Source organism: Equus przewalskii, chromosome 8, assembly GCF_037783145.1.
Source record: "Equus przewalskii isolate Varuska chromosome 8, EquPr2, whole genome shotgun sequence".
In the NCBI taxonomy this organism is placed as follows: Eukaryota; Metazoa; Chordata; class Mammalia; order Perissodactyla; family Equidae; genus Equus; species Equus przewalskii.
In genome coordinates this window covers 61,841,583-61,956,227 of record NC_091838.1, presented here as the reverse complement: position 1 = coordinate 61,956,227, position 114,645 = coordinate 61,841,583, and the positions used below count along the sequence as shown (strand labels likewise).

The 114,645-nt window shown below is 38.0% G+C and overlaps 2 protein-coding genes across 5 annotated transcripts; one reads left to right on the top strand and one right to left on the bottom strand.

Moving 5' to 3' along the window:
• Positions 1 to 24,156: 24,156 nt before the first annotated feature.
• On the bottom strand, positions 24,157 to 29,134 carry LOC103556306 (proline-rich proteoglycan 2). Its single transcript, XM_070630897.1, has 2 exons — positions 28,786 to 29,134; positions 24,157 to 25,040 (listed from the first exon to the last, which is right to left on the bottom strand). The coding sequence occupies exons 1-2, from the start codon at positions 29,093 to 29,095 to the stop codon at positions 24,949 to 24,951; spliced, it is 402 nt and encodes a 133-aa protein (XP_070486998.1). The 5' UTR covers positions 29,096 to 29,134; the 3' UTR covers positions 24,157 to 24,948.
• On the top strand, positions 28,956 to 108,356 carry RAD21 (RAD21 cohesin complex component). 4 transcript variants are annotated; one of them, XM_070630896.1, is made up of 17 exons: positions 28,956 to 29,091; positions 32,461 to 32,558; positions 35,195 to 35,379; positions 48,124 to 48,165; positions 86,775 to 86,949; positions 91,434 to 91,563; positions 92,796 to 92,895; positions 94,617 to 94,723; positions 95,430 to 95,633; positions 96,109 to 96,234; positions 96,552 to 96,674; positions 98,695 to 98,918; positions 100,432 to 100,591; positions 101,049 to 101,197; positions 104,312 to 104,461; positions 105,854 to 105,937; positions 106,635 to 108,356. In XM_070630896.1, exons 5-17 carry the CDS (start codon positions 86,806 to 86,808, stop codon positions 106,824 to 106,826), a joined length of 1,893 nt encoding a protein of 630 aa, XP_070486997.1. In that variant the 5' UTR covers positions 28,956 to 29,091; positions 32,461 to 32,558; positions 35,195 to 35,379; positions 48,124 to 48,165; positions 86,775 to 86,805; the 3' UTR covers positions 106,827 to 108,356. The 4 variants fall into 4 exon arrangements, with proteins under 4 accessions (XP_070486997.1, XP_070486994.1, XP_070486993.1 ...); XM_070630893.1 differs by having other exon boundaries at positions 95,427 to 95,633; XM_070630892.1 differs by lacking the exons at positions 28,956 to 29,091; positions 32,461 to 32,558; positions 35,195 to 35,379; positions 48,124 to 48,165 and adding an exon at positions 79,176 to 79,586 and having other exon boundaries at positions 95,427 to 95,633.
• Positions 108,357 to 114,645: the final 6,289 nt, after the last annotated feature.

Sequence of the window (114,645 nt, the reverse complement as noted above, 5' to 3'; positions counted from 1 at the left end):
ATTTCCAGAGTAGGTGAGGATATAGGAAATTGGCACTTCCATACATTGTTAGCAGGAGTGTATTTTGATGCTCCATTTTTAAAGCACTGTTTGCCACTACTACCAAAAGTGTAAAAGCACATACCTTGTAACTTAAGAATTTCACATCCAGGAATTTATTCTTCATAAATACTTGTCCAATAATATGTACAAGAAAATTTATTGCAGCATTATTTAGCATAGCAAATAAAACTCGTATAAACAACTTAATTGTCTATTATTAGGAGAAAGTTTATATAAATTATGGTTTATCCCTGCAGCTGTTAAAAATAACAAGAATGATTTTTATGTACTGCTGTAAAGAGATACATCAAGTGGGAAACAATAAGTGTTACTAAACACTTATTATGTGTATATTATGTTATGTATATTATAATCCCCTTTGGGTTTAAAAAAAGATAGTTGTGTGTGCTTGTATGTGCTTAGAGAAATTCTAGAAAGATATACAAGAAATAATTGACAATGGCTACATCAGAAAATAAAACTGGCAGAAGTAAAAGCAACATTCTTCTTCAAATTTTACCTTTCTACATTTTCCTCTTTTTTTTTTTTTTTTTTTTGGTGAGGAAGATTGGCACTGAGTTAACACCTGATGCCAACATTCTTCTTTTTGCTTTAGGAAAATTGTCCCTGAGCTAACATCTGTGCCCATCTTCCTCTATTATATATGTGGGTCATATGAATGGCTTGATGAGTGGCTTGATGAGTGGTGTAGGTCTGCACCCGGGATCCAGTCCTGCAAACCTGGGCCACTGAAGCAGAGTGCACTGAACTTAACCACTGTGTAACCAGGCCAGCCCCCCTTTCTGCATTTTGAATTTTTTTAACGGGCGTGTGTTACTTTCATAATTTAAAAACAAGTTAGTAAAAAAAGAGTTGTGTCTGAAATAATAAAGAGGTTAATTTTATAATTTTCAGGTAGAGAAGGCCTTCCTAAACAACACACAAACCCCAAAACCATAAATGAAAAGATCAACAGATTTCACATAAATTTATTTTTAAATTTTCACACCACAGGGGAAAAGAACATTAAAAGGTATTGTCTAGGGCTGGGTGAAGGATTTTCAGAGTTGATACCAACACTGCAATTCATAAAAGGAAAAAAATGATAAACTGGGTTTCATCAAGATTAAAAAATTCCTCTGTGGAAGACCCAGTGAAGAGGATGAAAAGATAAGCTATAGACTTGGAGAAAACGCTTGCAAATTTCTTAGACATAGGCACGTGAAAAGATGCTCAACATCGCTAGCCATTATGGAAATGCAAATTAAAAGCACAATGACACATCACTACACACCCATCAGAATGGCTAAAATAAAAAATAGTGCCAATACCAAAAGTTGATGAGGACATGAAGAAATTGAATCATTCATGCATTGCTGGTGGAATGGAAAATGGTACTGCCACTCTGGAAACAGTTTGACTGTTTCTTTAAAAACTAAACATGCAACTACCATATGACCCAACAATTGTACTCCTGGGCATTTATCTCAGAGAAATGAAAACTTATGTTCACACAAAAGCATGTACCCAAGTGTTCACAGCAGCTTTATTAAAAATAGACAAAAACTGGAAACAACCCTAATGTCCTTTAATAGGTAAAAGGTTAAACAAACTATGTTACATCCATACCAGGGAATACCACACAAGAATAAAAAGGAGTGAAGTTTTGATGCACAAAACAACCTGGGTGAAGTAAAAACAATCCCAAAAGGTTACATATTGTATGATTCCACTTATTTAACATAACGTTAGTGGTCACCAGAAGTTAGAGAAAGGGGGATGGGGTGGATATGGCTATAAAAGATTAGCATGAGCAAGCCCTTGTTGATGAAATAGTTCTGTATCTTGATCATAGTGGTGGTTACATGAATCCACACATGCAATAAAAATTGCATAGCAGTACACACACATCACATGAAGGCAATCTCATACTTTTGATGAAAATATGAATTGATGCAACTTCTCTAGAGAGCAAATGCAATATAAATTAAAAATTTCTTAAATATATGTACTCTGTTACCTAGGAATTCCACTTAAGGAACTTGCTCTAAGGCGATAATGTTTCAGGTGTGAAAGATCACTTGTGTAGGAATAGTCACTGTGGCATTGTTAGGAACAAAACACGAAACCAACCAACCAACCAACCAAAATACAAAATTGGAAACAACCTAAATGTTTGCTATAGGGATTTTTTTCCCAATCATCTCAAATTCTTTGACCTATTTCCCATCAAAAGGTAGGCTCCACTTCCCCTTCTTGAGTCAGGGCCTGTTGTGACTGCATGAACCAAGAAGTGATGCTTTGTGAGTTCTGAGGCTAGGTCAAGAAAGGCCATGCAGCTTCTGCCTGGTCCTCTGGAGAGCTAAGCTATCAAGTAAGAAGTTCAAGTACCATGAAGCCCCTATACTGGAGCAAGCAGTCCCAGCCTAGCACAGCCTTCCAGCCAACCCCCACTCCAAGGTGCTATACGAGGAAATGAAGCCATGGTGGCAGTAGGTCCTACTTACAGCTCAGCCACGTAAGTCACCTCCAGTCCCAGCCAATGGCCAAGACATCATTGAGCAGAGCCATCTTGCTGTGCCTTTCCTGAATTTGTGACCCTTAGAGTCAGTGAGTATTTATAAAATAGTTGTTGTTTTATGCCATTAAGTTTAGGGTGACTTGCTATGTATGTAGTGATAGTAACTGGAACATCCATTAGTTAAATAACCAAATAGTAGCGAAATCCTATGGCACCATCAGAGATGATGCAGTGTCTTTATATTGATTAACATGGGAAAATTACAGCAGTCAATGGAGATATCCATCTGTGTCTTAATTGGGGGACAAAGGGAAAACAGAGGCATGTCTGGAAGAATAAGCACCTAAATGTGATGGTAGTTGCCCTTGAATAAGAAGACGTTTTGTGATTGTTACTTCATTCTTTACCTTGTCCTGTTGTGTTAGAGAATTTTCTATCCCCCTTACTAGTTATAGAATCATCCTCCAGTTGCTGTGAGTATTGGTTGATAAGTAACTCACAGTTGAGTTGTCCTTTTTTCTGAAGAACTGCCCTAACCCAAATGGAAGTCTTTTTGCCAGGGAGTCAATTCATATCCCCAAACCTCAGCCAAAGACTGATTGACACAAGGATACGTAGGCCAGCCTACTGGCTTCAATGGAGGACCAACTCTATATTCCAGTTATGCTCCAGAATTTCCTGTGGGATCAGACTGAAACTGGTGTCCAGTTATCTTAGTCTATTCAGGCTGCTATAACAAAATACCACAGACTAAGTGGATTATAAACAACAGAAATTTATTTCTCACAGTTCTAGAGGCTAAAAGTCCAAGATCAGGGTGCCAGAGTGGTCTGGTGAGGGCCCCCTTCCCGGATCATAGCAGGCGCCTTCTCTCTGTGTCCTCACATGGCAGAAGGGGCCAAGATCTCTCTGGAGCTCCCTTTATAAAGCACTAATCCCATTCATGAGAATCCCATACCTCATGACTTAAGCACCTCCCAAAGCCGCACCTACTAATACCATCACTTTGGAGATTAGGATTTCAACACCTGAATTTGGAGGGACACAAACATTCAGACTATAGTACCAGCTGAGACTACACCCTTACTCAGCTTTCCCCTGCCCTTTCCTGCTACCTGAGAACATTCCCACCTCCCATCCCCCAACCCCACCAACAGATACTATAACAAGAACCCCCATCTCAGGCTCAGTTCCTGCAGAACCCATTCTGAGACAAATATGTGTTATTTTAACCAAAGCATTATGTTCACCAAAATATAAAATAACAACAAGGCCAAAATCAAGAAAAAATGTGTTGAATCAATTTACATCGTGGGGGTAAAATAAAATTAAGGAAGCAGGTATTTACTGGAAATTTCAGCAGTCAAATCCTAAAGTCTCTGACTAAAGTTATACGAAGTTTCTCATGCCTCAGAAGGAGCAGTGATCAAGAAACCACATCCACAGTAGTTTTCCTGATTTTCATAACATCGCTTTAAATATTGGTCATTCACACTTTCAGAAAAATCCAACCTGATGTTATGCTTTCCTCTCTTCCTTCCTCTGGGCTCTCTGCTCCCTTAAGAAATGATCCTGTCTTCACCTCATGAAAGTTTTAAATTTTCCTTCTCATCTTGCCTCTGCTACCCAAGGACTGCTTTTTGTTGGCATAGTTCAAACAATCAAATCCCTGGGCAAAAATGTCCAGGGTGGATGATAACAGACTGCTTTCACAGGTAGAAGCATCTTGAAAAAGCGATTACTACAGTGGTCCTGAAGGGGGAAGCTCAGCAGTCCTGGGACAAGCAAGTATATGAAGAATTCACTTGGGCTGCCTTGTGCTTCTCTCTGTGCCTCAGTAGCCTCATTCACAGGTTCCGCCATTTTTTCTCAGCTGGCCGCTTGAGTGCAGTGTAAGGAAACTCAATCACAAAGCTTTCAAGATTTTGACAAATGTCTCCCAGGAATGGGCCTGAGGCCACTGGTTCCCAAAGATGCATTAAAGAATCATCATAGAGCAGCTAATCTCCTGTCCTGTCTGACCTCAGCAGAAGGGAAGCCAATGACAAGAGAAGTGAAAGGCAACTTGCTCCATTTCCCAATTCCCCGAGACATTCAGTCTCTCTCCCTTCTCTGCTCCACACGTTTCCATTTTCTTTGGGGACGTGTGATATTGGAGCAAATTGTAACTGAATCACTCCTAGAATTAATACTTAAAGAAGACACAACTGTCTTCCTTTATGATGATTTTAAAAAAGAAAAGAAAAAGAAGATACAGCCCTTCACAGGCCGGATGATGGTGAAATACAAGTTTTTCCAAAACAGAAGAAAATATGTAATGAAGTATTCATAAGGCCACTAGCTAGAGCTCAGAAATTTCCGGAAAATCAGGGGCAATTCTATATGCAGAATGTCTCCAAGGGGCAGGACAGATTGTGCCTGAACACTTGGCCATATTTACCCTAAACAGACAGCATGTGACTTTCTTTCCTAACATATTTTGCAAGATATTTTATTTAAGCTCCTGCAGGCATAATACGAGAGAAGAGAGATGAAGGGGAAAAAATAGCAAGTAACAATCACCACCTGTCACACTCGCCTGCATTTTCATCCTTGGTTTCCAATACTACTGATCATCTTAGATTCGGAGCCTGTTAAGAAGAGGTCATAGTTCTCGTTACATTTTATGAAGCATCAAGCATAGTGCTTCTCAAAATAAATGTTGTTAGTGCTTCAGGGCTGATGTTTCTATTCATTTCTTCCCACTTCCCCCCCAGAAAAAATCTTTGAATGATAGTACAGATTTTACATACCTGTTCATCATTCATTCCGTCAGCAGGCATGTTTATTGTTAATAATAGCAAACATTGACTGAGAACATGCAATATTCAAGGCACCGTGCTAAGACTTTACATATGTAACCAGTATGTTGAAAGACCAGGACTTGTATGTTAAGAACTAGTTAGACTGCAAGCTATGCTGGTGTGAAAAAGTCACCAAAATACAGTGGCTTAAATGAGATCATTTTTCTCTTTCAGGATATCAGAGGGGAGCAGGCCAAATTTGGCAGGATAGCTCTGCCATCCTCAGCATATAGCCTCCAAGGCCCTTCAAGTAGGAGCCATTTCCCAGCCAACAGAAAGGAAGAAAAGGAAAACTAGTGGCAAGCAGCTTATCTGTCAGGATGACAGATAAAAATGCAACCACCAGAGCTGAAAAAACCAAGCTGAGTTTATTTCTTGCCAGGCAAAAGAGAGCCACAGTACTCAAAACCAACTTCAGTGAGTTAAAGGTAGAAGGCTAGATCTAATGTAAAAGGAGGAAGTTTTGCCCACATGGGGCAAGAATCTGAAGGAATCACTCGATTGATCAAGAAGAGGAATGTTAGTCTCCTGCAGGATGGTCATTTCTCAGATTTATGTCACAAAAGCATGGGAAAAGTTCTCAGAGGTCAAGCTGGCATTGTGGGCACTTTGGCATGCACATTCTCAGGACTTGGCAAATGTTTGATCCAACAAGGAGATGACCTGGAAGCTGTACCTATCTTTTCCACTGACAACACTGTTTCAAACATAATTGTCTGGCCACTCTCACTGCGAGGGAGGCTGGGAAATTTTGTCTTTGGCCTAAAAGTCTACATGCCCAACTAAAACTCAATGAGATTGTATTATTAAAAGGAAGATAGCAGAGTGGATGCTGAGGAATAATTATTGATCTCGTCCATGTTTTGCCATGCTGGCCGCACACGTACCCATGATCACTCTTCTTCCAATTCATAGAACACCCTTACTTTCTCCTTTAAGGAGATAGATCCAAATTCCATCCAGTTCCTACATCCAGCCCAGCCTCCAGAATCTCTAAGTGATGTACAGTCATCTGTATCAGGTCTGAGGTTGGCTCCTGGTGGTCCAGTGACTTACAAACTAGTAGGCAAGTGACATGTACTTCCCTCCTTTCTAAGCCCCCACACATTCAATAGGCAGTGGTAAAGCAGCAACAGCATATTCACAATAAAAACTCCCATTTAAAGGAAAGGTTGGGGAACACTGAGTGGTTACTGGTCCATGGCCCTGATGACATCCTGCTAAGCAGTAATTGTGAGGACCTCCTGCTCTGGCAGGGCAGTAAGTAACCTGGATTCTGATCTCTGGGAATGACTCCCCTCACTATTGCTGTCTGTGACCCTGGCTTTGCCTTCTGGGAGAATATTATTTATCTATTACCCTCTGCTGCCTCCTCTGAAGGTGTTAGAGATGCCCTTCTGGACAACTCATTTCTTGCTTTTGTAAGTTTAAGAGCCTGAGGGATTCTTTACAGAAGAGAAAATGCACCAACCTTTGTAAGGCTTTGTAAAGCTTTTAAGGCTTATGATTTTTTGGGCAATTCAGCTACTCCGAAAACTCAGAAGGCTGCTTGTCTATTTTCTTCCAGTCAGTTCCATGCAGTGGAGTGCTGGACCTGGCTTGCACCAGCTTGCAAGAATGTACTGTGCACATCTCTTCCCAACTCCACATAATCAGTGGCATCATATTGGTAGCTTGAAATAGACCATGGTGGGAGTATTTATACCATAAAAATAAGCAGACATTAAAAATCAAGGCTTTTTTTAAAAAAACATAGAACTGGTTATTAAATATTCACCAGCGTGCCACTGGTTCCATGTGAAAGCAATCATACTCAAGATTTCTTCTGGACAACTTCCTAAGTCTGCTTCTCACTCCTTCTTTATTAGCTGCTAGCTCAGCCCATTCTCCTCTTCTCTATTTCAACAGCAAATACGTTAAGGCGGATTCAGAAGCCATAACTACCTCCCACTAGCTGAGCAATCTAAATGGGACACCTTGAGAAAGGTTATGAATGAGTCTATCTCCTGCTGTTTCAGGTACAGTTGAAGTCGACTTTTCCAACCTTGTAGGCTCCAAATTTCGAGACCTTCAATTTAGACTACAGATCAAAGGCAGAGAAAGCCTCCATTAGCACAGCTCCACTCCTTTCCATCTCCCCTTACAAATTGGCCAATTCTTGCCCGAGCTCATTTCTTTCTTCTCAAATCTTGAAAAAGCAGCAAGAAGCAGTCAAAACACATGAAAGTCTACATTTTTCTAACCACTTCTCTAAAGTTAAGTGATCATCCTTCCAAGTCATTGCAGGTGACAATTTTACCAAACAAGTTGCCAAGACATTGCAGAAGGGTCACGAGCTTTCCAGCCTTAATATGTTTCTTGGTTGCCTTCTACCTGACCACAAAGACAGGCCACATATTTTAGGCTTTGTTATGGCAGCAACATAGTTTCATATATTAATTTCTATAGTAAGTAGGGTACAGGTTAAACTTTATACAAAGATGACAAAATATACAATGTCCTAAATAGACACAGTTTATTTTTCTTGCAAATACTATCCCAGAGCTAAAGCAGTCCAATGCTGGTGGTATATCCCTGATATCCAAACTGTTCCATTAGTTGCCATTCCCCATCCATAAGGAAAAGAAGGTTTAGATAAAGCAAATTGTTCTTAAGGAAATGACCTACAAGTTGCAGATGGACTTCCACCCACATCGCTTTTGTCCAGACTTAACGATGTGGCCACACTTAACTGCAATGGAAGTGGTGGAATGTAGTGGCTAGTGGGCATCCAGATGGCCAGATGAAAATTAGGGTGCTTATTACTAATAAGGAAAACAGATGGAATGGAAATCTGTGAACAGTACGTGGTCCCTGCACAGGCCTAAATAGAAAACAAGGTATTGGGGTTGGCTCCGTGGTCGAGTGGTTAAGTTCGCGCGCTCTGCTGCAGCGGCCCAGGGTTCGGATCCTGGGCACGGACATGGCACCACTCATCAGGCCACGTTGAGGCAGTGTCCCACATCCCACAACTAGAAGGACCGGCAACTAAGATATACAACTGTGTACAGGGGGAGGAGGGGGGGGTTGGGGAGATAAAGCAGAAAAAAAAAAAAAAGGATTGCCATCAGTTGTTAGCCCAGGTGCCAATCCTTAAAAAAAAAAAAAAAAAAGAAAGAAAACAAGGTATTGTTTATCATATGTCAGCATCTGTTTATCAACTCTGGGAAGCAGTTCTTCTCTGACCACTTGGGTGAAATCTAGGGTCAGTCCTATGGCCGCTCTCAAATATTGAAAAGTCTACTGGTCACTTTAGCCCCGAAAATATTCTCAGTTCACTACTTCATATCTTTATTCCAGCGTAAGAATTAAAACTCAAGCATCCTTTAAAAGTTAAAAGCTTCTCCTGCTGTGAGCTCAGGTCTGCTGAAGGTGGAAACCTACATTGAGAAAAGAGTATGAGCATATAGTTGGCTTCTTTTCTATTTCTCTTCCTTGTAGTCCTAGCTATCTTAACCCAGCTCAAAAACAGTAGCCACTTGTTCCTCCATGATCGAAGTCACTCACCTGTTGACTCACTTACCTACCTCAATTCGACAAGAGTTCACAGACTCTACCACACTTACTTGGTGGGGAGAGCTACAGAAATCATGTTACAGACATCTGATTCAACCCTGGTGCCTGGACAACGTTTTCAGCAAATTGGTAAACTGTTCCTCAGACACCTGAATCATACGCCACCAGGAGTAGGAAGAATGTTGCATAATATTTCTACTGAGAAGATGAGGTGTACATGTATAATTAGGCATGTTTCATAGGAAGGAGAAGAAAGCAATAAATTTTGAAGAAAAATAGTCGTGTAAACGGTACTTCTCTCAGCAGTGCTTTTGTAGTATCTGAAATAAGCAGTCATGGGATTGGAGCTAGTTTTTCATTAGGTTGCCTGACTCATGATAGGAAAAATCATCATTGTTTTAGTTTAAACATTTTTTTGCATGAATATCTTGGTTTACAGATATCTCTCCTTACCTGGTAAATTTCAGACATGCTATTCAAAGGAAATTAACAGAGAATTTTCAAGCAGAACTATGATATAGGTAGGGAAAATAAACCATACACATTTTGCATGATAGAACCTCCATCATGATGGCAGTGAGGCCGTGGGCATTATTACTGTCGCAGAGTGATTTGGAAAATTGCCTGTTAGATCATTATACAAAATAGAGTATTAAAGCAGGGGAAGGACACAATGCTCATTGTCTAAGGAAATAAGCCCATGGGAGAAAGAAGGACTAATGTTCATTACCAGGAACAAACATCTTTCTGAATTTCATTCTTTGAACACACAGAAAAAGATTCAAAAGAAAAAAAAGTTGTTTCATCTAAAAGCTGTTGAGAATGGAAATATCAGCAAAAGTTATCAAAAAAAGAAACAAAGTTAGTGGCTTATGCCATAATGTTGGCCATCAAATCTTCCTCCTTACCTTTTCTGCCAGTTCATTTCCAAAGACTGATCACTACAAGACGAAAGAAGAAAGTGGTAAAGAATCAGTAACATAGACCAGTAGAATTGTGTAGAGAAGGTCACTAGATTGAGAGATGTGGGAAATTTATACACCATTCCTCCACCATGGCTACTTTAATTTAACTGATTTGTTTTTCTACAGGGGAAGTCTCTATAAATTCACTATCCCCTCAACATAACCAGTGATAATAATAATAGCTAATACATGGTACTCACTATGTGTGTCAGCTTTTGTTCTAAGTGATTATATATATACATACACAAAAATCATTTTAATAATAATAATAATAATCCTATAAGAGAGGCTAGATACTATTATTATCCCAATTTTCCAATTGAGCAAACAAGCATAGAAAGGTTAAATAATTTGACCATAAGTAACACTGGAGGTAGGATGAAAACCCAGGCTCAGAGTCTGTGCTGTCACCCACCATCCAATGCAGCCTCTCCGATACTATCAACAGTTATTGTGGTTGATTGTATTATTGTTCCTGGCTAATCACTCCCTCTTCCTTTAAGAGAATTAAATATACTCTTTCATTGCCATGAGACTTGCAGTGTCTTTGGGGGAGCAGTATACTTCCTGTTTCCATTAATGGCAGGCTTGATCACGTGACTTACTTTGGCCAGTGGACTGTCAGTCTGCCAAGTTCCCATGGAAGCTTAAAGAAGCATCATGTATTTTCTCCATTCTGTCAATCTCTCTCTCTCTCTGCCATGAATAAAACAGATCCCACATAGATCCTGCTCCACCTGACTTGCAGCTATTGATATGTCACAGTTGCAAGAATAAATGTTTATTATCTTAATCCACTGAAATGTAGGGGTTATTTGTTACTGCAGCTCAGCTGATTAATACGGTTACCACCTCTTGAGTGCCAATATGAGCTGAAATGAATTCTCAGATCTTGCAAGTATAATATGTTGTCCCTCAGAATTCACAAAGATAATTAATGTGTAACTAAATAAACCAAGAATCTTCACATGTTTTATAAGAGAAAACGATTACCCTCATTTTATAAAGGAGAAAACAGATCTCAGACTAAGTGTCTCAACCAAGATCACAGAATTAGTATTGCAAAGCCAACCCCAATCCTCATCTATCTGTGTGGTTTCAAGGCACAGGTATTTCTCACAATACTGCACTGCATCTTCTTCCAGGAGAGGGAAGATCCCAGAAAACCCATATTACCTGTAGGGAGTTTTTGACACCGGAGTTTGAAAACTCAGAATCTCCAACCTGCAACCTGCCTGAGCTAGAAGTACCCCAAATCGCTGGATGTGTCACAGCATTTTTTCCCTTTACTAATTTAAAAAACTACAATTGCTAAGTTATATTGTTTAGAAAGAACTATCACTTCTAACTCTACCTGGTTATGCTTTATAACCTATACGCAACCACAGGAAAACTGCTATATATTTTATCAATATTAATCATTTCATTTATGGACTGGTTTATTTAGGTACATACTCATTACCCCTGTGAATTCTGAAAGACAAAGCTTTGCACTTGGAAAATTGGAAAATCCAATTCAACATGATGGCTCAGTTATACAGGTGAAATGTAGCTTGATCAACATAGAAATCAGAATCTTGTTATCTCGCTCTTGTTAAGTATCAATGTCCTGAGGGGACAATCTCCATGGCAAAATGGAGAAAAATGTATGATTGGACAACTTGCTTCATCTTCGTTTTTCTATAAGCTAAATTGGAATCACTAAGGTTTTGTGGGTTTTGTTTGTGTTTTTAAGTTTAGGCTATCACTTAAGACTGGGAAATCTATATTTTTGTAAGTCCATTCCTTGATCCTGGGAGATTTTTATTTGAATCTCAATAATGTCTTGGTTCTTTATATAACGTACATCCTTAATTTTTTCTTGTGGTAATGACAAGATACAGCTCTTTATCACTTTTCAAGGTTTAAGAGTTAGCAGCTAAATAGAAACATTCAGGGAATGAGAATATGTTACTGCAAATTATCTAGAATCTCACGTTGGTGAATGAGTCAGAAGCTTGTTTCATTCAAATCTTTGGGCCTTGTATCTAGATGCATATTTAGAGGATGGGAAGCTAGCAATGAAGTGTCTCCTGGGACCCAGCTCCATTTCTTCACGTCATGGACAGGCTTTTTGTTGTCATTGTTTCGTACCTGAGTAACAACATCCTCTCCTCCCTTATTTCCCTGGTAATTTTCCTCTACAATTGGGCGAGTATTTTATAAGAATCTGAAGTCCTCCTAGGAATATTGACATTCTCATTCCTATTTTTGAAAATAGGTTATCCATGGCCAAATTCATTAGAATCTATATCTCTTTATAATTCATTGATCCTGGAGAACCTAAAATATGACAGTTTGAGAGGCTGATTGTGAAAGCTGGAGAAGGAGAAAGGCATCTTATAAAGTGGCTCAAAGATATCACACACTTTTAGGATTGCCGTTAGGGCAAAACAATTTTCCCAGGATCATGGCCTCATCCCCTGCTTCCATCCCCAAGGGCTGCATGAACTCGAGAGTGTTGGAAGCTGCATCTCTCACCTAGAAGAGGCATGAGAAAGGCTGACACAACCAAAAAGGGAGGAGAAAGACATCTATGGGTAGCGAGGTGGAGTCTGGGAATATCGCACTAGCCATTGAACTTGAGCAAGCATGAGTCCACTCTGATCCACCGTGCTCTCAACTGTAAAATAAAGATATTAAAGTCACAAACCTCTCCAGTCTCTTCTATCTCTTGCGCTCACCCTCTCTCCACGGATTCCCAATGATTTGTATCAAGCCATCAGCTGCACCCTTAATTTACTTTACCTTATTAAGAGTTAAAAACACTCTTAAGGAAGAAGTTTTACTAAGGAGATTTTCTAATGGTAAAAAGCTGGTTAGTGACAACAATTATTCAGGAATGCTCCTGCTCAAGGTTCATGTAAAGGAAGAGTAAAATGTTATTTAAACCGAAATTGACTTGAGCCCGTCAGTTGTTTTTTTTTTTTTTATTCCACTAGCAGAGATGGCTAGAGGAAAGATAAGGGAACGCCCCCTATATGTAAATAATTCACAAGACGCTGGAGCTTAGAGTCAGTGAATAGGCAAAAGGGAAGGCCCTCAAAATCCTGGGACCATGTGGAACTGCCACCACCCAGGAGATTGGGGGGTACCATCAAATTCGCTTGACTCTCGAAAGACAGAATGACTTCAGCTGACATCTAGGTAGGGAGCAGATTAATGTGATACATTTTTAAAATAATCTAATATATGTTATATCTTGTCTTGGAGGCGCATATTTTTAAATTTTTAATATTTGTTGTTGCGTTTCCATTTTCTTCTTATTTTATTAGTAGGTAACTGGCATATCAGCAAGACCTCAGATTTTAGAATTAGCCATCCTTTGGTTTGCATTTCATCTTTGCTGATTACTCATGCTTCAGAGACCCAGTTTCTTCATTTCTAAAATGAACGTGAAAGTACTATCTATTTCGCAGGGTACTTATGAGGACCTAAAATAAGAAATGTAAAACGCATAACACATGGTAGGTCCCCAAAGACTTGAGGCTTTTAAAAGGTATTCACAAGTGCTTACTGGGTTAACGTATGTGAAGGTACCACCTTCCCCAACAAGATGCTAAGTAGATTATGGAGAGACTTTGTGTAGCATCAGGGAATTCTGAAATGAGAAAGAAAAACGTGGACAGAGCTCTTGATACCTTATTTTGGCTTCTGTGCCTGCTGTGTGAGCTTTTCGGGACACCCTAATCCCTGAGACAAGTCTTGGATTGATTCAAGCCTAAGAAATGGGTTTTTTTGCCCAGAAAGTCCAGCATCCAGATGCTATGGGGAGAGGTACTATGTAAATACTTTGCCAGGTTGATGAGCTCCACTGAAAGCACCGTGTGAGCTAAATATGTAATAGGAGCTGTCTGTCCCCATTAACAGGAAGTTTTAAAACACTGTGTAGAACCATAAAAATAGTTCGAATCAATTTTTCACTGGGCTGTCTCTCAGAAACCATTCTGAAAGTCTGCTAAAACACTGCAAATATCATCTGTTCAGCCACGCTTTGCTTCTGTTTTAAATTAACAGCAATCTTGGGGTTTCAGTTCATTAGAATGTTCTGAATAGAGATAAATTAGTTAATAGATTTAACAACTGGAATCCGTGTGCCCATACTTCAAAAGGATAGCACTTTTTTTTGTCTCCAAAATCTCATTAGGAAAAACAGGTCAAATTGAGGCAAATAATTCAACTCAATTTGTATGCTTTCAGCTCCACGTCTTCTAAGATTGTAAAAGCTCACACCTATACAGGTCGAGCTTCATGTAAATTTATTGAACTATCAAACTCCTTGCAAACTACGCTGTAATGAATGCTTGAGTACATGATCCCTTTAATTTATATAAAGGCTGCTTTCTGAAGGCCTTTAACAGTTTCACAAAGATTATTAGTCCTCAGAACAATCTTTTGAAGTTGGGAAGGAGAATAAATAACTAAGGCACAGGGTAGCCTTGAAAGAAATACTTTCTCATTAAACAGAAGATCAGTAAAATGACATGCAAGTAAAATGCTGTGGCAAGCAGTTTGTGGTTCCATAATAAGCTAACATAAAATTACCATGTGACCCAGCAACTCCATTCCTGGTTCTTACCCCAAAGAACTGAAAACAAGTGCTCAAACAAAAATTCATATAGATATTTGTAGCAGCACCATTCACAACAGCCAAAAAGTGGATCCAAATGTCCATCAACTGATGAATGGATAAACAAAATGTTACATCCATGCGATGGAATATTATTCAGCCATAAAAGGAATGAATATGCTGATACAAGCTACAATATGGATGGACCTTGAAATCAATATGCCAAGTGAAAGAAGCCACACACAAAAAGCCACACAGTGTATAAATCCTTTTATATGAGATAACCAGAATTAGCAAATCCAGAGATACAGAAAGCAGATTAATGGTGGCCAGAGTCCAGTGGGAGGGAGAAATGGGGTGTGACTGCTTAATGGATGTGGGTTTTCATTGTGAGGTGATAAAAATGTTCTGGAACTAGATAGTCGTGATGGTTGCGTGAGTGTACTAAACATCACTAATGGTAAATTTTATATGTCTTATACCACAATTTTTTTTAAAGAAATTTTTTGAGTAAGTTTGTTCTCATGTTTCTGAAGGGTGAAACTGCAAGCTTGCCTGAAATCTGAGGGGGAAACTTCAGGCAGCCTCATGGTTCCCTTCAGACCTGGTGTTCCAGAGAAACAAATAAAGCCCAATTTAAATAATTTCCCCAATTCTGTGAAGTGTGCTTTCGCCTTCCTGGCCTGAAGGTCTCCTGAGTTTTTAAACAAAGCTTTCCCTGACCTCCCCAATTCCCAGTCCAATTTAAGTGCTTATAGAATACCTAAATATAGGTGGCACACAATACCTATATTAATACCGCCACGTTGCATCTTAACTGTTTGCTGGCTTATCTCCCTTCCCCACCAGACTCTGAGTTCCTTGAGTTCTTGCATCTTTTTCTATGCTCCTTGCTTTCTGCCTTAGCACATGGAAGGAATTTCAGAAATCACTCTACTTCATGTATTAAAATTACAACTATACACTGCTCCCAAATTATTAACCTGTTAATGCACTAAATAATCCTTCTTAAAACAGCATGTCAGTTTCCCTTCTAATAAACTGAAGCCAGATCTTTGCAGGGCACTGTTATATCAGCAGAGCAGTACCTTTAGACGTGACTATGGTTATACTATTTACTACCTGGTGAATAAATGTGTTAGGAGCAACATGAGATTTTTGTGAATTTTATTGATCTTTCTTTAATTTTTAATTCTGTGAAAATGAATCAACTGTTGGCTAAACTGAATAAACTCAAACTACTCCCAGGCTGTTGATGCTCATAAAATGGCATGACTTTAATGCCATGACTAGAGTGAGTATTGATAAGAACAGTTTTGTGATGGATTGGGGAGAATAAAAGCTTTGATGGGGTAAAATCTATGTTAATGTCTTGACATCAGTGTAGAATGAGAAGGTGAAAATGGAGGTGGGAAAATGGGAGATTACTTAAAAGAATTAAGATAACCATTTTCTTTATATGGAGGTGGCACGGCTTTTATTAGCATAACCGGAGATTGACCGACACAAAAAACTGGTCCTCATTTTTAGTTATTGCTCTCTAAGGCCTACTGTTCAACTATCCTAAAGCCAAAAGTCATCATTTTTGGCAGCCTTCATTGGACCTAATTGCTTTACAGTTAATGAGCTAATAAAATGAGTTAACTTATTCAGTTCCTAGGCACCTATATTGCATACAATTTGTCTTCGATGGTACAATAGAAATAGATTAAATTATCTTGTTGTTGTTATTGTTGTTAGCTGTTAGAAAAGTCAGGGCTCAATATTCAACCCACTGGTTGAAAATACTCAAGACTTAATATTTCAAGTATTGACCCTACCCTGGTGTCAAATATTCACCCTGTTTTATTTCTCTTCTTCTCACTTTCTCATCTGTGTCTTTTTTCTGCCTTTACATTGTGTATATTTTTGTGGGTTGCCATAAATCTTTTTAAAATGAGGTATTCTATTATACATGAATAGAGGAGACTCAACTATATCTTAAATGAATAAGTGAGTAAATAAACAAACAGCTGTACTAAATTTTTCTTTCTTTCTTCTTTCCTTCCTTTATTTGTACTAAGGATATGGAGGAAATCTTAAGGATATTCAATATTTAAGATAGGAGAGCCATAAAGAGCAGAAGCATAAAACAAGTCACAAGAGTATGCAAGCATTAATATCTTCCATATTCTTTTGTGTGTGTGTGTGTGTGTGTGTGTGTGAGGAAGATTGGCCCTGAGCTAACATCTGTGCCAATCTTCCTCCACTTTGTACCTGGGACGCCTCCACAGCATGGCTGATGAGTGGAGTAGGTCCATACCCAGGATCCAAACCTGCGAACCAGTGCAGAACTTTAACCACTTGGCCACAGGGCTGGCCCCTATCTCCCACGTTCTTTAGGAGAAAAATCAAAAAGGAGATTGTCTGAACATAAAATTCTCATTAAGGATGTAGAAACTTGCATTTCCCTCAGTTCCTCAAATGTGATTGCTTCAATTTCTGTAGAATTACTCTAGATTCTGCCCATTTGAGTTTCCTAAACAAGTGAACAGAAACTATGAACACACACATATTATCCCAAAATACTTAGCCCATTATCTTAATGAATTTATAGAGTTGTTTAAAAACAACTGATAGACGACTAAACTCAACCATTCACTATCGCTTACTACTATGTCGTGTGTGGAGACCTCTCAGTGGACTTCTACAAAAAGGACTCTCTTTTTCCCTGATTCTAATTCTGGGAAGAGTGAAGGGATTAGAAGGAGGGGCTATAAGAGAACTAACATTCTCCTTTATTATGATAGGAAATCGTAATGTCTAAAATCAAGAAAAGAGAAGCATATTTACATTAGTTAGAAGATAAAAGAATTGAAAGTAGTTTCTCCTGGGGCTGCGGGGGATAACATTAGGGCGCTGATCATTTTTGTGTGCAGCTTTTAGACTTTATTGCTTTTTAATGTATTATGTGCATGTATTACTATAATAAAAGTCAAATTTAGAAACATTCCTTCATGATTCCCCTTGCTCTTAAGGGTAAAGTCTGAAATCCAAAGCATAGCTTGCAGGGTCCATATGGCCGCCTCTGCTTCTGGCTCCAGCCACAGTCCTGACATCTTACCCTTTCCTTCCAAGCTCCACCAAGATTGGGCTTTCTTCACCTCCTCCTAGTCGAGGATGACTTTGCTCACCTCTGGGACTTCCCATGAGCTGCTGCTTCTGCCTCACACCCGCCTGCTCCTCCTCTTCCCTCCCCCAACCTTCTCTTGTCTACACTTCCTTCCCCCATCACACCACCACATCCAAGTTAAATGTGCTTCCTCCTTACTTCCTTAGCATTTTGAATTTTCCCCGGCACCGCATTTTCACATTGCATTACAACATCCGATTGCATGAGCTGCCCTCTCATCTAAAGTGTGAATGCCACGAGAGCTAGAACCCCTCGTTCACGTGCATCACCCTACACTCAGCACCCAGAAAGATGCTTATTTCAAAGCTGGTGCTCAACACATACCTAAAACAGTGCCTGACACCCAGGGGGAACAAAAATAAAGTTGAATGAAAGAAAGGAAGAAAGGAAGGGAAGGAAGGAGAGAGAGAGAGAAAGGGAGAATTGAGAGAGAGAAAGAATGTTTAGACTGCTAGATTCATGCTGTTTATTGAACTTAATCCAAGGCAAAATTATAAAGTACAAGGAATTTAAAGGTAGTAGTTTTCCTTTTTTTTTTCTATTCCCTTCTCCTCTTTAACTGTTCACTATAGCAGATGCTAAATTTCAGTGTTTTCACAGCACCACTTAAGCTAATTCACGCTAAAGAGTGGGTGACAACATTGTTTCAAAGGGTGATTTTAAAAGTATTAGCTGGAGACAACAGTGCTTAACCCAAAGAACCTTAAAGATCATTTTGAGTTCAGTCCTTCACTTTAGAAATGAAGAGATGAAGCTTTTATGAAACTGAAGCCAGAGACGTCAATGACTCACCGGATATGACACAGCAAGTTCAGTTCAGAGCTGACACCCACAGCTGGATCTTCTGACTCCCCACACTGTCCTCCCTCCCAGAGGTAACACCGCCTACTTAGAGAGAGTGACATCTTGGGAAGCAGGATGAGGGTGATGTTTCCCAAGTCAGACAAGCAAGTTTTCTTGCTGTCTTTTCTTCCTCCCTTCCTTTCTTGTTCCTTCCTCAAATTTCAGCAGCCTCCATCAACACCTACCTCAGAAGGTTATTGTGGATTTAATGCGCTATTGGCTATGACAGCACCTGGTAAACTGTAAACTGTAAGGCACTTGAAAAACCGTAAGGTTTGGGGTAAACTGTAAACTTTAAAGCCACTACAAACGCTGGTAGATTCCAGAGGACATGGGCTGTGTTCTTAGCAACCTGAAAATCCTGCCTGGAAATCTTGAAGTATTTCTTGGCGTAACAGTCCCTCACTGAATCCTGTAGAAGTTTAGAGAGACTGACACCCACCCTCAATACCAACTTAGAAGCAATTTTTGTAGAAACTCGATTTCAGGCTATTTTTTGACAGTTTACTAAACTTCCCTGATACAAAAATTTAAGAGCCGATGAATAGTTTACTGTTTTTTGCCGGGACACTTTAAGAAGTTATTTCATCCCCATTCCTTCAGTTGCTGAAAACTGAAGTGGCTTCTCTGACAGAATCACATGGTTAGTAGATCCCATAGCACTGGAATATCCTTAATGAAGGCTGAACATGTGGAAAAGTTTTCAACAGTCAGAACGTTTACTGTGGAATTCCAGAGTCTCCATGGGGCTCAGGAGGGGTTCCTCTCAGATAAGTCCTCTCCAATATGCTTTTGTTGGTCTCCTTTCGCATAGGATGGGTCCCCCCTAAAGGCATGTGTGAAACATTTAAGCAACCAAATGATGTCTCTGGAGTTCTTTGACTCTAGTTTCTGATGATGTCCCCCACAGTTGCAATCAGACAAGGCACCATCCTGAACCTTCATGCCAGGAGGCTGTTGGGGGTTCAAGTGGTCAGTTAGGATGCTTCAGGGGCAAGGAACTGAATACCCAAATAAAAGTGGCTTAAACAATTGGGTTTTATTATTATTGTTGCCTCATGCTCAAGACTAGCCATAGGTAGGCAGTCTCAGGGTTGGCTCAGCAGCTCAATGATGCCACCAAAGACACTGCTTCCTTTCATCTTTCTGTCTTCCCATCCTCAAAGTGTCCATATATCTCCCACCTCGGTCACAGGGTGGCTGCAGCAGGTGCAAGCTTTACAATCTCATGTGACAATGTTCCTAAGGAAGAAAGGAAGAAGTAGGGAGGAAGAGCGTTTTTCTCCTCTCTCTCCTTCTGTAAGGAAAGAAAACGTTTTTCAGAAGCTCCCAGCAAACTTTCCCTTATGTCTGTTGGTCAGAACTGGATTCCATAGCCATCCTGAGCTCCAAGAGGGCTGGGGAAAATGAAACTGTCATTCTCAGTCTCTATCTTGGAATTGGGCACTTCCGATAGGCATGATGGATGAGCTAATGTTTGTTGGATAGGCTGTTATAATAATAAACACTACTTGGGTGTGAATTAAGCACTTGATATGCATTCATCCATTAGGCCTTCACAACAAGCCCATGGAGTAGGTGTAATTATAGTTATTTTGCAGAGAAATGAACTAAACTTCAAAGGTGTTAAGTAACATAGTGAGGCGGTGAAGGAGCCAAGATTCCAACTCCATCACCTGACTCCGAGACTGCACTCCTGACTCGGCCTGCAGTGTCTGCCACAGCAGGCAATCCACCAGGCTGCTTCTAAAATCTAACACATAAAATTCTGAGCCATGCTTCTCTTCCTCTGAAGTGCAAATGTGACATTTTCCCCTGGCGGCAGTCGTGGTTTGGGTGAGAAGACCAGAGAGGCATCCAAGAGTGACAAGAATTGCTTTCTGTCATCATCAAGGCTTCCACAGCTGGGGCCATGATCAGGACAAGGGCTGGGACCCAGAGAGTCCACTTCATGGCCAGGGGCTAGTGATAAACAGTCAGCAGCTCTACCACAGGTACCAGAAAGTCTGGCAAGTCAGGGGTGAGGGAGTGAAGGGTCCAGTTACAAGCAGGCAGGATTCGAATAGAATAGAGTTTCTAAGTTAGAGGAATGTTTTAGAGGCCACTTCTAGTCTTCCTCTCATTTTCAAATGAGAAAAATGAGGCCCAAATAGTGTGGAGTTATTTGTCCAAGGTCACCCAACTAGTTTATGTAGAATAAGAGACACAAAATGGGGTTTTTTTTTCCAGGTGGACACAAATAACTTGGGACCTGCCCTCAGTGAAGCCTTGTCTGACCCTTGCAAAAAGCAGCCATAGAACATCATACATGTTTCTGTTATAATACTGAATTTATTCACTTGTGCATGGGTCTCCTCCATTACGTTGGGAGGGTCTCAACAGCTAGACGACACCCAACCCTGAATGTGAATCTTGACAACTCCACTTGCTAGCTGAGTGACCCATGGAAAGTTGAATGACCTCTCCAATACTCATTCTCCTCCTTTATAAAACGAGAAAAGCAACAGTTCCAACCTCACGGTGTTATTGGGACAATTAAGTTTTAAAGGCACATAGCACTGTGTGCCAGGCAGACTCAGGGGTTGATAAGTAGCAGTTACCGTTGACATCATATCTCCCCAGTGCCTACTCCCAAGTTTGGCAAATCAACTTATCCATCAATAGAGGGGACTCAGAGTCAACATCATAACAGAGCCAGATGGCAGAGTGTGAAAGAGACATAAAGATGTGATGAAGGAAGACGTACAGGAAAGGTCTGAGCCCAAAAGGGTAGGAAGATCATGCAGATCTGAAGATATGAAAGAAAGAAACACATGGGAAGTAGAAGAGCTTTCACCACTCACTCAGTCTCCCAAACTCACTTTGGCTCCTCAAGATTTAAATAAGATGGATACCATCATCACTAGCTTCTCGAGACACACCTAAAGAATTTAAAGCAATTTGCTTTAGGTCATATAGATGGTAAGTGGCAGAGCCAAGACTAAGTACCAAGGCCAAATGATTCCAAAAACATCGTCCACATGCCTACAAATCATTGTGAAGATTAAATAAGCTCATATACATGGAGTTCTGGGCACAACGCCTGGCACAGGAGTGGTGGCTCATGTCATTGCTAGTTTCATTCTCATTACATTCCATGTGTCCTTCCTGCACTGGTCCCAGCAGAGAAAGATGGTGACACTCTTGCTCCTAAGGAAGAGGTGGAGCCTCTTAGCATTCGTCAGAGGCATCATCAGGAGCAACAAGAGGTGCACGGCCCCTGAGAAGCAGTACTTGGCTTGAGCTGCTATAAGAGGTATGCATTGATCTCAGAGTTCTATTGCCCAGAGGTAGGCAGGGTGGCATAGGTTTAACCCTAAACCTACCCTATTTCTAATCCTCCCCCAACCCTCATTAATAACATGGCCGAGAGGCAGGAGAGACGGTTATAGTGGTGGCAGGAGCAACAATAAAAGCAACAAGAGAGAAAGCAGCTGGCACTGGAAGGCCTTGTGCCAGGCTAAGGCCAGAAGGGACTCCAGAAATGATTACAGCGGTAAATAAACAGAGCTGATGGCTGCACCGGGGCTCTGTACCCTGCCAGGGAAGGGACCAGGGGAGATGGGATTCCTGTAATTACGCTGGTGCAGGCTCAGCCATCATGGGTTTACCCTCATTGGACTCCGATCTGTCCCCAGGCGGGAGTTCCAGGAGCACCTGTTACAGCAGAGGTAGTTTGGCAAGCCAAACAAACTGTGGATTCATCCAGGCCACCTGTAAAGGGATTAATGCCTAACAACCTGTGCAATGCTCCTAATTGTCATAATTAATTTGGCACCCTTTCACTGGTAGGTGCTAAACAAGTACCATATAGCGAAAGCCCATTTCCTGCTAAAGTGGTTTTTCTCCCCATAATTAAAGCTGTGAGAAATTGTGTCATTTGAAAAAGCTTACCACCATATTTTCCTCACTAAACTGCCTTTTTAGTTTCTCTTCTCTTGGCCCTCTCTATCCACTGTTGGTATGAACATCCTTCTTTCTTTGGCTTTTCCAGTTACTGCTTCCCTGTTGCATAATTTAGGTTACAATGATTTGCTCATTTTCTCCTCCAGCTGGCAGTAGTTTGGTCTCTTCCACCTCCTATTTCTTTAAAATGTCATACTGTTGCTCTAGCTTATTTAAACACTGGAAAGAAGGGAAATGCAGCCACTGTAGGCACACCCCATATCCCTTAGAAAAGCGGCCTTGCTGTCTTTCCATGTGCCACTGCCGACAGGACCAGAATCCAGCAAGCTAAGAACAAACAGCTGAGTGCCACTGCAGAGGCAAAAACAATCTGGCCTCTGCTACTTTAAATAAAGAGGAGTGGAGGGATATCACATGAGAGCAGAGTTCACTTTATGTGGAGAAACAAAGCAAAAACATTTAATAACAATAGTATCCCACATATCAAGCTCTCATTGATTTTCCCTATTTACAGCTAACATTACAGGCCAACTCCACTGATTAGGGCTTCCAAAAATAAGAGACTTTTGAAACAAAGAGCTTCTTATTCTGTTTCTGCATGTGTCACTCCTGAAAGATACAGTGATGGAGAGTTTATCACTGAAAGATAGGGATAAAAAAGTCATGGCCAAAATACTTTATAATAACTGGTGGGCATTTGTATGTGTGTGTGTCTGAAAAAGTGAAAAACAATGAATCCACTTTCAGAAATTCTCTTTTTAAGTTTCTGTCTTTTGATTCCCAATAGAGTATATTATCAGTATAATGGAATTATTCACATGAATACTAACCAATGTCAGCTTCTCTGTATTCTGTAAGGAATTGAGCTTATAAAATAAATCATCTTGAGTATTTTCTAAACACAAAAGCACAATTTATAAATATTGACTTTAAAAATGTATTTGAGAATGTCCACTCCAAAATGTATTTAAGTAGAATCTTTTCCAAAGAATAGATCACAAGGAATTCCACCAACTCTTTCCTCAGAATTTCCATGACTTTGGGGAAGAAACATACAGGAAATCTATTTTACAAATATAATTTAAGAAACCAGTCTGTATATTTATAAGCCAAGACTTCATATGCAGAATTTCTCAAGAAATCCAGTGGTCAGATATCAGGATGCTCCAACTGCTCATGGACAAGGTCCTGTAAGTTGGACATAATAATACCTCAGTTTTACAGAGGGAAGAAATTAAATACCAAAGGGCTGTGAATAATTCATTTACAGTGGGAAAAAAGTTAAGGACAAACTAAACTTGATCCCAGTAATCCTTAAATCCTCACACACAAAAAATGACTTGTATTTATTTTAAGAGGAAGACCATGTCCTTTCTGTTCCCCTTTGTCTTCAAGAACTAACCTTTATTGTTAATTAAATATTCAAATTACATACATTTTATAAATTAATCTTTATTTTTACAGATAATGACCATTATAACTACTGCTGAGATCTGCAACTATCTTTTAACTTTATTCTCTGCACTAAGAAGGCAGCACTTTCAGGGTTTAGAGGTAGATATTCTAATTCAACAAGAACCATTTTAACTCCTAAAAGCGTAAACAAAGGAATTGTGTTAGTCAAGAATCTTTTGAGTACAAGTCATAAAAGTCCAACTCAATTGACTTAGGCAAAAGGAGACTTTATTAGGAGGCTATTAGAGTATTTTCAGATATCTAGATGACAGCAAGGGCTGGGGTTTTAGACAGCTCGACCCCAGGGACAAGGAAGTTCAGTTCTTTCCGTCTTTTTCTGTCCTCCCAGTGGTACAGTTTCAACCTCCTTCATTAGAGCTCACACTTTCTCACGTGGTGGCCACCAGCAGCTTCCAAACCCCGCTATTGCACAGTTTCTACCATCAGGAAATACTCATCTACTCCCTTAGTTCTAGTTCAAAAACTCCTGAGACAAGCTGATCAACCTGGCTTGATCTGCATGACTATATCCGTGGGGAGATGGATAGTGGGATACTTAGTGGTGGGGGGCGGGGGGTAGCTACAGAATAACTAACTGGACAGACAAGCCAAGAATAATCAAGTAAAATAAAAACATGCACAGATTCCGAAAGTTCAGGCAATGCCAGAAAGTTAAGGTGGCACAAAATAGCATACTAGAAATTGGCATTAAAGCATTCTTCAGTACATATTTTTTTCACTTCTCGGCCAAAACTTGGTCATATATCATTTTCTATCTCTTCCCTCTTAGACATTTTCTGTCACTTCCCCATGGCATCTAAGTTTGGGCCTACAAATTGCCCCTAAAATCTTACGCAAGGCATGCATGATGTTACTGTCAGAACTGTTTCAGAGATGTCTATGTTATTTTTAGGGTTCTGATCTTCAAGCGTGCATTTCCTTATTCCCGATTCAGAGAATTATCTTCTGAGCTTTGAGATTTTGATGCAATTTCCAGTTCATACTCCTTTTTCAATTGCTGCATTTTCATGTTTAAATCCAGTACAGTTCTGACCAGTTGGCGATTTTGGAAATGCATTTCCAGCTAAAACTTAGAAAAAGAATAAAGACTTTTATTAGCCTGAGATATGGATCAAATGAAACTGCTCTCTGCACCAGAAAAATATGGACTTTATAGGAAAGGAAAATAAGATATCAAGAAAGATGTATTTCTCATCTTATTCTCCAGTTCCGACTGTTTGGCCTGGCTATAAAACAGACTTTCTATACGACAAGGTAAAATCGGATATACAAATAGCTTTTGAAATGGCCTTGAAATGGAAACAAAAATAGCTGATGCCCAAAGGTGTCCGTATGAAAACCTGCTGTGCACGGAAGGCTGTTTTCAAGCAACGGCATGTGATCTGTGATGAAATCATCTATCTGTACGAGTTTTCTTAGCTACAGGGTAACTGCCCAGGGCCACCTGAGCATTCGAGCCCTGGGCCCATTTACTTGATTACTTGTTATTTCAAGTTTTTAGGACTTTAAATGGTCTCCCTGTCGAGCAAAAATATTTAACAACACCTTAGAGGCAGGTGTACAGTTATGTGTAGTTACACAATCTAACAAGTTTCACTCTAGAGTGAAATCTGTTATATAGCAGGGCTGATTTATTCCCTCCTCCAGTGGGAGATTGCGAAGGTCTTCATGTGTTAAAAAAATAGATCTCTAGGGTAGTTTACCTAGAAGGCAGTCCAACAAGGCTTAGTCCAACATCATCTCTGCATGACAGTTGAAAACTAGTAATCAACTATTCACAAATTTCTTCAATTATCATCTTGTTTAATGCACTTCATAAGCACCCTGTTCTCTCTGCTTAAAACTCTTCATCAACTCATCAAAGAAAACACCCAGGACGAGCCAGGGTGTTCTGTTGTAAAAAGCAAATATTGATGATCCCCTCTCAATTTGCAACATAAAGTCTTTGGATAAAATTTTCTTTCCGTTTTTCCTCTGGCACATTTTTCTTCATTCTTCAGCACCTAGAACCACTTCTCTGATAACAAGAATTAGAAATGAATAAGAAATAGAGCATTCGGCAAACAAACATTAACAGTAACGACACAACAACCAGCCCCAAAAGCCCCTGCACCGTGCCTACAGGAAGCTTCAACTCTCCAGTGTGGCAGAGACGCACTATAATCCTGCCCTGCTTTTCCAGCTTCACTTCCTGGCACTCTCCCCACCCCAGCCCCCACGGCCGGTGGTCAGAAACCTTGCCTCTTCCCAAATAAACACTCCATGCTGCGTCACATCTCCTTCCGCCCCGTCTGCTTAGGATGCCCTTTGGCACCTCTTTACCTGCTGAATCCAGTCAAATGCCAGCTCTTCTTAGAAGTCCCTTCCCTGTCGCCCCTTATCTGTGCTCCCACAAGATTCTGTACACGTGCCTCTCATAGCACACAGACTACACTAGACTGATGATTGACGGCTTAGTTTGTTTTGTATTCATAACTGTATTCCCAAGAATGGGTGCACTGCCTGGGCACAAACATGGCCGGTGCTCTGTGTGTTTGTTAGAAGACTGAGTGAATGAATGAATGCATGAACTGACGAATATCCATCCTGTCCTTTCATGCCAAGAATCAAGGAGTAAAATTATTCATGATGGCTCACCACCTAAGTAAAGTGAGTGTGTGTAATTCACACCTATTTATGAAATTCAAACACTAATAGGCCCTTAACTTTTCTTTCATCATGGATCCCTTTGAGAATCTGATGAAAGCTATAACCCTCTCTGAAAAAAACGCACTTTATGCACCTACAAAATTTTGCATACAATTTTAGATATATATGAATGAAAATGAAATCCATTCACAGACCCTGGAAATCAATACATCCCACTGAGAAGACCAATTCAAACAACAAATAATAGCAAAAATAATATAAATAGCAGCATGTCTCTAGTTAATTGAACCTGTTCAACATTATTCCTTACACAAATATGACCCTAACTTATGATATGTGCACATATCTGCAGGGATGTATGCCAATTCCCATAGAAATCTGGTTAACGGCCCATTATCAGAAACCACTTCTTCTAGCATTGAGCATGTTAAGCTAAAGCATCTACACTCTTCTGCCTTTTTCTCAAGACAAGTCACACACATTGGTGAACTAGTTGGTCGAGATGTTAACCATGGTCTGGAGCCCAGGGACACAGTATCTGTGTAAGTATGAAATTCTCTGGCTCCTTTCCAGAAAATCCCTGGATCTTTGATACCAGTGTATATGTCATTTTTTTCGGACAATGAGTCTCCAAGGTCTATAAAAATAATTATCATCATAAAAAGAGCCACTGAATAGTGCCTATGTTCCAGGAATTTTATGTAACATTATCTCATTTAATCCTTAGAGCAATCCTATGAGATTATTATCACCAGTTTACAGATGAGTAAACTGAAACTCAAACTTGCTAATTAGCATTCCTAAAGTGGTAGAGCCAGTTAAGTTAGGAGAGCCTTTAAACGTTAACGCTGGGATATGAACTCTCATCTGTTTGCAATCGTATTCTCCACCTCCTCCCCACCCCAATAGGTATTGCTTGCCTAAAACTCCTACTTGTAAAATGACTTGTTAGAATGGTTGGAAGGTGTCTCAGAGTTTATTCTACATAATCTCTTCATTTGATTTAAAAAGGAGTCAACTGAGGCACAGAGAGGGTAGTGACATCCCAGGTCAGCAGCACAGAGATGGCTGAGCCAGGTCTCAGCCTTCCAGTTTGAGGTGCTGACCCCCAGCACACCCCTCCAGGCTGTATCTCCGCTAAGGACGGCTCTCCGCTATCGAACTGCTCAGATGCCAGAAGAAAACCACATGTTTCCTCAATATGGTTGCGTCAGAGATAATTCATCCCTTGTCAAATTCAAATTAACACGGATAAAATTACATTTTTGCCCTTATTGCCCATCTCAAACTCCGAAACAAGATAAATATTCTAAGGTTCTTAAATCAGACAATTTACTGAGGGCTGAATCAGTTCTAAAGTCGTGGTTAATATTTTATCTGTATTCAATGAAAAAGAGCAAAATTTTCCAAGTTAAATCTGTTATACACGTGCATGGGCAGCACCATTTTAAACTTTGAATGGCTCTTCTTCATTTTGTCCTGTTCTAATTTTATCTATTTGGAAATTATTTAGATTATAAAACGGTGATCTAAAATCTTTACCTATGCATTCCCTCCAGTTTAACATTTGGACCTAACCTGCCTAATGTTTAAAAGAGACAAAATATCTTATTGTAAAAAATAGCTTGTTATTTCCTGTTTTCTGAAATCTTCACAAGGGGAAAGATAAGACTAAAACTTTCGGAATAAAAGAAATGGTTGCTGATAGACTTGCTCCATCGATCCTATGAGAGAGTTTATTTCATTGAAATTTCCTCCACCACACGCCATACATACACATACTAAGAGTTCCCTAGAGGCAACTTTCTATAGGGTGGAAAGATAGAGAACAAACTGGAAAAGGGTTATTGGAGTCTTGGGCGCGTCACTAGTAGACTCAGCTCCCCACAGGCGCCAGCACCGCGGGTGCCGCAGGACCCCTTCCTTCCCAGATGCTGCTGGGGAGGTGGCGGCGTCAGCATCCTGTCGGGATGTTAGCTGGCCTTCCCGGGAAGATCGATGGCCCAGCTCCTCCTCGCTGCACGCTCTCATACTCTCCCTCCCTGGGAACAGCTCCTCTCCGCCCCTCAAGTCTTGAGGTGGGCCACGCAGCCCCGGCTCTGGAGCAGGAGCCAGGACCAAGCGGAGGGCAGCCCCGGAGCTGGCCGCCCCCAGCGCGCGCTCACCAGCTCGGCGCTCAGCCGGCCCAGTGCGCCCTCGAAGCACGCCCGGCTCTGCTGCTCGCGCGCCGCCGCCCGCTGGAAGGCGCTCGCCAGCCGCCGCCTGAGGTCTTCCAGCAGCTGGCGGGCGGCGGGGGCCTCCTCCGGCACGCGCACGCTCTGGCCGCCCCCGGGGAAGCCGCGCGCGTGACGCGGGGCTGGGGGCCAGATCCCGGCCCTGCCTGGGACTCTGCGGGGCCCGCGGGAAGCTCTGTTTCGGCGGCGGCGGGACGCCCTGGGCCCATCTGAGAGATGCCGGTGCCAGCCTTCCAGGCATGTATCGCCAGCGCCTTGTTTCCCGGGGCTAGAATTCCCGGGGGGAAGGGCAGAGGCGGGGACAACTAGCGGAACTGGCGGGACCCCCGCCAAGTGGGACGCGGCTATTGCTCCGCCACTCGGAGGCGCTCCCTGTCTCCCAGCCTCGTCTCCCTCCTTCTTCCGTTCTTTAGCAACAAACGAAGGAGGTAGTTCCCATCACTCTGAAAAGTTTCAACTGGATCACTTTTCCTGCTCCTTGCAGTGTCATTCTAAGGGGAAGGCTTGGGCCCAACCAGTAGGTGGAAGTTGAGGTACAGATGCAAGGTTTGAGACCAAAGGTAGAATATTTTGTCACAAATATTTGTCCGGTTGCCTTGATTATTTAATACTTTATCTCTTTAAAATAAGTTTTTTGTTACTTTCTACCATCTGCCAGGCACTGTGGCAAGTGTTGGGGATATACGGTCTAATTAGGCCCCTTACCTCTCTCAGGTGTTCCCCCAGTCAAGTGGGAGAAGGTTGGCCCTGTTGGTGAGTTAGAAAAAAATGGTTTTTCCATAAGCCCAGCAGTGCAGAAGGTGCTTGGGATTCAGAAACTTCGTGCTCCCCTCTATACTTGATCCTTTCTGCCACTTTGACATTTATGATGGGGCTCAAATGAAAAATAAAAATTCCTCTTACCCGAAAGTGTGTTGTTTTATAATTCCCAATTCAGTGTAAATGTAAACGTGTGCCAGTATTACGTGTATATCCTCTATCGATAAACACAATCAGCTGCCTCTTTTTGATCTAATGGAGAATTTCTGAAAAGGAGTAAAAAAAACGTGTGTGATCGGAGAATGCAATTACATCCCTCCCCCATCGCCAAAAAAGGTGGCAGAGATGCTTATTCAGTACTCTCATCTTAGAGTTATTCATTAGTTCAGTAAAGATTTACAAGTCACCTGCAGTGTTCCAGGTCTGTGACAGGCGTCGAAGGCAAAAGAGCTACTTTTTATTAGTGCTTACTATGTGCCAGGCACTTTTCAAGTATTAACCCATTTTATCTTAACAACCCTGTGAGGTGGGTGCTGTTAGTTTCTGCATTGTACAGATGAGGAAACTAAGGTAGAGGTTATGCTGTGTGCCAAAGATCACAAAACTGGTAAGTGATTGTCTGAGGATTTGCACCTGGGAAGTCAGTGCTCCAAACCACGGGGACATACCCTGGATGCACACTACCTCCCAAAGAGAAAAGGAAGTTTCTCAATTTACGTGTTGCATGAGTGAGTGTTCAAACTCCCTGTGCTCATAAAATTCAGCTCTAATGAAATGGCTCAAGGCTCAATTGGATAAGGAGGAAAACAGGTTACCAAGCCTTGCAGATAATCTGCCAAATTCAACACCTTACAACAGTTTACAACCTGAGCACAAAACCCATCATTGTATACTGTTTCATAAAGATTCTCTAGAAACATTTGAAGATGTGTTCTATTGGTAGAAATTATGAAAACCCATATGGCCTACTAGGAACCTCAGGTATACGTTTAGAATTTTGGGGGTTTTTGCTAGTTTTTTTGAGTGATAGTTGGTGGGGCTTGAAAATCAGCATTAGTCAATGTGCAGTATAAATGTTTAAAATGAGTTTTCTGCCATGATTTTTCACTTGTGTTTCCAGATCATTAACTTCAACAAGAATTTCAGTTAAGTTTGATTTAATTCAACAAATAACGAATGGTGTGTGTTCAGTGTTAAGCATTGTACCGTGTGAGGGAGATATAAGGATGAATAAGGCACTCTTTTTGCCATCCAGAAGCTTAGAGCCTGGAGGAGCAAATTGTTTGGTCATTCATAAAGCAATATTTATTTAATGTCTTATTACATACCAAGTAGTATACAAGGTGCTCAGGCTGCAAAGTGAACCAGAGAGACAAAATGGTGTTTTAAAACAGACTGGTTTTACCACAGATGACTAATTTTCTTCCATAGACGTTTTTTCAGGGGTGCTGCATCTTGGATTTTACGATATTTTTTTTCTTTTACGCACACAAAGTGGATTGAAGCATTAGGGAATTAGAGTGACTCTAACGTGAAGAGACGTTTGAGTTAGGAAATGTATGAGTTATCCATTGCTGCCTAACAAATAACCCCAAATTTTAGTGGCTTAAAACAACAATAAACATCTCTCACGGTTTCTGTGGGCAAGAATTTGGGAACAGCTTAGGTTATGGTCCAGGACTTTCATGACATTGTCGTCCAATGTCGGTCAAAACTGCAGTCACCTGAAGCTGGATGTGACTGCAGCTGGAGCATCTATTTGCAAGGGAATCATTCACGTGGCTTGCAGTTGGCACTGGTGGTGGGAGGCCTCAGTTCCTCTCCATGTGGATCCTTCACTTAGACTGCTTGAGGGTCTTTGTGATATAGTGGGCAACCTCCCTCTGAACAAGACAGAGAGAGAGAGCCAAATAGAAGCTCCTTATATGAGCTCTGAGCTACATTTTTATGACCTAGTCTTGGGAGTCACACAGCATTACTTCCATCATATTCTGTTCATTAGAATCCAGCCTCTAAGTCTGGACCACATTCAAGGGGAGGGGAATTAGGCTCCACCTCTTAAAGTAAGGAGTATCAAAACATTTGCAGAGACCTATTTCTTAAACGGCCACAGGAAAAAAATGATACCTTACATATATGTAAACAATGATTCAAAGAACTGCTGACTTCCTGTCAGGAAAAAGTGAAGACCAGGAAATATTAGGGCAATATATTTTTAGATTTAGAAAGAAAATTTTAATGCAGACTTCTATATACAGACAAAATATTCCTCAAAAGTGAAATAAAGATGTTTTGACATAAAAGAAAATTAGAATTTGTTACCAGGCAACTTACACTATTAAAACCCTAAAGGAAACCCCTTAGTGGATTATGTGATTCAATGACAGGTCAGGTCATCAACCACAAGTCCAACAAGCTGACAGTGCCTGAACCCAGCAGTCTCAGCTAACTGTCAAACCGTGTCGTACCTGGAATCATGTGGTCTGTATGTCCGTTTCTCCTATTAGCTTCTCAAGGACAGTGTCTCAGACTTAATCACCTTTTCATCATCGCCAGAAACTAGCATAATGCTGGCTTGAAACAAACACTTAGTAAATCTTAGTTAAATTAATAAATTGATTAATACAGCAGGGGAGAAGGCACTTAACATTCATAGAGCACCTCTTAAGCACTAGATAGATAAACATAGACATAGATAGATAAACATAGACATAGATACAAGTCCAGATGCAGATATAGATATATTTATAGCTATAGACATAAATATAGATATCAGTACAGGTATAGATAGGTATACCATTTAATCATCACAATTATCCTGTTTTTTGTGTTTTTTTTTTTTTTCAGATGGGATCCTGAGGTTCAACGAAGTTAAGAGACTTACCTAAGGTCATGTAGTAGACATGGCTAAAGTGGGATTTGATTCCAGATTATATGGCTCCAAGGTATGCTCTTTCCCCTATACCACACTAGGCAATGTATAGTTGCAGAATCATTAAAAATCTGCTAAAGGAGGTTAAAACTTAGAATTTCCTTTATTCTAGTTACCTAGACAAGTTCTTTCCTAGCCCAAGTGCCATCCTGCTGCCACCCTTACCTATAGCAAGGCCATCTTCTCTCAGGCCTTTTGAACCCCAGAAGGAGTTGAATGTGCAGATCGTACTCCTAATTCATGCAGAACAGCAGCAAAACAAAAGTCTGAAATTCCTTATGCAAAAGCCTAATCTCTCTAACTCTCCTTACATAAATTCATAAACATTTATTATCTCTCACAGTTTCTATGGGCAAGAATTTGGGAACAGCTTAGGTTATGATCCAAGACTTTCATGACATTGTAGTCAAATGTCGGCCAAAACTGCAATCACCTGAAGCTGGATGTGACTGCAGCTGGAGGATCTATTTGCAAGGTGAATCACACACATGGTTAGATATCTCTAACAAAATGTGTACAGGATCTATATGAGGAAAAGTCTGCTGAAAGAAATCAAAACAGAACTAAATAAATGGAGAGCTATTCCATGTTCGTGGATAGAAAGACTCAATATTGTCAAGATGTCAGTTGTTCTCAGTAGAGTTCCAGTCAAAATCTCAGCAAGTTATTTTGTAAATATCAATAAAACAATTCTAAAGTTTATATGGAGAGACAGAATACCCAGAATAGCCAATATAATTTGAAGAACAAAATTGGAGGACTGACACTACCTGACTACAAGACTTACTACAAAGCTACAGTAACCAAGGCAGTGTGATATTGGCAAGAGTGGAAAAATAGATCAATGAAACCAAATAGAGAGCCCAGAAGTAGATCCACATAAATATAGTCAACTGATCTTTGACAAAGGAGCAAAGACAACACAAGGGAGAAAACATAGTCTTTTCTACAAATAGTGATACCAGCCCTGATATTGATTTCCCTACATTAAACCCAACATATATGGGGTTAAAACCAAAGCACTCTTTCCCTGCTTACTCCCCGGCTTCCTGGCTCCAGAATCCACTGTCCAGCCATGGAGCCAGGGAGACAAATGGCCAAGGAGAAATACCTGGATTCATTATCTCCACCCCCCCCTTCCCCTTCCCGAAAAGCAGTTACAGGCTGGTAGAAAAGCTGCTGACTAGCAAGGTCACAGGCTTCTTCCTCTCTGCAAGTAGTCTCAAGGCCAAACACAGGGTGGTGGAAAAGCTCCGACCAGCAAGGTCATATGCTCCCCCTCCCCTACCTAAAACCCCAAGTAAAAACCCTTACTTTTAGGTTTTCGGGGAGTTTGGGATTTCAGCATTAGCTGCCCTTTCTCCTTGCTCAGTGCTGTGTAATAATAAAATTCCTGCTTTCTTCCACTGCACCCGGTGTCAGAGATTGGCTTGCTGTGTAACGGGTGAGTGAACTCACTTCAGATTTGATATCAATAGTACTTGGACAACTGGACATCCACGTGCAAAAAAATGAATCTAGACACAGACATACTTCCACCCTTCACAAAAATTAACTCAAAATGGGTAATAGACCTAAATGATCATAGACCCAAGTGATCAAAACTGTAAAACTCCCAGAAGATAACATAAGAAGGCTACCTCTCAATTGTTTTGAACACTAAAAGGGAGTTGAATGCACAGACAGTATTCCTAATTCATGCAGAACAACAGCAAAACAAAAGTCTGAAATTCCTATTAAATGCCTACTCTCCTCTCTAAATCCCTTAAATAAATTCATCAGTTAATATGTACCTTTGTTGCAACTAATTTCTTTTTTTTTTTCCTGTCTGTTCACCTTTCCCTGGGAAACCCGGATCTGGACTCTTTACGTGTTCTTTAGCTGTGCTTTGGGATCTTAGATCTTTTGCTTCCTCTTCAGCCATCCACTCTGAACAATTATGCTTTTAGACAATGTGCTCTGTGTGTTCCCACTGCAAACAGAACGTCCCTAAGTGCTTTGTGCAAAAAGAAACAAATACTACTCTAATTTTTTCAGTGAACAGCTTAGTGGTTTGAGCCATGGAAGAGTCTGTGGGGAACATGGTCATTTTGTTTTCTGGCTAATGAATGGTTGGCAAAAATTCCTTTTTGCTTGTGGAATGTCCAAAATGTAGTCATTGTCCTTCTAGCTTAATTTGCCAGAATTCTGAGTTCAAAACGGTGATTTCAAATTCCAGCTTCACCCCTTGCTGGCCATGTGACTTTGTGTAAACTCTCTGGGTCAGTTTGTTCACAAGTAAAATGAGAATTATCTTCCTCCTCACTCACTTGCTGAGTAGATTGACTAAAGCCCCCAGGAGGGCACTGAGCCAATAGGCTCTCCGTAGTTGTGCTTCTTGATTCTCACATAAGGGATGATTGGGGTTCTTACCACAGGGACACGTTTCTGAACATTGCATCAGTGAACATCACAGTGCTATGTGTCTAAAAGATACAGGAGAATTAGGATTGCAAGGGAAACTGAGTCAGGTCTGAACTAAAACAGTGAAACCAGGCTGAAAAATGCCCCTTCCAGTGGGTTGAATGACCATTTTATTTATTTAGTGTGTGTGTGAGGAAGATTGGCCCTGAGCTAACAGCTGTGCTAATCTTCCTCTACTTTATGTAGGATGCTTGATGAGCAGTGCCAGGTCTGCACCTGGGATCCGAACCCATGAACCCCAGGCCACCGAAGCAGAGCACACTAACTCAACCACTACACCACTGGGCCGGCCCCTGGATGACCATTTTAAATTGTCAGTAATCACACGGAACGAGTATAATCATCTCGATCACATCCTTTAAGTGTGTACGGTGAGTTATATTATTGTTCAAAATATTCTCTGCCTCTTGCATTGGGAAGATTGTATTTCTCCACTCGACTGACCTCAGGCTTGGCCATAGGACTTGCTTAAGCCAATGAACTGTGAGCAAAGGGATACGTGATTTCTCAGAGAAATATTTAGGTTCTGTCACACAATCCATCCTCTTCTCTTTTCCAGCAGTGTGCCAGGGCAGACAGCTCCTTCATGCTGGGTCCTAGGATGGAGATATCATGGAGCAGAGAAGAGGCTGGCCTGTTATGGGGGGGGGGGGGGGGCGGTGTAGTTTGAGTGAGAAACAAACATATATAGTAATCCAAGGAAATTAGTGTTTGTGGGTTTTTTTTGAAAGCCCTGATGTCCAATTTTCCCTTTGGCTTATTTCCTTTTCTTAAAAGTAGAGTGCGGAAGTACGCATCCAGAGGACTGAGAGTTCTGGTAAATTGAAGTTTTACTGAGATATTTCTATGATAAGATCTCTGGATGCTTATTTGCCTCCAACAAGAAAAATGTAGTTGTTGGAAGGTACCAAACCTTTCTAGTAACTATCCAAACACATTTGCTCTTTTACTAGATGAGTTTAAATGAGTTATGAAAGTCATACATGAAATGTAGATAACAGTAACTGTTTTTTATTGACAGAGAATATATAAAAGGCACATGCAGGATACTGTATAATTTTAGACTGTCAGTTTGCAGTCTGAGAAGAACATCACAGCTTCATTTCCACACCAGATATAAAAAGGGATATGTTTCTTTTAATATAGTTTTGACTGTTTATCTTGTCGTCATGCTCTGTATCTTGAAGACGTTTCAATTACAGCCTTCTTCTAAGATTCAACTAAACATGACACCAGAAAAGTATAGAAACAAGACAACTTATGGCACTTTTCTTCAGAGCCTTTTGTGTACTGTGATATTTGAGTTTTGAGAAATAAAAGAAATGTCAAATTTGTCTAAACAGCAACTTTGATACCCACTCCAATAAATAGATTTGTGTTTTAACATAAGATACACAAGTTAGCTATTTTCTTTGGCAATTTCAATTCGGAAAATAGTTACAGGTACTCAGGAAGCAATATCTGCTGGAGAACATTACTACCTTCTTTTAAGATTGGACTTTCTTTTCAGTAAAATTGAAATGTTATCCAGTCAATCAGCATATGTTTGTTGAACTCTACTTAATGCAATGCACTGTTCAAAGAGCACCCAAGCAGAAAAATATGTTAACAAATGCATTCCTTTTGTGACTGATGACGCAGAGTTAAATTGAACTGGTGGTAAGTGCCAGAAACATTTTTACTATTTGAAGTAGGCAGCCTCTAAACTGGCCCCCTGTCGCTTCTGAGATTATGTTACAAAAAGACTGTGAGTTTTGTTTTGCTCACGCTTTCTTGCTTTCTTGCTCGCTTGTTCTGAAGGAAGCCAACTGCTATGCCATGAGCTGACCTATGGAGAGTCCCACATAGCAAGGAATGGAGGGAGGCCACTGGACAGTAGTCAGTGTGGAACTGAAGCCCCCAGTCTAGTAGCTCATGAGGAATAGAGTCTTGGCACAACCTTGTGAGTGAGGTTCAGTGAGAATCCTCTCCCAGTCAAGCCTTCAGATGACACTGCAGCCCCATCCAAGACCTTGGTTGCATCCACCTGAGAGACCTTTAGGCAGAGGACCCAGCTAAGCTACACCACAGATTCCTGAACACAGAAATTTTGAAATAAAAACAATTTTGTTATTTTAAGCATGTAAAGTTTTTTTAACTGGTTTTTTTTTTTTTTTGGTTAAAAAATAAAGACTTTATTAAGGTGTGATTGACATACAAAAAGCTGTACGTATTTAATGTATACAACTTGATGAGTTTGGAGAAAGGTATACACTCATGAAACCATCATCACAATCTGTGCCATAAACCTATCCATCACCTCCAAAAGTTTCCTCTTTCCTCTCTATTTATTATTATTAGTTGTTATAAGGACATTTAACATAAGATCTACCCTCTTAGCAAATTTTTCAGTATACAATACAGAATTGTTAACTCTAGGCTCTATGCTGTACATTAGATCTCTAGGACATATTCATCTTATATAACTGAAACTCTGATACTTTAATTAATACTTCCCCATTTCCCCTCCCTCCAGCCCCTGGCAACCACTATTCTACTCTCTGCTTTTATGAGTTTGACTTTTAAATTCCTAACGTAAGAGGTATCACGTAGAATTTGTCCTTCTGTGTCTGACTTATTTCACTTAGCATGATGTCCTCCAGGTTCATCCACGTTGTCACCAATGGCAGGATTTCCTTCTTTCTCATGGCTGAATAATATTCCATTGCATGTGTGTGTGTGTGTGTGTGTATATATATATATATATATACAGTACATTGTTTTTATCCATTCATCTCTTGATGGACATAAAGGTTGCTGCCATGCCTTGGCTATTGTGAATAATGCTGCAGAGAACATGGGGATGCAGATATATCTCTGAGATCTTGATTTCAATGTCTTTGGATATATACTCAGAAGTTGGATTGCTGGATCATATGGTCATTCTATTTTTACTTTTTTGACATACTTCCATACTGTTTTCCCTAATGGCTGTACCAATTTATATTCCCACCAACAGTGCACAAATGTTCCCTTTTCTCTCAACCCCTGCCAAAACTTATCATTTTTTCTTTTTTTTTTTTTTTTGATAATAGCCATTCTAAAAGGTATGAGGTGCTATCTCATTATGGGTTTTATTTGCATTTCCTTGATAATCAGTGATGTTGAGTACATTTTCATATATTTGTTGGCCATTTGAATGTCTTCTTTGAAGAAATGTCTATTTAGGTCCTTTATCCATTTTTTAATCAGGTTATTTAGATTTTTGCTATAGAGTTGTAGGAGTTCCTTATGTATTTTGAATATTAACCCTTTATCAGATGTATAGATTGCAAATATTTTTTCCCATTCCATAGGTTGTCTTTACACATTGCTTATTGTTTCCTTTGCTGTGCAGAAGTTTTTCAGTTTGTTGTATCCCCACCTGTCTATTTTTCTTTTTGTTGCCTATGTTTCTGGTGTCATATCCAAGAAATCTTTTCCAAGACTAATGTCAAGAAGCTTTTTCTCTATGTTTTCCTTTATGAGTTTTACAGTTTCGGGTCTTACACTTAAGTCTTAGTCCATTTTGAGTTGAGTTTTGTGTAGGGTGTAAGATGAGGGTCCAATTTCATTCTTTTGCATGTGGATATACAGTTATCCCAGCACCGTTTATTAAAGAGTCTGTTCTTTCTCAATGGTGTATTCCTGGCACCCTTGTCAAAGATTAGTTGATGGTATATGCATGTTTATTTCTGGCCTGTCTATCTGTTCCATTGATCTGTATGTCTGTTTTTATGCCAGTACCATACTGTTTTGATTGCTGTAGCTTTACAATATATTTTGAAATCAAGAAATATGATGCCTCCAACTTTGTTCTTCTTTTTCAGGATTGCTTTGGCTATTTGGGATCTTTTGTGGTTCTATATGAATTTTAGAATTTTTTTTTCTATTTCTGTAAAAAATGCCATTGGGATTTTGATAAGAAGTGCATTGAGTCTGTAGATCACTTTGGGTAGTATGGACATTTTAACAATACTAATTCTTCCAATCCATGAACAAAGAATGTCTTTCCATTTGTTTGTGTCTCTTATTATCTTTCATCAATGTTTTATACTTTTCAGTGTACGTATATTTCACCTCCTTGGTTAAGTTTATTCCTAAGTATTTTATTCTTTTTGGTGCTATTGAAAATGGGATTGTCTTCTAAATTTCTTTTTCAGATAATTTATTGCTATTGTATGGAGACATAACTGATTTTTGTATATTAATTTTTTTATCCTGCAACTTTACTGAATCCATTTATTAATTCTAACAGGTGTTTTTGTGTGTGAGGCTTTAGGGTTTTCTACATGTAAGATCATGCCATCTGCAAACAAAGATAATTTTAGTTCTTCCTTTCCAATTTGGATAATTTTTTTTCTTCCTTTTTTGTCTAATTTCTCTGGCCAGGACTTCCAGTATGATGTTGAATAGAAGTGGTGAAAGTGGGCACACTTTCCTTTTTCCAAATCCTACAGGAAAAGCTTTCACTTTTTCACCATTGAGTATTATGCTCCCTGTAGGCCTTTCACATATGGCCTTTATTATGGTCAGGTAAGTTCCTTCTAATACCTGATTTGTCAAGAGCTTTTATCGTGGAAGAGTTTTGAATTCTGTCAAATGCTTTTTCTGCATCTATTGAAATGATCATGTGATTTTTGTCCTTCATTGTGTTAATGTGGTGTATCATATTGATTGATTTGCATATTTTGAATCGTCCTTTCATCCCAGGATAAATCTACTTGATCATGGTATATAATCCTTTTAAAGTGCTGTTGAATTCGGTTGGATAATATTTTGTTTAGGATTTTTGATTCCATTTTTATCACAGATATTGGCCTGTAATTTTCTTTTTTGTCATGCCTTTGTCTGGTTTTGATATCGGGATGATGCTGACTTCATAAAATGAGTTTGGAAGTGTTCCCTCTTCGTCTATATTTTGTAAGAGTTTAAGAAGGATTGATATTAATTCATCTTTAAATATTTGGTAGAATTCACCTTTAAAGCCATCTGGTACTGGGCTTTTCTTTGTTGGGAGGTGTCTGATTACAAATTCAATCTCCATATTTGTTATCGATCTGTTCAAGCTTTCTATTTCTTCTTAATTCAGTTTTGTTGGGTTGTATGTTTCTACAAACTCATCCATTTCTTCTAGGTTGTCCAATTTTTTGGTATATAATTGTTCATAATAGTCGCTTATGATCTTTTTTATTTCTGTGGTATCAGTTGTAATGTCTCTTCAATCCCTGGTTTATTTACCTTAGTCTTCTCTCATTTTTTTCTTAGTCTAGCTAAGAGTTTGTTGACTTTGTTTATCTTTTAAAAAAAAAACAACTTTTCAATAGTTTTATTGATTTTTTTCCATTGTTTTTCTATTCGCTATTTAATTTTTTTGCCTTAATCTTTATTATTTCCTTTCTTTTGCTAAATTTGGGCTTAATTTGTTCTTTTTCTAGTTCCTTGAGGTGTAAAGTTAGATTTTTTATCTGAGATATTTCTTCTTTTTTTAATGTAGGCATTTATTGCTATCAATGTCCCTCTGTATACTGTTTTTGCCACATCTCTTAAGTTTTGATATGTTGTAATTCCTTTTTCATTTGTGTCAGGATATTTTCTCAATTTCCCTTTTGATTTCTTCTTTGACCCACTGGTTGTCCAAGAGTGTGTTGTTTCATTTCCATGTGTTTGTGAATTTTTCCATTTTCCTTTTGTTTTTTATATCTAGTTTCATTCCTTTGTGATCATAAAAGATACTCAGAATGATTTCAGTATTCTTAAATTTATTAAGACTTGTTTTGTGACATAGCATGTGATCTATCCTAAAAACGTTCCATGTGAACTTGAGAAGGACGTGTGTTCAGAATATGTCCTATATGTCTGTTAGGTCCATTGGTCTATTGTGTTGTTCAGTTCTGCTACTATTATTGTATTGCTTTTTATTTCTCCCTTCAGATCTGTCAATGTTTGCTTTATATATTTAGGTACTCTGATATTGAATGTATATATATTTATAATTGTTATATCTTTCTGTTGATTGACCTTTTTATCATTGTGTGATGACCTTTCTGTCTCTTGTGACAGTTTTTGACTTAAAGTCTATTTTGTCTGATATAAGTATAACCATTCTGCTCTCTTTTGGTTATCATTTGCGTGGAATATCTTTTTCTAACTTTTCACTTTAAGCCTATATGTGTCCTTAAATCTAAAGTTAGTTTCTTGTAGACAGCATATCATTACATCTTGTTTTTTAATTCATTCAGCCACTCTATATCTTTTGATTGGTGAGTTTAATCCATTTACATTGAAAGTAATTATTGATAGGTAAGGACTTCCTATTGTCATTTTGTTAATACTTTTCTGTCTGTTTTGTAGTTCTTTTGTTCTTCCTCTCTGGCCGTCTCCCTTTGTGATATGATGATTTTTGTTGTGCTATACTTTGATTCTTGTCTCTTTATCATTTTTGTATCTATAGTTTTTTCTTTGTTGTTATCATAAGGTTTTCATACAACTTCCGATTGTTATAACAGTCTGTTTTAAGCTGATAACAACTTAACTTCAATTATATACAAAAACCCTGCACTTTTACTTTATACACACATACTTTATGTTATTGATATCCGAATTTACTTCTTTTTATATTGTGTGTCCATTAACAAATTTTTATGATTATAGTTATTCTTAATACTTGTGTCTTTTAATTTTAATGTTAGGGTTAAAAGTGATTTACATACTACCATTACACTATTACACCATTACACTATTACATTATTCTGTGTTTGTTTATATATTTACCTTTACCAGTAAGATTTACATTTTCATATGCCTTCATGCTGTTGTTTAGTGTCCCTTTGTTTCAACTTGAAGAACTCCCTTGAGCACTTCTTGTAAGGCAGGTCTAGTGGTGATGAACTCCCTCAGTTTCTGTTTGTCTAGGAAAGTCTTTATTACTCTTTCATTTTTAAAAGAGAGTGTTGCTGGGAAGAGTACTCTTGGTTGGCAGTTAGTTTCTTTCAGCACTTTGAATATATCATCCCATTCTTTCCTAGCCTACAGGATTTCTTCTGAGAAATCCGCTGATAGTCTTATGGGGATTTCTTTGTATGTGACTAGTCATTTTCCTCTTGCTGCTTTCAAAATTCTCTCTTTGTCTTTGACTTTTGACAATTTAATTATAATGTTTCTCATTGTAGACTTCTTTAGAGTCAACCTATTTGGGGATCTTTGTGCTTCAAGAATCCAAATGGCCATTTCCCTCCTCAGATTTGGGACGTTTTCAGCCATTATCTTTTTAAATAAGCTTTCTGCTCCTTTCTCTTTTTCTTTACCTTCTTGGAATCCCATAATATGTATGTCGGTTCACTTGATGTTTTCCCACAAGTCCAGTAGGGTTTCCTCACATTTCTTCATTCTTTTTTCTTTTTGTTTGGACTGAATAATTTCAAATGACATCCTTTTAGATTTGCTGATATTTTCTTATGATTGATCCAGTCTGCTGTTGAAGACCTCTATTGCATTTTCAGTTTAGTCATTATGTTCTTCAACTCTAGAATTTCTGTTTGGTTTCTTTCTATGACTTCTGTATCTTTGTTGAACTTCTTATTTTGTTTATGCCCAGTCATGTGTTGCTTAACCACAGGATACATTCTGGGAAATGTGTCATTAGGCAATTTTGTCATTGTCTAAACATCATAGAGTGTACTTACACAAACCTAGATAGTATAGCCTACCACACACCAAAGCTATATGGTACTAATCTTATGGGACCACTGTCATATATGCAGTTTGTTGTTGACTGAAATGTCGTTATGTAGTGCTTGACTGTATTGGTTTCCTGATTTCGTTTATCTGTTTTCTCTTGTAGTTCACTGAGCTTCTTGAAGAGTTTATTTTGAATACTCTGTCAAGCAATTTGTAGATCCCCGTTTCTTTAGGGTTGGTTACTGGAGCTTTATTTTGTTCCTTTGGTGGTATTATGTTTCTCTGCTTCTTCAATCCTAGTAGCCTTGCACTGGTGTCTACATATTTTAAGAAGCAGTCACCTTGTCCAGTGTTTACAAACTGGCTTTGGCAGGGAAAGCCCTCCACCAATCAGCCCAACCAGAGAGTCTAGGTGGGCCAGTTGGCAAGGCCTGAGGTTGGGCCATCTGCCAGGGGCCAAAGGCTAGCTATTGAGATTGGTATGTTGGTTGTGGAAAGTCACTCCTCTTTGGCGTGGACACCAATGTAAACAATTAGGGACATTTACCTGACTTGGAAAACTCAGCCCAAATGCTGTAGATTTGGTAGAAAATATATGTAAATGCATCCCTTGTGAATTATTGGTAAATACTGGAAGCCATTAGAAACCTTCTGTGACATTACTGCCAACCATACAATGGCTCCATTGTTTAATCCAAAAGGACACTCACAATATTTATATGAATTGATTTTTAAGGGAATATCACATATATTCTTATGTATGTCTGCACAAGAACATTTCAAAATGCTCCTTTACCATTTATCAAAAGGAGTTGAGGGGGCCTCCCCGGTGGCATAGCAGTTGAGTTCACACATTCCTCTTTGGTGGCCTGGGGTTTGCCAGTTCAGATCCTGGGTGCAGACTGTGCACCACTTATCAAGCCATGCTGTGGCAGGCATCACACATATAAAATGGAGGAAGATGGGCACAGATGTTGGCTCAGGGCCAATCTTCCTCAGCAAAAAGGGGAGGATTGGTGGCAGATGTTCGTTCAGGGCTAATCTTCCTCAAAAAAAAAAGGAGTTGGGGAACCCCAAGATCTGAGATTCTCTTTGTAAAACTCTGAATAGAGAGAGAAGCATATCTTCTTTCTTTTTTATTGTAGTCTTTATAGAATCCATCCAGATTGAGAGTAAAATTAAATTATACAGATCCTAAACATAAGATTTTAACCAAAAGTAAATACATTTCTTTTCATCAGTATATCATTGAATATTAAATTAAAATCAAATAACATTAACATTAAATGTTAAAAATATAACATTAAGTTTCTAGTAAGGAAAAACAAGGTGATATTTAACTGCAACTTTTAGCAGTGCTCATAGATCCACAGAACCAAGTGGTGTTTGTTGGGAACACATAAACTTTCTTCAGTGGGCGGAAAAGGGCCATTTCTTCTGCCAGGAGACCATTTCTATCTGACCTGTATCTAGTTAATCAGAAAGAGAATCAGCATTTCTAGAAAATTATATTACTCATTCTTTCAACTCCTTTCTCTTGAATGCAAAAATGAAGGGCATTGCTTCTTACATCTCATTTATTCATCAGTATTACTTTTTATGGGATCCCTTTATAAGGGAAGAGTTAAGAGAGTCATAACAACACTGACAACCTCTGGCAGATACAGAATAGAAAAACACTTGAGAAGTGATGATGCATATAATAGAGGAAAAGAGCCAGATGTTTTAGATGGACATGAAGATAAGAAGAAACAAGTTGTGCTTCAACTTACAGTTTGTTGTTTTAAAAAAACAACCAGGACTATCAAGTAGATTAGTTTCCATGTGATAGTAAGGCAGCCTGGCATCTAAAATCACATGCACCAATTCACACTGATGTTAATGTTTGTGGAGGGGAGGAGCGGAGCACCAACATTCATTCATTCAACGTTCCTTCATTCAAGAGTATTTCAGAATACTTATTATCTGCCAGGCACAGTGCTAGATGTTGGTATGGACATTTTTCTTTTTACTCTTGCCTTTTTTTTTTTTTTAAAGATTTTATTTTTTCCTTTTTCTCCCCAAAGCCCCCCGGTATATAGTTGTGTATTCTTCGTTGTGGGTTCTTCTAGCTGTGGCATGTGGGACGCTGCCTCAGCGTGGTCTGATGAGCAGTGCCATGTCCGCGCCCAGGATTCGAACTAACGAAACACTGGGCCGCCTGCAGCGGAGCGCGCGAACTTAACCACTCGGCCACGGGGCCAGCCCCTCTTTTTACTCTTGCCTTTTTCACATTAATTTGATTGTCCCTACTAACCTTTTATTTCCTTTCATCCTTTCAAATGCATGTTTAGTGAAGAACAAAAGAATTTCCCAGTCCTGAAAAATACTAATCCTGGAAATTAGTATACATGCCTGAAACTACTCCATTAATAAAACAAAAAACAACAACAACATCATCTCTCTTGCTTTAAATTAATCTAAGGATTAGACTCTAGAGTATTCACAGACACCTGGCTTCTCGGTTGAATTATAAATTTCTTTGGCTACAGGTACATTCACATTGCTTAGGACAAGTAAGTGCTAAGAGTGAACCGAGATGAGGAAAAGTGGGGTACCTGGACTGAATTCTCCTTGTTTGCTATTTTAGTGTAGAGTAAGACTACATAGACAGATACTCGCTTTTCAAATACGTTTTTAAATTACAGAAAAATCTTAAATAAAAAACATAAAAATCAAAATTAGAAAGAAGGAAGTGATTTCTAAGACATGATTCTTTGAAGGAGGAAGAAAATAATTAGCAACTGAAAAATACACTGGTAGAGATATCATGTCTAGGAATTGCAGAACAAGTAACTTAGTGACCCATAGCTCTATAACCCTACAGAGGGAAGCAGAACAGCAAAGTGAATGAGAAGGTTCAGAAATCTACAGACGTGCTCTTTACACACTTGACTTTAGACTTCTCTTTTTCTTGTTAAATTTCTACAAACTACATTTGCTGCTCCTGGAACACTTCCCAGACATGTTCAATTCTCCATCCCTTTGCACATGTGCTGTTCCTATGCGTGGAATGACCTTCTCACCTTGCCCAACTCTTCTGATGAGTCTTCTCCAAATTCCCTGGGCAAGAATAGAGCCTCCCTCCATTGTGTGTTCCCATTGCTTGTATCCATAAGTCCAACTCTTACTCCTTGTTATGCTAAACTCTATTCCTTTGTTATCACCTTTAATCTGTAGCTTTCTGATGCAAGCACCTTGTCTTATCCTTGGGTTCTAGCCCAATGTTCCACAAATGGCATGGGAAGGATAGATGGATGTTAACTAAAGACTGAGACACAATTCAGCCCTATACTGTTCAATGGAATTCAAGTACCTAGTAGAGAAAATTGCGTATTTATGATTCTAGGAATTCACAACTTCTTTTTAACCATGGCATCAGATGATGCTAGCTCACTTTTGCCAGCTATAAGAAAGCTAACTGAGTAAAGTACAGAAAACAATAGGAGACTCTTGCTTGCTGCTTTCCAGTCCCTGGGAGCCCCCTGCTGCCCAGAAAAATAAAAGGCACTGCAACATCTTCCCAGGCTAATAGGGCAGCGTTAGACACGCCTAACATGAAACCTTAAAAACTTACTTTTACCATTTCATACACCAGCTCAACATTATCAGCTGTTTTTGTCATCCTCCTTCTGAATCAGCCAAGTCTGCTTTCTAGGTTTTCAATTTTTCTTAATGGTACCACCATGATCCAAGTCATCCTGGATCAAATGCTCCCTTCTCCTGCTGCTCCTTCTCCTCATTTTTGGCAGTATTGCTATCAAGTATTGAACTTTTGCTATGTGCCAGGCACTGTACTAAGCTCTTCACGTGGATTACATATCATTTAACCTCTGAATAACCCTTATAAGGCAAGCTATTATTTCATTTTAGTGACAGGAAAACTGAGGCTTAGGAGGTTAAGTAACCTGTCTTAGGTTATACACAGTGAATGGCACGGGACAAAGCTGGGGCTTGAAGCAGGAATTCTGGCTGCAGAGCTCTTACCCAGTGCTTCCTTCCAAGCCACTGCTTCTGCATCCAGCCTGAGTCCTCCTTTCAAAGCCTGGTGCTCCTACAGTTTAGCTCCTCATTACATCATGCTTGAATTTTATGTTCAGAGTCATAGCTGTATTCCTCAGCTCCTGCCTCTCATTCTACTGACATCTGATATTGTAGCATTAGGGTTTTTATTAATTTGGTTAACTAGTTACTTAACATTAGGGAGCTACCTACTCTTTCTAGATTCCTGGACTTTAGACCTTTAAAGCCCTAGGGCCATGTTTCAGATCCAAAAGAGTTCCCTGATCTCTCTTTCGCTTCACTGTAATGAGTCTGCTCTGCTATCTTCTAACACTGACAACACTGCTCCAACCCTTGTCTTCTTCTTCCACTAATCTGGATTAGCACTGGCATCATGGGTAGAAGAGTTGATTTTGGAGACAGATAGGTTTGAGTCCCTGCTTATAGCCACCTGTTAGTTGCATGATGTTGAACAAGACTTATCATCTAGCCTAATTTGATAATAGAATTATCAAACTGAACTGAATATTTGGAAGTTTTTCTCCCACTAAACCCAAGTCATTTTACAGATAATGGATCTTTAATTTTAAGGACTCCATAGTACCATGCTCTTAACACCCTCTTTCCCAAGAACTTTGAAATAATATCTATAACTTATTGACTACCTAGTTTGCACCAGCAATAGCATTCATTAGGTGTTTTGTGAAGGATGAGATATCAGCATACAGAAAAACGATTGAATAAACTAACGTTGTAAGAGCAAATACAAATGACATTAATAATAATTTATGTTGTGAATTATTCAAATATTTTACTAGCAAAATGCATTAGTGCTGGTTGAAAAATACATGCTGGTTGACTATAGCTTGAACAGTTGTTCACTTTGCTAATTTTCAACCTAACATCTTTTAGCCAATAATTTCAAACAAATGGATAGCACACACTTGAGGAGCACTTTGATTTGATTTTTTAAATTTCTGTAGAAGATACTTTTTAATTCACTTGAGTATGCTAACGTAATTTTCCTTCCTCACTCCCCAAATTATATTCCTTCTCCCATCACATACACCAAGATGGCTCCAAACATCTCATATCTATCCAGAAAAAGAGGGGGATGGGGTAAGAAAGAAGGGAAAAAGTGGTGGGCAAAGATAGTCTGAGCCTCCCAGATTGCAGACCCCATGTAACTTTCCTGGCTACTGATAAAGGTTTATTTTAGAGACAGAAACCAACCTGAGAGGACCTCATTGATTGTAAGGTTGCCCAAATGTGTTATAAGGAAATGGCGAGTACTCAGGGTAGCTCTTCTACCTCTGGTTGTCTATTTTAAAGTACATTTGATTAAAATTGTGCACCTAACTTTTGTTTTCTTATAGACTTACTCCAAAGAGAAAGGTATTGAAGGAAGAGAATACTGGGTAAGGACCCAATATACATGTGAAAACCGTGCTTGTTTGATGCTTGTTTTGAACAATGTCTTCTTGGCCAGCATGTTGTGGGAATGGGGACTGGAAAGTAAAACTGAATGTTCCATAATTTGGAACTTGACTTCGAAGCTTACAAATATCACATGGTAATTTTTTATCAAAAAATACACAAAAACAATGTAAGCTTTGGGTGATAAGTTTATTACTCAACAGTGATACCTGTTCATCAGTTGAACCTCACTGCTTCCAGAAAGAGCTAGCTTACAAAGTTTGAGGAGTTTCCACCAATGACACTGTGATAATCTCAGACGGTAGTTCTCTGGGTTCTAGGAAAATACAAGGAGAGAGAGCAAGTAATGCAGATGGAATGATGGCTGGGAACTTGGAAGAATTGCCAAGAAAATTCGAGGCCAGAAGAGTGAGCAGAGAGGCCAATCAGGAAGAATCCTCTCTGCCACGCTAGGAGGGTGACATAAATAAGCAGTATTCAGAAAATGCCTTAATTAAGCAGAAACCAACTATGTTTACCACTTTGAATAATCCTCATATAGGCAAGACGCAGCATAAAAATAGCTCCCAGTTGCCTGAAATGTCTTACTTTCCTTAATGTCAGTATTGTGTCCTGATCATGGATGTTTTGAAACCCAAACCTACACAGCCTCAAGGAATCTCCATCCTCAAAGAGTGATAACACTGTCTTTAACTTGCTCAGCCTGTTAACATACTTCACCAAGGAGGGTGAGATTGGCTGATATATTTTCAAGAATTCTTCAACAAGGATTTTTTTTTTTAAGATTTTATTTTTTCCTTTTTCTCCCCAAAGCCCCCCAGTACATAGTTGTATATTCTTCGTTGTGGGTTCTTCTAGTTGTGGCATGTGGGACGCCGCCTCAGCGTGGCTCGATGAGCAGTGCCATGTCCGTGCCCAGGATTCGAAACAACGAAACACTGGGCCGCCTGCAGCGGAGCGTGTGAACTCAGCCACTCAGCCACGGGGCCAGCCCTTCAACAAGGATTTTTGAAAGTTTTCTAGTTAATTCTAAGTTAACAAAAAAATGTTTCAAGGTGTCTGGATACCTTATTTCTCTAGAGTTTATCAAGGTTTTATTTCAGTGATTCAAGGCTTTAAGTTGAAGCAGAAACGTATATCTGAGCTAGAATAATGGAGAAGATTCTTCATTACACGTTTCAGTAATCAAATAATTAGGAAGAAAATGTTATTTTAAAAGTAATCATTTTGCAATATATCAAATCATTATGTTGTACACCTTAAACCTGTACAATGTTATAAAGTCAATTGTATCTCAATAAAACTGGGGAAAAAAAGTCAGGAATAGGAAAAAGACTAATATAGGTATTGCATGAAAACAATCAGAAAGCACTCAATAAACACATTTTGTTCTCTGGAAGAAAATTTGTGACTCTGTAAGGTCTTTTTTTAAGTTTTCTGATAAAAGGTAATAAATATTTATTGAGGAAAGCTTGAAAAATATAAAGAGATGAATAAATACCACCCAAATTTCACTACTCAGATATGACTGCTGTTAATATTATGGTAGTGTCTTTCAAAGTTTCTTAGCCTCTCCAAACTTCAGTTTCCTTATTTGTCAAATGAGATTAATAATAGTACCAACTTCATAAGGTTATTCTGAGAATTACATAGGTAAAACATATGAAAGCTTAATGTTTGATACAGAATAAGCACACACACAAAAAGGTTAGCTGTCACTAATTTCAATGCCTATCTCCATTTTTTTAGTTTTATAAACCAGGGTCATACTTACCTTTTGTTTCACATCATGATATTTTCATTAAAAATATTATGACATTTCAGGGGCCAGCACGGTTGTGTAGTGGTTAAATTCGTGTGCTCTGCTTTGGCGGCTAGGGGTTCACAGGTTCGGATCCTGAGCATGGACCTACATGCCACTCATCAAGCCATGCTGTGGCGCTGTCCCATGTACAAAATAGAGGAAGATTGGCACAGATTTAGCTCAACAACAATCTTCATCACCACACACACACACACAGAAAAAAATATATATATAATGAATATTTCCTAGGTCATTAAAATTCTTTACAATATATTTTTAATAGCTTCATAATCTAGTATTCTATCTTGTGGAGCAGTAGTTCTCAATCAGGTGCTATTTTGCCCCCAGTGGACATTTGGCGATGTCTAGAGACATTTTTGATTGGCACAAATGGGGAAGTGAGGTACTACTGGCATCTAATGAGTCAAGGTCAGAGGTGCTGCTGCACATCCTACAATGCACGGGACAGTCTCCCACAACAAAGAATTCTCCAACTCAAAATATAAAAATTGCTGCAATTGACGAACCCAAGGATGTATCAAGATTTTTTTTTTAAACCAAGCCATTCTTATTAAACGTTTAAATAAATTTTATTATTATTATAAGTAACACTGGAATGAAAATCCTTGTAGTTCCTGTTTTCTGAGGCTGTTTTGTGGTCTGCATGATAATTTACTTTCAATTGCATCAATATAAGCATTTTGGTGTGTGTATGTGTGTGCAGACTTGCACTTAAGAGCATAAGGCAAATTATCCCTAATCCATATCCTGGGACAATTAATTAGCATTTGAAATGTCCTAAAAGGGATCAATATTTTATGAGTCGATTATTTGATTCTTAAATTATTCTTATTGATAGTTACACCACAGGGTATGTTATTTAATACTAATGTAGAAGTATTATTTTGACCTTGGGCATGTTATCCAGCAGGTCAGTTTGAAGATCCGGAAACTGATCCCCAGAGGTATAGATACCTCAGTTTGAAGACTATTGAGTTAGACCAAAGAGAGGCTGGTGCCCCAAGAAAAGGGATTTTCAATTTATCCCATAGACCAGAGTTTCTCAACTTCCACACTGTTGACATTTTGGAAAATTTGGGGAAATTCCTTGTTATTGAGAGGGAGGTCATCCTCTGCAGTGCAGCAAAGAATGTTTAGCAGCATCCCTGGCCTTTAACCACTAGATGCCAGGCAGGAGCAGCCTCCCCCACCCAGTTGCAACACCAAAATGCCTCCAGATATTGCCAAATTTCCCCTCGGGAATGAAATCACTCGCAGTTGAGCAACATTGCCCTAGAGAAAAGGTAAATCATTGAGTGGTTTGAAGCAGTAAGACACAATCAAAATTGCAGGGCTATTTTTATTGCTTTTAGAAGCAATTGCAATGTTAATATGGAGACAGGCCTAATAAATTTTTCAAAGAACTGGTAAAAAAGGAAGAATCTTTGGGGACATTTGCCTGTCCAATATCAAAACACATTCTAAAGCTTTATTATTTAAACTTGGGTACTAATGTAGGAATTAATAAAGAGATCTAAGAAATGGAAAAAACAGTCCAGAAATAGGTTAATGTTAGAAAGAATAGCAAAATAAGCATTCTCACTCAATATGATGGTATCATGATGGTGTAAAATGGTACAATCCTTGGAAAGCTGTTTGTCTATCTGTATCAAATTAATAAAATATTCATATCTTTTGGGATTGTGTATATTTGTCAGAATATTGTGACTTTGTTAAAAATTATCTTGATGAAGAGTGTGTTATAACATGCAAAGATGCTTATGTTAAACTGATAAGTGAATAAAAATACAGAAAAAATATGTATATATTATACATAGAATACAGAATACGATGTACATTTCGAATGTATATTCAATATGAACACTATGAAGTCAAAAAACAAAAGTTTAGGAGAGTGTGGAATAACATTTAGAGTACTTTTCCTTAAGTAGTAAACATTTCATGGGCTATTTTTCTGCTTTTGTTTCTCCTTATTTTAGCACTTTTTCTAAAATGATCATGTGTCAATTAAGGGGAAGTTTTGGAAAAAATAGAAATAAATTGTAATTTTAAAAAGGAGTGGAAAAGCATTAAATAGAAATAACCAAGTCTACTTTTTTGCCTTCATTGAATATTTCTCTTGGCAATTTACCATTCCTACCATAGCCTTCTTGGAGAGACATTTGGTTTTTTCTTGGAAAAACCCCATGCTTACTGACTTTATCCAGGAAAAATTGAAAATTGAAGAATATATAACAAAGAGTTTACCTTGGCCTGATTATGAGTCAATATTTGGGGGGAGCTGGTGACATGCATTAATTTTAGACTTAATTTGTCTTCCTTCCTCTCTCATGGATGGCATTCCATTCTAGGAGGAGCTTCATGATGTTTTAACTCATTTTCCACTGTCATTCTTGACAGTATTCATCATGAATGGAGACATAGTGCTGCAGCTCAGGGTAAGAAAGAATCTAAATTGAAATGTGTTGGTTTGAAGTTAAGTCTGGTTATAGCTATGAACTTAAAATTTTGTCCTTGCATTTGATGCTTTTTGGTGAGGAAGATTGGCCCCAAGCTAACATCTGTTGCCAATCTTCCTCTTTTTTTAATTCCTCCCCAAAGCCCCAGTACATAATTGTATTTCCCAGTTCTAAGTCCTTGCAGTTCTTCTACATGGGACACCGCCACAGCATGGCTTGATGAGTGGTGTATGTCCGTGCCCAGGATCTGAACCAGTGAACCCCAGGATGTTGAAGCAGAGCACACGAACTTAACCACTAAGCCACTGGGCTGGCCCCTAAATCTTTCTTTATCTGGAACTCAACTCTACCCATCCACCTTGCCTTAGATTTAGAATGTAATTCCTCTTTTTTATTTGACGTTCACATTTTTCTTCAATCCGTGTAATTTACTTTTATGACTAGCATCTTGGTTAGATTAATTTTTATCATTTATTCTCAGATGTGGTAACATTTACACATAACTTTATTCTTTCCTGCCTTGACACAGTACAATTTATACTTAATTAATTAAATAGCCTACCTAGGCTAAATGATATTCATAGAGAATTATAATAAAAATATCAGAGAGATGAAATATATTGAGTTATTTTTAGAAGTTAATCAAGATAAATTTTACTCAAGAATACAATTATTTTATATATCCACTCTATCTTTAATAATACTGTCTGATGCCTATTACTGTTAAACATGTCACTACAATGTCTCTTAATTAATATAATAAATTACTTCTACTGGATTTTATAGTCTCAAGTAGTTACTAGCAAGACAAAATTTGACTCCATAGTCTGAGAATTATAAATATCTATTGAGAGGTGCTTAATAATTAAAATAACTCCTGGAAGAATATCTCTGGCTTTTTGCTTTTCTATTTAAGTAGACATGATCCCATTCTGGTGAAAAATTTTAAAATATAAGATGGAGCTTATTTAAAATGCTGGCACTGGAGCAATCTACCAATTCATTAGCAGAGAGTTTTGGAACTCTTGCTTGATTATTTATGCAGTCAATAGCAAGGCTTGTCTGCATTCATAATTGTTTGATTTTATGGCCTCTTCTTTAAACAAACATTGTCTATGGTAATGTGATGCCCTGATGGATGGGAAAGGTTTTGTCTGTGAATATCATTTAGATAATTAAAAATGACAGATGAAATCGCAAAAAAAAAAAAAAAAAAAAAAAAAAAAAAAATGCTGGCACTGGAAGAAAGGCTCACAGTTAATAAACTTTATCTATCATGTTTAGAGAGAGACATTGTCCTAGAGGAAGTTTATTTGACTCCCAAACTGATTGCGTGAAATATGAGCCACATTTTTGCTTTCCAATTTGATAAACCAAAAGAGCCACCTACTAAACTGCAATAAGGTATCAATAGCCAATCAGTGTTCTTTTCAGTTAACATGTCATAGTCCATGAAGAAAAAAGTCTAATTAAAAAAACCAAACTATTAGGTCTTTCCAACCCCACATGGCCCTTTAAATGAGTGAGGTTTTAAGAATCCGATAAGTAACACTACTTTCTTCCACTCTTGAGCCTGGCAACCACCAAGACAGGATTACTGACAAAAGCTTTAGTGGAGGGAAAGGCTTGGAAGTGCAGCCTCAATGATCTTTCTTATACTGCGTTTGTCAATGCTCCCAAGCACCCTGTGAAGTAGTTACTCATACTACCCCCATTTTACAGATAAGGAAACTGAAGCGGAGAGAAGTCAAGCAATCTTCTCATGTTGAAAGAGGTACTAGATAGTGGTGCTGGAAATGTGAAGCCAGGCAGTCTGACTCTAGAACCTGTATTTAAAAGCACTGGCTGCCTCACTTCACAATCTTTTTTTGAAGTCAAGGGGATTCTAATAGCTTAAGACCAGAGGTAAAGGCAGTAAGCTCTGTTTTGCACTACTGGGTCTCAGTCATTTTGACAACTGACAATTCCTCTGAGAGGGTCACTTCCATTCCATGGCAACAACTCAAGTGAAGCCAAAATTGTGAAGGCCACCAACTCTAAATTGATCACATTATGACCATGGCCATCTGTGACACTGGCAACATGTTTGTACAGGTTCCTTTGCCTTTACCGGGACTAAACCCTCCTACCTTGTCTATCTCACAACTCTCAACCCTTCAAGACTCAGTTGAAGAGGAGTCAACTGCATATTTGAAAAAGCATGCTCTGAGGGGCTGGCCCCGTGGCCGAGTGGTTAAGTTCGCGCGCTCCGCTGCAGGCGGCCCAGTGTTTCGTTGGTTCGAATCCTGGGTGCGGACATGGCACTGCTCGTCAGACCACGCTGAGGCAGCGTCCCACATACCACAACTAGAAGAACCCACAGCGAGAAATATACAACTATGTACTGGGGGGCTTTGGGGAGAAAAAGGAAAAAATAAAATCTTTAAAAAAAAAAAAAAAGCATGCTCTGATCCCCCTGGGAGGTGAAATGAGTCACAGCATCCTCTCGACTCCATCACATCCTGGGAATTTCGCTCATCTAGCACTCACTACATGTATTTTAGATGATATATGTACTTCCCTACGTACAAGCTCCACGGAGACAGGACTGGCATTTTATTTATCTTAAAGGTAGGCTATATAATAAATTCTGTAGAATCACAAAATCTAGCCCAATCTTATTCTGGCTGTTTGAATTCCTTCTACAACTCTACAATTCTTCTAATATATTGATTGTGAGTTATGTAAGTGTGAGCTCATAGGGTTTGGAGGTTATGTGAGTATTTAGCTCTGGGTATGAGAAAACTCAGAAATGGAGAAGAAACAAAGTCAACTTTAGGTGTAAAATATTTTTCAAGTTCTTACGTAAAAAGTAATACATATTAGTTGTAGAAAAATACAAAAAGTATAAAACACAACCTTAATCACATCACCTCACTTTAATATCAATATAGTCCTTGTAGCCTTTTTTTTTTTTTTTTTTTGCTGAGGAAGATTCTCCCTAAGCTAACATCTGTGCCAATCTTCCTTGGTTTTGTATGTGAGCCACTGCCACGTCATGGCTGCTGCTGAGTGGTGTAGGTACACTTTTCAGGAACCAAAACCAGGTCACCAAAGTGGAGTGTGCCAAACTTAACCATTAGGCCACAGAGCCGGCTCCTCCTTCTAGTCTTCTTAATAGCTGTTGTTAAGCCATTAAAAAAATAGAAAAAGGGAGTAATAAAGTCTCTTCAAAAAGTAAAATATTTTAGTTAAAATGATATGTTAAAAAGAGAAAAGGAAATGTGAATGATATGTCTCCTAAAACAGAGAAAAGGAAGATTTAATTTGTCAGCAAAAAAGCATTGAGTGGTTGCTAAAGACAAGACAAATATAGTGATGGTAATGGAATCACCTTTGTGACCTCAGAATCCTTGGCTCTCAGATGGTGGTCAATAGATAATTCCATTCATTCATTCATCAAAGGACTATGACTCAGCACAGTATCATGTACTGGTTAGCCCCTAACAGATTAAAATGAGTGCAGAACATATTTTCTCATTTATCCAATAAGTTCACCCAACAAAAACTTTCTAACTGCCTACTTATCAAAGACAAATTAAGCATGGTCCCTGACCTATTTGAATTTGTATATTATCGCTTCTCGGTCTTTTGGCTAAGATCAAGTGAATTTGTGTATTAATCTCTCATCAACCTCTGGGGTCTACCTTCCCAAAAAGTCTTACTTTCATCAAACTCTAGGTTGGCACAAATCAAGGTCTCCTATAAAATACGGAAGAATGATTTAAATGGCATTAAATATATTTTTAAAAGAATTAATAAATCTTGCCAAAAAAGATCTGATTCCAAAACAAATCAGATTCATGGCATTCAAACCTGGTCACATTAGATAACACTTCCCATTAATCGCCTTCGTCTGTTGTTCAGGGTACATTGCTGTGATATTGTTTTGCTAAGGCAAAATTGATTTCCCCACAATTTTAATATCTTGTAGGTCTTTCAGGTTTTCATTTTTGAACTAGCCCTTACTGGCTTGAAATGTAAAGTCATTAACACTTGTATTCTTCCTGTCTTGTTTCAACACACTCTGCAACACCTGCCTTGTCATCAACGATCGCAGTGCTTGAGGGCACAGTTTCCTGATCTTGAATCCCTAGATGGAGAGGGTGGAGTGTACACACACACAAAAATTCTCACTCATGTTATCCTCATAAATACACGATTGTAATCTCCAAGAGTGGGGAGCTAAATTTGGGTTCATTAACAAGACTGAACTGAACCACATACTTTTTTTAAATCAGGGTTGTTTATTTATACAAGACCCCATTATCTCTTTAAAAAAAAATTGTTCAAAACTTGATATGGGACAGAACCCTATTTTGTAACATTATTCCAGACCTCCCTCTGGGAAGAAATTAGCCCTCCTGATAAAACACACAAGCAATTTTCTCATGAGATTTAATGGACTTAAGACTTAGTCTGAGAAACCAGGCATCCATCCTCCCAGTTGACTCTCACTCGGTGACTGTTACGAAACGTTTATTTTCCATATTCCAGCAAAGATTAGATAATCATTCTCTTTTCCTAGAAATCCTTACTAAGAATGAATCTTTGAATTGGCCTTCTAGAGGCCTTTTAGTTTGCATAATACTCACAATTAAATCCTCCAAACACTTTTTTGAAAACATCTCAAAACCTCTGTTAGCAAGTCATAGTTTACAAAAGATTCTTCTAGTAAAGAAGACAGCAAGGTAAGTTGATAATTGCAGTGCAGTGTAATAAATGCCGCTTTATAGATGTACCCAGTGTGCCATGAGGATGGAGAAAAAGTGTTGAAAGCAGATTGGGGCGAGCTTAACACAAGTGAAATTGAAGAGGGGAGAATGTTTGAGTATTTCATGTACCACTTCATTCAATTTGTTTGTTTTGTTTAATTTTAGTCTTAAGACAGCTACCATTTCCCACTATTTTTCTAAAAGTACGTTGTTTTATCCACATGACAGCTGAAAAAAGCTTTTATAGAACAGCTGGAATTTAACCACCTTAGTAATATTATTAATGGGGGGAAATGTTACAAATTCTAACCAAAAAAATCTGAAATCAACATTTGAAACACAGCCAATTGGTAAATCAAGACATCTTGCTAATCTGTGTGGGAGAATACAAAAAGATGAAAATAATTCTTAGGTGAATTCAACTTGATTTTGCTCTGCAAGGTACTTCTCAGAAAGCAACTTTCTGATCATTGAGTTGGAGTCCCAGGTATCTTGATAATAGGAAGGAGAATTTCAGCTGGCGGGCGCGGTGATAACGTTAGTCACAGCAGTTAAATCTTCTAGTACAAATTAATCCATTGGTATTCTGGTGTATGAATTAGTCTCTGTAAGTTAGAAAAGAGTACGTTAATGGTAAAGTTGAGTCCATGTACGTATACACATGGTAACAGAATCAATTCAACTGCTTTAACTAGATATTGACTCTGCCCTTGATGCTCTGCAGTTGATAGTTCTTATTTGCTTCATTGTTTATTGTTAATGACCTGGATGAAGTTATAGCCAAAACATTTCCAGATGACACTGTTGACAAAATCAAAACTGAAAAAGACCTACGCGAACTAAGATGAAACCAAAAATCCACCAATAAGAATTTAACTGAGGATAAATATAAGAAGCAATTGCACGTATGCGGGAGGATGTGAGTCAGCAGCTGCAGGTATAATAGCAAAAAAAATCAGAGGGGCTTTGATGAACAGTAAGTTTAGTGTGGGTTAAAAGTAGGATACAGCAAAAAAGAAAAAAAACTAATATGAAGTCAGTCTATTTTCCAATGCAATTAATATTCAGTAAGCTGTTATTTTGCACTGTGTTTGGGTCTTCCATATCATCATTAAAGGTTTATAGTGAGAGAGAGGATCAATCAGTGTTATTCTGTGAAGGTCAGATCCCATCTGGAGAACAGTGCAATGTTTAGAACAAAAGGGAACAGTTTTGTAGGTTGGAATTGCAAGTTTTTAGTGAAATAAATTCTCCACAGAAAGTGTTTAACAGAGTGTTTCTTATAGAGAGTGTTTAACAGAGAATTTCGTGTGTACCATTTGTTTTGAATTCTAAAAGGTGTAATTGTTAATATAAAGGGAAGAACTTATAGGGAATGTTCAATTTTTACCATGTGAAGAGTGCTCTTGAAAAGTATCTCTTAATCTCAGGTCACTTCAGCCTGACAGTCTAATGACTAAATCAACAATCTCTTGTAGGAGCTGATAACTAATTCTTGTCTGCATCATATCTCTATTAAAAAACATTCACTTAATTCCAGAGAGACATCTTCTCAAAGTAAAATAGAATGAGAATCAGCTAATTAAATCAATGAGCAAAATTGCAATCTTTGGAAAAACCAATCTCAGCATAGCAGCGAAGGTTTTTTCATCAGGGAAAAGGACTTTCATTCCACCCTGAATTTAGGACGAATGCTACAGAACTGGAGTTCCATGAACTATTAATTTAACAGATAAGAACCAACTCCCAGATGTTTCATGCTATTTGAAGTGAAAGATTCATTTGGCTCTGAGCTACACTCAGAAAACTTCAGATAGTAAAAGGCCCCTCAACATAAATGAACTAAGAAAATTACATGAAAGTCAATTTGCTTTCCTACTTGGAAACTTTTGACTTCCAGGATGAAGAAAATGAGTACAATTTTCTATAAATTTATGGATTCAACTATGTGAATGCAAGCACCAATAATATATCTTAATGGAAACATGGGAAGTTATTGCTGGCATCCTGTACTCCCCCATTAGAAAACTAAAAGACTCCTCCTGCTATCCCATATTTCGTGAAGCAGCCTACTTGGTCTCTATGGCCTGTATTTGGAACAAGAGTAATAAATGCAATCTGGGATGAGTTGTAAAACCACACTAGATGTGCTGGAATTGCACAATTTAAAGGAGACATTGAGTTTTTGATCCCATCTTTGAGTTTCAGGCAAAGAGTTGTTTTACTTCCCTTTGTTAGGAAAGACCTGCAGGATGCAGCAGAGACCACTGGCAAAACTAAATTTCCAAAAGCTAAGTAAGTGTTGGCTGATAGTTGAGCCCGTCGGTTATATCGTCAGACAGACCTCAGTTCAAAGAGTGAGCCTGCCACTTCCTAGCGGATACTTAAACCTCCTTAAGTCTCAGTTTATCCATCTGTGAAATGGGATAAAAATATTACCTATAACAGAATAAATAACATGTATAAATATACATAGTATATGCATAAAATGTTTTATTTCTTTCTAGAAACTAAATGGTGCCATGTCTGGTTTCACTTACCACCTGTCAAAGTGCCTTTGATATAGCAAATGCTCAAGAAATAGCAGTGATTATCAATATCATTGTTATAATTATTGGCGAGAATTAACAACATTAGCCCAATGGTTAAAAGCACAGTCTACGAGGCTAGTCTTTCAGGGTTTAAATACAGCTTCCACCCTTTCCTAGTGATCTTGGATAAGTTACTAAGCTTCTCTGCTGTCAATTTGCTTGTCTGTAAAATGGGGATATTGATGGCACTTAATTCATAAGGTTTTCATAAGGAGTAAATAAATAAATACCTAAAATGTGCTTAGATTTTCAACAAATGATGCTGGAACAAGCGGACATCCACATGTTAAAAAAAAGAGCTAAAGACAGATCTTACACTCTTCACAAAAATTAACTCAAAATGGATCACATACATAAATGTAAAACACAAAACTATAAAACTCCTAGAAGATAACAGAAGAAAATCTAAATGACCTTGGGTTTGGTGATTACTTTTTAGATGAAGCACAAAGGTACCATCCATGAAAGAAATAATTGATAAGCTGAACTTCATTAAAATTAAAACTTCCTGCTCTACAAAAGACATTATCAAGAAAATAAAGGAGGCCGGCCCTGTGGCCGAGTGGTTAAGTTCATGTGCTCCACTTCAGTGGCCCAGGGTTTCACCGGTTCAGATCCTGGGCATGGACATGGCACCCCTCATCAAGCCATGCTGAGGCAGCGTCCCACATAGCACAACCAGAAGGACCAACAGCTAGAACACACGACTATGTAGTGGGGGACTTTGGGGAGAAGAAGAAGAAGAAGAAAAAAAGATTGGCAACAGATGTTAGCTCAGGCGCCAATCTTTAAAAAAAGAAAAAAAGAAAGAAAAGAAAAAGACAAACTACAGACTAGGAGAAAATTTTTACAAAATACACATCTGATAAAAGATTGTTATCCAAAATATGCAAAGAACTCAAACTCAACAATAAGAAAACTGATTAAAAAATGGGTCAAAGTGCTTAGCAGACACCTCACTAAAGAAAATATACAAATGGCAAATAAACATATGAAAAGGTGCTCCACATCAAATCTCATTAGGGAAATGCAAATTAAAACAACAATGAGATACCACTACACACCTATTAGAATGGCCAAAATCCAGAACATTGACAACACCAAATGCTGGTGAGGATACCGAGCAAGAGGAACTTTCATTTTTGGTAGGAATGCAAAATGGTACAGCCACTTTGGAAGACAGTTTGGCAGCTTCTTACAAAACTAAACATATTCTTACCATATGATCCAGCAATTGTGCTCCTTGGTATTTACCCAAAGAAGTTAAAAACTTACATCCACACAAAAACCTGCACACAGATGTTTATAGCAGCTTTATTTATAATTGCCCAAACTTGGAAGTAACCAAGATTTCCTTTAATAGATGAATGAGTAAATAAACTGCAGTAGATCCAGACAATGGAATATTATTCAGTGCTAAAAAGAAATGAGCTATCAAACCATGAAAAGATATGGAAACCTTAAATGCATATGACAAAGTGAAAGAAGGCAATCTGAAGAGGCTACATGTTGTATGATTCCAACTATATGACATTCTGAAAAATGCAAAACTACAGGGACAGTAAAAAGATCAGTGGTTGCCAGGGTTGGAGGGGAAGGGAGGGATGAATGGGCAGAGCGCAGAGGATATTTAGGGCAGTGAAAATAGTCTGTATGATACTATAGTGGTGGATAAATGAGAGAAGACTTTTCTGTCGCTCTAGCATCAATCATCCCAGACATGTTTAGAGAACTTGTTACTGATCCATGTTGGATTCCATTGTCCACTGAGCAGATGAGTATTGTCTTTCCACACTTGCCTTTCTGCAGCAATTCCTTTTATTAATATAGTTGTTTTTCTATAAAATTATTCACAAACTGTAAACCATTCAGGTTGTGGCCACAAGGAGAAATATATAGAGAGTAGTTTAACCATCCTTCCATGATGTTTTGCAGGCACAAGAACCAAAGGGCAAAACTGAGCTCCTCATTCTCTTGATAAAATTACTCAGGCCTGATGACTTCAGGTATTCCCCAGACTGGCTTTATCTCCTTTATATGTCACAGAGTGGTAGGAAATCCTAAGAATTACACATTATTCCCTTTCTAAACATTTTTTGACCTTTTACTTTCCTGGTTCTCCTCCTTCCTCTTTGATTTCTTCTTCTCTAATCCATTTTGTTGCCTCTTCTTCATTGTCCCATGCTCTAATACCTGGCGGAAAGGAACTAAATGAAAAGGATCCAAATTGGAAAGGAAGAAGTGAAACTGTAACCATTTGTAGATGATATGATTTTATGTGGAGAAAACTCTAAAGAATCCACCAAAAAACTTTTAGAAATAATAAATGAATACAGTAAAGTTGCAGGATATAAAATCAACATACAAAAATCAGTTGCATTTCTATACACTAACAATGAAGTAGCAGAAAGAGAAATTAAGAACACAATCCCATTTACAATTGCAACAAAAAGAATAAAATGCCTAGGAATAAACTTAACCAAAAAGGTGAAAGACTTGTACACTGAAAACTATAAAACATTGTTAAAAGAAATTAAAAAGGACACAAAGAAATGGAAATACATTCTATGCTCTTGGATTGGAAGAATTAACATACTTAAAATGTCTTTACTTCCTAAAGCAATCTACAGATTCAATGCAATCACTATCAAAGTTCCAACAACATTTTTCACAGAAATAGAACAAAGAATCCTAAAATTCATTTGGAACAACAAAAGCCCCTGAATAGTCAAAGGATTCCTGAGAAAAAAGAACAAAGCTGGAGACATCAAACTCCCTGATTTCAAAATACACTACAAAGCTATAGTAATCAAAACAGCATCGTACTGGCACAAAAACAGACACACAGATCAATGGAACAGAATCGAGAGCCCAGAAATAAGCCCACACATCTATGGACAGCTAATTTTCGACAAGAGAGTCAAGAACATACAATAGAGAAAGGAAAATCTCTTCAATATGGTGTTGGGAAAACTGGACAGCCACATGCAAAAGAATGAAAGTAGATCATTATCTTACACCATACACAAAAATTAACTCAAAATGGATTAAAGACTTGAATGTAAGACCTGAAACCCTGAAACTTCTAGAAGAAAACATAGGCAGTACACGCTTCAACATCAGTCTTAGCAGCATATTTTCAAGTGCCATGTCTGGCCAGACAAGAGAAACAAAAGAAAAAACAAATGGGACTACATCAAACTGAAAAGCTTCTGCACAACAAAGGAAACTATCAACAAAACGAGAAGACAACCTAACAATTAGGAGAAGATATTTTCAAACCATATATCTGACAAGGGGTTAATATCCAAAATATGTAAAGAAGTCATACATCTCAACAACAACAAAACTAACAACCCAACTAAAAAATGGGCAAAAGATCTGAATAGACATTTCTCCAAAGAAGATATACAGATAGACAAGAGGCACATGAAAAGATGTTCAACATCACTAACTATCAGGAAAATGCAAATCAAAACTACAATGAGATATCACCTCACGCCCATCAGAATGGCTATAATTAACAAGACAGGAAATAGCAAGTGTTGGAGAGGATGTGGAGAAAAGGGAACTCTCATACACTGCTGGTGGGAGTGCAAACTTGTGCAGCCACTGTGGAAAACAGTATGGAGATTTCTCAAAAAATTAAGACTAGAACTACCATATGATCCAGCTATTCCACTGCTGAGTATTTATCCAGAGAACATGAAAACATGAATTCATAAAGATCTATGCACCCCTATGTTCATTGCAGAATTATTCACAATAGCCAAGACTTGGGAGCAGCCTAGGTGCCTATCAAGGGACGAACGGATAACGAAGATGTGGTATTTATACACAATGGAATACTCTCAGCTATAAAAAATGATGAAATCTGGCCATTTGTGACAACATGGATGGACCTTGAGGGTATTATGGTAAGTGAAATAAGTCAGAAAAAGAAAGTCAAATACTGTATAATCTCACTCATAAGTAGGAGATAAAAACAACAACCAACAAACACATAGAGACAGATTGGTGTTACCAGAGGGGAAGGAGGGAGGGAGGAGGGCAAAAGGGGTATTAGGCATGTGTGTGGCAAGGGATTGTAATTCATCTTTGGGTGGTAAATATATTAAAATACATCAAAATAAAATGATGTACACCCAAAATTTATATAATGTTATAAACCAACGTTACCACAATAAAAAAAATAAAATTAATTAAAAGAAATTTAAAAAAGAAGTGTTTCAGGGGCTGACCCCATGGCCCAGCAGTTATGTTCACACATCCCACTTTAGCAGCCTGGGGTTCGCCTGTTCGGATCCCGGGTGTGGACCTATGCACCACTTGTCCAGCCATGCCGTGGCAGGTGTCCCACATATAAAATAGAGGAAGCTGGGCACAGATGTTAGCTCACAGCCAGTCTTTCTCAGCAAAAAGAAGAGGATTGGCAGTAGATGTTAGCTCAAAGCTAATCTTCCTCAAAAAAAAAAATAAAGAAAGACATGTTTCAGTGATGTCCTGACAACTTATACTCAGATTTTCTTTTGATGTAATGGGTGTACTATAATAAAGATGAAGCCTATTGTAAGGATCTTCCAAAAAGTAGAATTCAATCATATAGCTCATTAATTCTTCACACAAAAAAGTTAAATTAAAGACATATGTATTTTCAAAATTATTATGATTAGATCTAAAAAAAATGAGGGAAAACACCAAACGAGATAATGACATCTTTAATAGCACAGAATATTATTTGAAAGTACAGTGGCTTCAAATATATTGGTATTAGTGGATCTGTTCTTTCATTTCACGAACATATATTAGTTTGAATTCTATCCAAGTCTTTGAATATCCTCATTCAAAATATATAACCTATATAGCAAACCAAGTGATGAATTAGCTGAGAAATCTGAAGAAATTTCTGCTTTGGAATAAGTGTGACTTTCTGACTGGGGGCTCATCCCCTCACGTCACTCCAGCCACACTGGTATCCTCCCTGTTCCTTGAAACTGTCAGGGAAGCTCCTGTCTCAGAGCCTTTGCACTTTCCGTTCCCTCTCCTGGACACCTTCTCTAGAGATCGGCATTGCTCATCCTCTCACTTCCTTCAAATCTTCACATTAAGATCGCCTCTCAGGAAGCCTTCCCTCACCCCCTCAACTCTCTCTATTCCCATCCCCTGCGTTATTTTTCTCCTTTGCATTTATCACCTTCTAACATACTATATGTTTTACTTATTTGTTGTACTAAGTATTCAATAAATATGTGTTGCCTTCATTTAGTATATAAAAGGAAGGAAAGGTGAGGATGCCAGCAATCTCCATTTTGCTGGACTGGATTTAGTAGGCATGGTTCAGCTCTGGAGCTCTAACGCTGGTGGCAGCTTCTAGCTCCAGTCCATAGCTAAGGTGGTGTGATTCTGGAAGCGAGTGTCCCAACAATGCCTTCCTAATTCCCCAGATTCCTGACAGTTGCAGAAGTAGCCATTTTCTTTGGAGGGTGGTTCCCAGTTGATATTCTGGGAGTGACTCTTGGAGACACAGCTAGAGCCAACTCCTCTCCACAATCTATCTCATTCATCTTAGATCATCCAAATGTTTATTATTATCCACAACAGAGCCCTGACTAATACTATATCCCCATGTTACAACAAGAAAACTGAGCATCAGGAACACCAATGACAGCAATATGTCAAACCCAAGTTTATATGATTCCACAAACAAAATGAACCATTCTAGATTCTTCTGCCAGTGACTCAAAATAGTTCAAACCTACTCGGTCCCAGAAATCTCTCTTCCTAATCTCTCAGAAACATGGATTTCTGGAAGAGAAGGATAAATATATTCTTTCCAGCCCAGTCCTTTGCCCGGAATAGTTTGCACCTGCTACGGATGCCTGTTAAGACTGCTCCCGGGAGACAAGAAAATCTTGCATCTCAATATTTAAGCATTTTGCATAATGTATCCTGGATGATATTTTTATGGAATTTTCAAGATATGTTGAACTAGGAAACTCAAATTAAGTCACAAAAATTGGCTGTTTGGTTTTGAAACATCCTCGTGGGTTTGTAGTGCATATTATGGATTCAAATCTTCTTTCGACTAAAAATGGCTTGTTTTCCTTTTCTGAGTACTCACTTGATGACTTGTGTGATTTGGGACAATCAGAGGCTGAGACTCTGGCTTTCCTCCCTGTCTTTTGCACATTCTGTAGAAGCAGATAAACTCTTTCCATGTCTAGTTAATTTTTGCATATCTGTTGAGTTTGCTTTTGAAACTGAAAACATTTTTCGAAGAGAAAACCATGTCATAAAAATATCATAGGGGGAAAATCTTCTCTATTATTTATATAATACTATACAGACAAGCTGAGAACAGGCTACTCCTCTGAAAAGACAAAGCTGGTAAGAGAAGATCCCATAATATAGAAAACAAATGAAGAAGAGATCAGAGGATGAATAGACCCAACATATTTTTTCAGAGATATTTGGAAGTCAGTAATACAAGGTTATCAAATAACGTGTGAGTTAATTATATTGCAATTTTAACACATTGTTTTTTGCTATCTACTTAAAGAGTTATTCCATGAGTTTTTAAGAATTGGTCCAAGAAATTACAGAAAGAATGAATAGCCCTTCTAAGTTTGTAAGTTATATAATGAGAAATTGTCATTATTATTACAAGTCATTAAAAGAAAAGAAAGATTCTCTCTTTGCCATCAAAGTCAACAATAATTTAGCCACTACTCAAATGGAAATCAGACCCTGATTTCCAGTAAAGAGAATGCCCCCTTAAAAATGGCAGTTTCATATTATTTAACAGAATAGTTTATTAGGTTTAAAAGAGAAGGGGGGGAGGGAGAGAATAAAATCTTTGCTACATCAATAGAAATTATATTTTTAAAAAGGATTTTATATAAGAGAATTCTGTCACAAAACGCCATCACATAAAATGTTATCCTAAATACATTATATAGTGTAAATAAATAGGACAACTCCCACAGTGCACCAGGAAGTTTCAGGGCACAGGAACCACGATAAGTGTGCAGGGGTTGGAGAAGGACCCTGCTCTGTGCGAAGTCAGAGGTGTATAAGATGGAAATGGAAACCGTAGGAAGGAGAAGTGTCACATTTGGAAGTGTAGAATTTGCTAAAGGGCTCTGACTGCACATTTGTTGATTAATCATTAAATTCCACAGCCTGACACATTGCCACACACATGATGGCTCAATAACTATTTGTCAGACAGTTTGAAATCAATGATGTTTGCCGAGCACAGATGCACACGGCAACACCTTTCTTCCTTCTTGTCTTAAATGGTGAAACGATGTCTAGAGCAACAGCACCATGTTCCACCCGTGAAGCGACAAGCCAACATCCTAAAGATGATAGAGCAGAAAGATGTAAAAGATGTGGGTCTTTGAGCCTATCAAGGAGATAATTCCTCCAGATGTTTTGCTTTGTGAGAGTAAATGTTTTATTGTTTATTCTTGAAACCACTGTTAGTTATTACTCACAGGAAAAAAAAGTCATTTATTACTTGCAGGAAAAAAGTCTTAATTGATATACCCCTAAAAGGAAAATTTTATCTTTTTTCCAGGCCCTCAGAATTAGGGTTGGTCTGATTTCAAGTCTCCTTCACCAGAGCACTGCCAGACAAAACAAACAAAATCACCTGCCTGCTGACATCCACAATGCTTCATTTAATAGACCCCTTTATCTAGAATACGTGACATCACCTCATACTTAATTGTACAGCACTTGCTTTTGGCATTGTCTTTGGGTCTGCTCCAAGATAGAATTTCCTGTTTGGGGAGCTTTTTGGCTTACAAATTCAGATAATCCTCAATATATCTATTTTTTAATTATTACAGGTTTCCTGGTTCAGCCATTACTAACCTTTTGTCCTCAAATTCATCACTCTGCTACTGTGCATTGCATAAAAAGTAATCACCTCTGCATTTCTTCCTCATAAACTATCTTCTTCCTGATTCTTCTCTCGAATAGTCACAAAACACCATCTGCGCCCGTTATGACTTTAGTGTCTCTCAGCTCCAAATCCACCTTTCTTTGTCTTGCTTTGTGATACAGGAGCTGAACTATGTAAACATTTCCCCTTTGTCGGCTGGTGCAATGTGAGGCTTTGTCAGCAGGGGGCGTGGAAGAGATATCGCTGGAGGAAGAGGTGGCTCTTCCTGCTTCTTGCGTGCAGGTTTCGCTCCGGCAGCTCTTGAAAGCAAGCAGCATATGGGACGCCCAGCGGCGCTCGCGCTCCAGCAAGTTTCGCTGGCGCCGCTGCAGAGTCTCACTAGCACCTCAGAGGGTGGCTTCCCAGTGAGTTTCCCCAACCTCCCAGAGGGCTGATTACTAGCTCGTTTCATTGGGGCCCCGACAGGTGGTTTTCAGCCAGCCCGAGCTGGTGGCACTTCAGCAAATTTCTCTGCCATTAATAGAGCACAGCCACACCCTCTCCAACGTTGGCCTCCTTTCAGGTCTCTTCCTTCCATGGGTACTTAGCCTCAGCTGTAGAGGTAATAGCTACTCCCTAGAGCTTCTATTCTTATATTCTGAGTTCTCTTTATCGCTTAGTTGTTAATTTCCTGTTATTAGTTAACTATTAATTATTTATCCCGTGGTTGTTAATCCCCTGCTATAAGTTCGTTATTTGTTGATTATTACATAATCATTCTTTATATTGAAATGTTCCACTCAAATGAAGGAGTGATGTCTGTCTCCTGGATAGACCCTGACTGATACATCATCTCTAGGTCATTCCTAGGGATTCTGCAAGGTGTATCTTTATTTTACACAAATGTGAGAAGTCTACTGACTTCCAAAATAAATCAACCTATCAGTTGTAATGTCAGACATGTAAGGTCAGATTTCCAAGCCTGGTAATCCAGTATATTAAATTTAATCTACATATATTATTTTGCAAACGTCCAGGAATCAGGAAAAACTCAAAGACATTGAATTTCTGTTGGGGTAGCTTTCCTTAAATCCATTAACATTTATTTTACTTGTGGCCCCAAGACAATGTTTCAAATATCAGTCTGAGAACTAAATTGCACACCTAAATACTTCAATGTTTGGGGAAGTGTTTGGGTCTTACGAATGGACTCTACTATTGCCTACAAGTCAAGGATTTGAGGTATTTTTTATTTTTGCTAATATTGAGCCTAAAGGCAAATTGCCTTTCTTAAATTACACTTTCAACACACACAATTGGATATCAGAACATCTGAGATCCTTGGGCTCTGTGCCATCCTTTGTCAAGAATGACCAAGAATGGAGGAAATATTTGCAAATCATATATCTGATAAGAGTCTAGTATTCAGAATATATTGAGAATTCATACAATTCAACAACAAAAAGACAAACAACCCAGTTAAAAATGAACAAAGTACTTGAATAGACCATTCTCCAAAGAAGATATATAAAGGGCCAGCAAGCACATGAAAAGATGTTCAATGCCATTAGAGAAATGCAAATTAAAATCACAATGAGAAAGCACTTCACATACATTCAGATGAATAGAATTTTTTTTAAAACAACAAAAAATAGCTGTTGTTTATGAGGATATAGAGAAATTGGAACCCTGATACATTGCTGGTGGGAATCTAAAATGGTGCAGACACTGGGAAAGAGTTGGGCTGTTCCTCAGTAATTACCATGTGACTTAGCAATTCCGCTCCTAAGTAAATACCCAAAAGGATTGAAAGCAAGTGTTCAAATGTTTGCACACACATGTTCATAACAACACTTTTCACAAAAGACAGAAAGTGGAAACAATCAAATTGCCATCAACTGATAAATGGATAAACAAAATCTAGCATATTTGGAACATTATTTGGCCATAAAAAGGAATGAAGTACAGATACACTCTACAATGTAAATGAACCTAGAAAACATATACTAAGTTAAAGAACTAGGCACAACATGTCACATATTGTATAATTCCATTTACATGAAATGTCCATAATAGTGAAAGCCATAGATTAGTGGTTTCCAGGGGCTGGAGGGAAGAGGAAATAGAGAATGACTGCTGAATGGGTATGGGTTTTCCTTTTGGGGTGATGAAAATGTTCTAGAATTAGACAGTAATAATGGTTGTACAACATTGTAAATGTACTGAATTGTGCTCTTTAAAATGGTGAATTTTATGTTATATGTATTTTACCACAATAAAGGGGAGGAATTGGAGGTGGAAAACATGAACAATGCTTTCAAGAAGTTTTGTTCTAAAGGGGAGCTGAGAAATGGTGCAGCAGCTGGAAGGGAATGTGGTGTGAAGGGAAAGTTTTGAAAATATTGAAGATAGTGCTATAATATAATAATCATCAAAGAGATGCTTGATGAATGGGTAATTATATATATAGTTAACAGACAGACATAGAGGGTGGCAGAGTTCATCTTGGGATGAAAAGATGAAGACTGCCATTGATCTGTTAGATCCTTAACAGATAATATCATGACCCACCTTTGCCTCTGAGACTCATGGCCTCACTGTGGAAAGAAATGAATGATGGCAGTAGGGAAGGAACAGAAAATATGGAAGATCATAGAGACTGATGTGTTGCTTAAAATAGCAATTAGATTTCACCCTAATTCATCTTCCTGTAGTGAAACAGTGGATAAAGCTCACTGATTTGTGCTAAGAGCAAGATGTATGAATGAGAAATCCTATTTCCAATTGACCAATTGTTGGTGAATAAAACAGATCAATACTTGTTGGATGGTTATATGTAAGTATACTTTAATAAATTCCAAATGGTCTAGAGTAAATGCTGATTGAAAAACATTCTGTGAATCTTTGGAATTTGCTTATTTAAGGTTAAAATTATTCCCCATGTCTTGATCTAAATTTTTTATTCTTTTAAACTTTTTATTTTGGAGCATTTCAAACATGTGCAAAGGTAGAGAGAGAATAAAAGTGATCTCTCATATACTCTTCACCTAACTTTGACAATTATCAACTCACAGACAATCCTATTTTATCTATACCCACACCCACTCTTCTTCTATCATTTAACATGTAAATATTTTAGGATTATCTCTAAAGGATAACGATGCTCTTTAAAAATATAACCACGATACTGTTTCACACCTAAAATAAATAATTCCTTAATAACATCCTTTTGAACTGACCTCCTGTGAGCTAGTGGACAAAGAGTTTGTCCAGTTTGAAAACTTCTATTATGAAACTTAAAATCCTATCAGTGGTTGAAGCGACATTTTAACATAAATTAAATCGAGTTAATTCCATATAAGAAGTACACAGTGCTTATAAAAGAGAAGAGTTTTATATCAGATGCATCTTTGCCAATTAAGGGTGATTGATTCTGGACCATCCAGAGAAGCAGCTATAGTTACCTATACCCAATATAATGCTAAGGAGGAAAAGGTGCTAGCTAGAAAATCCTATCCCAGGAATAATCCATTACTGCTGCACCTTGGTAATTCTACCAGGTGTGCAGAGACTTTCCTACACAGACTTGACATGGCCAAAGAGAAATACTTTTTGGTTTCGGAGGTGGCGTTTTGGAGAGACACATAATAGAGAGCTTTCCAGGACGCAACAAATTCACCAACTACCAACAATTTCAGATAACATGAAATGCTGCCTTCAAAGGAAACCTGTAAAGTATTGCCAGTGAGCCCAAAGTCTAGAATAAGGAACTGCCAAGTCTTGGGATTAAACTTGTAAATTCAATTCTTCACCATGAAAGTAGTGACTGTGAAAGCAAAAGAAGATGCTGGAGAAGCTGGCTATGACTTTTGATTTACAGGTCCTGATTTTCTCCCCTGTCGTGTAAAATGTTGTGTTTTTAAAAGAAGATGGAATGTATGACAAAGACTTGGTGGGAGACCTACCAGCATGATCAAAAAAATAATGAGGGGGCAGAGGTGCTTGAAAGTGAAGTGTATAGTGGGTAAAATTCTCCCAATGAAATGATAAAACAGTACTCTAGGAAAGACAGCTAACTGGTATGACATAGAAGACTGAGCTACTTGAAGTTAGAGACCATACATTCATTTTTATAACCCTTGTATCTTGTAAAGCACTTGAACCAGGTAAGTGTTTGTGTCAATGAGGATTAGATACAGCTACAAATAGAAAAAAACAAAAATATCAAGACACAACTTTATTTCTCAATTACATGAAAGAAATCTAGAGTTGGGCAGTTGAGAGGTTAAATGAGAGCTCCACAAAGTTATCATGGCTCCAAGCTTGTCCATCTCACTGCTCCACTATCCTTAGCATAACCCTTGTGCTTATGGTCAAAATGGCTGCTGGAGCACTAGCCATCACATCCACATTCCAAGAGGCAAGATGGAGGAAAGAAAAGAATTGTGGGTTGCTGTTTTTAAGGAAATCTTCTAGGAATGCCCACCTAACACTGAACAGAACATAGTCACTGGCCATACCTACATTCAAGGGAGGTTGGGAAATGTAATCTTTTAGCTGGTGCTTTGTGCCAAACTAAAGAAAAAGGGAAAGATGTTGGAAAGCAATTGAGGTTTTTTCTTTTTGTTTTTTGCTGAGGAAGATTTGCCCTGAATCCACAAACCTGGGCCGCTTAAGTGGAGCATGCCAAACCTAACCACCTCGCCATGGGGCTGGTCCCTCAGCAACTGAGTTTTTGAACTCAATATAGAATAAAGATCAATAGTGAAGGAAAAAATCGGCAGATCTCAAGAGAAAAGAATAGTAAATATGTTGAGGAAAATAAGTATGTCATTAAATATCTAAATATGCCAACAATAGTAACTACAATAATATTAAAATAGTAACTATTATTATTCACTGGGCTTAAACAATGTGCCAAGCACTATACTAGGTGCTTTAGCTACATCATCTCATGTAATGAACACTATAGCCATGAAGGTGTAGATATAATTAGCTTGATTTTACAGATGAGAAAATTGAGTCTCAGAGAAGCTGAGCGCCTCACTCAAGGTCACACAGCTACTAAATGGAAGAGCCGTGAAGTAAACCCAAGTCTACCTGGTTCCAAACTCTACTCTCAAAAAAATCCTTGCTCTTTGATGTGCTTCACGTACCAGCAGCCTTGGAACTACCTAGAAGCTTGCTAAAACAAACCAAGAAAAAACAGAATCTTGGACCCCACGCCAAACTACTGAATGCAAATCTGCATTTTAACAAGTTCCCAAGATGAGTTGTAAGCCCATTAAAATTGGAAAAGCATCACTGTCTGCCACTCTGCCATGAATATATCAGACCTCGCTGATACTAAAACTTCATCTTTAGTCTTAGGGAAAGAGTTCCAGTCTGTTCTGTTACTGTGTGAGTTTCTATCATGTTAATTCCTCACGTAGGATTAGCAGATGGGGGATTATTTCCAAATAATATGGAGGTCACATTAGTTTAGGTGTGATTTTTTTTTCCCAACACATTAATTTATTGCCCTCATCAAGTGCATGCCAAGCACATTAACACAGTTGAGCGTCTAGCGGTGGAGGCCCCAGGACTGTATATGATGCCAACTCACTTCAAGTGGGCTCCTGGCTCAGCGTAGCCGAATGCCCTGTCTTCGAAGTGCTTACTGCAGGAGTTTGCCTTATCTCTGTGCATTTTACCCTCGTCTCATGACTCAGCAGCTTCTACTCTTCCTTACACCCCTCTGAACACGCCACCTTCCCCTTCTTTTTAGGAAAAGTGCTGTATTTACCATATTATTTCCTTAATTAGTGATAATTTAACGTCTTTTTAAGTTTGCAAGGATTTTTTATTAAGATGTTACCATTTTTGTTAGTTGTATAAGTTTTAAGACATCTCCCCCAGCCCTATTTTCTTGCAATTTGCCCTACTATTTTTAGTAAGCCAGCTTGCAGAATGAAAGGAACCATGTATATCGTGTTATAACAATAAAAATGCCTGCATGCTGGTCTGGCTAGAGGGGGTCAGAGGAAACACTATCCATCTGCTTTTGATAAGCACCCATTATTCTCAAAGATACAGCCCTATTACAGAAGAGATGATGGACTTGAAAACTGAGGAAATGCATCAAAACAGTCACTGATAAAAACTCCCAGCTAAAGAAGGAAAACTGCTCCCAGCATGGAAATGTTGTTAGCGTAATGAAATTTTCTGAGAAAAGTCCAAGTGATTCACAAAGACCCTGACCCAGTTTCTGCCTCTGCAGCTTCCTCTGGTCTCAACCTCTGTCACATTCCCATCTGCCCCCAGAGACCTGTGAATCCCTGGGCCTGCTCCCGGCCCCCAGGGATTTCTCTTTGCTGACATCTATCTGCCTGAGAGACCCTTAACGCAGCCTTGACTGGGCTGTTTGCAGCCCCTCTCTGGAGCACAACCCTGACTCACACCCACGTGCCTAAAGCTGAGCATGTGACTATGAATGAAATCTACCATTTCGATAGCTTATGAAACTCTCGCACATACCGTTACCACTCACTTATTTAATATCTAGCGTGTTAAGAATTGGTGTTTCTGTACTGATCTTTTGTCCCTACCCTCTGCTGCTTCTATAATTTCTGTATCTGATTATAACATTTTTTACTGTGATTGTTGTTCTTAAAGTCCATTTTCTTTTTGATCAAAATATTACCATCCCTTTTAGGGATGAAAAAGATATGTTCTGAAGAAAAGCCAGAATCTATAATTTTCTTTTCAGCCACTTTCTGTCCATTTTTCTCTGCTTAATCCCAAATCTTAAAGAGGCTATTCACTCTTTCTGGACTTTTCTTTAATGAACTTTAGAAACCTCACGCAACAAATATTTTATACTTTGATTTTTCTTTACTTAAATAAAATTTTTAAAAGTTCTGGTGCAACATATTTAATATTCACTCATGGCTAACATTGAAATACTCCTGAAAATCTATCTAGTTGCCTTATTCCTCTCTTAATCTAATCCATCCTACTCATTATAATTTATTTTATGTTATAGAAAATTGTGTTTTAAAAGTTTGGCAATTCAGAAGAACAAGTGTATAAAATTGTGTGTAAATCTTAACTCTGATACTATGGGTTGATCATCTCTTTCTTAAGTTTTTATCTCACAAAAAAGTCTCAAGTGTGTGTGTGTGTGTGTGTGATGCATGCGCACACGCATTTGTGACATAGTGAAATAATAAGACATAGAAAGAACATAGCTATTTTATAAACATACTCAAGACAGTGGCAGCATCCATTTCTTCAGACAAGGATTAGCCCAAATCATAGAAGTCATCAACTGAGCAATCAGAAAAGAAAAGTAGACCATTTTCAATGGAAGGAAGATTAAATCTGTAATTTAAATCTGTCCTGCCATGGTCTTAGTCAAACAAATTTACAATTACTTAAAACTGACAGATGCACATTCATCAAATAAGTATCTCCAGGTAAAGGAGATATTGACTGTAACCGACTTCTGTAGCAAGAAAATTTAACTCGACATTTTAGGAGAAGGAGCTGAATGAATATGTTGGATGGAACTTCAGTCCAGAACAGAATATGTACCTTGTTTAAAAGAGCCAAATCCAGGGGCCTGGCCCAGTGTCATAGTGGTTAAGTTCGCATGCTCCGCTTCAGCTGCCCAAGGTTTGTGGGTTCAGGTCCCAGGTGCAGACCTACACACTGCTCATCAAGCCATACTGTGGCAGCATCCCACATACGAAAAAGAGGAAGATTGGCACAGATGTTAGCTCAGGGTGAATCTTCCTCAAGCAAAAAGAGGAAGATTGGCAACAGACGTTAGCTCAGGGCCAATCTTCCTCACCAAAAAAATTAAATAAAATAACCAAATCAAGCAGATTTAGGGGATTAAGGTTGTATGGGAAAAACTATATAAAAATCCATGAAAGGGAAGTCGAGCTCTGGTGAACAGCTATTGGGCAAGAACAAATGGTTCAAGAGAAAAGAATTTATAGGACTTCAGGAGTTCAGCACTGAAGAGAGAAAAAGAGAGAGGGACAGGAAGAGAGCACTTTTTCAAAGAAGGGTTACAAAATGGATGTAGAGCAAAGATAGTTAAGAAGGTCATTTAGAGTATCCAGGTATTTCCTGAAGTTCTTAGAAGTTGAATATCTGATAAATATTTGCTGTACCTTGCTGGCTATTTCATGACTCAGAAGGTAGAAGGAGCAAGAGTAATAATCACACTTTACTGAGTGATTACTTAGTTCCAAGCACTATTCTAAGTACTTTGTATATAGGATCTCATTTAGTTCTTTCAACAATCATGAAAAGTGTTATCCTCATTTTTATAGATAAAGAAATCAAAGCCTAGAGACATTAAGTAAACTGCATATAAAACAGCTGGGAGGTAGAAGGGACAAATTTAAACCCAAAGCCCATATTTATAACCATCCTTCCTTCAAAGATAGAGAAAAAAAGTCTTAGAGAAAAAAGTAAGCTGTTGATTTAAATGTTAGAATCCAATTTGTTACTAGAAATTAGGGAAACAGAATTGTTTTTATTCAAAAGGAAATATATGGGATTCCACTGACAAAAACTCTAAAAGCTAATGTAATAAAAGAGAGAGAGGAAGTGACAATGCATGCTCATCTGACCATAGTTTGAAACTGAGAGAGATTTACACTGAATGTTAGTATTAACAGCGAAGAAGCATTCACCACATAATGTGGTCCTAGCCATGTGGTCCCTAACCTGACAGGAGACTTCCCAGATGATTAGTTTTAGCTCATTTAGCAGCTGATATACTTAAATTATTTTGAAGTGACGAATTAAATTGTTTACTGACAGAAGTTGAATTTTCTATTGTAAAGAATTTGTTAATGCAAGAGTGTGGGATTTTTGGTTTTTTAGTTTTTTTCTTTTAAGATGATGCAACAATTGCTGGCGTTGAGTTTGTTTAAAGCTGCACCAGCAGGAAGGATTTAAATGTTTTGAAGATTTAATCTGTATTGGTTGAGAGAAATCATACTGAAAATAGTAAAAGTGCATCTACCCCTTCACTCCCCAGTTTGGGATTTCAACAACTATCCTTAATGCCAGCTTCTTAAACTCCCCATTAGAGAAAAAAAAAAAGCAAAAAACAAATGAAAAAATTTGCCCAACTGAAAAAGGACATTCACTCGATGAAGCTTTGAGTTTCAGCTGTCATGGCCACTTGGCTGATGGTCTCCAGCCAGTGAGATGAACCCTGCACCAAGCCAAAAACAGATGCCCCAGAGCAAGTGGTGCACAAGACTGCACCTGTTGCAGCAACATAAGAAGGGTAAACGTAAGTTGTGTTGTGTGTTGTTAAAACCCTGGAAGGTCCAGGACTTAAGGGGAGCTGTCGCTGACAATGAGGAACTTATGTACTTAAATGTCAGTTTTTCCTACACATTTCTTTACTTTAAAATGTGTGTACACTCAGAAGCTATGACAGAGAAATAAATTATTCCTCCATCTTTTAAGAAATTCCAAAACTAGCAGTTAAAAAACTAGCGTACAATTGAGCTGGATTAAAAGTACTAGAAGCCCAGGGTCGGCCCGGTGGTGTAGTGGGTTAAGTTTGCACACCCCACTTCAGCTGCCTGGAGTTTGCTGGTTCAGATCCTGGGCGAGGACCAAGCACCACTCATCAAGTCATGCTGTGGTGGCATCCCACATAAAATAGAGGAAGATTAGCACAGATGTTAGCTCAGGGACAATCTTCCTCAAGCAAAAAGAGGAAGATTGGCAACAGACATTAGCTCAGGGACAATCTTCCTCACAAAATAAATAAATAAATGAATGAATAAATAAAAGTACCAGATGTCCACATCAAAAATGATAATCTTACTATCCCCTACTCTGGCTAGGAGCATTTTGTCTAGTTCTGGGTGCCATTCTTTAGGGAAAAAAAACTTATAGAGGATAATACTCATAATGACAATGAAAATAGTGCTAAAAAGAATTTAGATTACTTGCAATATGGCACACACAGTTCCAAATGCTTCCACATGTATTAATTCATGAGTCCTCACTACAACCCTCAGATGAGAAACCTGGAGCACAGAGAAGCTCTGTTACTCACTCATGGTCATACGGCAGTGATTGGCTGGGCCATTTTTGTAAAGCTCTGAAATTCTGGGTAGGGAGGGGACACTTTTTACAGTAATAGTGTTATTCTAAATAAGACAGAGGCTCAGGGAAGACTCTCTTGAGGAGGCGACTTTTGAACTAAGATATAAAAGATTAAGAATTAGACAAAATGGGAGGGGATGGAAATGCAAGATTGTTCTAAACATAGGGGACATCAAGTGCAAAAATCTTGAGGCAGGAGTGTTGATGGTGCATTTCACAATGATGTGAAAGGCTGAGTGACTGGAGCACCGTGAGGAAGATGGGGCAAGAGAGGAAGCTGGAGCAGGAGGCAGGGGCTAGATCAGTGTATCATCTTAAGCATTTTGAGTAATAGTCTACAAGCTATGGAAGTTTTTAGAAGAGGAGGGGAGTGACCAGATACATGTTTTGCAAAGATTCCTTTGGCTGCATTGCAGAGAATTAATTGAAGGAGGACAAGAGTGTAGGTGGAAAGACCAGTTAAGGAGAATAGAAGCTTGACATTGAGATGGATGACAAAACAACAGAACAAACAAACGAAACCCTCATACAACCCTCCTCCATCTTCTTGTCTCAGTGTATGGCTCCCCAGTCCAGCCCATCTAATCCTGCAAACCCCAAACCAGAGGAATCATCCTTGCAGCTCCTTCTACCACAACCCTATAAGGAATCGGTCACCAGTTCTTATTGGTTTCATTTCCTAAAAAACAATCTCTCAAATAAACACAAATTACATCTAGACATTTACTCTAGTCTTCCCCAATATGCCTGAATGGTCTTTCTAAAATGCAGATACCTCTGTTACCGTCCAGACACATGGGCTTGCTTTCTTTTCCTCTATTCCTATCCTGCTCTCTTCTGTCACAGGACTTTTGCACATGCTGTTCACTCTTCCTGGAACTCAACCTTCACATCCCAGCTCCACTATCAGTTCCTCAGGGAAGACCTTCTCTCCCATTCTCCAATTTCCCCCCACTATTAGATTTCTCTCTATATCCAGCTTCTTCATGGCATGAGTATTTGTAGAAATTTTGATTCCTCCCTAGCTATACTGGAAGCTTCATGAAGGCAGGTACTGTTTCTGTTGTATTTATCATTATATCCCAGACCACAGCTATCACAGTACGTGGTTATGGAGAGAAGACCGTCTATAAACAAAGGTTGACTGAATGAATGAACCTCTACATTTTATGGAGTTTGCTTAAGGGTTTTATGTTACCTTCGTTGCTACAGAACCATCAAAATGAATTTTTGTGTCGGGGCAGGCAAAATGCACAACGATAATTCTTGCCTTTAAAACAAGCCTAAGAATAAAGCTAAACCCATATAATTGCTTCACTGGCGAGCACTGCGCATGCGCTACTTTCCAGTTTCACAACGCTCGAAGACCCTCCAGCAAGAGAATCACCTTTGCGCTTGCTCAATTCGGGGCTGCACAACCAGGGGGCGGGTTCCCAAGAAAAGGAAATGGTCACTGCGCCTGCGTCGCTCCTTCTGGTCTTAGGCCGGCTGCGCAGGCGCACAGGTACCATTTTGACCGTAAACATCCTGCCGATTTGAACCGAGGATTTGGGCGGCAGGAAGAGCCGCGGCGTAACGGCAGCCATCTTGTTTGTTTGAGTGAATCGGAAAGGAGGCGGCGGCTGTGGCGGCGGCGGGAGCTGCTCCGAAGCTACACCTCACAAGGGCTCCCCCCCTTTCCCCGCCCCCTCCCCCGACCCTTTTCCCCTCCCCAGGCCGCCCAGCCCGCCTAACTCCTGGCGGAGAGCAAGGTAAGATCCCCGGCCGACCCCTTCTTACCCTCCGGCTCCCTCCCCCCACCCCTTCCCCGCCGTCTGGGAGCCGGACTCCGGGGTGGGGACGGGCGGGCGAGGGAGAAGGCGACACTCGCCGCGCCCCCGGAGCGGGCCGTGCTGCCACCCTCGGAGCTCCCGGACCGCTGCGCCGCCCGCCGAGGCCCCTTCGCCCCGGGCCGCCCTCGGCCGGGACCCGCGCGGCCCGCAGCATCGCCTGTCGGGAGCGGCTGGTTCTGGTCTATTCCAAGGCCGGCAGAGCCGTTACTCCGCCGGTTCCTGGGGAGCCGCGTTTCCCCGGGGAGGCAGGGGAACCCCAGGCGGCGGAGGGCGAGCAGGAGGTTTGAACGAGCCCGCTCTGGGCAGCGGGCCGCCTCCTCCGCGGTGAAAATGGCTGGCTGGGGAGACGCGGGATTCGGGGCGGGAGGAAGCGGCGGCGGGCCCGGCGCCCGCGATGCCACCTTGGGGGCGGGGGGGCGCGGCGCCACCGTCCCCGAGGGTGGTGCGGGGGCGGCGACGTGCGGCCCCCGCCCTTGCGGGCACAGGCGGCGGCGGGCCCCTAGCCAGGGACTGCTGCTCCCCCTCCCCTTTTTGTAAAGGAACATTTTTTATCTTGGGAATATGAAATATCGGACAGACCAATAGAAAACGCGACCAAGGGAAGTTGCTTGTGATTCTTAGGAAATTAGCATAACTGGTCTCCCCCCACCCCGACTTTTCTAATGTTTGAGGATATTGGGTGTTGTAGGGACGCTTTGGAGAGGTGTGTGTGACTGACAAATACTTGGTGTCTTTCCCCCTCGCTGAGAAGGGCTTTGCAAATGATCTGCTGTGCTGGTGTGGGCTGACACTGTCGAGTCGTGCTGCCAGACTTAGCGGCCTTCTTCAAATTTGAAAGAAGGAAACGCTGGAGGGTTTGTCTGGCCACCCTACGATTCGTGCTATGATTCGTTAGGCTGTCTTCAGCGCTCAGAAAGGCGCTCGTGTTCTTAAGGGTTTCTGCCAAAGGCTCGTGTTTGTAGGCTTCTTGTTGCAAGGGAAAGTTAATATTTGCTCTGCTTGTACTGTTGAGAATAATCGCTGAATTCCAGGGGGGAAAAATGCCTGTTTTCTTAAAATGAGTATAAATGCAAGTAACTGTGTGAGTCTGCAGAATTTTGGAGACAGGCTGGAGAAGCTTTTCTAAATTGTAGTCATTAAATTTCTTTGTTGAAATGTTGGAGGCAACTAATAATTATTTTTAAAGAGATATTGATGAGGACATATGCCGTATCCAGTGATTAAATTACTTAACAGTTGGTAGATAGTTGAAGTGAAGCAGTGCATAACTAGTGGACACAGTGCTTTTTATACATAAATCAGAGTAACATTGGTAGAGCGTGACCTTTACCTATTTTTGTGTTTATAAAGGCAACATGTTAGCACAGCATAGTAGTAAGTTTTCCGCTTAGAGTGGTATATGTTTAAAGTAGTCTTAAAGTTGAGAGTTTCTTTCCTGATCAATTCTTATTTATTGGAACAAAACTTCTGAGAAATTTTATCTTTTCTAGTTTGGTTACAGAAGAGGAATTTCTAATTTTTGAGAAATAAAGATTTTGTGTTTTTTTGCTTAAACGTTGTCATGTCGGAATTGTTAGGCATGATCATGCTGATTGGTATGTGCTATGCTGTGAGATTTTTTTCGAAGTTACTATTTGCGTCTACAGTGGCACTGTGGTAGGGATGCTATTCTGTTTAATTCTCATAATCCTGTTTAGTAAATATTTTCCCCGTCTTAAAAATGAGAAAGCTAAAGACTCAGATGTTAATTCACTTTTAACCGTTACAGAAACAGCTAAGTAAGGAGGGAGCTGAATTTGAACCTAGGGCCTATCTGATTGTAAAACTATTGTTCAGAGAATGTCAGTCCCAAAAAGGAGGAGAGCTCTTGTGTGCAGTGTTGGAAATACCTTCTGTCCATGAGACACTCCTCCTGCCCCCTAAAGAAATAGTTCCATTCTTATCTGAGTTAGCTATTGATGTTTTACAAGGTTACTAAATCGCTGAATTTCAGCCTTCCAGGTCTTTACAGTTAGGGAAAATAAAGTCTAAGCACCTTAATTTGCTAGTTAGTGGCAAAGCACGATAGTCTTTACTTTGAATAGGTGATATATGTGTATGCTCCAGTTTAAAGAAAAAAAAAGTCAAATAATACAAAAGGGTAGGGCTCACTTTCCCTGCAGACCCACTTTCCAAAGGTAACCAGTGTAATCAGTTTCATTTGCACGCCACAGGTAGTTTGTGCTCATGCAAGTGCATGTAAATATAGAGAGCACGCCCTCTTTATTATATGTATCTGTGTGTATATGTTATTGTTTACGGCTGCATGGGATTCTATTGTACGGCTGTATTAATTGTTAAAAGTCACTTACTCGTGGTCAGGCAGGTTGTTTCTACTACTTTTCTATTAAAACTCATGCTGGCAAGGCAACATAGTGTTGTAGTTACAGGTGCGGGCTCTGAAGTTCAAGTTCCACTTGTATTAAGTACTCGTGATCTTTGGCACGTTACTTATCCTCTCCTTTTCTCTGTTTCCTGGTCTGTAAAATGGGCCAGGATTTACCTTATAGGACTGTCAAAAGGAGGATGGACACACAAAATTCTTAGAGCTTAGGTTTTTTTAAAAAAAAAATTTTGTTATTAATACTGTACATCTCGAAGTGTATCTTTGGCATTATTACTGCAGTTTCTGGCTAGAAAGTATGGGTGTTTGAAATTATCGTAAGATGTTGCCAAATTGCCCTTCAAAGAGGTGATACCAATTTATACTACCACTCTTCTACCCTGCTTTCTAACAGATGAGGGAAATATTGGTAAAGATTAACATTGTAGAAACTTGAGCTTCAATTTGACTTTGGTTTTGGGGAAAGATCTTAAAGAAATTGCCACTTTTTGCATTCCTGAATATGTTCTAAAGTATCCATTTTTCTGCCATTTCACGTCAGACAGAAGTTATTTCTTAGCATCAGTTGAGAAGAAGTTTGCTCCTCTAGAAAAAATTTGAGAAATCATGAAATTGCTAAACTATGCTCTGGGACCAAATGCAGGCTTTCTGCTAAGAGCCTTTGTAAAGGATTAGCAGCATTTAGAATCTTCAAAACCTGTAGAGATTAGTCAGACTCTTTTTTCTTTAAGATAGGTTAAAATTTGGTATTACTGAGGGAATAAATGGTTTAAAAGGCAGCAGTGATTTGCTTTTTTTTAGATATAAGCCAATAGTTGATCCATCACTGTGCCTCAGGCTTCCTTTAGTTATTAGGGTGATTTCCTCTTGCTAATTGTTTCCTAGATTAATTTTAGCCCCACTCTGCTTTATTTACACCCCCTGCCCTCCCTTGCGTGCCAGGAAAGCATCTGTTTGGGACTCTGCCTCAGCATAGCTGGGATATTTTAGGCCTGGTACTCTGACTACCCGCTGAAGTGCTGGCCATGAGCTGCTGACACCTGTTGAGAAGTGCCAGTAGTTGTAATTTCTAAAATCTCCAGAATTGTTTACATATGTCAATTATGAGATCACTTGGTGTATCCCATTTCCTTATTCATTAAGCACATATTTAATAGTTGTCATGCGACAGGCAGTGTTCTAGCAGTTAATATTAAGGAGTTTTTAAATTTATTTGGAACACAGCTATCTTCTATCATGAATCTAGGGGCTTGTGTATGACAGTGACTATATTTCTAAGAACATGCTTCTGTATTGGATTTCTGCAAAATCCTGTAGTTTTATTTATAATGCTCTAAAGGCAGCTTAATTTTTGTGCTAATAAACTTTAAGGCTTGAAGTAGAAGCACTGATTTGCAACATGGGAGGCTCTCTTTGATTATGGGAAGCATATTTTGATCTAGAAAATACTGCTAAGTGGGATATAAGATGCACTTGAAGTGTTATCATTTAATACTTCTAAAAATGTTTGATCTGAATTCTTCCTAGTTTAGTATTCCTTAGTTCTTTTTACTCCAAATTTGAGAGAAAGAGCACAACATTAGGCAAATGATGAAGCCTGTTTTTTTCTTTTGAGAAAACTTTGCTAGTGTGAATTAATGATCCCCTGGGAGCATCTGGTTCAAAGAATGAGAATTTCAGGACCCTTTGCCGTTAAGTGATGGAAAATGGAGATGAGGCAGACCTGACTGAGTTACTCTTATGCCACCACCCTCCCAAACATTTTTGACAGGCATGAAATCTCTTGCCTGTCATATGTTTAACTAATACATATTTTTTGTACATCATTGGAAGGAATGGGCACAGTTTTTAATTGAAAGTCGGAGAGCAAAATTCTCGTTTTAAAATTTACAGTCTCTATGAAAACATGAAAATTAGAGTTAACTTACTCTGCATCTTCTTTTTTTTTAAAAAAAAAGCTAATTTAGAAGAAAGTGTACATTCTCAGCAGTGTATGAGAGATGCAGCTTCCCTATATCCTCACCAGCATTTGGTGTTGCCATCTGTTTAATGTTAGTTCTTGTAATAGATGTGCAGTGATATTTTATTGGGTCTTGGTTTGCACTTTCCTAGTGGCTGGTGATGTTAAGTGTCTTTTCTTGTTCTTTGCCATCGGCATGTCCTTCTGTGAAATTTCTCTTCATTTCTTTTGCGCATTTTCTGATTGGATTTTTTTTTACTCTTGAGTTTTGTGCATCCTTTGTATATTCTAGATCCAGCTCCCTGTCAGGTATGTGGTTTGCAAATATTTTTTCCCATTCTCTATCTTGTCTTTGCATCCTCAGTGGGCTCTTTCATAGAGCAGAAGTTTTTAATTTTTTGGAGGCCAATTTATTGGGTTCTTTTCCTTTTGGGGCCATGGTTTTGGTGTCACATCTACAGATTCTTACTAAGCTTTAGGTACCAAAGATTTTCCCCTTTGGTTTTTTCTAAAAGTTTTACATTTAAGTCTGTGGCTTATTTGGAATTAATTTTTATATAATGTGTGAGGCTTGGGTGGAGGTTCATTTTTTTGCCTATGGATGATACCCAATCACTCAAGCATAATTTGTTAAAAAGACTATCCTTCCTCCTTTGTTTTGCTTCTGCATCTTTGAAAAATCAGTTGACTTATTTATGTGGATTTGTTTCTGGATTCTCTATCCTGTTCCATTGATTTGTGTGTCTTTTTCTCTGCCACACAATGTTGACTATTGTAACTATATAAGTTTTGAAATTGGTAATTATTCCCACTTTATTCTTTTTCAAAATAGTTTCAGCTCTTCTGGTTCCTTTGCCTTTTCATATAAATTGTAGAAAAATCTTGTCAACTGCTGTTAAAAAAAAATAGGATTTTGATAGGAGTTGTTAGTTTCTTTAAAAGCTAAGCATACTCTTAACATGCTACCCAGCAATCACACTTCAAGACACTTGTCCCAGAGAAATGAAACTTGTGTCCACCAGAAGTTTGTATACACTAATATTTGTAGCGGCTTTATTTGAAATAGCCAAGAACTGGAAACAAGCAAAAGTCCTGCAATAGGTGAATGGCTAATTGTGGTATATGGAATGCTACTCAGCGATAAGAAGGAACATGGTGTTGATACATGCAACAACTTGCATGGATCTCAAAAGCATTATGCTGAGTACAAAAAGCGATTCCAAAAAGTCACATACTGTATGATTCTATTCATGCAGCATTCTCAAAATGACGAAATGAGAGATGACGAACAGAGAGGTGGTTGCCCAGTCTTAGAAATAGTAGGGAGCAAGGAATGGATGTGACAATTAAAGGGATAGCAAGAGGAGAGCTTTGGTGTTGAAATGGAAATGGAATAATTCTTAGTTGCTTGTGGTCTTGGTTACACAAATCTACACATGTGATAAAAAGTACTTTTCATGTGTTATGGGTACACTTGAGTTTATTTCTGTAAAAGCATGACTTGTATATCTTATTCTAGTCATGGACATTTTAGAAAAAGAAATTTACCTTTGACAAAATGGATTTTTTAAAATCTGTGAAAGAGGAAAAATAAGTAATATAAGGGAAATAATTTACAGTTAATGCACTCTTCAAGGTGGAGTTTTAAGGATGCCTTTTTTTCTTATGTATTGGTATATTAGCTTGTTGAAAGACAAAACGTGAATAACATACTTGTATTTCTACTGAGACCATTTCAGTCATAAGATAAACTTGATGCTGTATCATTGTCCTGAAGTTAGTATTTGTAAGTAGACAAGTGCTTTTCAAGTTCCTGAGTTGAGAAAAATATATATAATACTTTACCTTTTTAAGCCTCAGCTTTTCTAAATTACTCACCTATAAATGGGGCACCCCACCTACTTATCTTTGCTTGGTGGAATATGAAATACTTAGCACAATGCTTATCATGAGGTAATAATTATTATGTAAAGCATTTAGTTGAGAATTTCAATTTTTAATGGAGTTCTAAAAATGAAAATTTCCACATTGATTAATATCTGTGCCTCAGTGTTTTTCTTCTTGGACATTCTTTTCTTGCTGTAAAGAATATATTCTCCAGCTTTTGGCCAGAAGCAGACTATTTCCACAGTCAGTAATCAGGATAGGAATGGAATGAACACTCGATGGAACCTCAAAAAGAAGAGTTTTCTGATGACAGTTTTTGCTTTTTAAAAAAAACTAGCACTTTTATTTTAAGATGACAACAGGGATGAAAGTGATTTGACTCTTTTGTTCCTTTTCCCTTCAGCTTTTGATACTTTGGGGTCTTTTTCTTGTCCTCTCCAAATTAAAGGATTTGGTTGTTGTTTTTTTTTTAATGTGTACTGTGCTTTACTCAAGCCTTTTGTAGTTGTCATTTTTTAATGAGAATTCTTTTTAGAATAGGAAACTGGGGCTGGCCCCATGGCACAGCGGTTAAGTTTGCACGTTCTGCGTCTGTGTTCCGCGGTTCGCCAGTTTGGATCCTGGGTCCGGACATGCGCACCACTTGGCAAGCCATGCTGTGGCAGGCGTCCCACATGTAAAGTAGAGGAAGATGGGCACAGATGTTAGTTCAGGGCCGCTCTTCCTCAGCAAAAAGAGGAGGATTGGCGGCAGATGTTAGGTCAGGGCTAATCTTTCTCAAACAAAAAAAAGAAAACTTTCGTTTTTGGATTTCTTATATGTCTCAATAAATATCTCAATTCTCATATGCTATTTATATTAATTTTTTCCCCTTCAGGTTTCCTCCTGTTTCGTAGTCCACCAGAACAATGTTCTACGCACATTTTGTCCTCAGTAAAAGAGGGCCTTTGGCCAAAATTTGGCTAGCGGCCCATTGGGATAAGAAGCTAACCAAAGCCCATGTGTTTGAGTGTAATTTAGAGAGCAGTGTGGAGAGTATCATCTCACCAAAGGTAGGTTTGATGTTGATATTTCATTCACTTTGTCGATTGTTTATTGTCTATGTGAAATAGAATTGTATTAAACAACTTTTTAGGTAGGCATTGTATATATTGGAGTGAAAGAAAATCCATAGGTTATCCAGAGTCCCAGTTTGATATTCTCTTCCCTTTAAAAATTCTGTAAATAACAGATATTTTCATTTGTCTGTTTTAATGGTAGATGAGCAAGAGGTTGGACAGTACCCAAATATTTTGTATTTGGCTTTCAAGATGTTTTGATACTTAAACATGTGTATAGGTATTCCTGATTTAGGAATTTACAAAACATTCAAAGTAAGGACTCATTAATCAGATCCAACTATTAGCCAGTTGGCAAATAGTATCCATACCACTTGCTCCACCTTAGCTTCACAGGCCTACTTGCTATTTCTGGAAGATCCCAAGCTTTTTCCCCATCTCAGAACTTTTTTGCGTTCACTGTGCTCTTTCCCTAAATCTTTAATTACTGTCTCCCACTGAAGTGAAAGCGTTAAGATGTCCTTATCTTAGCTGCCTGGTTTACTGCTTTGTTCCTAGAGGAGCTTGTAGTAACATCATCTGAATCTGTTCTGAGGCAGTGGTTTCAACCCTTGGATTTCACAAATAATGTAACTTAAAGTAATACAGGGCTTTTGTGTTGCCAAGAGAGGATTTTAAAACACGTAGACACTGTTACATCTTCTTAATACCATCATTAGCATTTCATTGAGGAACAGACATGTTGACTTCAAAAATGTATGAAGGACTAATCTCAAAATAAAGGCAAAGTCCTTAAATATAGTTTTTTAACATAACATCTGTGTTTTAAAGGTGCTTCCTAGACCTTGTATTTATACATATGCATACACACACATATATGCACCGTTGTGAAACATTTGAGATCACAGCTGTCTGGACCAGCAGTGGGAGCTACTCTTCTCAGAATTGGCAGTTTGGACAATGCTGGCATATGTTAAATAAATAAGAGTAGTTCTTTATTGCTGAAAGAGCGAGAGGATCTCAGAGGAATAAAGCTAGGATGTAGCAGAGACTTGTTCAGAAAAGTTATTTGGGAAAGTATACACTTAGGTAGGGGGAGTAAAAGCTTGTATTTGGAATCAGAGTAAATTATAAAGTTTACGTCTGTATATGGAATCTTGGCTGGTTTTAGAGTTATACAGCTGGTGGAATTTACTAGTATTTAAAGACATTTCTATCATGTTATTTATAAGACAATACTAATTTGAAAACTTTACTAAAATGAGAACTTTACAAACACGAAAAAAGTGACCTATAGTCCTACCACGTAGAGAAACCTTTAGTATTTTGGTATGCCTTCTGGACTTTCATGTGTGCATATTTTTTACAAATAACTTTTCTCCTTTTTTATGAATATACACAAAAATTGAATTATTTGTTTCATAACAAGACTGTACTCAGGAAAAGCTCTGTTCATAGTCCTGCCGTCATTTTTAATGGTGGTATTGTGTGGTGTCATAGTTTTCTATTCACAGAATCTAAATACAAAAAACGTAAACATACTTGACCTAAATTGAAGTGAGGTCATTTGTGTATTCATAAGTTCACTATAGAAATACTGAAGTACATGATTATAGGGGGGCTGCTCTAGACACTCCTGGGGATGTCTTAATATAAGACATATGCAGTGCATTACCTTTATAACGTTTGAGAAGTTCTGAATTCCAAAATACATTTGGGTCTTAGGATTTCAGATAAAGGATTATGGGACCTGTAATTCATTGTTTTGGTTGTGCATGATTTGTTTTTTTGTCTCTCTCTCTCTTTTGATTTTTTTAAATAACCCATATTTTTTCCTAATTTTTTGAATTTTAATTCCTCTGGTCCTGTACAATGCAACCATTAAAAATTATGATAATGGTATGAACAGAGCTGTTTGTGATGAGCAGTCTCATCACAAAACAATGTGATGCAGTTTTTTATGTACTCTCAAACACTAAAAAAAATGTATAGGCACACATAAAAGCTTAGAAGGCATATCAAAATACTATTAAAGATTTCTTTAGGTGATAGGATTACAGGTTGTTTTGTTTTCCTCTTTTTTAAAAATAACTGCTTAGTAAACATTGCTTGCAAAACCATTTGTTCACATCCGTAGGCCTTTTCTTAAAACTGATGTTTAGGAATATAATTGATGGGCCAGGTGATATGCTTATTTTTAAGATTTCTGATGTGCATTAACAGTTTGCTCTTTGGGGAGATTGTACCACTCGGCACTGCTAGTCAAATTGTATGAGAACATGACGTTTTCTACTTTTTATAGGTATGCTTACTGAGATAAGTGAATGGAAATAAGGAGAAATTGAGCTCTTTTCTTGCAATTGACATGGGTGGCTAATCTTTAACATCCATAAGCAAATATTGAAGGTGATTTGGCTTAAGTGGACAGTGAATTTTTTCATAGTACGTGCAGAGTACTTTGTACCCTCTTAGGGATGCTGCAAGAGAGTGTGAGACAATCTGATATGTGAAGGTATGCTCCAACAGCCACAAAGCAAGGCAAACGGTTCAGGAATAATGTAGAAAGCTGGAGGGTATGTGTGAGAGAGAATAACTTACTTTAAAAACCATTTCCAAGTAGATTTTTATTTGATTAATTCTGTTTTATTGTGATTGCATATAAAGATGTTTCCACAGGGTGAACTGACCTGAAAATTTGTAATGTTTGCTCTCGTGTGCAGTTCTTGTTATGAGAAAATGTTGGTTTAGTTGTTTGAAACAAGTGTCAGGCATTTGGCTAGTTGTAACACATGCCTCCCCGCCTTCCCTTCTCCCTGCCAGCTGCTGGCAACCTCTGTAGAGCTTTCCCTGGATGTGTAGCCTGTGTTCTTTATTATACCTACACTCTTAACATGACAGCAAAAATATCATACCTCATTTTACCTGCTGCTAGGCTAAACTCAGTACCAAACGAATCCAGAAAGAAAGCCTTTGCCTAAACACCACCTTTTAAAAGTTGCTTATTTTGGACAAGATAATGGCATGCGAAGGTCCCCCTCCCCCCCATTTCTTATGTGAAGGTACAGTCGATACTAATTTTAAATTTCCTAAGACCACATCATAAAAGTAGATTTTTCCAGTAGGAGCAATGTTTTAATTGGGTATTATTTTTCCTATCAAGGATTTATCTTCTGATGAGTCCTAAATTTGATCATAAATTTATGATAATTTTAGATACCTAAGAATTTATGGCAGTAAACTTCATAATTTATGCTGTAAGTCACATGAAGTAGCCATAAATGAAGAGCCTGAGAGTCATTATAAATAGAATCCTGGACTACTATAGAGAGTATACACATAACTTAAAAATACACTATTTTATCTTTTAAGTAACAGAATGTACTAATTATAATTTAAACTTGAAGCAAATATTTAACTACTTTCTTTGGTACCTTAGAATTTGATGAGTTTTGTGGTGTGATTTGGAAAACAAGCGGGGAAAGTTTGAGTTCACATTGTCTTATTCTCCCAAAATCTTTCTTTATTGTAGTCAGAAGAATTTTGAATCATTCTTTTTAAATTGGGTGTTTACTTCTCATTCTTTTCCCAACTAATGCATCTCATCCTATACACTGGATCCTATGTAAGCGTTGATCAAGATCTACCTTGAAAAAAACAGACTGAGGAGTATATTTTCTTGTGAAAAAAGATGGGTACCATTATCCTTCATCAGTTAGTATGTTTTCTATTCCAGTAATAAGAACTCAGTGAAAAGTGGCTTAAATGATAAAGAAATTAACAGTTTTACTTAATTAGCAGTTTAGAAATGGGGAGATCTAAGACTGATTTAGCAGTTAATGATGTCATCCAAGGACTCACCATTCTTAGTTTCTTGGCTTTTTGTGCTTATAGTTTTAGTCTCCTGGTTACAGGGTGACTGCAGGCAGCTCCAAGCCCCACCTACTCACAATGCAAGAAAGGCAGAAGGACAAGGAGGGGGCATTCTGTTTTGGAAAGATGTTCCTCAAAAACTCTTTGACATACTTTGCGCTTATTTCTCCTTGTCTCAACTGAGTCACGTGCACCACTAAAGAATAATTAGCAGAGAGGAATGAGACAGTCGTCTTTCAAGGCTGGGGACATTTGCTTCCCAAACAAAATCAGCATTTACATAGCCGGCAAGGAGCAGTAGCTTTGGATTGGCAACCAAAAGTGCCACATACTCCTTCATGTGCTAACAATCCGTGGAACACCTTAGTGCCTGCTTTGTGGCTACTTCATGACTATGTTAATTGATGAATTACTGCCAGTCTCTCCTTTGGGGATACTCAGGGAATTAAAATATAGGTAATTCTGAGGTAACTTCAAATAATGATAAAAAGTATTGAGATAAAGTAAAAACTGCCTATAAATTGTACAGAGTACAGGCTTTGAATATGATTACGTACAAAACCAAAAAATTAACGTTATAAATTAGATTATTAATGTTTTATTCACAGGTCAAGATGGCACTCCGAACATCAGGACATCTCTTACTGGGAGTAGTTCGAATCTATCACAGAAAAGCAAAATATCTCCTTGCAGACTGTAATGAAGCATTCATTAAGATAAAGATGGCTTTTCGGCCAGGTATTCACTTTTTTTTTTTTTTTTTAAACTTTGGCGTTTCTAGTGTTTGGTGTGAAAAACTACTAAACAAATATTCTAGATCAGCATATTTTGTTTTAACTGCAATACAAGGAACCCTTCAAAAATATGGCCAGGCTTGGAGAGGCAGTGGCTCAAGGGAGGAAGCCCACTTTACTTCTGTTTTATGTATGGAGTACAACAGTCACCCCTTTTTTGTTCTTCCTTTGGAGTTGCCTTTTTCTTTTAACCCTTTTTTCAGCAATTTATGTAGAATTGAGTCATCAGAGGTTGAAATGTTGAAAGCAAATTGTGATGAGGTTTTTCAAAGTACAGCTCAGAGAAGAAAATCTTAGAATTTTAGTTTTTTCCTAAATAATTTTAGTATATTCTTAAAATCAGATTCACTTTTAACTTGTTGAGACTGAGACTTTTTTTTTAATATTCCCTGTAGTTTTTTGTGTTTTGTCTTATATAATAGTTGGTTCTAAACTGGACTTTAGCAACTAAACTTTTATCTGCATAGATAATTACTAGGGTACTTAACTGAATTCATAGATCATGCTATAATTTTTTAAAGCATTGATGAAGTCTTATTCTAATTAAAACAATCTGTGTAGGAGAGATGCCTTATACAGTCGTTTCTATTGAGGTTATATTCTAGTACTTTAATTTATGGACAGTGAAATTTTGAGATCTAAGATTTTATTTAAAAGTAAAATGTTTAAGGCAGAGGCTGTGATACATGTGGCTACTAAGTGCATTTTGCTTAAATAACATGCTTTTTATTTTTGTCTCTTAAAGCAACTCATTTTTATTATAGACAGCTTGAAAAATATAGGGGAAAATATAAAGAATATTAAAATCATGTCATCTCACTCTCCCTGAAATAACCAACTCGTCTTAACGTTTGGGGTACTCCTTTTCAGTCGTTCCTTTTCCTCATAAATTTCATGCTTATTTAGAAAACTTATTAATATTTATTTGTTATGTTCTTTTAGAGACATCAGCTTAATGCATTATTAGTGCTTTGACTTTTTTTTTGGTAAAGCAAGTAGTAGTGTGGCTTATGATTATAGAAAAACAAAAGTAGTTGTGCTTCATTCAATGGTATTTTGCATATATTAGCAACCTTTCTAGAGTATAACCTTAGGAAATTATACTGACTACCTTCTTTTGATTCCCAGATAATATGTGGTGTAGCCAGGCCTTCAAGCTTACCATTTGTTTTCCAGGTGTTGTTGACCTGCCTGAGGAAAATCGAGAAGCTGCTTACAATGCTATTACTTTACCTGAGGAATTTCATGACTTTGATCAGCCACTGCCTGACTTAGAGTATGTGTCTCTCTTTTTTTTTTCGGTTCATTTAATCTACAAGAAACATTGGCTTCTAAATGTATAGTTTTACTTGGAGTGTTTTAACATTGAGTTAACATGTAGCTAAAATCCGTATGCTTTCATTTAGGATATTGTATAAATATGAAACATATAATCTAGAAGTGTTCTAACACAGCTAAAATATAAGAATTCTGATATGCTTGGGCCAGAGGTTGTGTAAACTGAACTGTTGTCCAGTTATGTGCTTTACTTGAACTATTGTTTCATGATTTTTCTTCAGAGGTATATATTAAAGTCATCTACTGGTTATCTTCTTGGCCAAGCTATATGCAGGCACACTTTTTTTTTTTTTTTTTTTAACAAACTTGAGACAACTTTATGTTAAGAGCAAGAAAGGGTCCTTGTCACAACACACTTTTAAGAGGAGAAAGTTGTACCGAGATGGCCTTTATAGCAGAATACTGTGGTATGTTTCCATCTTCTGAAGTCCTCCAAAGCCAGCTATCGTTACCTTGATGGAATGTGACTATAACTTTCCAAGTGATTATCACAACTGACAACCGAGAAACCCTCTACACCAAGCCCCATTTATTTTTTGACAAATTTCTCTGCTTTTAAAAATGATCTGTGATTCCTCATTAAAATAAATTTATGATTTTGATTGTGTGTGTGTTAATTAGTGCTAGGCACTGTCTAGCTCCTTTACTTTTTTCCTCTATTTCTATTGTTTTCCTTTTTTAAAATTTTATATCATAGAAATGTTTTAACATAGCTAAACTGTAGAGAGATTAGTATTATGAACATACACTGATCATCCAGCTTCTTAATTATCAATATATTGCCAGTTTTATTTCATATTTTCCCAGCTCACCTTCCAACCCCCCTAGATTATTTTGAAGCTAATAGATATTTTATCTGTAAATACCTCAGTATGTATCTCTGTAGAGGTAAGGAATTTTTAAAACATATCCATAATAACATTGCACCTTTAAAAAAATTAAAATAATTGTTTAATATCCACTTAGTGTTCAGATGTCTCCAGTTGACACACAGCCCTTTTTTTCTCATTTTGTTTACGTTAGAGTCTCTATAAAGTCTACAGACTGCATTTCGTTGATGTCTCATAAGTCTCTCTTAAGAATCTGTAACACCTCTGCATCCCTCTTTTATTTTTCCTTGCCATTTATGTGCTGAAAAAAATCTGGTGATTTGTTTCCAAGTACTTACATTCTGAATTTGGCCGATGATATTCCACATTGGTATTTAAAAATATTAAGTAAATTTTTAAAACATGTAACATTAAACAATATGAGAGGTTATTATTTGTTAGAGGAAAAAACAGAGTCTCAGAAAAGCCAGGTAACTTCAAAGTTCACACCTGTAAGTTGCAGGACCCTGATGAAAACTCATGCCTATCTAGCCCATGCATTTCTTAGTTTTTCCTCTATATACTATGTCGCCTTTTGTAGTGATTTCAGCATATTAAATTTTCTTTGCTGGTCATTATTGGTTTTAAAGTTTAAATATAAATTAAATTAACTTTCAAGTAGTTATTCAGATTCTTGGATTGTATTTATATAGTATTAAATATTAAGGCTCCTAAACCTTGATAGGTTGTATGTCTTTTTTTTTTCATATAGAGAGTTGGGATATTTTATTCCTTATAAATACATTACACTGAGACTGGAGACTAAAATGTATTTGAAATTCTTTTAAAGTGACATCGATGTGGCCCAGCAGTTCAGCCTGAACCAGAGTAGAGTGGAAGAGATAACCATGAGAGAAGAAGTTGGAAACATCAGTATCCTACAAGAAAATGATTTTGGTAATAGAGAACCAAATCACTAGCCACTAGCTATAACGTTGTAATTATGTTGTGACACTAGCAATTTAGAAAAGAAAACCAGACGTATGTTACATTCATAATGACAAAAAGACTTAAAATTTCACCGTATGCATTTTCATCAAGAAAAGAATTTGCCTTCCTACCAGCGTATTAAGCATTATTTCTGTGCACCAATCTTAGAACTCATTCTTTCCCTACTCCAGCTCCCACACACATGGTGATAGAACCTTATATATTGATTTGTGTGACAAGTCCCAACATGGAAGTAGTGCTTGCTTTTTCATGTTGGAGCAATTGCATTGTGTACCTACTATTCTTTTTGAATACTATTCAAAACTGGTTGCAAGTCAAATTCTTTTCTTCATGAAAATACATTATCAAGAAAGTTTAGGTCTGTGAATGTTAATGCAACCTAATGTATATACATATTTAGATTTACTTAACATATTTAGGATAACCTAAATTTGAATCTTGTGTTTGAATTTGTTAGTCATGTCCCAGAATCAGTTTATGAAATGTAGATGCTACAGATTTAAAGTTTAAACTACATGTTTTAGCATTCAAAGATAAATAAGGCTGGAGTAAGCAAATGTGATGACATAATTATACTAAATTATAGGCTGTTGTCTTTTGTACAGTGATGTTTCTAGCTTTTTTCAACTAATGACTGAAATTTGTTCAGGAGACTTTGGAATGGATGATCGTGAGATAATGAGAGAAGGCAGCGCTTTTGAGGATGACGACATGTTAGTAAGCACTAGTGCTTCAAACCTCCTATTAGAGCCGGAACAGAGCACCAGCAATCTGAATGAGAAAATTAACCATTTAGAATATGAAGACCAGTATAAGGATGACAATTTTGGAGAAGGAAATGATGGTGGTATATTAGGTAGGTTACAACAAAGTGGTTATTCTAACATAACTTTTTTAAGAGCAAAAGCTAATTCTGGCTCTAGAGCAGCTCTCTAGGTGCTATATATGTGTAAATTGTGACCAGTTGCTTCAATAAAGTTTTCTGTAAAACTGTAACCTAAAAATGTTATAACAATACCTGATTTTGTTTAAATGTGCTTATCTCAGAGTTTTAAGTTTTACTAGTTCTTAAAGCCTATTTGTTTTTGATATCTCATTAAGTAAATGTTTTAAATAGATATGAACTAGAAAATGTAAATTAAGAATGAGAAACTTTTTCGTATACTGAGGGTTTTATACTTTTGTACACTACCTTGAAGAGAAGTACATGCAGATTGAATACAGATTTTAGTATAATCCACTTTAACCTAATTTTATTTTTCCAGTGACTGGCTATTATTCTTTTAACATTTCTCTTTGAAATTATAACTAAACTACATTCCCTATTTCAGATGACAAACTTATTAGTAATAATGATGGCGGTATTTTTGATGATCCCCCTGCCCTGTCTGAGGCAGGGGTGATGTTGCCAGAGCAGCCTGCACATGATGATATGGATGAGGATGATAATGTGTCAAGTAAGCATTTTATCTTCCGTACTCTGGGCATGATTGTATGGCATCCAAAGAAGATTTAACATAGAACACCACAAACTAAAAGTTCCAGCTTTTAATGAGCTACCAGTTCTGATTCTCTTATTGTTTAATCCTGTGCCCCTCCCCATTTTTGGCCAGGAGGGTTCAACTCTGGAGGGACTTCCTCATAATTAGAAAAGTGTACCTTCTTTGTACCAGTGGTTTCTTTCAGTTTCTCAGAGGGATTTTTCCCCCCTATTTGTAGGATATATATTAAATACTACCAAAGCCTTTTGTGACCAAATTTCTGTTTTCTATAGTGGGTGGGCCTGATAGTCCTGATTCCGTGGATCCTGTTGAACCAATGCCAACTATGACTGATCAGACAACACTTGTTCCGAATGAGGAAGAAGCCTTTGCTTTGGAACCTATTGATATCACTGGTGAGCAAATAAACTTTTTGACTAATAAGAACATAAAGTCCTAGTTCTGGCTCTTGTCCATTAATCTGCTGATCTCATTTTAGATAACTAAGCTGCTTTCTCCTTTGTCACAGTCATCTATCATAGAATCTTTACTTAATTCAGTTATAATTAAAGTATCTTATGGAATATCTGTGTGAGTTGCTGTGAAATATAAAAGTATAGAACAAGCTTTCTGCTAATATTTATCTTAGTCTTTTGGGGTTCCCAGAATGCTAGCAGGTCACATGTGTAACAATCAGAAAACATTGCAAGGCATTTTACAGTAAAGTACAAGATTTATTAATCAATTATCTTCCAAATTCTAGATTCTGTATAGTTGGGTTACAATCTGGAAAAATCTAAAATTCTTTTTTTTTTAACTGGAAATATCAGAGGTTCTAAAATCAGTATTCTGTTTATTTTAGTGTTTATTAAGAAACATAGCAGGGGGCCGGCCTGGTAGCGCAGTGGTCAGGTGCGCTCATTCCCACTTCGGCGGCCTGGGGTTTGCCGGTTTGGATCCCGGGTACGGATGTGGCACCGCTTGGCAAGCCATGCTGTGGTAGGCATCCCATATATAAAGTAGAGGAAGATGGACATGGCTGTTAGCTCAGGGCCAGTCTTCCTCAGCAAAAAGAGGAGGATTGGCAGCAGATGTTAGCTCAGGGCTAATCTTCCTCAAAAAAAATAAACATAGCAAAACATTTAATTGGGGGTGTTGCTTCTGAGTAAAAGAGGCAATTTGAGATGTAATTTGGACATGAATTTTTAAATTTCTAGATGGTTTATGGGTATAAGGGAGTAGAAAACTCGAGATCAGTCACACTATAATTCAAGATATAGTTACGACTTTTGAGTAGAACAAGCCTAATTTTTGGGGGGGTTCCTCCTTAGAATCTGATCGCTAAAAATTGTAACTTAGGCTTCTGGTTTATAAAGCATGCTTACTATTACGTAACTAAAAATATAACAGTGAACAAGTCTTTATCTTCGTGGAACTTAGATACTAATTAGGGGATCATGGGTAATAAAATAGGTAGTGTATTAGTGACAGATATTACAGACAACTATAAACGAGGTAAGTGTGTTTAAATACTGCATTGTTTAAAATAGGATAGGCTTTGCTGGCCGTTGGAAGAACTTGAATTTTTGCTTTCAGGGAAGGGAGCTCAGTAGCTGTAGGCCAGGGAGTGGACAGAGGCTTTCACTGTGTAACATCTTCTTGACTTGAAATTTGAACCACATGAATGTTTTATATATAAAAACCTATGGGGTATATAACCTGTCAGGATGAAATCTTAAGGAATTTGTTTAATCCCATGAGCTTTTCTGTGTCTTTGCAAAGTTTTAGTCAGAATTAGAAATGAATATACAAACAGTATCTAAGGTGGAATTCCTGTTCCATCTGACTGGGTTTGGGATTGTTTCACTTCATCGAGCTGCTTGTATAATTGCTGTATATGAATTGTAACTTTTCCAATAAAAATCATAGTAATTGGAACCATTTATGGAGGACTTAATCTATGCCAGACACTATACTAAGTATTTTACAACCCCTAAGTGGTTGGCCATACTTCAAATGAGAAAAAGAAGAGGGAAGCAAGATGAAATTAACTTCTCTTAATGGTCACTCTGCTAATAAATGGCAGCACCTAGAACTTGAGCCCAACTCTGAATCAAGTCTCATATGTTCCATGTTTACAGTATAAAGCTACATGGGCAAAAATGTATTGGCTCTTGCAGTATTTTGTTTGTTTTGTGCTACAAGTCTATGCATAATTATTCATTCATTCAGCAGATTTCTACTGAACACCTCTTGTTTGCTAGCCTCTATTCTACATAGTACCTGGGAAATATCACTTAAAGCAGATTCTGCCCTCGAGGCTTAACTTTTCTCCTAGGTGTGTAGAAAAGCAGAGATAGAATGAGACCAATCTGATAGTTGTATGTTTCATGCTGGCCTCTCAGGAAAATGACCTTATTTTCTTTTTGATTCCAGTCAAAGAAACAAAAGCCAAGAGAAAGAGGAAACTAATTGTTGACAGTGTCAAAGAGTTGGATAGCAAGACAATTAGAGCCCAACTTAGTGATTATTCTGATATTGTTACCACTTTGGATCTGGCACCACCCACCAAGAAATTGATGATGTGGAAAGAGACAGGGGGAGTAGAAAAACTCTTCTCTTTACCTGCTCAGCCTTTGTGGAATAACAGACTACTGAAGGTAATACAGTTTGCCTTTTTAAATTTTTTATTTCACATACATTTTGACCATTTTTAAAAATAAACTTTTAAAACCTGTGGATCGTTTTTGATCAAGTATTTTTCAACTATTTGGCATCTTCTCTGTCTCCCTTAAATCACAGTATACTGAACATAAACTAATCTGAAAGATCATGATAAGTGACACCTGCATTTCTAAAAGATGCAGAATGAATGTTCCCTAAAAAGCCACTGACATTTTTAATAATAGTTCTCTCTCCTCAACCTCCTATGATAAATTATTACTTCTCTTGCCTTAGTGTGTACTGTCTTTGAAGGCTGCAATCTTCACATGTTGCTTTCTGGCTAAAACATGGGATTCTTTTCCCACAATAAAGAATTCTGGAGCCAGCTCTGATGGTCTAGTGGTTAAAGTTCCGCACACTCCACTTCGGTGCCCCAGGTTCAGTTCCCAGGTGCAGAACCACACCACTCAACTGTCAGTAGCCATGCTGTGGTGGCAGCTCACATAGAAGAACTAGAATGACTTAGAACTAGAATATACAACTATATACTGGGGCTTTGGGGAGGGGGGGAAAGGAGAGAGAGGGAGGAAGATTGGCAACAGATGTTAGCTCAGCAAATCTTTGCCAGCCAGAAAAAGAATTCTGGCTTTATGAGAATTTTTTTTCATTTTCAGGCCCTTTTCTTATCACTTTAGGTTCTAGACTATTCCAAAACAAGGTTCTGAGGCATCCAGGGAGTAAGGCAGTGCGGTTAGAGTATTTCTCTGTCTAAAGTTAAAATATAGATAGAACCAGTTGATGTTACTATATATTTTACTGTATTGTAAATTTAAAGTGTTCCAAAAAAGCAGGGCTATGGTAAAACTGCTGTTTATTAGAAGCACAGTTATGTAATCATTTGGAAGACGGTCCTTGACATATTTATATTCTTTGACTTCAGTGGTCTCAGTATTAGGAAGTTTTCCTAAGCAAATAGTTCAAAATCTGAAAAAAAGCTACATTTGTAAAGGTGTTGATTACATCATTTACAGTTAAATTTTAAAGAAAGAAACTTAAAATATTGAAAAGTGGTTCATATATGTCACACACATATATCTCTCTCCACTCTGGAATTTTATGCAGTCATTAAAAATATTAAAAATGATAGTTAATAAAATTATCATGTAATATTAAGTGAAGAAAGCACTAATATTTTAAGCTATTTGGTATGAATCCACTTAGATTGAGTTTTAAGTGTATAAATATGAAAAACTGCAGGCAAGTAAATTTAAAACGTTAGTGTTATCTTTCTGGGTTATAAGACAATGGATAATAAAAATCTTATTTAATTTGAAAGTCTGTATTTACAATGAAGAATGAATATAACATTAAATAGAAATCATGCTAGATTATATATAAACTGATTAGGACTATATTTATTAAAACATACTTATGGAAAACAGAAATCTCCAGTGGATTTTCAGTTAATGTGACATTTTATAATTGAGATTTTCCTTTTTTTTTAAACAGCTCTTTACACGTTGTCTTACACCACTAGTACCAGAAGACCTTAGGAAAAGGAGGAAAGGAGGCGAGGCTGATAATTTGGATGAATTCCTCAAAGAATTTGAGAATCCAGAGGTTCCCAGAGAGGACCAGCCCCAGCAACATCAGCAGCGTGATGTTATCGGTCTGTTCTATTGAAAGAGTTCCTTGATGAAAGTTAAATGAACATTTGGCATAAAATTTACCTATATATTGCCAAAGTAAAAGAAATTAGGAAGAAAGGAGTATACTCAAATTTTTGGATAGGGGAATCCATGCCTTATTCTATTGTCTGATTATTTTGTTAGATAGGAAGCTTTCTGTTTTCAGAATGATGTAAGGTTCAGAATTAGCTGAGTGGTAGTCTGCTAAAGGGTTGCCCTGCGTTGGACGAGAGGTGGGACTTGGCCTTTTAAGGCCCCTTCCCACCTTTAAGTGTATTGTTATAAATTGAGTAATCTTTGCAGAGGTAAGATTTTTTTCAGCTGTCTTCATTAGAAAAAGTACCTGTGTCTCAGTGTATTAGTATTAAAAGTAAATAGTTCAGAAATATTGTTGAAGACCGTATGACCCAAGTCTCCTCTTCATATGACCAATTGCAGATGAACCCATTTTGGAAGAGCCAAGCCGCCTCCAGGAGTCAGTGATGGAGACCAGCAGAACAAACTTGGATGAGTCAGCCATGCCCCCACCACCACCTCAGGGGGTTAAGCGAAAAGCAGGACAGATTGACCCAGAGCCTGTGATCCCTGTAAGTAAGCGCATGTCTCCCTCAAGATGTTTTGGGGTATTCAGATGATTATTTTAGATCCCTAGTAGTAGCAAGTGTTGTTTAAGCTCTTTGTAGTTTCTTGGTTTAGGAAGAAAATGGCAAGAAATGGGTCCAGAGAGAAAGAATGGCATCTGAGGATATGAACACAGTGTGTGCGCTAAGTGGGAGATGATGTTCTAGACGTTTTCAATCTCTCGCTCTTCTTGGTTAGGGTCTTGCTTCAGAGTGAGCACTCTTGGCTAATGTGACCGCCTTGACTCTTAACTTAGTTCTGGCATATTTTATTTTTTTCTTTCTCAAACATTAGTCCAGGGTGAATCCAGGGGACAGTTCTAAGTAAAATAACAAAAGCAGTATATGGAACCTGTTAAATTCTACAAGTATGAAAGATGTTGTAAGTGAAATGAAACAAACTCCCTGCTAAATAAAAGAGAATTTTTGTGCTTAAAAATAAGCTAGTAGATTCTTGCACATTTCAGGCCAGGTGGGGACAGATCGTCACTTTTGTAATTATCAGCCTAGTTTCAGATGTCTGACCACTGTATTTTTATCTTGTTTTTTCATTTCTTTGTCAGCATGATTAAATGGCTTTTTTTCCTAGTTTTATTGAGATATAATTGACATATAACATTGTGTTACTTTTAAGGAGTACAACATAATGATTTGATACATGTATATATTATGAAATGATTACCACAGTCACAAATTTTTTCTTGTCATGAGAACTTTTAAAATCTCTCTTAGCAACTTTCAAGTATATAACAGTTTTATTAACTATAATCATGATACTGTGTATTAGATCCCCAGAAGTTATAAACTTCCAATTATAAGATGATACTTTTTGACCAACATCTCCCAATTTCCCCAGCCCCTAGTAACCGCCAACCTGCTCTCTGCTTCTGTGAATTCAGTATTTTTAGATTCCATATGTAAGTGATATTATACAGTATATATCTTTCTCTGACTTAGTTCACATAGCATAATGGCCTCGAGGTCCATTCATGTTGTCGCAAATGGCACAGTTTCCTTCTTTCACATGGTGAATAATATTCCATTGTAGATGTATGTATGTCACATCTTTATCCATTGATGGACACTTAGGACACTTCCATGTCTTGGCTATTGTAAATAATGCTGCAGTGAACACGGGGGCGCAGATATCTTTTCGAGATAGTGATTTCCTTTCAGATAAATATGCAGAAGTGGAATTGCTGGATTATGTGGTAGTTCTGTTTTTAATTTTTTGAGGAACCTCCATTATTGTTTTCCATATTGTCTGCACCAACTTACATTCTCACCAACAGTGCACAAGGGTTCCCTTTTCTCCACATCCTCACCAACACTGGTTATTTCCTGTCTTTTTTGATAATAGCTGTTCTAACAGGTGTGAGGTGATACGTCATTGTAGTTTTGATTTGCATTTCCCTGATTTGAGATGTTGAGCACCTTTTCATGTACCTGTTGGCCATTTGGATATCTTCTTTGGAAGAATATCCATTCAGATGCTCTCTCCATTTTTTAATCAGATTGGTGTTTTGCTCTTGAGTTCTTTATGTATTTTGGATATTAACTCTTGATCAGATGATCTGCAAATATTTCCTCCATTCTGTATGTTGCCTTATCATTTTATTTATGGTATCCTTTGCAGAAGCTTTTTAGTTTGATATAGCCCCACTTACTTTTGCTTTTGTTGCCAAATCCAAAAAATCATCGTCAAGACTAATGTCCAAGAATTTACCGCGTATGTTTTCTTCTAGGTGTTTTATGGTTTCAGATCTTATATTCAAGTCTTTAAACCATTTTGAGTTGATTTTTATGTATAGTATAAGGTAGTAGCCCACTTTCATTCTTTTGCATGTTGCTGTCTAGTTTTCCTAGCACCATTTATAGAAGAGACTATATTTTCCCCATTGTATCTTTTTGGTTCCTTGGTTGTCAATTAATTGACCATATATGGATGGGTTTATTTCTGGGCTATCCTGTTTCAGGTTCTAGTTTATTCTTTAGCAACATTGCTGCTTATCTCCAATACTAGGCAGTTTTAGGCTGTCTTATTTAAGTAATCAGAATGCTTGTCAGATTGCTTAAAAAAAAAAGTGAAGCAACATTCGTTCAAGTTACTTCATTCAGACTGACTACCATGAGGTTCACTTAGGACAGGAAAACTAAAATAAGTGTAAAGGAAGTAAGGTCTGGTTTAAGGCTTCCCAACCTTAATTAAATCTATAGAATAACCTAATCTGGGCAAAGGGAGGCTTTTTGGTAACCTTAGGCTCTTGGTTCAGCGTCCATTGAGAGAGAGTGGCAGAAGAATACTCTGCTAATTTTAAGAACTAGTTCTCTGTGCCCTCTGGTGGTAAGGAGTTGTCAGAAAAGCATTTTTCTGTAGGAGCTCAGGAATGGGAATGGGAACAGGTAATGAGTGGGTTATTCTAGTACTAGTTTCCTGGTAGTTGCTCCCTTGTCATTCCTTTGGTTTGTTAAAGACTTTATTTTTTAATGTTCTCAACTGTTTATGTTAAGTCTGAGAAGAAGGAAATTCAAGAGCTGGACCCAGAAAAATAGTCTCCTCATTCCTATTGTTTGCTGCTATAAGACCAGCAAGACTCCCACTTAGAGCCAAGCTTAGTTCTAATAGCCTTAAGGCAATATTAGGTGATAATGGTTGACAGTAGCAGGCTAATTGATGTTAAGGCCTTTTTGCATTGCCCTGGATTGAGTTCTGTTTCTTTCCTAAAATGCTACTACAGAAGGTTTTTGGCTTTTTGACTGTTTATTGTTTTTCTTGTTATTTGCAAATTTCTCATGTAGACCTTTAAGTATTTGACTCCCAGAAAATAAGTATAAAAACAAAACACTTGTTCTATGATAAGAAGATAATGGATTAATTTCTTTTGTAAACTACTTTAATGTTGTAACTTTATGATAAAAGAACAAAATCTACACTATAATCAGTTTTTTATTGTGTGGCACTATGGAGATATGACCCAAGTATTTCCATTCTAAAAACTTCAGCAGCTATATATTTGTGTATTTAGAAGACACTACCCTTAAAATGTGCATCTTAAGTTGCCTTGTTTTTATTGCGCTAAGCCTCAGCAGGTGGAACAGATGGAAATACCTCCTGTAGAGCTGCCTCCCGAAGAGCCTCCAAACATCTGTCAGTTAATTCCAGAGTTAGAACTTCTACCAGAAAAGGAGAAGGAGAAGGAGAAGGAGAAAGAAGATGATGAAGAGGAGGAGGTGAGGAAACGTAAAAGACCTATGAATAAATTCCCATTCTAGATTTAGCAAAAAATCTTCAACCACTTCCCTTTTACTTTTCATATTTGAGCTAAGTTAATTGATGTTGAGCATCAGGGTGATGGAAAATGTTGAAATGTAACCAGATTCTTGGTGGTCATTAAGAACGTCAAATTTTATGCTGTGCTATAGCTCACTGGTTCCTTTGCGGGCTTTTGAAGGATGTGGACTACCCTTTCAGTGATTTCTTGTTTGACTTCTAAATTGTTTCTAGCTGCTTTATTACCCTGCGGTCCAGTGGTCAGTTCTTACTGCTATTAACATCTGTCTCTGGTAATACCTCTCTGTCTGTGCCCTGGAAATAAGATCATTTTCTACTTGTGTGGGTTTTGTTTTTGTTTTCGTGAGACTGCAGTGGGATGTGTCTTGGCTTGAAATAGACGGGTTGAAGGCTTGAATGACTTTTATTTTCTAAAAAGTAGAGATGCTTTATGGGATTTCCCTTTCCTGGGGCATGCTTTGGCTGGTCTTTGTTTTTCGTTTTTTTCTGGATCTTTGAGGTTGTTGTGTAAGACTTAGAATATATTCTTCTATTTGATGCTCTGTCAGATGTTTTATTTAGACCTTTATTTTAAATTTAAAGGGTCTTCAGGTAGCGTTGAAGCTTTTAAATTTCTCCCAAGGCTAATGGTTATGGGTTGGGTACATTTTCAGTAGCATCTGTTTGTACTTGTAATTTATCATTATGCCAGCCATAGATTGCATAACCACTTAGTGCTTATCTTTACTATGAGGACTACATTGTTTTAAAGTCAAAATTTAGCCCCAGAGCTACTCCAGCCTATGTACTAGGGTGTGCCATTATCTCAGACTTATTGTTGATGAATCAGTATTTACAGTTCAGAAAGTCATTTAGGAAGCAGGTCTGTAGGTGGCAGGTGACTGGGAACTGGGCAGCTAAAGTAAAATGTATTTTATGAATTATAACCCATTTCTTTTAAAACACCATATAGACCAGTACTCGTGAGTCTGCAGGGTCTTTGGTACTGGTCCACAATGAGATTAGGAGTCTGTCAAACTATAACCAACGGTTCACCACCTAGAAGTGGTCCAGGGACTGTGTAGACCATATCCTTATAGACCAGTACAGTCATATATTCAGCCAAATGATTGCGTGCAGGTACAGAGGACTTCCTTTTTGTAATTTAGGAAAGACAAACTTCAGTGTTCATACTAGATGCTAAGTGATTTTTGTCTCTCAGCAATATAAAGTATAATTTTCTATCAGTCCAAATACTCTAATTCAGAGCTTTGAGAAGATACAGAAATATTTCCTTTTTCAGCAGAATTGTTTTGTCAGCTTTTTTTTGTTGGGGGACCATTTTCATTCAGGATGAAGATGCTTCAGGGGGTGATCAGGATCAGGAAGAAAGAAGATGGAACAAAAGGACCCAGCAGATGCTTCATGGGCTTCAGGTATGCCAGTGCAGTCTCAGAGAAAATGACTTGGAAGATTTTTGGCATTGCTCCCTCAAAAAATAGTTAAATGCTATAACCAAAAATTCTGCCTTTGTGAAACTTTTTCCAAAGCTACATATTTCAAACTATTTTAATACGTAAACCGTTAGGCCAAGAGTTTTCCTGGAAGGCATCCAGGTGAACACTTTCCAAATGGTTATCCTGCACAGCAGAACTGTAGTGATGTTTGATGGAACTTCTTTTGTGTCTGCATCATCTTATTTTTGGTTGAGCAGATTTAATTATTGTCACTTATCCTTGGGCCTGAATGTATCAGATATATATGAGATATCTTGAACAACTAAGAAATACCAGGCAAGTTATTCAAGGTTTCCTAAAATAGATTCAAAGTTCAGTCAGATTTAAAAATCAGTTGAAATTTTAAGACCTGAAAGCGCTAGATTTTACTACTTATCGCAATAGATGTCCAAAGAAATGAATTGTTTTAATATTTGTTGGAACAACTTTGCTTTTTTTGATTTTAGATGTAATCTACTTTGTCCTTTTACCTTCTTAACTGTTCCAAAAAGTCCACTCCCAGCCTCCAACAGAATATACAGTATACTTTTTCCAAGATTCAAAATTGGCATCCTTTTAAAATTACTACTTTATTGTGTAGATTACTTTCGCTTAATTCTTCCCTTTTTTATTTCAGCGAGCTCTTGCTAAAACTGGAGCTGAATCCATCAGTTTGCTTGAGTTATGTCGAAACACAAACAGAAAGCAAGCTGCAGCAAAGTTCTACAGCTTCTTGGTTCTTAAAAAGCAGCAAGCTATTGAGCTGACACAGGAAGAACCATACAGTGACATCATTGCAACGCCTGGACCAAGGTTCCACATTATTTGAGCAGCTAGAAACATTATAGCTAGTGTTCATTTCACTAGTGTGTACAAATTGCCCCCATGTGTAGGGCACACAAAACCCTTTGAGAAAATTTAGATTTTTGTACAAAGTGTCTGCCTTTTTCTTTCTTCATTTTATAAATTTAACAATTTCATCTTTAAGAGAAACTGCTTGTATGGATTGTGATTGTGTTCTGATGGAGAAAACAAGGACCCAGAAGATTGTTTTAACAGTTCAGAACAGATGTTGTGCAATATTGGCGCATGTAATAATGTTGAGTAGCAGTCAAAAGTCAGGATTTTTATCTTAGCTGTCCATTCTCTATTGGAAAGGGAAACTTGTCAGGATAAATGGCTGACAATTTAATTAAGAGCTATGGTGTGAGTCTTGGATGGAAAGAAATTGTCTTTTCCCATCAGTAACACCAGCAATCTTTTTGGTAACAACTGTGCTTAGGGGATGGTGCCCGAAACAGAGATCGTCCTCTTGAGATATGTTTTAAAGTATAATTCCATAATGACCAAGGGGATGTGTGAAATTGTGTTATAACTAGTCCCCTTCAGCTACAAAAAGATAGGACTTGGTTTAAAGCGTTCTATTTTATTAAATCATTCCACTTGAGACTTTTTAATGAACCTTACTATCCTGAAATCTGTTGTTTTAGTGAGGCTCTAAAATGAGCAGAAATAGACTTTTTAGAATAGAGTGAATATAAAAAGCATAACTGTCCAGGAGCTATAAATCAAAGTTTTAAAAGATGTTTGAATATATTTGAGTATTCAGATCATGAAAATAGAAATTGCTATGCCAACTAAAAGGACAAACTGATGGGAAATTGTACACCTGGGTGACTTAACCTTTAAGCAGACAACGCTGTAAAAACTAATGGCTTCTCTCATATTTATTATAAGTTTTAGTACTGGTCTCTTTTTCCAATGCTGCACACTCCTGTGTTTGGAACTTTATTTTAATAGCTTTGCAACAGAAATTCTATATCTGGTTTCCTATAATTTAAGTGAAGAAAAACACACATCCAAATAAAGGCTTTATTATTATTAACAGACCAGATAGCACCAGAAATTATGTGACTATGATGATTATCAAAACATAACTTTTTAGGGCAAAATTACTCACACTGAAAAAGTGTTGGCACTTTTGTGGGAAAAAGAATCACTTTTGAAACTCAGACTTCAGTGTATACCCAATAATTTAAAAATTATGTGAAATGTTTTAAATTTGTGAACTCGTAATTACTGTTTTGATGATTCAGTTTCTTGAGAATTGTAATTGTATAAAATTGCTATTGCAGCTTTATTTTCAATATGATGTGCCTGTAAACCGTGGATTTTTCTCCCTTTGTAAAAAGACATTGTAGATAATTGAATGTTTGATTATAGAAAGGTCATTAGTTTCTTGTTACACATTTTGTTAGTCTGGTTTTTGTTGCTTATCGGGTTTAATATTGTTCTTGAAAATAGTTGATGCTATGTTATGTATAACTTTTCTAATAAAAGTTGTGTTATAAGCTGTAAATGTTGGAGTATTGATCATTCAGTTGGTATTGTTCCCCAGGACATTGATGAAAGAAATTAATTATGCCTCCTCTTTTATTTGCCTTAATAATTATTCAAATAGTGAATTTTTCAAGGTCTTAGACTTAAAAAATGAGAGGCTAGAATAGTTAACAGAAGAGCCATGGAAGCTGAAACTTTGGTAGATGTATAATCTCTATAATATAATTTAGAATGTATTAAGATTAAAATGAAGCCAACAAATGGCTTGTGCTGAGGAATATTTGGGGCACAGATTTATCTCTGTAAATGCTAAATAGGTACAAATTATGAGATGCCTATGGGTGTATGTCCTTGGGATCCTAAACAGACTCAGCTGATGAGCATGTACCAGAGGCTTTCTGGGTCCGTCTGAGAAGCCAACCAAAAGCCAGGGATTTCAGTAACTTGGAATGTACCTGCCTTTGCATTCAAGCCTCTGGTTTGTCCTACTCCCAGCTGTGAGTTTTAAGATACTAAGACTGCATGGTTTAAGCCCCGCTGTATCTTAAGCTTACACAGTTTAATGCTGTTTATAGTAGGAAAACCGGTGGTTGCTAAGCACCAATTCTGCTTAAACCCAAAGATGCCTTAATTTGGGACTCCCCGCTTACGGTAAACATGGAGTAGTAAAGGATTATAACCTGTGAAAAAGGATGAGAACCTAGAGTACAGCATACCAAAGTTCCTGGGGTGTAGTCCAGAAGGTATTCTCAGATGACAGACAGCTTTTGCTTAGATCTGAGTGATAGCTCAGCATAGTAAGTAAGGTGAAATGGTTTTGTTTTGGGTATAGCAGAACCAGTAAGTGTTTGACTTGGGACAAAAAGCCTAGGTGGAGTCTTGAGAGTAGAACCGTGTGTCTCGATTTACTTCTTCAATCTTAGAGCTGCCAGAAGGGTGCAGTAGAAAGAGCAATGGGCCAGGGGTCTGGAAACCCAGCTCCTAATCTTAATTTGATTATGAAGCTTAAAATTCAAGAAGCTTTTATTCTCTATCAGGGCCTGCTTCTAAGATAAAATAAACATCAAGTTCCACCTGTTTCCAAGAGTTGTAAAAATCGTAGGAGCTAGTTAAAAGCAATTTGAAAAGCAGCTAACCTTTGTATGATGGGGATAACATTGGCTTTGATTCAGGCCACTCAATGTGTGTGCACTTGAGCAAGGTTCTTAAACTAGGGCACCTCATGTGAGATGGACATCTCCACTTGGAAGGACCACATGTGTCTCAATCCATCTAAAACTGAGCTAGTTCTACTTCTTCACACCCGCTAATGCCTTATCTTGGTGAGTGGCTCCTTCACCTTCTACATCTTCAATACATGGTGATTCTTTTATTTCAATACATTCCCTTGTTAGCATTATTTAAGACTTGTAGAGATGACTGCAACAACCCAATTCATTCATTCATTCAAAAGATACTTAAGAGTACTGTCAGCAATTACGAAAATGTTAACAATGCTCATATAAATAGCACATGTGAAAATTCTATTTAGCTCATTAATAAGGGAACTAGCAGGATAATAAGAATTTAAGGAATAGGACTTTTTTAATGTCAGTGAAAAGGCAAATGCTGAATTAAGATCACTGATTTGAATACAAAGCTAGCTAATATTGACAGGGTGGTAAACCAAAAAACACTTGTAAGTATCTGGGCCCTAATCAAGTGTAAATCCTATGTTAAAGTTACATTCCTTCAGTACTGTCAAATAATGTAAATTATTTCATTTGCAACCTACGATTGCATCAAAAAGAATAAAATACCTAGGAATAAACTTAACCAAGGAGGTGAAAGACCTGTACATTGAAAACTATATGACACTGATTAAAGAAATTGAAGAAGATGCAAATAAAAAATATTCCATGCTTGTGAATTGAAAGAATTAATATTCTTAAAATGTCCATAATACCCAAAGCAATCTACAGACTCAATCAAAATTTCAATGACATTTTTCACAAAAGTAGAACAAACAATTCTAAACATTGGAACCACAAAATACTCCAAATAGCCAAAGCAACCTTGAGAAAGAAGAACAAATCTGGAAGTGTCATGCTACCTGATTTCAAACTATATTACAAAGATACAGTAATCAAAACAGTACATATTGTCATATTGGCGTAAACATCGACACATAGATCAAAGGAACAGAATAAAGGGCCTAGAAATTAACCCACACATACATGGTCAATTAATTTACAACAAAGGAGCAAAGAATATGCAATTGAGAAAGGATTGTCTCTTTGATACATGGCATTGGGAAAACTGGCAGCTGCATGCAAAAGAATGAAGCTGGACCACTACCTTATACCATACACAAAAATTAACTCAAAATGTATTGAAGACTCAAATGTAAGACCCAAAACCATAAAATGCCTAGAAAAAAACATAGGCAGTAATCTCCTTGAATCAGTCTTGGCAATGATTCCTTGGATCTGACACCAAAAAAAAAAAGGCAAGAAAAGCAAAAATCAAAAACTGGGACTACATCAAGCTGAAAACCTGTGCAGCAACAGAAACCATCAACAAAATGAAAAGGCAACCTACTGAATGGGAGAAAGTATAAATCATCTATCTGGTAAGGTGTCAATATCCAAATATATAAAGAACTCATACAACTCAATAGAAAAAAAAACATTAAAAAATGGGCAGAGGATCTACATAGATATTTTTCCAAAGAAGACATACAGATGGCCAACACATACATGAAAAGATGCTCAACATAACTAATCATAAGGGAAATGCAAATCAAAACCACAATGAGATATCACCTCACATGTATTGGAATGGCTATTATCAAAAGGACAAGAAATAACAAGTATTGGCAAGAAAGTGGAGAAAAGAGAACCCTCGTGCACTGTTGGTGGGAATATACATTGTTGCAAGCACTATGGAAAATCATATGGAGGTTCCTCAAAAAATTAAAAATAGAGGTACCGTAAGATCTAGCAAATCCACTTCTGGGTATTTATCTGAAGAAAATGAAAGCAGTATCTTGAAAAGATATCTGCACCCCGTGTTCACTGCAGCATTATTTACAATAGCCAAGATACAGAAACAACTTGTGTCCATCGTTGGATGAATAAAGAAAATGTGGTATAGACATACAATGGAATATTATTCAGCCATAAAAAAGAATGAAATCTTGCAATTTATGACATGAGGGCCTTGTGTTAAGTGAAGTAAGTCAGACAGGAAAAGATTAATACTGTATAATCTTATATGTGGAATCCAAAAAAGGGGGTGGAGCTCTTAGATACAGAGAACAGATTGGTAAGGGTGGGCTAAATGGGTGAAGGGGGTCAAAATATACAAACTTCCAGTTATAAAATAATTAAGTCATGGGGATATAACGTATAGCGTGGTGACTATAGTTAATACTGCTGTATTGCATATTTGAAAGTTGCTAAGAAAATAGATCTTATAAGTTCTCATAACAAGAAAAAATTTTTATAACTGTGTAGTGACAGATGTTAACTAGACTTACTGTGATCATTTAGCAATATATACAAATATCAAATTATTATGTTGTAGACCTGAAACTAATATAATGTTGTATGGCAATTATACCTCAATTTAAAAAAAAGAAAGAAAAAATAGCTAAGAACTTTCCAAACCTAGGGAGATAATTAGACATCCAAGTTCACAAAGCTGATATCACCCTATTATCTCAATGTAAAATAGCTTATCCAAGACACATTATAAAAATGAACCTGTCAAAAATCAAAGGTAAAGAAAGAATTCTAAAAGCAGCCAAGGAAGAAAATATGGTAACCTACAAAGGAACCCCCATTATACAAACAGCAGATTTCTCACCAGAAACCCTAGGTAGGCCAGGAGAGAGTACAATGACATATTCAAAGTGTTGAAAGAAAAAATTGTCAGCCAGCAAAGTTATCTGGCAGAGTTATCCTTCACATATGAAGGAGAAATAAGGATTTTCCTAGGGAAAAAAAGCTCAGGGAGTTCATCACTACTAGACCTGCCTTGCAAGAAATGCTGTAAAGAATTCTTCAAGCTAAAATGAAAAGATGCTAGTCACACACACAAAAATATATGAAGGTATACAACACATTGGCAAAAGTAAACGTACAAACTTAGAAAACTCTAATTCTGTAATAAGATGTGTTAACCACTTAACTGTAGTATAAAGGTCAAAGGAAAAGAGGACGAAAAATAATTATAGCTACTATAATTTGTTAATGAATACACAATATAAGGTGAGGTAAATAATGACATCAAAATAAAAGGGTGAAGCTTTTGTAGGCGAACAAAGTTAAGTTACTATCAGCTTAAAATGGACTGTTGTCTAAGAGATGTCTTGTGTAAGCCTCATGGTAACCATAGGCAAAAACCTAGAGTTAAAGCACAAAAGATAAAGAAAAGGGAAAGAGAGACCCTACCACAGAAAATCACCACTTTACAAAGGGAGACACAGAAATACAGGGAGAAATAATGGAAATACAAAACAATCAGAAAACTATTAACAAGATGGCACTAGTAATTCCTTACAAATCAATAGCAATTCTAAATGCAATGGGTTGAATTAACCAATCGAGAGGCACAGAAGGGCTGGATGGACAAAAAACAAGCCCCAACTAGATGCTGCCTACAAGAGTCTTGCTTCAGCTTAAGAACAGGCATAGGCTCAGAGTTAAGGGGTGGAAAAAGATATTCCATGCACATGGAAACCAAAAGTGTGGGGGGTAGCTACACTTATACCTGACAGATAGACTTTAAGCCAAAAATAGTAACAAGAAACATAAAAGGTCAATATATAATGATAAAGGTGGTCAGTTCATCAAGAAGACATAACAATCATAAATATATATACACCCAACATCAGAGACTGAAATGTATACAGCAAATATTAACATCTAGGAAGGGAGAAATAGACAGCAATATAATAATAGTAAGGGGCTTAAATACCCCATTTTCAACATTGGTTAGATCATCTAGACAGAAATTAAACAAGGAAATGGTGGACTTGAACTATACATTAGAACAGATGTCGGACTTAACAGACATTTACAGAACATTCCATCCAAAAATAGCAGAATACACATTCTTCTCAAGCACACATGGAACATTCTCCAGGATAAATCATATTTTAGGCCATAAAACGTCTTAACAAACTTAAGAAGATTAAAATCATATCAAGCATCTTCTCTGACCACAATGGGATGAACCTAGAAATCAATTTTAAGAAGAAAATGAGAATCTTCACAAACTTGTGGAGATAAAACAATAAGCTCTGAACCACCGATGGGTCAAAAAATAAAAGAGAAATAAATACAGGCATACCATGTTTTATTGCACTTCACTTTATTGAGCTTTGCAGATACCGTGTTTTTTATAAGACCTTCCACCAGCAAAAGATTATAACTCGCTGATGGCTCAGACAATGGTTAGCACTTTTTAGCAATAAAATATTTTTAATTGAGGTATGTACGTTGTTTTTTAGATATGTTATTGCACACTTAATAGACTACAGTATAAGGTAAACATAACTTTTACATGCACTGGAAAACCAAAAAAAATAGTGTGACTCACTTTATTGTGATATTTACTTTATTGCAGTGGTCTGGAACCAAACCCACAATATCGCCAAAGTATGCCTGTATCTCGAGACAAGTGAAAATGGAAACACAAATACCAAAACTAATTAGATGCAGCAAAAGCAGTTATAAGAGGAAAGTTTATAGCTATAAACATCTATGTTAAGAAAAAAGAAAGATCTCAAGTAAATAACGTAACTTTATACCTTAGGGAACTAGAAAAAGAACAAACTTAGTCCAAAATTAGTAGAAGGAAAAAAATTACAAATTCAAGGGCCAATGCCCTGAAATAGAGACTAAAAAGACAATGAAAGATCAATGAAACTAAGCTGGTTTTTTTAAACAATAAAGAAAATAGACAAACTTTTAGCTAGACTAACTAATGAAGAGAGGACTCAAATAATGATATAAAAGAAAGAAGAGACATTACAACTGATAAGGAAGAAACAAACAATCACAAGAGACTACTATGAACAATTATATGCCAGCAAATTGGACAACCTAGAAGTAGATAAATTCCTACAAGGCCGAATCATGAAGAAATAGAAAATTTGAACAGAACAATCACTAGTAAGGAGATTCAATCAGTAATCAAAAATCACCCAGGGGCCAGCTCCGTGGCCGAGTGGTTAAGTTCGCGCACTCTGCTGCGGCGGCCCAGGGTTCGGATCCTGGGCACAGACATGGCACCACTCGTCAGGCCACGTTGAGGTGGAG

Coding starts and splice junctions, on each gene's coding strand:
- RAD21 (XM_070630893.1), top strand. CDS start 86,806: ATGTTCTACGCACATTTTGTCCTCAGTAAAAGAGGGCCTTTGGCCAAA. Junction 101,198..104,311: donor ACCCAGAGCCTGTGATCCCT/GTAAGTAAGCGC, acceptor TATTGCGCTAAG/CCTCAGCAGGTGGAACAGAT. Junction 105,938..106,634: donor AGATGCTTCATGGGCTTCAG/GTATGCCAGTGC, acceptor TTTTTATTTCAG/CGAGCTCTTGCTAAAACTGG.
- LOC103556306 (XM_070630897.1), bottom strand. CDS start 29,095: ATGCCTGGAAGGCTGGCACCGGCATCTCTCAGATGGGCCCAGGGCGTC. Junction 25,041..28,785: donor GCCGGCTGAGCGCCGAGCTG/GTGAGCGCGCGC, acceptor TCTTTTTCTAAG/TTTTAGCTGGAAATGCATTT.